Below are 143,728 nucleotides of genomic sequence, written 5' to 3' on the forward strand. Positions count from 1 at the left end.
AGAGAACTATGCACTGCTTCATCTCAGCTACTTCACATGGATGGACTGGATCTCTTGACTGTGTTTGTGGTTTTGTGCTCTATAGAGCACTTTTCCTGATGTGTGATTAATTTTACAAAGAGAGAAATATATCCTAGAGAGAAATTTCATGTTATTTTTTTTCATAACTGTTTTAAACATTAACATACCGTCTCATAGTTGCCTCTTTAAACCACCGAGAGATCTTCGAGAAATGATGAAAGGATTATCACTGTGCTGCACACTGACATTCTCATTGTTTAATAAAGGCATAATTCAAGGCACCCGTCCATCTATCCTACAGATAATGCCAGGAAACATCAAAAATATATCAAACACATCTGGAACTTCTTAGTGATTTTGTAGAGTTTGAATAAATTCCAAGCTTTTGATTTCAATCATGAATAATAATTTTTAGATTATTTTAGTTTGACTTGAGGGTAAAAATTGGCCGTGATCAAGAGTCACTTTAATGGGCTCCACACAATACAACCTACTGTTTATATGCACTGTGTGACAGAATATTAATAGACATGGATCACGAAAAAAACAAAGCTTCAGGCAAATGTGTTATCCAAACTGAGGATAAGATATAATTCATCATTAATTTTCCATTAATTGGATTGGCAGTGAGCCTACAGGAAGTCATCTGAAAGGCTGGATTAAGGGTGTGATTAATGACCTGGCTGTGATGGCTTAATTACAGTCGCCACACGCTTGCCTGCATACACTCACATGGTGAACCATGGCCTGAAATGTAGAAACTCTTTGCTGGCTGTGAATCCTGCGGTAGTGTGTTGGCCAGAATTGTGTTATATTCCCTCTCCTGTGTCTAAAAATACCTAACAATGTCATCTTGTTAAGTTTATTCGCCTTAAAAGAGGTCAGGGCCAAAGTTTCGGCTGCATGTGGTTATTTGGTGCTATTTTGTAAAGTAAAAGTGTGGATAGGCTATAACTGAAGCACTGCCAGTGTCATTCAGTAACATTTTGTTCAGACAGTTCAGGAAGACAGATGTAGGAGTAAACTTCTGTAATCTGTGACCTTTAAGTACGACTGTGCCCTTTAACGAGGACCATCTTTCATCTTGGGGGGGGGGGGGGGGGGACATCCCCAGATTCATCAACAGGGAGGAAAAGGTTTTCTGTTGATGTAACAAATGTATGGAATAATACCAGTGATGACAGTAATTTAGGTGGCACTTTCCATTTTAAATATGTGTCAGTTAAGAAAACTACTTGATTTATTTAAAATGAATTTAACTGTGAAATATTGTTTTCTGCATTGTCAGTTTCTGGTGGCTAACCATGGCATTATGTATGAGAGGTAGGCACAAATACGCTGTTGTTTCTGTTTCCTACACGCTTTCTTTCTGAAATATAGCTGCTCTTTTTTCCCCTTGATTTTGGAAAATACTCCTTGATGTGCTATAATCAGACAGAAATAAAATGAATGGATGAAACAACCTTAGATGTATGGATAAGAGACACTTATAATAATTTTAAGGATAATAAATCTCTTTAGCCCCATCACCAATTTCTCAAAGATTCTTTAATTTAACTTTCACCTGATCAACAGTGTAAATTACAGAGTAAGAGGTACTTTTATAGTGATGAGTCAGTAAATACTGACAGCGATGAATCTATAAGAATAGTCTTTCTTGGAATCTGATGCATCTATGTGACCTTTATTTAAAAAGCCATGCTCGACAGCCTTTGATAAATGGAGACAGGCTTTAAGGCTTTAAGACTTCAGAACCTCCACTGGACAAATGATGCACTCAGTGAACTGGTTTGCTTTAAATGACTGCTGAAAACTAATTATGTCAGCATCTACTCAATCCTTTGTTTTACTCTTTTTGGAAATATTTTCCATATGATGTATCTATAAAAGTCTATATGTTTGACTACTGGAACACGTACACTTATATATAATGTGTGGTTTCAAACTCTGAAGCACTTTGTACCTCTGTGTTTTAAAAAAGTGCCTTACAAATAAAGCTATTGTCAATGCAAAGGCTCCTCAAAGCACATGCTATGATGGACGACTCCTACAATAAACCATGAAATCACAAGGGGCTTGTGGTTGACTACAGAAGTACTTTCAGTTAATCAAGTGATGGTACATGTGATCCCTTGGGGTAAAGGTGGGAGCAGTCAGACGTAGGAAGTGAGAAGAAAAAGGTCATTTTCATTTTCTAATGAATGCTGCTCCCGGCAGCTCCCTTATGCACACAAGGGGTCATCATGGCAAGCAGCTCCACATGTTTGATTTGACAGATTTTTATTTTTTACACCAGATGCCCTTCTTGAGACAATGCCAAAGGGACTGGTTTCTCTTTGTGGGATCAAACTGGGGAGCTTTTGTTATTTTAGGTGAAAATGTAAACCACTACACTGTAGAATCCACTTTCTTTGAGACTGCTCTACATTGTGCATATGATATCACTTTATAGATTAGTTTGTGTTTGTCATGTTCATATTTAGAACAGACAACCAATATATCCTAATATTCAGCTTTATGAATGCTGAAGTGATACTTAATAAAAAAAGATTAAAAAAAAAAGATCTAGCCTATTAGAAAAAGAGACAGATCCACAAAGTAAAGCGTCAAGACTTCTAAAGCGTCTGAAGTCTGAGGAACAGCTCAAAATGTTGCAAGGCAATTAAAATCCTTATTAGAGACTTATGTTTCCTCTTCTTTAACTTTGAAACCCCAAGTCTAAAGTTACCTTGCTAAACCCCATTCCTGCTTTATAGTAGAGACATCTGATGTAAGCACTATGGAGTCTGTGTGGGCATTAAAAGAACTGTTAGAGACATTCTAAATACAAAGCAGTTTTTACATTATAGTTGTGGAACTGCAGATGCATAAACGTCACAGTAATTTTGAGCTTTTAATGGTAAATGGTAAATGGCCTGTATTTGTATAGCACTTTACTAGTTCCTAAGGACCCCAAAGCACTTTACACATCCAGTCATGCACCCATTCACACACACAATGATTTCTTTGAACTGTTCTTTTTCCAGAGTGGAAGGATTGTACAGCATACATCTTTAATAGCTTTAAAAACAAGAATTAGATGTACAAGTTTGAATTTATTTTGGATTTTCTCCAATCCACGCAGGGTCAAAAGAGAGTTGAAGGTGGGGCTTTGGGAAGGTCATTTCAGAAGTTTAATGTTAGCCTTTTTTATCTATTCCAAAATACGCTTTGATGTGTGTGCCTTACTGGAGAACCCAGTTGTATCCAAGTTTTAACTATTAGCCTGTTGATATCAGGTGAAGCTAAAATTGGAGGTGGTTTTCCTTCATTGCTCCATCCAAATTGTGCAATATACCAGTACTACTGGCAGCAAAACAGTCCCAGAGCATGATGCTACCACCACCATGCTTACAGTTGGTACAGTGTTCTTAGGTCTCACTTTTCTTCTTCTAAACATATCTCTTGTCATTGTGACCAGTTAGCTCAATCTTTGTCTCGTCTGACCAAAAAACTTTTCCTCAGAAGGCATTTGGCTAATCCATATGCTGAAAATTTTAATCAAGCTTGACGGTGTTGACTTCAGAGCAGGAGCTTTGTTCTTGGTCAGCACCCTCTCAGTCCATGGCGATGTAAAACTTGCTTCACTGTGGACAATGATGCTGGTTTTCCAGCAGTTTCATGGCAGGGTTGGTGCTTCCTGGGTTGTTCCTGTGCATGCTAAACAATTTCCTTCCATCTGAGGGTGACAGTTTATATACATCAGTGACATAACTGAATAACTTGTATTTATGTACAATTGTTTGCACTGGTGGCCTGCAGTTATGTAGAAATGGCTCCATTAAGCTTTTGGACCTGCCAAAGCCACGACATCAAGCATACTGAAAATTTGTGGATTAAATTTTTGACATGTAAACAACTGTACTGACAACTGTACTTGGAACAGCTACAGCTCAAGCAAAGCCTCCTCATAAAGCCTCCTCATAGCAGATCACTTGTTTTTCTCTGTACACTATAACAGCTATAGTTAGAAAATCACAGTATTATTTTTGAAGCCATTCTCGCTTTACATTATTCCTTAAAACTTCTGACAGTCGTTCACATGAAAGTGTGTTTAATGGTAACCCCATGATGCAAGCTCACATTCAGTTGCCCTGTATTTGACCTGACATGATGAGAGTCAGATGTTTCAAGTCATAACGCAGACATTCCTCACATTCTTACATGTCTCAAGGTCTTACACTGCAGCACAATGTGTAATAGTAAATGCAGAAACAAGTAAAAAGTGACCAGGTAAACAAAGCTGGCAACTCTGCTATTGCTAGATGGAGGGAAACACTCAGTTGTAAAGAGTCAAAGATTATGTTAGCTTTACTGGGAAGTAGTGGGAATGTTGCCAGTCTATGAAAGCCCACTGTGACCAAAGGTTTCTTAGTGTAGTGCTACATACTGAGGATATGTAGATACTGTATACGTGGCTCAGGGAGGACTCCTAATTAGGGCATACTACAATCAGTTTCCACTATTTTTCCAGGAGAAAGTACCTCATTATCATTTTTAAAAACTTTTTTTATTTGATTTTGAATGCCATAAATTCCAGGTCATCATCATCTTAGAGGTAAACATTTCAGCTCCCTGACTACGAATAAAAAAAAATGTCTGTCATTAAGGAGCAAATGAGAGAACCTTGATTTCTGAAGGACTGACCTTAAATCTTTGCACACTTCTGCTCTCTCTCAATCAAATGACATTTGTCCTTGTTTACATGTATTCCCAACGCAGCCAATTATTTTAAATATACGGTGAGTCATTAAAGCTTTGCTAGTTTTACAGACATTAAAGCACACCGCTCGGCACACTGGGTCACTGTTACTTCTAGTACTTCCTGCTGTACTTCCCTGTTCTGTCTTTAAAGGATGCGATCACAGTGGAATGATATATACTGTACAAACAGACGTGTTGCAATACTCCAGGGAAGAGGAATATGTTTGCATTTTAAAAAGGCATTGTGGAGGTGTTTGCCAACTTTCGATGAAGTCGGGGGGTGGGAGAGAGACTGATTTACTTCAGGAGCAAAATCATTCAAACCTTTAGCGGCACCAGTGGACTGCAGTGAAGCGATGCAAATATGCAGCAAGATGACTGAATAACTTGTGATGTACAAAATGTTACAGATGAGAAAAGAAATGGAAGCTCCTAAAGAATGCAATATCTCCTGTGAGGATTTCCTTACCCTCCTGTATGTGTATTTTAAAATTTTCAGCTTCTTAGGAAATACTTTAGGGAGCCATCTGTAATAAGACTGTAATATACACACACCTACATTATTTTTCTTTTAAGTTTTAGACTGTTGTGAAACTATGTTTATGTTTCATTTATGTTTTCAATCCTCTGGAAACCCGTTAGCACTTTTAATATGCACGACTAACAACAGCTATGAGGGATTGCAAGTATTTATGAATACGTAGGGAGGGAAGTATCTCATTTGCACATCTTTTCTTTGCTTCACCAGCTTCTCTGCTGAGCAGATTGGGGCTCTAAAATTTAAATTTAAAGGTCTGTATTTATTAGTAGTGGGCTTTAAATAAATATTTAATAATATTTCTGAGATGTTACTGACTGTCTCGAGGCATACTAAACATAACTATGGTAATTTCTCATGTTCTTCCACATCATTTGTATTTAGGTAATGCAGTTTACTTGTTCTCTTCACATAACTACAAGGTTAGTCAATCAATCAATCATACACACATGCATGCATGTATCTCTGTAACTCTTATCCACCATAGGCCGTTTCTGAAATGCCAACATCTGTGCCCTGTTTAAAATCACTTAAATCAGCTTCCGTCTCCATTCTGACGCTCAGTTTGAACTTCAGCAGGTGACTGGCTAATTGGATTAGGATTAACAAGCAGCTGAACATGTATACCCAATGAGCTACTGAGTAATTATTTAGTCAATCTGAATCATCTTCAGAGCCTCCTAACTTGTGCTTGCAGAGTTGCATTAGTAGCTTGCAACAGAGATATTGGTAAGTGACTTAAACTTCACTTACACAAAAAAGGACCAAGTTGCCTCCTGTCAACATAATCAATGCAGTAGTTTTACTTTCACTTTGTGGGCGTAACGTTTCCTGTCTCTGAAATGTGCAGTTAGTGCAACACGAAAGTCGGATCTACTGAATGTTAGACACAGGTCTCCACGTGGTTTTGAAAAGTTAAGCCCATGAAGTCCCTCAGAACTTCATTCTTTCAATTAGCCAGCAGGGGGCACCTCCCCTGGATATAAACAAGCCTAATGCTAATTGAAAACTTCAGTAAACAGTTTACCGATGAATCACAAACACTGGTTTCTGATCTCATTTAATACAGCTTGACATTCATCGTGTAAATTATGGCCTTCTTTAGAATAAAAAAAACGCAGGGTGAGCTTTGAAACCCCAAGCCAAAGTCTTGAAAAGATGATTTTAGTGGGTGACGTCATGTCTGGCTACAACAATTTTTTCTAAACAATCGTGTGTCAGAATTAGTGCACACAAATCAGAAGCTGTTGAGAGCAAAACAACAACAAAGTCTAATTAATTTAATGTTATTGGTACTGCTGAGCTTTCAGGAGATATCCAATACTCTTTTGCTATGTATGACCATTGCTCACCCTGAGCTGGATAATTTAGCAGATATCAGTAGTTTATGATTAATAGAGTAGTTGTGCTTTGCAAAAAAAAAAAATTCACTCACATAGTCTGTGGACGTCTAGCTTATGAAAAGAAAATAACTTTCTTAGTTTCTCTTTTGATTTGTTCACAGTTATGTTCGACACAATCTGAATGGCAGATCTTACTGTTAGTCACTCAAATGTGCTCTGCATGTAGCTTTGCTTTATCCAAATCAGTTGTTTATTTCCAGTATGTCAATCACATGGTTAATTACTTCAAATCTTAAAAGGTGGTGCCACTGTGTGACTTTCAAACATTTATAACTTGACTGTTTTGATTGTTTGTTTACAGCTTTGGCTTCACAGCATTGCACTCTATGACTCCTGCTGACAGCATCTGGTTTATCTGTGGGGATGTGAAGCCGTACTCCTGTAGGACCTCAGCCGTGTGTTCTCCAGTAACGGGGTCGGAGGTGAGGCAAGGCTCAGCAGGAGTGCGAGACAGAACCGGAGCTGGTCGGGGGCTTTCTTCCCCACTGGAGTCCTTCATGAAAGAGCCTCTTTCCCGGTTATGTGGGTGTGAGCTCACCTGGTCAAAAGACAACACAGGTGTAACACAGGCATCAGTCCCATCAAAAATCTCTGACCACTCCGCCTGGCTCTTTGAGGCAAAACGCTCTGTGAAGATTCGTCTGAGCTCTGGCCAATCATCAAAGCTCATCTGAGAAGGCAACTCTCCAGCATCCAACTCTAAGCCTAGAAAGAAAAAACCAAAAAAAAAACTTTTTATGACCCAAAAGTAATATCAAGTTAAATAAACTTCCGTATAACAAGCTGGTGCAGAAGCAGCCAACACTTTCATCTCAATATGGGTTGCTGATCTTGCTGAAGGTCCAAGTTGGCCACATGATGTAATCATTTTAACCACTCGTTACTGCTCTACTAAATAATGAATAATGACTCCATGTGCAGGATTTAAGCACTGACTTTTATAAAGCAGTTTTTTTCTGTAATTTCTTATGCACAATTTCTCTTTCAGCCAAATACAGAAGACAGGAGTGATCAGCACCACAGTATTTTCATATAATGAATACATAAAAGGTATATATATATCTATATATCTATATATATATGTAAAATATACTAATATATATAAAAGGTAACTCTATTTATAACAGTGAATACAATCATTAATGTTACTGTGAGTAGAAAACTGAAATCGATACTGTCAGTTTTACTGTGTGGCGGAGGTGTGGGGCAGTGAGCTCAAGGGGGCTGGAGGGACATGCAGTGATTTGACTAAGGAGGTTTCTCCCTTTATACATAGTGAAGCCAGAGACCAGAGGAGGAGTGTGTGCTGTGCTGCCAACTGGCTGAAAAGTCGAGAAGCAGGTACCAAAATGTACAGCCATATATGTGTCGCTTAAAAAAACCCTCCCAAGCATAAAACATCAGTGTCGGGTCAATCTCTACAGTGGTGCCAAAACCAAGCTGGTATGTCGGACCCACAAGCCGTGCCACCCGCCCAGCTATTGCAAATTTTGGCGCAGATACTGGCTGAGATGAACCACGATCAGGTGGTCACTCATTTGGAGTAGCTGGAGAAGCTACAAGATCAGGTGGAGCGGCAAACTCAGGTCCTGGAGCAGCTGGTCGGGGCTGCAACGTTGCCACCCCCTCCTCCACTGTTGGTGGCAATGCATGGATGGGGGGCCGTGACGACCCCCGGGTCTTCCTGGAAACGTTCCAGTGGGCGCCGCGGCTGCTTCCACTGCTGTCAAGGGAAGCTCAGATGGCAGCTCTGAGTCTGCCGCTGACCTCGCGCGGCAGCTTCACTGACATCTGCTGGGAAGTGCCGGACCGATTGGGCCTGGAGGCTGAGTGGGGAGGACCATCCTTTTGTGTGGGCCCGGAAACTGCACAACGTGGTGGCACGGTGAATGCGGGGCAAGAGTCCTGGAAGTGCGGGTCCTTAGAATGACGTCCCGCCAGCTCTGGAAATTCTTCCCACGGGACATTTCCCACTGGGGCAGTTTCGTGATGACAAACTACTCTCAGGCATTGACCTAGAAATTGATGGTGACGTGCTGCACCCTGAAGCCGTGCAGACCTACCAACACTTCATATTACTGAGAGATAAGAGGCGGCTCGTCATTCTTTTTTGGCCATTTTTAGAGAAATGTTGCGCCACATAATACTGACCTATGAATCGCGCAAGCCGCAAAAAGGCACCTAACTCAGGGGATGACAGTTTGACAGGCCTTCAATAGCTTTTGCACCATTGAGCCATTAGCTGAAAACTTGACACATGTGCATGATGTACATTATGTAAAAAATATTGAGGAAACTGGACAGGTGGATAGGGAAAAAAAGTGACAGGACCAAAAAACTCTACAGCAGATGAGCAGTATCTGAAAGTCACGTCCTTATGAAAAAGGTAAAAAAAAAAATCCACACCTGACACAGAAGCTGAGAGATGCATCTGGCCCTTCAGTTGATTCATCCACGGAAGCCTCATCAGAACTAGTCTCAGTGGAAGCATGGCTCTAAAAACGCTGTTGTTGAGGAAGGCAAACAGGGAGAGAAAGCTGAGGTATGCTAAATTTTCTGTTTCTGCCTGCATTTCCGCCAGTGGTGTTGGGCATGTTTTCAAAACTGATGGAATTATGAAAGTAGAAAACTACTGTCCGATTTTGATCCCCCATGTGATTCCACCTGGAAAGCATCTGATTGGCTATGGCTTAATTTTTCAGCATAAAAACACACTGTCAATGCAGTAAAAGAATACCTGGATAGAAAGAACCCAGACCTCAAGATTACTGAAAGAGTTATCACTGAAAAAGATATTACTGAAAGATCATCTTGACAGAGAACAAAACAAAAAGCAGCCAACATCCAAAGAAGCGCTTTGAATGATCTTCAACAAGTCAGGAGAAATATTCCTGAAGACCATTTAAAAATGACAAAAAAGCTTGTGTAGGAGAATCCAAGCTGTGTTGAAGAGTAAAAGTTGTTGTAAGAATTCAGTTTCAGTTTTTGCCCGTTTCAACAAATCGCTGCATTGATTTCCAATTTTCAAAGTAAAATATGAAGCAATGGGGGCTAGCTCGAGACTTTGGCAGTGTACTGTAATGCTTCACTTTGCTCAAATATTGATCAGAATCATGATTGGATGGGTTACAGGCAGTTTTCTGATTCATTCATTTTTGGATTGAACCTTAAACTTTATTCTTAGCCACCATAAATGTTTCCTATTGTTGATTCAAATGAGTCAACAAACCTTTAAGTAGCTGTTTGTAGAACTGAGGTTCAATGGCACCAACAGCCATGAACTGCCCATCCGAAGTCTGGTAGGTATCGTAGAAGGGAGCTCCACTGTCCAACATATTTTCTCCTCTAGACCGGTTCCACAAACCAATACTACGAGATTTCCATAAAAACGAACCCATATATGCTGCTCCTTCCACCTGAAGAGTATGAGACAGGAAGACAGAGGTTCATATTTCATGTCACTGAAAAAAAAAGAAACAATTTTCTGTTGTTCATTTTTATTTTTTCCTTTAATTTGTTAGTGTGAGTGTAGATAACTGTCACACATATGACAGACAGAGGATATCGTTTTTTTAAGCAGGTTGGCATGAAAATCTTTAGAGAACAGAAAATACAAAGCAAAGATGAAATGTGGTGTCAGTGCAACAACGACACGCACAAATTACATTTTAAATACTAACACAGCTTTCTGTATTCAAAGCTTATTTAAACTGGTGCTGCTTCCACTGCTGCTGAGTAAACAGAAAAAGCTTGATCAAAAAAATAATGAATGCATGACATAAACAACGCAAATAATAACATTGCTGGGAGGGAATCAGTCAGCAATAGTCCTTCTGCAAAGGCTGCAGGAATGATATCTACTATCACTCTCTTACTGCTGATTACAATCACTTTGTGTGACCTTTAATTGACAGCATGCTTATTATTAAGGGTTACATGGGCAAATACGTTTAACTAGGGATTTACCAATACATCAGCTAAACATACATACCACATAATTAACATTTAACTATGGCAGTGGCTGAAGTTTAGGTTTTGGGTCACATTAATCTTGTGCTTAGACGTTTTTTCCCTCACGTTTTTTTTTTAAATTTTTTTTACTTGCCTGGCACTAGAAGGGTCAACAACAACACTAAATTAGAATGCACAAAGGCACTAGTACCGGCCAAATGGTTATCATAAAAACCGGTACTGGCATCAGCCCCGGATTTCACAAGCTGTGCATCTGTATAATACAGTTCTGTGAGCCGTCAGGGACAAAGCAGAGTGGAGAAAGATCTCCAGCTAGTCGGGGCTTCAGTGATTTCACTGTTACTCGCTGCCAAAAAACCCCCCCAAATTATTGCTTGAAATAGGGAAGGTGCTCTGAATGTGCATTTTCTCTTTTGATGATCTTCACTCATGAAAAATGCATTTCTGGTTTAGAACTATGAGACCATAAGTGTGGAGATTTGAGAAGCAGTGTTACTAGTCTGTTTTCTTGTGTACCTCATACTGTATACAGCAGCTGAATCCACTCATCCTCTCAATAAAATCTCTAAGAGCAAGAGCTGACACAAAAATAGGAGAAAAATAGGAGATCATTGTCTCTGTCTTTATTTAAAGCTATAAAACCTGCAATCATTGATGTCTTTAACCGCTTGGAAGCAACACAAACAACTAAGGAACACAACACTGACATATCATAGATTTTTAAATCAATTTGGCAAACATTAGCAAGCAGCTGCTTATTGGACTTGTGTCTGTATCCACCTGCTGAACATGCACCCGGTATTTATTATCTTGAGTTATATTTAGCTGTGTTTGTGGTTTCTATTATCATCTAAATACTGCCTGTCTGTTGTCTGCTGCCAAGTATAAAGTGTAGTGTTGAGTGAGCCTTCCAATACGAAAGATGTAAGGTTTAGTGTGCAGTCCTACATTGTGGTCATTAATGGTCTTTTCCCAACACCTCTACAATCTACTCAACTGTCTCTATTCTAATTGGAGGATTTTTTTAAGCCATCATAAAACTGCTGTACCTGACTGGATTATACTACAGTAAAATCCAGTAAACATATGTACTGATCATGTTTGTATAGGATAGGTAGGTAGGGTAAAACCATAATTATGTATGCATTAATAAAAAAAATAATTTAACATACATATTATAAGTTTCATAAAAAGGCTGAATTTAAGCCAAAGATTTTATACTGAATTGTAATACTCTGCATTTTGCATCCCTCATTAAGTGGATGCTGACATGCATATGCTTATGCCACTAACAACCTGAGGGTGAGGACACTAAGTAACACAGCATGAAAATTGAAATTACACCAGACCAAACAAACATAAAATGCATCAAACAGTTCTATGAATTTGAATACAGCGCTAATACATAAACTATATTGCCAAAAGTATTTGCTCCTCTGCCTTCACATGCACATAAACTTAAACATCCCATTCTTAATTCGTAGGTTTAGTATGATGTTGGCCCACCTTTTCCACCTGCAACAGCTTCCACTGATCTGGGAAGGTTTCCCACAAGGTTTAGGTTTAGTGTGTTTATGGGATTTTTATGGCGCTTGCTTTGTGCACTGGTGCACACAGTCATGTTGGAACATGAAATTGTACAAAATATCTTGGTATGCTAGTAAGAGCACTAAGAGTTGGTTTCACTGGAACTAAGGTGCTGAGCCCAACTCACTCTGGTTGCAGCATGCTTTACACTAACGCTTGGATGCAGCTGAGAAAACTACTAGTTGTAGTCAATTAAGATCACTAACTAAGTTAAAAGGCCTTTGCCTTGTCAGGTTAAAAGACTTTGAAGAACATTCAGCATAATTTTGCATGAGCTCTAAATGACTGTATGTACAGTCCCAATCAAAAGTTTAGGGCCACTTGAAAAATGGCAAACAATCATATTTTGCATCGTTGGATCCTAACAAGGTTACAAGTAGAGCTTCAATATGCAACAAGAAGAAGTGGGAGTGAGAAAAAACATTTTTTGGAGAATTTACTGAAAACAATGCTTAAACTGAAACAGGCTGTTTTACAGCTGATCAAAAGTTTAAGACCACATAGCTTTAAAAGGCCAGATCTGGGCAAAAATGTGCATTCACTGTCATTTTCTGTCAGGTAGTCACACTGCAGGGCTCGCAAAATTTCAAAATCCCTGGTAGCCCTTCGGGCAGGGACTCTTCAGTTTTTGGTAGCCCAAAATAAATTTAAGTAGCCCGAATAAAAAAGAGAGCAATTTTTTGATTGATGTTTTGTTTCCTGTTTTGTTTCCGTTACAATATTATACATTGATGTATAAAAGTATAATATTGTAACGGAAACAAAACATTAATCAAAAAATTCCTGAAACACAAATTACAACATTGTATAAAAATTACAATCATGAACTCAAATACTTGGTTCTATTTGAACAGAAATTTCTATGAACTTGTAAGAACTGTAGGACATGAATCAGTCTGTGTCAGATCTTGAATTTGAAATTTCCACTGAAGTCACGGGTGAGAGGCAAGTGGAACGAAGATCTAGGCCATTGGCTTTTTGAAGTTTGCAAAGACTGCTAGATTTTGCCAGTGGTAGTTCACTCTTTGCTTCGGACTCCTTCTGACATTTCTTTGGAGGTGGAGGAACACCAAAGTAATTGCTTAAAGGAGCTTCTTCAACATTTTTAAGAGTTCTAAACAAATGTCTGTCCTCCTCCAGAAAATCCTATGTACGCAAACACGCGTTGCAACTTCTTATCTTGTGCGCTTTTTTTATTTTGACAGTGAATGCACACCTGCAGACCACTTATGTGCACGCCTGGTTATATAGCTCGTCATATTGCAGCCATGAAACCATAAAGCTGCACTTTCTTTTTGCCTTACAGTCTGATTTGTCATAACTTTTACGTTTTGTGGTAAGCTTTTCTTTGGCTGTCACTTCTTCACGCTGACCTGTTTTATTTGGCTCAGCAGAACTAAAATATATATCCTGCTGCTTTTACACAGGCACTCACATAACGCTCAGCGATTCTCTGCGCAATCAACCTCTCACATGTTTAAGCTGCGGGAGATTTCACTTGTCAGGTTTGCATAGTAAGCTAATGATTGATAAGACAATGTCAGAGGAATTGGTGCGCAAATTATCGTCACTCATCAATCAGTGCTGTCGCTCTCTATACACAGTTCGCGCGATTGCAAAGTGAAAGCAAAAAACAAGCGCAAAAAACAAGCGCAAATTCAAACGCGATTTCAATATGTCACATATTGACAGTGGCTCACCGATGCCAATGACATAATTACCCAGCTACATTTCCGAAAGAATGCAAAAGCATTGACATATATTTTTCCTTCCTATGACAGCCCGACGGGCAGGGCAGAGATCGATTTTGGTAGCCCGACTGGCAAAATCGCTAGCCCCGGGACGTCGGGCTAGCGATTTTGCGAGCCCTGCACTGTCATGATGTTCTGATGGCAAAGGCAAAAAAAACATTCCCTTTTTGAACATGATTGGGTTGTTGAACTGCATAAGCAGGGTCTCTCGCAGTGCACCATCGCTGCTGGATGTGAGATGAAGTAAGACAGTCATTTGGAATTTCTTAAATGATCCTGAGGGTTATGGAACAAAAAAGTCAAGTGGAAGACCTCAAAAAGTTTGGGGCCTCCGTCAAGACACTGGACGATCCTCGACCCAAATTAAGGCCATTACTGGTGCCAACTGCAGCCCCATAACAATCAGACGGCATCTGAGACTGAAGGGCATAAAAAAAAAGTCTTCAAAGACCTCGTCTCCTTGAACACCACAGAACTGACCGTTTGGACTTTGTAAGAGCGCACCAAACATGGGACAATGAAAGGTGGGAGAAAGTTTTATTCTCTGATGAGAATGTTTTCTATGCGCCACAGTGGAGGAGGCACTGGCTATGTCCAGATGTTGCAGAGAGCATCCCTCATGGGCCCTTGTTTGTGTGGTAATGACTGGGTTTTTCAACAAGACAATGCTACAGTGCACAATGCCCGCAGGACAAGGCACTTCTTCCCGTGATCTTAATCCAAATGAGAACCTTTCGGGATGGATGGCAAGGGAAGTTTACGAAAATGGACAACAGTTCCAGACAGTAGATGCCCTTCGTGTGGACATCTTCATCACTTGGAGAAATGTTCCCAGTCACCTCATGGAAAGGCTTGCATCAAGCATGCCACAACAATTTTTTGAAGTGATCAAAAACAATAATGGTGGAGCTACTCACTACTGAGTTCATGTTTGGAACTTTCATTTATGTTTTGGGGGGTTAACAGTTTTTTTGGAGGTGTGGTCCTAAACCTTTCATCTGCTGTAAAACGGCCTGTTTCAGCTTAAGCATTGTTTTCAAACAATTGTATGCTCAGATCAAATGTTTTGTCTCAGTCCCACTTCTTCTTGTTGCATGTTGAAGCCCCACTTGGAACATTGTTAAGATCCAAACATGCAAAATATGATTTTTTGCCCGTTTTCAAGTGGTGTTAAACTTTGAGCCTGTATTATTACCTTTTACCTTAAGTGGATCTGATAAAACCCCAAATAAATTCAAACTTGTGTACCCAAGTTAAAAATGTAAAAATATTAAACTTCATCCCCTCTCTGAGCTTTAGCACTGCATCTCAAATCTCTCTACAGCCCAAATAACTTTCACTTTCAGAACTTGTGATCAGTGAACAGTTCCCCACAGGGGTGAGATGTGCAGCTTCTTTCAACTTGCGAAATTGCAGCTATCTACTACAGCTGCTGTCTGGCACATCCTTCAGTTATGAAGGGCATCTCTGAAATTACATGTACAGTTTGTTGGCTTTGCAGCTGATGGCACAGCTGCTGTGCTGAGCTGATAGAGTGTGTGAAAAGACAGAGTGAAAAGATTATCTCTAACTTGACCGTCATTCCCGCCGTCAATTACCTGCAATCCATGAGTCTGTAAAACATATTACAGAGCTGCATCATTTTCACGTATTTATGACTTATAATCTGAAAGGTTTGCTGCTGATCTCAGTAAACATGATCGAGTTTCATCCCTCCCTGTCCAGAGATTTGCAAATATGAGTAAAAGAGAAGCGGTGAAGTGCAGAGGATGCTATGTGGGAAAACAGAAAAAGTCCATCCTAAAAGCAGACTGTTGTCTTAGGAATGCAGAGGAATATTTATCTATCATTTTATAAATACACAGCATTTTATACCATTGCATTTTTACATGATTTCACACACACACACACACACACACACACACACACACACACACACACACACATAACACATTACAACATGTAAATGTTGTTATATGTTAAAGTTCTGAAGTCGTTTAGTTTAAGTTCATATTTAGTTTAGGTTCATATTCTATAACATTACACTGACAGCAGCAACAAATAGATAAATAGTCTAATAGGCTTGAGAGTACACAGGACCGCTCAGTTAGTGAAGTATTTTATATAATTATTATTTAAAAGTATCCCACTTCTTGCCCTATGGCAGCTGGTATAGGCTCCAGATAGCCCGATCCTGAGTTGGATAGGCGGAAGAGAACAGATGAATGGATGGATTATGTAAAAACTGTAGAACTGCTGTAACTTCAAGCCACATTGGTAGCTATTTCTTTCTAACAGGATAAAAGAATTGCAAACGTATTGCACTAAACAAAAATCTCCAAAGGATGTTGTGATGTTCCTGTTTAAAGACAGACTCAACTCTGTTTATCTGAACAGTGCAGTGCATTTGACATGAGGGCTATCAGTCTGTAGCTGCCCTTCAGAGCAAAGAATACTGCCCTTTTTTTCAGCATTTTGACAAATCATTGTAAATACTTTAACACTTTCTATCACTTTAATTCAGCCGACTGGTTCTAAACATTTTTCTGTCATAAGACAAGCTCAGAGCACACATTTATATCTGCTTCACACCCACTAGCATTTTTCTGTCTTTGCCTAATAAACCAGATGTTTGCAAGGAATCCACCTAATGACTTATCCTACTATCACAGGAAATACAATCACTTGCAGATACTCACACGGGCAGCGGAGTGGACATCGCACTGATTACTTTATTTATACTACAATAAGTACATTAAACTAATTTTTCATAGTGTGCTTAGAGCCTAAGTGTTTCCTATGCTCTTGCAGGGGGAAAGGTATAACAGCCACACAGTTTACCACAGTGCAGTGCAACATAAAACAGAACACATAGTCTTAAGTTTGCAGAGCTTCTGTAAGCACTATGTACCAAGCACCTTCAGCATGTTATGATAAAAACAAAAAAATCTTACTATTTCATTTATACAGTTCATGATAGTAAATGTTTACATCAGTGGTGCTTACCATGCTAGCATCAATGATCTGTCCTTTCCCTGACTTTGTCCGCTCCAGCAGCGCCAGGACAATCCCCAGAGCGCACGTAAGACCACCGCCTCCAAAGTCTGCTAACAGATTCAGCGGAGCGTAAGGCTTCTCGCCGCTGCGACCCAGCCGGGATAAAAGGCCTATGACAGGAATAAAAAAGTAGAAGCTTTATGCAGAAAAACAAGTATTGTTGAGCTCAGTGAAAACAAAAGAGCCACAACAAACAGCAATGGATTAAAGATATTTAGTGGGCGCAAGTGAACATAACTCCTTCAAAGGGTTTATTTTTCTTCTAGTCTGTCAAATCCATTGCGGGCATTGCTAAAGCAGCATTTAGCCTTTGATTTGTATTTTTTCCCTCCTTTTGCTTTTCCTGTAACAAAAGAATAGCATAAAAGGACCTTGGGGCACCGACTTAGCTTACCAGGATGAGGCGACGACCATATGCTGTATAGCACAGCGTGGCCGGCCCGGGTTCATATCTGACCCGTGGCCCTATAATAAGGCCAAAAAAATACATGTTAAAAAAACAGAAAAGGATCTTGAATGAAAAGCAGACTGTCAAGCTAGACATAAACTATGAGAGATAATATTCACAACCATCTTTTATTGCATGGGGTCCCAATTAAACACATCTACTATCGCGGCTGTATCCACTCACTTCTTTAGTTTGCATAAAACGTCCTGGAGTATGGGTGGGGGAAACACACACACAGAAAAAAAAACTCACAGCTTCATATACACACATCTCACCTGCCTTACACTAGATATACACTTACCAAGGTCACTCTTTATGCTAAACAAAGCCATTTGCTGCATTTCGCCTGTACCGTTAAGTGCCAAGCTAAGTAACATTGAAAGCTTTTCTGAGGATCGTTTCTGATGTTTTCTCACAAAGTACCATATAAAACCATATTTTTGGCTCGGCTTACATTGATGTCATCATTCCCTTTAATCCTTTATAAACATGGATAGTTTGGCTTGGTGTGCTGCAAAATAAAGCCCAAACAGACTATCAAAACTTGTTATCTAGACCTTTAAAATGCATCCTTGTAAGTGTAAATGTATGTATAAAATATTTCACCCCCTTTGCTGAAACTAAAATGATATTATTAGGAAACCACTAATGGGCTAATTGTAACAGAAATGTGTTCTTGAACAGAGTTTTAGGGTGACTGCAAAGACTCTCTGAAATAAATAAATAATGCTGCAGTTAGTGAGTACAATTTATTACCCAGCATCTGGCCATGAAAGTGCAAGAGGCCATGCAGACGGCCTTTTTTCATTTCGTAAAGACACCAAATGTAGGTGAAAGAGAGGAGAATATGTGTGGGGTTAAATGCTTTTTTAATATATTTTCAAAAATCCATCAAGTTCATCTGGTATAACCGGTGCCAACTGATTGATATCAACAATATGAATAAAAGAAATATCTAGAACCTCTTCTAAAATTCTCATTGATGCTTTAACAAGACTGATCAAGAACCCTTTAATAAAGCAGTAAATCCTGCTTTATTAAAGATTTCTTAGGGCTTGGTTAATTGGAGGCACAACTAGAAAGTACATTTACATTATCAGACCTCATTTGGGAGTTTGTAGTCATACGCCCACTGGTCCTTTTAATAGATAGACATGCTCAACTGCTCATTAACACAAATATCTGAGTGAGAGCACGTAAGAATGTATGTACACTAGTCTGCTGAAATGCAAGCTCTGCTCCAATTACACCTTACAATGCCCAAGTATAGCGACAATAAAGGAATCTTTACCTTTATCTATCTGATCAGTCAATAACAATTGAGTGTATTTCGGCATGCAGACATGATCAACACAACCACCACGACATCAGAATGGGGAGGAAAAGTGATCAAAGTGGCTTTGAATCTGATATGATTTAGTTCCAAGATGTGCTAGTCCATATTTCAGAAACTCTTGATCTACTGGGATTTTCCCACACAACCATCTCTAGGCTTTACAGTGAATGGCCAGAAAAGGTCCCTGTCTCCAGTTCTTCTGGTGAGATGCCGACATCTTTCTGAGTGACATAAACCCAATCCCACTGTTCTCGGAGATTCACACAATACACTCTTGCTAAGATTTACATTTTTTTAGGGTTATCCAAACCTCAAATTATCAAGTTCATGAAGGCTCCCTTGTCATTTTACACCCTTTTATTCAAACCTTGTGTCAGTCTGCAGTCCTTTACACAGTTTATAGCGCTGCCATGAAATTTTAAAATGGGAAATGGGAATGTGAGTACATACCTTTTTATATATAAATTTTAAGTTTGAAGAAATGGTTCTAACTACGCCGTTTTGAAAAAACAAAACATGGAAACAGTTTAATCACAAAGCCAGAGAAGGATAAAAAAGCCTTTGTGGTTGTTAAGGTAACGCCACATGGTATGTCAGAAAATGTTAACATTTCTATTTAAAGAATTTTGAAATGATGCTATTTAAATATGTTGGTGTTTAATGGATTGGCCCATATTCTCTCAGTGTATCCTGGTTCTGTTCCAAAACACCTCACCTTGGAAGTGACCAGGAAGCATCCTAGATCAGTGCTTAAACCACCTTAACTGGCTTCTTTTTTTTAAACATGAAGGAGCATTGAGCTCATTTCTAACTGTGAGATGCAGACACCCTTAAAAGGGCCTGTTTTCACAGCTCATGTGCACACGTAAAAGAAGGATAAAATAAATGTCAATTAATAATAAATACATATAAGTATTTGATGGAGTCTGCAGTCTTGAGTCTAAAATTTTGATCTGAAAGCATTAACAGTTGTGTTACCTGACATAGCAATGTAGTTGATGTCATGCCCAGCTGCGGTGGCATAAGATCCACTCTGACCATATCCAGTCAAGCGAGCGTAGATCAGCCGAGGATTTTCCTTTAATAGCTCATGTGGACCAAGGCCAAATTTCTCCATAACACCTGGGCAGTCAAAATTAAGTCCACATGTAAATTTAATCACACATTACCTTTTCTGTTTGTGCTACTGCTTATGTTGGTTTTCAAAGACTTTCATATTCCTACGTGGCTTGTCGCCTTATGTAAACCCTTTGAAGACACATAAGAGTCAATGGCATTTAAAAATTAAGAATCTTCTAAGTGTAAAAAAATAAGAGTATAAATAAAACACAAAGTTTTTTTTAAATAACTCAAAGAGCCATACTTCTGTGTTACATTAGGATATATAGTTTTCTTTCCCTAAATTGCCAACTTGTTATGTAAGTGAATTTAAAAGAATTAAGTTGTTTTTAAACATTATAATTACTTAAGTAATTCTGTACATAAGTACCATAGTGTTGTAGAGAGCTCATAATACCCCTTGTTGGCACTATTGTGCTGCAGGTCTCACCTTTGCGATACGGCTCCAGGACCACATCAGACTTTATGCAGAGCTTCCTGAGCAAAGCTATACCCTCCGTGGTCTTCAGGTTGATGGCCACAGATCGTTTCCCCCGCGCTTGTGTGTCAAAAGACGTAGGAACTTTGGTCCGGTCCACACGGGTCACCTTGGCACCAAAGTCTGCCAGGATCATGCCGCAGAAGGGTGCGGGTGCCAGGCCTGCCAGCTCAATAACTCTAACCCCAGCCAGTGCCATGATTAAAGGACTATAGGATCAAATAACAGAAACTTCTTTCAGTTTAATGCAATCCAATGCAACACCAATAGCAGTAGTTGGGGGGATGGGGTGGGGAGGCTAATATCAAAGCCTGTGATGTTAGGAGAAATTTAAGTTTAGCCAACAAAAATCTGTTCAGACACACATACAGTCTAAAAGTCTGCCAGTCTATGTCAGTGTTTGCAAAAATATGCAGTTCATATAACAGTACATGTCTCCAGAACAGCATTTTTCCATGATGACTCACCGACAAACACACTCAAACTGAGATGAAAACAATAACAGCAACACTGTACTGGCTGTAATGAGGAACCTTTAGCACTAACAGCAAGTGCAGCTTCATTTCTGGACTCAGTGCCAGAAATGGTACGGTCTGATTTTGCCCTGCAGCTTGTAGTGGGTGTCACATTGTGACAGAGGAGAAAAAGCTGTTAATAACAGCACAGCAGCAGCCCCATTCCTGGACCGGTAACATCAGTTGATGTGATCTCATTTCTATGTTGCTCATGGCCTGCAATCACATGATCTTTTATTATTGCACCTACATTTTGTGGGAAAGACAGAGAAAGGGGGCCCATTTTATGCTTTGCACATCCCTCAAACATCTAAATTGATGCTGTGGTCATGCTGCAACACAGCAACATCATTTTTTTTCTTTTTAAGATGGAAAGCTTTGCAGCGCATCAAAGGGAAACACACAGGCAACCGGGACAAATCTCTGAAAGTGCAATTTCGGGTGAAAAATCCTTGGGCGACAAACCTTCTGTTTAAGGGGAATGAGGTCGACCTTGGGAAGAGTGAGAAATCAAAAACAGATTTCAAAGCCACATCGCATCACAGGATCCTTAGAACTCTACTCTCTGTGTGAATGCTATTGGCAATGGAGCCAGACTGTGTTAAGAGGCAATAACACACAGCTTCAACACTGTACCTGAGCTGTACTGTAATGTGAATTTGCCTGAAGATAAACAAAATAGTGAGTTTTCTCATGGCAGACAGTTTATATATGAAATGAAAGAAACACGCATTTTGGTTTATTTAAACGTTGGTAATCCAAAGACGAAAACAAATTTGAAGAGAGTTCAGAGGGATGGATGATGCTCATTCAACAGAAACAATCATATTATGAGTGTTGATATTGCATCAACCAGAGCTCTGGAACTTCTCTATTGGGACAATAAAAAAGTTTAATTTATACTGCACTGTCATATTAGCTTAATAAGGACTCATAAATAATTACATGTAGCCGCTTATGTTTTCTGAAAGAAAAAAATGATCAGACTTTTACTAAATATCAGCTTCAATATTGGTCTTAAAAGTCCTATATTGGTTCTACTGCGTATCTGCGGACTTTCTTAAGTGACCTACCCAAGGTTAAGTGTAAAATTGATGAGGTTTTAATGTGGTTGGTCTGCTGAAAACAAACCAAGAAAAACTGGATCTGCTACTATTAAGGACATTGCTGTTGTGAAAAAGCAATCAGTGCCAGAGTGACTACCACAGTCAGTGGAAGTGGAAGTGATTGGGAGCAACAGCAACTCAGCAACAAAGTGGAAGGCCACCTAAAATCACAGAAAGCAGTCAGTGGATGCTGAGGTGCATAGAAGTAGCCAGGTTTCTCCAACTTCCTGAATCAATCACGACAGGCCTCCAAACTTCACATGGCCTTCAGATTAGCTCAAGACCATTGCATAGAGAGCTTCATGGTATCGGTTTCCATGGCTGAGCAACTGTATCCGATCCTTAAATCACCAAGCGCAATCCAAAGCCTCAGTTGAAGTGGTGTAAAACATGCTGCACTGTGTGGGGACTGGACTTAGCTCCTTCCTGTTCCAACAAAACTGTACATCAGTCCACAAAGCAGGTTCCACAATGCCATTGGAGGTACAAGTTATCATCTTCCGGTTGAGTGAACGCTGGCGCGACTTGCTGCCACTACTCACCGATATCCTTTTATCTTTTTATATATATTTTTCGATATATCTTTTTTTCGAATGAGTTTGGTGTGGATGAAATTGACTGGCCTGCAGAGACCTGACCTCACCCTGACTGAGCACCTTTATAGCTGCAAAAGGTGGGCCAACATATTTTAAACCCCATGGTTTTTGAATAAGATGTTACTCAACTTCATATGCATGTGAAGGCAGACAAGCAAATACTTTTGGCAAGTAGTGTAGGGTATACTGACAGACTATTTTCTGTTTCAATGTTTCCTACGCATACACCATGTATATAGTTCACTCACACATATATGTATAAAAATATATTGCTTTTTATTTATTTATTTATTTTCCCCTCATTGTATATTGTTTTCCCTTATACACTAACTATCACCCACCTACAATGCAGTCTTGAGATCCCTCCCCAGTCACAATTTGACCCATGTGCCCTTAATAGCTTACATTGTGGCAGAGGGTGGTAATGTTAAAAAAAACAAAAAAACAATTCACACCTTGAATTATCCTGGGGTATCCACAATAGTGAGTTAATGAACCAGGATCATTAAGAATCTCCAATAGTTGTTTCAGAACTAAAGAACAAGAAAGTCCCGTTGCCTTCTTTTCAAGCACCCAAGACTACCAGAAGAGGACAAACTAAACCACAGACAGTTGAAAGGTGAAATACCCTTCCTGGTGGTCTGCAGCGACAGAGACGTTTAAACTTTAGACTTTGAAACTGGACCTGAGTATTTTATTCAAAGGTCAAAGTGACATCCATTATCAGTGAGTGCAACCATGCACACTACAGTACACAAATGTCCACAGACAGTATAGGATTCTACTTTTATACTGAAATCCTTTCTTTCCGTTACTTTATACTGTCTATGGCACCATGCACACGTAGCATCGTTTAGTACCTAAGTAACGACACCGCACTGCCAACAAACTCAATGCTTTTGATCCAATCACTGACTGCAGTTTGGCCCAAAACGGGCTATTTCTCGGTTACGTTATGCGTCATGAACAGTCGAAGCAACACGGGGAAGCTACAGCACCAGAAGTGGAGCACATCTTCACACTGCGTACGACACTTTGTATAGCACTAAGGAGCAGTTTGGCTTACTTTCAAGGAGAAGACAAGACACCTCTGCTGAAGCTCTGCGTGCACGGGGCGCCTGAGCAGACTGACGTTACAGTGACCGCTGGATATGTCATAAACACTTTGGGGTGAATCACGTGTGTACTAAACAACAACTACATGCTTACGACATAACAGTAACAAGCTTAAGAAAGAAACACACACGAAACAGTCATACCAAACCGCTCATAACTGTCATAGAGTTACTATCGTCGCTAAATGTATAAAAAGTAATTCTGGCCAAATTACACAGGTGAAACCAACAGGCTGTATAAAACCCAACTCTCACTCAAATATACCGTCCTCCAAGCCTCCTGCTCGTCCTCACCTGTTCAGCTAAAAACATGTTTTTTTGTTCAGAAGAGGTTTATACTGAGCAAACAACTCCGAAGCAGTTCACCGGGGAGCTAGTTTTAATAGAGTGGTTAACTCCGCCTAGCTGGGCTGCTTGCGGTGTACGCCGGTGAATAATTAGCGAACACCGTCTGTTGTGAAGAAGCAGCTTCCTGGTGACCTCAGAGAGACAACTGCTGGGTTTTCTGGGAATTGTAGTTTCCACGTGTCGCTAACGTGTAGGGTAATTTTAAGTGAGTGCCTGAATGAAAGAGCCTTCAACTCCACAAAATAAAATATGTAAAGACAAAATATTATTTATTTCCATTGTTAAAGGTTATTCTTAGTATATGACAACTTACCTTAGGTTTAAAGACAGTATTCTGAACAAGCTCAAAAAGGAAGCTCAGATTTAAAATCATTGCTAATATAAGACAAACATCACACAAACAACGACTTTAGCATTTAGAAGCTTATTTTAATTAATTTTGCAGCATCACTTTGGGTAATTAGTATTGTTAATGTATTTAGGTTTTGCTGTTTTTTGTTTCGCATCATAATACACATTGTACACCAATCATTCATCCTTAATTTTGATCTATCTGTCTATCGATCCTGTTTAATATTTTTTGTTTTGTTTTGTTTTAAAAAGAAACAATAAAACTCTTCTGGGAATTCTGATATGTTAAGCCTTGAACCAGATGGGCTACAGTACCAGAAGATCACACCAGGTATGGTTTCAGCTAAATCAGCTAAACATAAAAATTGAGGCTATAAGTCACACAGGTTCACCAAAATTGGATAATCAAAGACTAGAAAATTGCCTGATAAGTCTCAAATTCACTAAATACCATGAAAGCCTGGATCCATCCTGCCTCATGTCAAAGGTTCAAGACAGGCTTGTTGTGGTGGCGATCGTGGTTCAGGGGGTTGGGAAGCTCATCTTGTAACCGGAAGGTTACAAGATGAGGTTACAAGGTTACAAGAACCGGAAGGTTCCTGGTTCGATCCCCAGCTCTGTCTGTCTTGGTTGTTGTTTCCTTGGGAAGGTTGCCTCCATCAGTGTGTGAATGAATAGTGGAATTTTAATGTAAAGCGCTTTGAGGGTCTCGAAAAGTGCTATATAAATGCAATCCATTATGGTGTAATGATCTTTTCAACCAACTAAGCCATATTTAAACACCAGAGCCTAGCTGTATATTGGTGCTCACCATGTTAATCATCCTTTTATAACCAGAGTTTACCCATTTTCTGACAGCTGTATGTGTAGCATAATATGTTAATGTGGACTAAAATCCCTGAGAAATGTTTCCAGATCTGTTGGATCTGTTCCACGAAGAGTTAAAGCAATTCTAAAGGCAAAAGTAAGTCTACCCTAGCACTACCAAGCTTTACCTAATTAGTGAGTGTGCTTCATTTGTGGTCAGCTGTTGGCAGCAGTAAGGTAATAACCGGTCATCTTTTGAGCTGGTGTGCAAAGATGCAAACATTTATTTGAATAAAGTCATTTTTCAAACTGTTGCTTATGGATTGATTATAACATGATTGTTACTGGTCATCTTTCAGCTCTCATCTTCAACATGAGCATTTTTGTGAGTAATGTTGTCATTTGCTATATAGTACAAATTACAGCTTAGGTTTAAAGGCATTTTGACAAACAAGAAGAGTAAGCTAACAGCAATGCAAACAAACCACATGGTGAGCTCACGGACCTCACACCCACCCTAACTTTAATTCAGAGTGAAAATAATAAAGGCCCTGTGTTAGAAGAAGTGATGGTGTGGTTTTCTTCCACAGCTCCTCTAGTATGACCCACTGCCTGTAGTTAACAGTGAGGAAGGCCACACACACACCAGAGCAATTTTCTGAGCTCACATATAGTCTGTGCTGAAGATCTACGACCCGAGGCGAAATCAGGACATTGCTTTCATTCTTTTTGTTGTCTCACTCCTTAGTCTCCAACGGCATACTTAATCTACAGCATTTAAATTCAACACAAGGAAGAAAAAAAAAATCATAAAAGAAAAGTGCACCAGAGCAGCAAATAGTAGCTGAAAAACCTATGAAATTATTTTGCATTTATTGTGTTTTGGAAAGGCCTTCATGGGAAATGGTTTAACTCAATTTAGCCACTTTTAATCGATTATTGGTCTGATATTTCACCACCTGCAGGTAATATCAGATGCATCAAACAACAAATGCGCTACTTTTGTTTATTAACCTGTTAAATTACATTCCCCAGAAGCCAGCACTTCAGTTATTCACCATTTCTCGTTCAATGAGAGAGAAGAAGTCATAATTTCTTTCAAATTATCTCTCAGACATACAGCATGTGCTCCTTCAGGATGCACTTTGAGATGATGTTAAACATCCTGGTTTCAATGTCACTGACAGTGAGGTCATTAGTTTTTTTCTTTGATTCTTTTTCCATGTGTTTTCTGCTTTTATCAGTATATTCTGTTCATCTGTACTTTGTTTTTTCCCATTTTTTAAAATGTAAAATCTTTATATATCTTCAGCACATGTGCACCCCATACCATCAGTGATGAAGGCCTTTGACAGTTCATGGACAGTTCATTTAACCACAGAACAGTTTTACTTCTCAGTCTATTTAAAATGAGCTCTGGCTCAGAGAAGTCAGCTGTGTTTCTGGTTCACTGGCTTCTTCCTTGCATCTCATTTCAGTCTTTTTCCTTGAACACAGAGATTTCTCCAAATTCTCTGACTCTTTTGAAATAATTTTGTGTTGAGGAAGATTATTCAGAAATTGTTCCACAATTTGTATACAGTTTTTGAAGATCAGTGGTGAAACTCAGCCCATTTTGGCTTCTGAGAAACTCCCTAAGATGCTCTTTTTGTACCCGGTCATGTTACTGACATGTTGGCAGCTGACCTAGTTAGTTGCAAATTGTTCATATATCCGTTAATTTTTAATGTCACCTACTTTTCCAGCCTTTTGTTTCCCCAGTCTCAGTGTTTTTAAGAGGTTGTTTTAAGAAGTATTTTCCATCAAATACTGAAATTTCTCACTTTAAACATTTCATATGTTTTCCATGTTCAAGTTTGTGTTGTATAAAGTTTCACCAAAGCCTTTCGTTCCTCGTTTGGCTCTTGACAAAGGCGGTCACACTTTCCTCCCTCTCCCTTATCTTTCCAGCTTGGCTAGTGTACCATAGGGATTGTTGTCATTTCTGTCACAGTGGTTTAAACTTGGAAAGCAATATAATAGTTGTGTGACAGAAGAGCACCTGGCTCAAAGACAAAGTTAGCAGTAGGGCTGGACAATATTATCCCTTTCACGGTAATACCAGTACAATGTCAGGCAACGATAAGAAAATGAAATCTGAGTAGAAAAAGTTATATTTTTACTGTAACAGCCACAAACATGTTTAATGAATCATATTCCATAACTTTAAATGCAAATATAAATTGTCAATTTATATGTAGGCAACGATAAGAAAATTAAATATCGATAGCAATAGAATATGGGTAAAAGGCGCATGCGCAGTGCCTTTGTTTTCATACGCACATGGCCGAAAAAGCATGGTGGCAACAGAGAATGAGAAGGGAGAAAGCAGATCGTTGAGTGAAATGGATGAACCAGAATTGGTTTGCAAAAATGGTGCCACTTCAATGATGTGGAACTGGTTTGGTGTTTGTCCGTCAGATACCCACCAAAGCAAAGTTTTTTTGTAGAACATGCAAGCCGAAGTTAGCTCGCTAGTTTCGCTAGTTACCGAAGCATGACATAGCATGTTCTGACTGAGAGAGTTCTGAAAAAACTCAAACGTACTGCTCTGCTATCACTTCCAACATAAATGAAGACAGGAAACTAAACAGCAGTGACGTTTGTAAGGTTACTGAAGTTGGGCTAGCTGGTATATCATGATGTGCTACGTGATCGCTAGCGACACAGCTATGTTAGTATAACATAATCAGTGAAGCTGGAGGATGAACGCTAACTTTTTCCACTCTATAAAAGTTAACATGAAGGTTCCTGATGGTTAGAGACAAATGCAACCGCATGGCAGGATGCTGTATACAGACCAAACTTCAGTCAGGAGAACAACTGATATAACCCATCCACAATAGAAGGTTAGTCTTTAATATACTGCAACAACATGTGAATAGAGCAGCTGTGATAGAATACAGCATTAATAAATCAATGGTACAGAAGTGGAGGAAGCAAGAAGAATGAGTTGAATAAAATTTGATTTATCTGACTGCTTTGTTTCGCTTAATGTGTCTTATAATCCTGTGCACCTTATGGTCCGAAAAATACGTATTTGACTTTTTTATTTGGCACACTGCAGTTTAATGTTGCAAAGCACCTTTTTTTTTTTTAACTTCAGTGGATATTATACATGGTTATGGTCAGGATATGTCAGCCCAATTCTACTGGAAATGCCTTTTGGTTAAACTTTCAGCAAGGAATTTGCATTTGTACTGTTAAATTTGTAATATGCTTTAATGCACATAAAAACAGCTGCTTGTTTAAGTGAAAATAAATGGATGGGGTTTTTTTGCCCTAGTAAAGTTGTGGAGTTGTATTTTGTCTCGCATCAATTATATCGTCACCTACCTCCCTCTCAAACTGTCTTATTGAGATTAGATCCTGGTTCTTCTCCAATTTCCTCAAACTCAACAGTAATAAAACTCAAGTTTTACTTGTTGGTACACCATCTATCTTAACCAAATCCCACAGTTTTTCCATTAACATTGAAAATTCTCCTACCCTTCCCTCCCCTCAGGTTAAGAGTTTGGGTGTCATACTTGATAATACTCTTTCATTCCAGTCTCACATTAATTACATAACCCGGTCTGCATACTTTCACTTACATAATATTAACCGACTTTGTCCCTTCCTTACTCCCCATGCTGCTGCCATCCTTGTCCATAGTCTTATTACGTCCCGTATTGATTACTGTAATTCCCTCCTATCCATAAATCTGCTCATTCATATTTGTGTGACCTGCTCCATATCACCACTGTTTCCCGCCCTCTCAGATCCTCATCTGCTATTCGTCTTACTGTTCCGTCCTCACGCCTTATTACTATGGGGAACAGAGTTTTCAGTCGCTCTGCTCCTCGGCTCTGGAACTCTCTTCCTCCAGCCATAAGAAATATTGACTGCCTTTCCGTATTTAAGTCACAGCTCAAAACACATCTGTTTAAACTGATTTATTTGCTTTAGTGCTGATTTTATTTGTTGTCAAGTTCTGTTTTGCAATTTTAACTTATTTGTCAAGCTCTGTTTTGCAATTTTAACTTATTTTATGACTATTGTTATTTTATTAATTTTGTTCTTTGTAAGGTGACCCTGACAGGCACCCCAAATAAAATGCATCATCATTATTATTATTGATATCGCAAATTTTCTAATAAAGATTGTGATAAATATTTTTGGTCTGCTCTAGTTAGCAGGACAGAACCCAAATAAACAAATCATTGTATTTATTTATTTATTTTTATCAAGAACACATTTTGCTGTTGTAATTACAGGAACAAGAGCCGAGCCCCAGAGACCAATGAACATTTTAAGATCTTTGAATTTGACAGGATTCACAGACAAAGAAACAGGTAAGTTTTAACTTAGATAAGCTGTCCTTCAGTACAGTAAGCAAGCTGGTAATTTGTGTTTCCTTTGTGATTTGCAGGCTTGGGAGGCAGCAAAGTCTCCAGAAAGCAGTGCTGGTGAAGAGTGAGGTGAGTTTGAATATCCTTCCTCTGAGGCTACGTCCACACGTACCCGGGTATTTTTGAAAACGCAGATTTTTCTATGCATTTGCACCTTTCGTCCACACGTAAACGGCGTCTTTGGTCACTGAAAACTGAGATTTTTAAAAACTCCGGCCAGGGTGGATATTTTTGAAAACTCAGTTTTTGCATTTACGTGTGGACGAGAAAAACGGAGAAAACGCAGAAAATGCAGCGTCAAAGGTGTGCGCATTTTTTGACGTCACACTGTGCACCACGTTATTGTTTCGGTGAAATGAATTTCTACAATACTGTTACTGTTAATTGTACTCTCTGCAGTGTTTAAATGCTTACATATACACACACAGTTACTGTCCCTCCACATATACGACTTGGTTCTGCTTCTATGCCCCAGTTTTGTTTACTTTTTCCCACCGAGGCTTCTAGACTTCTGATTGGCCAACATTTCTGCACGGTTAGGAATATATGGCCACCTGTTGCTTTGACATGTTCCTAGCAGTGTTTTCCTTCATTTCTGCATTTACGTGTGGACGGGATTATTTTTTAAAACGAAAATGGAAAATCTCCATTTTCAAAAATACCCGTGTACGTGTGGACGTAGCCTGAAGATGAACAAGGTCTTGGCAATAGTGCTGGCAATCCTGCAAATTATCGTATCGATCCAATACCAAGTTCTGTATTACTTTTAACCTATAAAGGCAGTTTATGTATGGAGAGAGCAAAGTGTCATAAAATATGAGATGAGTTATCATCAATTTACCAATTCTGAACACATTTTAACAACCTCTAAATCACAGATTTTTACTGTCCCTAATAATAGTTGTAGTTAACACAATATAACACACCTTTTAGCTATTATTATATTATTATATTTTCAAAATGTTTTTTCACTACCTGTAATTTAAATGTGTCTGTCTTTAAAGCACCATGAGTCAAATTCTGTTTTAAACATGTTATATAAATAAAACAGACTTCACAGTCAACAAAAAAGTATTCAGAGATTTTTCACAAATGAACTGGAATTATTTCCAATTCATTTCCAAGAAATAAATCAACAAAAATAGATAACAAAGGAGTATGGAGTATCAGTGTTGGTGTCGATACTATCATATTTTGATCTATTCACCCGCTTTTACCCAACGCATTTTACCAGCCAAGGAACAGACAGGGAGAGAAACAGGAATGGAGACAAGAGGAGGTCAGGTAACATTAAGTAAGAGTGAAAAATAGGTTGAGCACCAAGTTACCAACGCACAGGTGACTGGTGAATAGTGAAGAGTTCAGCTAGTTTTTTATCCACAGAAGACAATAACATAATGAGTACACCTCGTGGGTGAGGTGTTCCGGACATGTCCCACCGGGAGGAAGTCCTGGGGCAGGCCCAGGACATGCTGGAGAGATTATATATCTCAGCTGGCCTGGGAATTAGTGATGGGTCGGTTGCGAACGAAATGGCTCTTAGAGCCGGGTCTTTGACGTGAACGACGCAAGCCGGCTCCTTATCGCGAGCCCTGGTTTTTTGTGTTTTTTTCTTTCTCTCAGCCTCTCTCTCGCACTTTTTTTCTGCTTCACTCAGCATGCGAGCCTTGTGCTTTACGCTCGGAAGAGGGGGGAGTGGTGGTAGTTACACTCAGTAGCACAGGAACAGAGCAGGAGGGAGAGAGAGAGAAAGAGAGCCAGGGACAACAGAAAGGTATAGTAATCATCCACAACTATTTTCAGTTGCAGATGATAAAGGATTCAGAAAGTTTATTCATGCAGGTCCATATGACAGAGAATATCCACGTTCTTTTTGTTTTCATATTATAATTTATATTTAAAAGTTGAAATGTGAATAGTTGATTTTTGTATTATATGATTTATTTATTGCATTTTATCTGGAGTGAATAAATAAAAGTATATTTACGGTGGCCCCTACAGACAAAGCACATACAAACTTCAAATCACGTACGAACTCTGAAGCATGTACAAACCCTGAAGCACGTACAAACTCCAAAACACGTACAAACTCCAAAACACGCAAAAACTCAGAAGCACATAAAAACTCAAAACACGTACAAAACGCAACAGAAGTGCTCCAGGATGCTAGGGCGCAGTGTTGAGCTTTTGTTATCTAGTGGCTACACAAGCCAGCAAGTACCAACGACCGGATTTGGTGTGTGGTAGTAACAGGTAAATGAACTTTTTTTTTTTAAATTATTTGACTATATATGATTGCTTGTGTATAAATACACAAACAATATACATATGCTTTCATGCTTTCAATTGTGTAATTTAAGTGATCTAGGTAGCTCTGTTTTGGAAGTTCAGTTTATGCTAGAAATGTGTTTTGGAGTTTGTACATGTTTTGTAGTGATGGGTCGTTCGCGAACAAAATGGCTCTTAGAGCCGGGTCTTTGACGTGAACGACACGAGCCGACTCCTTATCGCAAGCCGTCACGTGTTTTTTTGTTGTTGTTTTTTTCTTTCTCTCAGCCTCTCTCTCGCACTTTTTTTCTGCTTCACTCAGCACGCGAGCCTTGTGCTTTACGCTGGGAAGAGGGGGGAGGGGCGGTAGTTACACTCAGTAGCACAGGAACAGAGCCAGAGGGAGAGAAAGAGAAAGAGAGCCAGGGACAACAACGTCACATTAGAAAGGTATAGTAATCATCCACAACTATTTTCAATTGCAGATGATAAAGGATTCAGAAAGTTTATTCATGCAGGCCCATATGACAGAGAACATGCATGTTCTTTTTGTTTTCATATTTTAATTTATATTTAATTGTGTTGTGGTTTGCAGCGTTTTGTGTTGTTTCACTTTAAATTTGTAAAAGGAAAAAGCTGAAAATTTAAATTGTTAAAAGTTGAAATATGAATAGTTGATTTTTGTATTATATGATTTATTTATTACATTTTATGTGGAGTGAATAAATAAAAGTATATTTACGGTGGCCCCTACAGACAAAGCACATACACCACTGGTGGTGGTCAGAGGGCCCGATGGCGCCTGTGTCCGGCAGTCTCGCCTCTGTCAGTGCGCCCCAGGGCAGCTGTGGCTACAATGTAGCTTGCCATCGCCAGTGTGTGAATGTGAGTGTGAATGGGTGAATGACTGAATGTAGTGTAAAGCGCTTTGGGGTCCTTAAGGACTAGAAAAGCGCTATACAAATGCAGGCCATTTACCAAACTTCAAATCACGTACAAACCCTGAAGCACGTACAAACTCCAAAACACATACAAACTCCAAAACATGTACAAACTCCAAAGCACGTAAAAACTCAGAAGCACATAAAAACTCAAAACACGTACAAAAGACAACAGAAGTGCTCCAGGATGCTAGGTGCAGTGTTGAGCTTTTGTTACCTAGTGGCTACACAAGCCAGCAAGTACCAACGACCGGATTTGGTGTGTGGTAGTAACAGGTAAATGAACATTGTTTTTAAATTATTTGAATATATATGAGTGCCTGTGTATAAATACACAAACAATACACACATGCTTTCAATTGTGTAATTAAGTGATCTAGTAGCTCTGCTTTGGAAGTTCAGTTCATGCTAGAAATTTGTTTTGGAGTTTGTATGTGTTTTGTCTCTAGGGTCTGTTACGATATTACTTCAGGGAGCAGACATGACACCGTCTTAGGTTTTAGCCATCACTTTTATTATTCCCCACACCACCCTCCGGTGGCTTCCACATGAACTGCACCTTAAACAACAACTGTTCACTCATATCATGACATCCCCCTTTTTTTTCTTTTTTTTTTTCAACAACAGGGGCAAACAACAAAGTAACTCACAACACCACTCAAGGCCCATGACCAGTGGGGGAAAAAAAGAAAGAGAAAAAAATTCTTCTTGGCATACTCACATTTCTCTCTAGTGAACTTTTTTTTTTTTTTTTTTTTTTTTTTTTTTTGTCAAAGCATATACTCGAAACATAATGTTCATTTTATTCCTCAATAAGCCTTCTGGGCTTGGAAACAATGCGTCCACTCGCAGTTTTGGGTGGGGAACTTGAAAACTCTGTGGGAGTGACATTTCTACTTTGCATGTCCATCTCACTTTGTCCCTGTGTTTTATCACACACATTTTGCCGTGTCACGTTTTGATTGTCCCTTGACTGCCTTAGAAATTTTCTGTTCCTTCTATATGTCTGTCCATCAGGCATCTGAACAACATAAGATCTTGGATGTTCAGATAAACCTGTCACCTGAGCTGGATTCCATACACCCTGTTGCCACATTCTGACAGTGTCACCAACCTGCAGTTGCTGAAGTGCTTTGGTTCCTTGGTTAAAGTATTCTCTCTGTTTCTGTTGTCTTGTTTCTAACAACTGCTGCACTGTCTTAGTGACCATGTGGGGTTTCAATCTTTGCGATGTTGTTGGAAGTCTTGTTCTTATGCGTCGACCCATTAGCAGCTGGGCTGGTGACGCTCCAATGTCCTCCAACGGTGTACTCCTCAGATTCATTAATGACAGATACGGGTCATTCCCCTCGGCTTTTGCCTTTTTTAACAAGAGTTTCACTGTTTGTACTCCTCTCTCTGCCATTCCGTTTGACTGTGCATGGTGGGGGCTCGTAGTGTTGTGACAAAACTCCCACTCTTTTGCAAAGTCTTGGAATTCACGGGAGCTGAACTGTGGTCCGTTGTCTGAAATCACCGTTTCAGGAATCCCGTGTCTGGCAAATTGTGACTTAAGATGAGTGATAACTGTTGCACTTCTTGTGTCCGACTTCAGCCACTCAACCTCAATGAACTTGGAATAGTAATCCACTAAGAGGAGATATTCCTGCTGGTCAAAGGTAAATAGGTCCACACCTATCTTTTGCCAGGGTCTTTCTGGAACACTATGTGGATGTAGTGGCTCTTTGTTCTGTCGTTTCTGGTGAGTACTGCACACATCACAGCAGTTCACCATCTCTGTGATACTCTGTGACATTCCAGGCCAAAAGAGTACTTCTCTCGCTCTGCGTCTGCAGCTTTCAATACCCAAGTGACCTTCATGAATGCGCTTTAGCATTTCTGCTCTCAGTGCTGCAGGAACAATAAGCTGCTCTCCTTTGAACAGAACTCCATCCACTACTGAAATTTGTTCCCTGTAATTCCAATACGCTTGGATTTCTGTTGCAGCTTGGTTTCTTGTTTCTGGCCATCCATCCAGAACTGTCTCTGTAAGTTTAGTCAGTGTCATATCATTCCTTGTTTCCTTTCTGAATTCCTCTAGTTTTGCACTTGTCACAGGTAAGTTGGAAATTACCATGTGCACCTGGTCTTCTATCTCATTATCAGATGAGCTGGTCACTGGCAAATATGCTCGGGATAATGTGTCTGCGATGTACATTTCCTTTCCTGGCTTGTACTGTACTTGTACCTGATATTTTTGCAGTCTCATTAGGAGTCTCTGTATTCTTGCTGGAGCACTGCTCAACGGCTTTTTCATTATCACTTCTAGTGGTTTGTGATCTGACTCCACGTTCACTTTTCTTCCATACACATACTGATGGAAACGCTCTGCACCAAACACAATTGCCAACATCTCCTTTTCTATTTGTGCATAACGCTGTTCAGTCTCTGTTAATGAGCGTGATGCATAAGCAACTGGCTTGCCATCTTGTAGTAAGACAGCACCGAGTCCACTTTTAGAAGCATCGACAGATAGTGTTACTGGAAGCTGTACATCATAGTATCTGAGCACAGGAGCTTCAGTAAGAATTGTTTTCAATTTGTTGAACGCGTGCTGATGCTCACCTTCCCACTGCCATGCAACATCATCTCTGGTAAGGCCGCGTAATGGCTCTGTGTGTTGTGACATGTTTGGAATGAACTTTGCTAGGTATGTCACCATACCCAGAAATCGCTCCACATCTTTTTTGCACTCTGGTGTAGGCATTTTCTTTACGGCCTCTATCTTGCTCTGATCTGGTTTCAAACCATCTGCCGAGAAGATGTGGCCAAGGTATTTAATTTCCTCCAGGCCTACCTTGCATTTGTCCTTGTTCAGCTTAAAATTTTTTGCTCTTGCTCTCTCAAGCACTTGCCTCAGTCTGTCGTCATGCTGTACTTTAGTCTCTCCCCAGATCAAGAGGTCGTCTATGTATGTCTCGACGCCATCAATCCCCTCAAACAGCTGCCTCACTGTCCTGTGGAATACTTCTGGAGCTGAATTAATTCCAAAAGGCAGGCGAAGAAATCTGTAACGACCAAAAGGTGTGTTGAATGTACAGAGACGAGAGCTGGCTTCATCCAATTTAAGTTGCCAAAATCCTGAGCTTGCGTCCAGCACAGTGAAATATTTGGCCTTTGCCAGTCGGCTCGTTATCTCTTCAACTGTTGGCAACTGGTAGTGCTCTCTCATGACTGCTGTATTGAGATCACGTGGATCTAGGCAGACTCTCAGTCGTCCAGTAGCCTTTTCCACAATGACGATTGGATTCACCCACTGGGTAGGCTCTTCAATTTTTGTAATCACTTCCAGTTTTTCCATTCTGTCCAGTTCTACTTTGAGTTTTTCTCTCAAAGTGACAGGGATTTTTCTTGGTGGATGAACTTTTGGTGCCACACTATCATTAATTTGAATGGTGTGTTCTCCCTCAAGGCAACCTATGCCCTCAAACACATCAGCAAATTCTTTGAAGATGTCCATTTCATCACTTTTATTCAGTGCCATCACTCTCTTGATGAGTCCCATTTCTTCACATGTTTGAATTCCCAGAATTGGCTTGGTTTCTGATTTTACGACAATGAACTCCAAAACAAAACTTTTCTTTTTGTATTTCACTGCCCAAGTGCACTTTCCTTTAACTGCTATTTTGTCTCCGGTGTATGTTGACAACCTGACATTTGTGGGTCTAAGCATTTGCTTATTTCCTATTCTTCGTAGTAGACTGTAGGGAACCACATTGGCTTGTGCACCAGTATCTAGTTTGAATTTCACAGGTTTGTGGCCAACTTTTATTTCTACAGTCCATTCATCTGTTCGTGTCTGTGTTTTTGCATTTACAGCCCCAATGAACAGACTTGCCTGCTGATCCGTGGCTTCATCGGCGACAGTGTGCACTTTTCTCGATCTACACATTCTGGCAAAGTGATTCATTTTCCCACAGTTCTTGCACTGTTTGCCATAAGCAGGGCATTGGCGTGATGCATGCTTAGTTCCACATCGTTTGCAATTAAATGTGCTTGCTTGGTCTTTGTCGTTCGGTTTCATCTTACTTTGTCTGTCTTTTTTGCATGTCTGCTTATGTCTCACTGCATCTACGTCTTTACTTTCATGTGCAGAGACTTGAGCATTGTGATCCTCCTCATGCATTTGCTTGATTTGAGCTTTTGTGGTCTCAGCCGCAATGCAAAGCTGAACTACTTTTTCGAGAGTAATATCATCTTCTCTTAACAGCCTTTCTCTCATTGCGTCAGATGTAATTCCACACACTACGCGATCTCTGATGAGGGATTCTTGCAGTTGTCCAAATTCACATGACTTGGCCCTTAGCTTTAGCTCCGTGATATACTGGCTAATTAGCATATCCCCTTGCACACACGTGAAAAACTTGTACCTTTCATAGGTTATGTTCTTCTTTGGGTTACAGTATTCCTCAAATTTCTCCATTATTTTCGTCAGCTTATGCTCATCACCATTTTCCGTAAACGTGAAGGTATTGTACACTTCAACCGCTTCCTCTCCAGCAACGTGAAGAAATAGTGAAGACTGTACCTTGGGTGGCTTGCTAGCACCTCCTGTAGCCGCGAGATACAGCTCGAACCGTTGCCGAAACCGTCTCCAATTTTCCGAGAGGTTCCCTTGCAGCAAATCAAGTCCAGCTGGCGGCTTAAGCCCTTCCATGTGTGCGACACTCTTGTATAGCCTTATCAGTTCACTTCTGACACCATGTTACGATATTACTTCAGGGAGCAGACATGACACCGTCTTAGGTTTTAGCCATCACTTTTATTATTCCCCACACCACCCTCCGGTGGCTTCCACATGAACTGCACCTTAAACAACAACTGTTCACTCATATCATGACAGGGTCCACCGCATATTTTATATATAAACATATATAAATAAAACCACCTTTTTTTTTTTACATTAGTAATTCCTTTTGTGCATAATTTTATATTATTGTTAATAATAAATAAATGAAAGCAACAAAACAACCCGAAGAGCCTGTTCGGAGCCGAAAGAGCCGGCTCTTTTTAGTGAGCCGAAGCGAAAGAGCCGGTTCTCTAAAAAGAGCCGGAAATCCCATCACTACTGGGAATGCCTTGGTTTTCCGCCTGACAAGCAGAAAGGGGGAGGTGGCTGGGGAGAGGGAGGTCTGGGCTTCTCTGCTTAGGCTGCTGCCCCACGACCCAGCCCCAGATAAGCGGAAGAAGATGGATGGATGGATGGATGGATGGATGGATGATGTCTTATTTAATTCCTTCTGTAATTTAGATCTAACAACTTAAGTGCTGAAACTGTACATTTCATTCCATGTTCCATTGCAGCCAGCAGTTCCAAATTCACAGTGGTCTGTTACTTCAGATTACCAGTAAAAACTGCTCTTGCAAACCTAGACTCTGGTCCTAGCTATGTATCTACAATGTCTTCATGTTTCTGGTTTGTTTTTTTAAGACTATGTTCAGTTGTTCTTTCATCTATTTATTTTGTAATTTTTTAATCCAAATGTGAATAAAATCTGTGCTTTTCACCAGTCTAAATAATGCACATTATGTATGTGTATCTCTTATGTTAAACATCTGCTGAAATTTTGTCCTCTTACATAAGAGAAACATAACTCTGTGTTTTTTGTCTATGCATTTCTTTATTGGATGAGTCAAACCAGCAGATAACGACAAATACTATAAAATGTAAAACGTAAATATGCCGCCCCACCAACACACACAGCTATTACCCGTTTGCTGCTTTTATTCATAAGATGAACTATTCTTGAATGAAGAGACATTGATTTGACACAAGTAAAAATATGGTTGATTGTGTTTATTGTTAGTCAAGAATAAGTTAAGTGAGGGTGAAAAAAGAAAAATGATGAAGAAGGGAGGGGAGAAAGAAAAAATGAAGAGTGATGGAGAGGATGAGGAGAGATGGTAGGAGAGAAGAGGGGAAGTGAAAAGAAAGGGATATAAGGAAGGAAAGAGAAAGGAGGAGAGGAAACCCCAACAATCCCCCTGAGCAAACACTCGGCGACGGTGGATAGGAAAAACTCCCTTTAAAGGAAGAAACCTATTGCAGAACCAGGCTCAGGGAGGGTCATCTGCCTTGACTAGTTGGGGGGGGGGAGAGAAAAGAAAAAGGATGAAGAAGGGAGGGGAGAAAGAAAAATGGAGAATGATGGAGAGGTGGAAGGAGAGAAAGGGCAAGAGGGGAGATATAGGGGTGAGGAGATGAGAAAAGCGGTGGAGGAAGACCAGGCTATGCCGCCTTATGATCCAGTGTCTTTCCCTGCATTTTTTCCAGTTGCTCTTTTTCCTGAAGAAGCTCTTGGTTTTTCTCCAGGGCTTCATCAAGCTGTACTTGCAGCTGCTGATTCAGGTTGACAGTGTGTTGGAGTTTCCCATAGATCTCCAGACTAACAGCTTGTGCTTGTTGAAGCTGGTAGCTGTCCTGATTCTTTTCTGTAATCAGGCTTACAATGCGCTGCTTAGCTTGATTAAACATTATTCCCCAGGCCTCATTTATGTTATCCACGTTGGGCTGCTTCTGTTGGTTCACCAGCATTTCCTTGTGCCTTTCTTCCAAGTCTTTATTTCGGCCTTCCAGTTCTCTGTATCCAGTGTCCAGTTGTTTCTTCTCATGAAGCACTTGTGCATTTCTGTGCAGTGCTTCATTAATCTTTATTTGCAAGACATCATTTTGTTTCTTCATGTTGTGAAGTTTGCATTCCATCTCTTTCTCCTTTATGTCTTGCTGTTTCTTCTCTTGAAGAAACTCTTGGTTTTTCTCCAGGGCTTCATCAAGCTGTACTTGCAGCTGCTGTTTCAAGTTGACAGCGTGTTGGAGATTCCCATAGATCTCCAGACTAACAGCTTGTGCTTGTTGAAGCTGGCAGGACATTGTTCTTAACTCATGGCTGGTCTGCTTCTTTTCTGTCATCAGTCTTACAATGCGCTTCTTAGCTTGATTAAACTTTATTCCCCAGCCCTCATTTATGATGTCTACGTTGGGCTGCTTCTGTTGGTTCACCAGCATTTCCTTGTGCCTTTCTTCCAAGTCTTTATTTCGGCCTTCCAGTTCTCTGTATCCAGTGTCCAGTTGTTTCTTCTCATGAAGCACTTGTGCATTTCTGTGCAGTGCTTCATTAATCTTTATTTGCAAGACATCATTTTGTTTCTTCATGTTGTGAAGTTTGCATTCCATCTCTTTCTCCTTTATGTCTTGCTGTTTCTTCTCTTGAAGAAACTCTTGGTTTTTCTCCAGGGCTTCATCAAGCTGTACTTGCAGCTGCTGTTTCAAGTTGACAGCGTGTTGGAGATTCCCATAGATCTCCAGACTAACAGCTTGTGCTTGTTGAAGCTGGCAGGACATTGTTCTTAACTCATGGCTGGTCTGCTTCTTTTCTGTCATCAGTCTTACAATGCGCTTCTTAGCTTGATTAAACTTTATTCCCCAGCCCTCATTTATGATGTCTACGTTGGGCTGCTTCTGTTGGTTCACCAGCATTTCCTTGTGCCTTTCTTCCAAGTCTTTATTTCGGCCTTCCAGTTCTCTGTATTCAGTGTCCAGTTGTTTCTTCTCATGAAGCACTTGTGCATTTCTGTGCAGTGCTTCATTAATCTTTATTTGCAAGACATCGTTTTGTTTCTTCATGTTGTGAAGTTTGCATTCCATCTCTTTCTCCTTTATGTCCTGCTGTTTCTTCTCTTGAAGAAACTCTTGGTTTTTCTCCAGGGCTTCATCAAGCTGTACTTGCATCTCCTGCTTCTTTTTCTCAGCGTCTTGGAGATTCCCATGGAGCTCCTGAGTAACAGCTTGTGCTTGTTGAAGCTGGCAGGACATTGTTCTTAACTTAGGCCATTAAGAGATTTAAAAGCAAATAAGAGAATTTTAAAAACAATCCTAAAATGTACAGGTAGCCAGTGGAGTGAAATTAAAATTGGGGTAATGTGCTCAGACTTTTTTGTTCCAGTTAAAAGACGTGCTGCAGCATTTTGCACAACCTGCAGGCGCCTAATGGACGCATCACTAACCCCAAAATAAAGTGTGTTACAATAATCCAGCCTAGAAGTAGCAAAGGCATGGATTACTATCTCAAAATGCTGTTTCGATAAGATAGGCTTTATTTTGGCTAATTCCCTCAAATGAAAAAAGCTAGATCTTACAACAGCTCTGACCTGGCTTTCAAGTTTAAGATTTGCCTCTATTTTAACTCCCAAATTAGTGATGACTGGTTTAACATACTGTGCCAGCGAACCAAGATCTATAATAGTGGCCTCAGAAGCGCCACCAAAAACCATCACTTCTGTTTTCTGTTCATTAAAATGTAAAAAGTTCAAAGCCATCCAGGCCCTTATTTCATCAAGGCATCTGAGCAGCGGGTCTACTGAGAAGCCATTTATCTTTTTAAGTGGGAAATAAATCTGGGAGTCATCGGCATAGCAGTGGAAAGAAATCCCATGTTTCCTGAAAATAGACCCAAGGGGTAGGAGATATAGAGAGAAAAGAAGCGGGCCTAAAACTGAACCCTGTGGGACCCCACATTGAAGAGAAGCAGCAGAGGATACAAACTCCCCGAGTTTCACAGAGAAAGTTTGCTCTGCCAAATAGGATCTGAACCACTGCAGTGCGGTACTCCTAATACCCACCAACTGCTCTAAACGGGAAATTAAAATATTATGATCCACTGTATCAAAGGCAGCAGTTAAATCTAACAGCACGATAATAACACAGTCACCTGAGTCATTTGCCAAAAACACATCATTAAAAACTCTTAAAAGGGCAGATTCGGTACTATGTAAAGCTTTAAAACCATCCATCCATCCATCCATCCATCTTCATCCGCTTTATCCGGGGCCGGGTCGCGGGGGCAGCAGCCTATGCAAAGAGGCCCAGACCTCCCTCTCCCCAGCCACCTCCTCCAGCTTGTCCGGGGGAACACCAAGGCGTTCCCAGGCCAGCCGAGAGATATAATCTCTCCAGCGTGTCCTGGGTCTGCCCCGGGGCCTCCTCTCGGTGGGACATGCCTGGAACACCTCACCCAGGAGGCGCCCACGGGGCATCCTTGTCAGATGCCTAAACCACCTCAGCTGGCTCCTTTCGATGTGGAGCAGCAGCGGCTCTACTCTGAGCCCCTCCCGGATGGCCGAACTTCTCACCCTATCTCTAAGGGAGAGGCCAGCCACCCTTCAGAGGAAGCTCATTTCCGCCGCTTGTATCCGCGATCTCGTCCTTTCGGTCACTACCCACAGCTCGTGGCCATAGGTGAGGGTAGGGACGTAGATCGACCGGTAAATTGAGAGCTTCGCTTTTACACTCAGCTCCCTCTTCACCACGACGGACCGGTGCAGCGTCTGCATTACTGCAGCCGCAGCCCCAATCCGTCTGTCGATCTCCGGCTCCCTTCTCCCATCACTCGCGACCAAGACCCCGAGATACTTGAACTCCTCCACTTGGGGCAGGAACTCATCCCCGACCCGGAGTGGGCACTCCACCCTTTTCCGGCTGAGAACCATGGCCTCAGATTTGGAGGTGCTGATCCTCATTCCCGCTGCTTCACACTCGGCTGCGAACCGCTCCAGTGCGATCTGGAGGCCCTCACCCGATGAAGCCAACAGAACCACATCATCCGCAAAGATCAGAGATGAGATTCTGAGGCCACCAAAGCGAAAGCCCTCCGCCACTTGGCTGCGCCTAGAAATCCTATCCATAAAAATTATGAACAGAACCGGTGACAAAGGGCAGCCCTGGCGGAGCCCATCACCCACCGGGAACGAGTCCGACTTATTGCCGGCAATGCGAACCAAGCTCTTACAACGGTTGTATAGGGATCAAATGGCCCGTAGCAATGGGCCAGACACCCCATACTCCCGCAACACCTCCCACAGGACACCCCGAGGGACACGGTCGAATGCCTTCTCCAAGTCCACAAAACACATGTAGACTGGTTGGGCAAACTCCCATGCACCCTCAAGTATCCTCGAGAGGATAAAGAGCTGGTCCAGTGTTCCGCGACCAGGACGAAAACCGCATTGTTCCTCCTGCATCCGAGGTTCGACTAGCGGACGAACTCTCCTTTCCAGCACCCTGGCATAGACTTTCCCGGGGAGGCTGAGGAGTGTGATCCCCCTGTAGTTGGAACACACCCTCCGGTCACCCTTCTTAAAGATGAGGACCACCACCCCGGTCTGCCAATCCACGGGTACTGCCCCTGATCTCCACGCAACATTGCAGAGGCGTGTCAACCAGGACAGCCCTACAACGTCCAGAGCCTTCAGGAACTCGGGGCGGACCTCATCAACACCAGGGGCTCTGCCACCAAGGAGTTGTTTAACTGCCTCAGTGACCTCGCCCCCGGAAATTGGTGGGTCATTCCCCTCATCCCCAGACTCTGCTTCCTCCTCGGAAGACGCGTCAGTGGGATTAAGGAGGTCCTCGAAGTATTCCTTCCACCGCCTGACAATTTTCTCAGTCGACGTCAGCAGCGCTCCGCCAGCACTATACACAGTGCAGGTAGTTCAGATTGGAAAACTTCTAAAATACCGTGTTCTTCTAGGAAGGACATTAATTGCTTGTAAACTACCTTTTCAAGAATCTTTGAGATAAAAGGCAGTTTGGAAATAGGTCTGTAATTCGCAATAATATCAGGATCAAGAGCAGGTTTCTTGAGTAGAGGCTGAATCACTGCATGTTTGAGATTGACAGGTACAACACCAGAGGACAGACTACTATTTACAATGGATTGTACAGCTGATGCTATAGTGAGAAAAACTTCTTTGAAAAATCGAGGAGGGAGAGCATCATAAGGGGAACCTGAGGGCTTCATGTGAGCAACCAACTCCTGCAGACAGAGCAAGGAAACTGGCTCGAACCTGTCAAAGACAGCAGAACTAGGGACAGGGGTAGAAGGGTCGAGAATGGACTGGGAAGTCTGCGCTTTGACAGATAGCACTTTATCAATAAAAAAGTGTAGGAAGTTTTCACAAATTTCCTGAGAGGACTCGACACCAACAGTCTGTGGAGCATGAAGGACCATGTCAATAGTCTTAAATAAGACATGAGGCTTACGACAATGTGCCTGAATAATAGCAGCAAAATGTTTCCTCTTAGCATCTTTTACAGTTTTCTGGTAAGAATTCCAGTAATCTTGTAACATTTTGTATAACACCTGAAGTTGATCCTTCTCCCATTTACGTTCAGCTCTCCTACACTTTCTTCTGGCAGCACGGGTGTCTTCATTCAGCCAGGGTTCAGATTTGGCTTTTACTTGCCTAAGCTTAAAGGGGGCCACTGAATCTAAAACAGTTTGGCAGACAGAGTAAAACCACGTACTCAGCTCTTCTGTATCATTGCATATGAAATCAGGAAGGCCGCCGTTCTGATTAAAAACAATAGAGAACTGTCCAGCAGAGGAAGGGTTAAAAATACGACAGCACCTAGCAGCAACAGGAGGAAGATTAACTTTGGTACAAGGAAGGAAAACTTCAAACAAGACAGGCCTATGGTCTGACCATACAATATCACAAACCTCTAAGTTAGAGACAGGTAAATTGTAAGTTAAAACAAGATCCAACGTGTGCCCATATTTTTGTGTAGGCACAGACACAGGTTGCACAATATCAAAAGAGTCAATAAGATTTAAAAAGTCCTTTGCCATTGACTTGTCAGGGCAGCACACGTGAATATTGAAGTCCCCAATAATAAGGACATGATCATATTTTGGCATAATTTCAGCCAACAGATCAGAAAAGTCATTTAAGAAGTCCTTATTGTATTTTGGGGGTCTGTAAACCACAGCACAGAGCACTGTGTGAGAGCGACCTAGCTCAAACATACTCAGTTCAAAGCTACTAGGTGAGGTTGATAATGGCAGTGGTTTACATTTATACTGCTTCTTAAAAACAACCGCTAGTCCTCCTCCTCTGCCTGATATTCGAGGAGAGTTTAAAAAGCAGCAGTCATCAGGTAAGAGATCTGTGAAAACGCTGGACTCACCGGCCCTCAACCATGTCTCAGTTATACAGAGGAAATCCAGTCCTTGGGTCATAAATAAATCCCTTAAAATAAAAAATTTATTACTCAGCGATCTAGTGTTCACCAATCCAAACTTGGTGGAGGTCAGCGTGTTCGTGGCTGACAGCGAGACCCGACGCAGCGGCCGCAAGTTCTGTAGGTTCGCACCGCGCCGACAAAGATGAGGGAAAATCTTTCGCGGCTGGGACATCTGATCCGAGCCAACAACAGGCACCAGCCAGGCATCGATGGGCTCCAGAGAGCACGGAGAAAAGGCATGACAAGGTACAGATCCACGTTCGTTCCAAGGAGCCGGGGAAGAGCGCACCAAGTACGCCTTAAGTTTCACGAGTAGACCGCTACGTTTGCCCCGGCGTCTGAAACGCTTTCGCCGTGAGGCTGGGGCCAGGGTCTGACAAAGGTTAGCTGGTATCCCAGACAGGAATGGAGGTAACACCTTATGTCCATTATAAGTTGCATTGGTAAGATCACTGGCAACTAGTCGGAGGTCCAACAGCTTTTGGCGATTGTACATTAAAAGAGAGTTGACTCTAGCAATAAAAAAACAACATAAGCAAACACAACAGAGGAAGAGCCAGACGGCGAGCCACACACACTGGCGCCATCTTGATTTAACGGATTGAACGGTGAACTACGGTGAAGGTTGAATTAAACTGAGCCATTAGAACTGAGTCAACTCATGTTGATCAGAGAGTTAGAACAACAACTAAAAGAAACTTAGATTAACCTGAAGGGACTAATGAGGGTTAACTGGTATTTAATACAAGTCAGGATTTAAAACCAAACCTTTTGCTTTTTGTTTCTTGGTTCTTGTTTTTTGGGTTTGTTTGTTTGTTTGTTTGTTTATTTGTTTGTTTGTTTGTTTGTTTGTTTGTTTGTTTAAATTTAAGCCAGGGCTGCCCTTTGCTACCAATTCTGTTCCTAATTTTTATGGACAGACTAATGATAGCCAGATGTGCTGGCTGTACCAGGGCAGGAACACCCTATCCTTAAACCTGCCCCTAGTCTACTCAGGGCAAAGTAGATAGCGCCACAAGAAGAGCGAGAGCAACAAATATAGAAGTTAAGAGGCACATGACTCATACACCTGACTCATATTTCCTTTGAATGTACACTGTAAAAAATGGCAGTGAAATTGACATAAAAAAACATGTAAAATCCCTACAGAAATGTATAGTAAACCCCAAAACACAATTTTTCTGTTTCAATCACAGTGAATTTTTGTAAACTTTTAAACAGAATGTTTTTGTTATATTTACAACATCAATGTATGATTATAATCAAATTTATTTGTTAAAACTACAAATATTGGGAACAAAAACAGTGAAATACTTTAATACTCATAACAAAACAATTATGTCAATTTGACATGCAAATATTGTAAAAACTATAGTTTTAGTCAGTTGTTTTTAAAAATACACGAATTATATGTAAGTCACTTTACAAGTTTATACTGTAGGCCTGTAACGGACCTACTTTTAACATGATTCATGAAATTATGCAAATGCAGGTATAGGGCTAATAAAAATGTTTTCACAGAAAATGTCATAGTGAACCTGAGAAGTTACTTCTCTATTTTTATGCTATATGAAGATATACAATTATAATGACATTGTCGTTTTTTTAATCATTCAGGCTATTTGCAGCCTATTGTAGAGTAACCTATAAGAAATTATTATTATCGATAGCCTTAGTAACACTTCTGTTCAGTCATAATCCTTGTATTCTTTATGTTTCTTTTAATTGTAATGTGATACTTAGACTAGACTACTGTTTTTGGGTTAGGTTAGCAATGTATCATATCACAGGCTAAACAACCTAACAGTGCCTCCCATAGGATGTCTATTAGTGATGGGTCGTTCGCGAACGAAATGGCTCTTAGAGCCGACTCTTTGAAGTGAACGACGCGAGCCGGCTCCTTATTGGGAGCCGTGAGGTTTTTTTTTTTCTTTCTCTCACCCTTTTTGCCGCTAAACTCCACACGCGCGGCCTGTACTTTGCGCTGGGAAGAGGGGGGAGGGGCGTTAGTTACACTCGCAGTAGCACAGGAACAGAGCCAGAGAGAAAGAGAGCGAGGGACAACAACGTCACATTAGAAAGGTATAGTAATCATCCACTATTTTCAGTTGCAGATGATAAAGGATTCAGAAAACATCAAAAATCATGCAGGCCCATATGACAGAGAATGTGCATCTTCTTTTTGTTTTAATATTTTAATTTATATTTAATTGTGTTGTGGTTTGCAGTGTTTTGTGTTGTTTCACGTTAAATTTGTTTAAAAGGAAAAAGCTGAAAATTTAAATAGTTAAAAGTTTAAAATGTAATTAGTTGTTTTTTGTATTATATGATTTATTTATTACATTTTATGTGGAGTGAATAAATAAAGTATATTTATGGTGGCCCTTAGAGACAAAGCACGTACAAATTCCAACACACGTACAAAATCCTAAGCATGTACAAACTCCAAAACACGTAAAAACTCAGAATCACGTACAAAACACAACAGAAGTGCTCCAGGATGCTAGGGCGCAGTGTTGAGCTTTTGTTACCTAGTGGCTACACAAGCCAGGAAGTATCAACAACCAGATTTGGTGTGTGGTAGTAACAGGTAAATGAATTTTTTTTTTAATTATTTGAATAAATATGAGTGCTTGTCTATAAATACACAAACAATACACACATGCTTTCAATTGTGTAATTTAAGTGATCTGGGTAGCTCTGTTTTGGAAGTTCAGTTAACATTAGAAATGTATTTTGGAGTTTGTACATGCTTTAGAGTTTGTACGTGATTTGTCTCTAGGGGCCATATATAAACATATATAAATAAAACCACTTTTTTTACATTAGTAATTCCTTTTCTGCATAATTTTATATTATTGTTAATGATTAAATAATTAAAGCAACAAAACAACCTGAAGAGCCGGTTCGGAGCCGAAAGAGCTGGCTCTTTTTAGTGAGCCGAGCCGAAAGAGCCGGATCTCTAAAAAGAGCCGGAAATCCCATCACTAATGTCTATGGTGCCTCCTCTCCACAGAGCTGTAGGCTACTGTAGCCTGCACTGAGTATGCCTAATTTAGAATATGCATCTGTAGCTCGTCTCTGATTGGATAATGATGTGAGGGCGGGAGGAGCGGGAGAAGAGCTGCTAGTTCACAGCTACAGCAAACGAACCAGCACCATCTGCAGAGTGGAGAGAGAACACGGGAGCAGAAAAATGTCAAGCTTTTAGGACAAATCACAAATATACGATTTTAATTGTTTTGGGGTTTTTTTGAGGATCTGTGGTTGTTCATCTGAAAGTTTGCACGGTAAGTTTAACATCTAGGCTACTTTTTTTTCGAGACCAAAACATCACTAGCACCAGTTGATATTTAGACTAATACTTGATAACTTAGCGCTAGCATGCTAGTTCAGCTGAAAAGCACAGGCAAACTTTTTAAATACTAAAAATGGTCACCTGCGTCTTTTGTAAAAAGATATTGGTCACATTAAGAGGCTGTGTACAGTGTTCCCTCATTTATTGCGGGAGTTACGTTCTAAAAAATAACCCGCCATAGGTGGAACATAGCCAGCTTTATTTTTTACAATTATTATAGATGTTTTAAGACTGTAAAACCACTCACTACACACTTTATACACTTTTCTCAGACAAGCATGGACATTTTCACACTTTTCTCTCTTGTTTAAATACTCTCGAAGTTCAAACCTTAGTAGAAAAATAAGTCCAGTATTATAGAATGGTTGTATGCATGTGTTTATAAAAAAGTAAGGAAAAAGTGTAGGAAGCATAAAGCATGTTCCCCAGATGGTATTGATGACATGTACAAACTCACCCTCAGCCCCCAAATGACAGTACAGATTATTAAGAAAACACACATAAAACTGTCATCTGCTAGTTCAGCCAGTGATACGCCAGAGAATGATAGTCAGTCTTATCTCAGAAACATGTGTCTGTTTTACCTTAAACTGCAAGGACAGCTGCTAATTCCTGCCACTATTATATAGACTACTTGGATTTGAAGGGCAAAAGGTCTTCTGGACTACATGACTACAGTTGGTGTCAGCAAAACCAAGACGTTCCTTCAGACTGATGCAAGGCTTAAGAGGATATGGGGACCGCAGAGTGGCTGCTCAGATGGTGTGAAAGAGGTGGTCCTGCTTCTGTTCAGCTACTTTGAAGAGAAGGAGGAGTTTTCCATGTAGAAGATACATGTCTGGCAGATGAGGTGCAACTGGAGCAAGTGTCTCTGACACCCACTATTATTGTCTTTAGTAAGTCTGTTTCATAGCTCGCTCGCTCTTTTTTTAATTGCACTGTTTATAGAATGTCATGTACTGCAGTGCTTATTAATATAACCTGTTAAATAATTGGTTCACAGGACAGTCCTGCTATTCCTTAAGAAGATACATGCTGAGTCCTGATCGGAACCTCGTCAGCACAAACATATCCTCATTCATTTCTGCATTGTGCATCATGTTCGAGAGCTACTACAATTTTAACATCCATTATCTGAGCTGGCTTTCACTCTGAAGGTTCTTCAAAGGTGAGCAAATATGTCTTTCTTATTTCTCAGACCTGAGAATCTCGCGTTACAACAATTGTGATTGAGACTCTGGGATCTGGAGTCTGGCTCTGAGGTGGCTGGAATCCAGGTCTTAAGACTGTTTTTATAAAATAACAGTCTGAATCTGGGTCCAAGCCTGGCTAAGACTCGGGGCCAGACCAAGACTCAGCTGACGTCTGACTACCTATAACCTTTGTGCTGGATTTTTAAAATGCAAAAGTGTGATTTATCACTGCAAAAGACACTTGTTGTGAAGGGTGCCAATACTTTTGACCATGCAGTGTTCACTTCCCAAAGCATTTTAGTTATATTTTGTCTTGAATTTGGGGAAACCAATTGTTGTTGCAGTTTGGCCATGACTGTGTATGTGTACGTATATGCTTGTACTTATTTTTTAACTGATCAATTAAAATGCTTAATATGCTTTTATATGATTTTATTCTACAGGTGTTTCTTCTCCATAAACCCAGAAAAAGGAACCAAAAAAGAGAACAAAAACTTGAAGCATCTTTCCAACAAGAACCCTCGAGTCCTCACCCTGATTCAGGATCTCTCCGACCACGAGTGGCGTTAAGCCTGAATATTGACTCTTTGTGGACTGGTAGCTTTTACTTTGTTAAATCCACAATGTGTACTTTGAAACTTTTTCTGGTCAAGAGTCCGCCACATGCTTGTTTCATGAAAATGTTCTTGCTTTGAAGGAATGTTCCACAGTTTTGTTTGTTTGTTTGTTTTTGTATAGTGCTGTTACTGCAGTGTTTATAGGTTTGTTTCCCCACAGGTGGTTTCCTGATGTTTTGCTATGGTAACTACACATGTGTTTTCTATGACCAGGGCCATGGTTGTGGTGACAGCAGAGTGCGTGTTGCGCGGGATGGTGATTACGGTAATTTTCGCACTGTGGCCCTTTCTCAATATGCGTACTTGCGTTCTCGTGTACTCGTGATACGTCATCAGTCGTGAGACCAAGTACTGTTCCAATCCGAAGTACGCATCAAGCCGAGAACGCAAAAAATTCCCGGATGTGTTCTCACTCCGCCCTTTTTATTGAGCATGCATCGGTGGTGACTTGTGTGGACTTGGTACAGCTAAATATCCCAGAATGCATTTCGCAAGACCTCTGTGAAAATGGCCGCAGAGAAGACACATAATTGTAAGTTAAATACTACTATTGTTGTAATATGCAGTGCATATTTAGTCAATTTAACAGTACAGACCCTAATTAAAAATTTCCTATGCTGTTTTCGGAGGTGCCTTGCCCGCCAAATAGCGAGCACAAGAGGTTCGGCATTTTGTTTTGAAATTTCCGCTATCTCTAAAGGCTCTGATTTAAATCACTTTGGCAATTTTAATAGCCAGTTGTTCACACAAATCTTGTACTATCCTGTATAATGTTTAAAAACCTTAAGTTATTTTTACATTTGTATCAACAGTAAGTTTTAATAAAGCACCTGATTGTTTTGCTGTCATTTTTCCCTACTTTTATTTGCTTGGATTGTTAATATATTAATGCAATATTTGATATTTTAATCAAGGGACAAGTGAGGAAACACAGGCTCTCATTGAGTGGCAGGCGGAAAATGAGAGCCTTTTTACAGGAAAGAGACATTCCTGCAAGACTGGATGGGAGTAAGTACTGACTGCTTTTGCTGCTCCCTGTTTTCTAGGGAAGGATTAGAGGAGTACATCTTATGATAACTAGCTATCGAAGTGACAGTGCAACATTCTTTTCCCTCAGGGACTTTGTTAGCTCTTCAGGCCTGGCCATAACAGTTAAGCAAGCACAAAAGAAATGGAACAATCTGACTTTGCCATTTAATAATAGAGTAATTGTATCTGTGATAATATAGCAATTAATGCATATTTTCAGGAGCTTAGGGACCCACCCACAGGCAAGGGAGTAGAGGAAGGTAGCCCGACTGCCGCCACCTGGCAGTGGTACAAAATGATGGATGCTGTGCTCCAGGGGCAGCACTCAATAAGTCCACCCCTGGTAGTTGCAGCAAACCTCACTTCCACTGCAGGTGCTGGCTAGGGAAGAAGAGAGGGAGAGGGCAGCTACTGAAAGGGCAGACCGATATCTATCACTGTTTGAAAAACTTGTCGAAAGATTTTAAATAAAGCAGTTTAAATCTCAATAATGAAGTGAGGTTTTTGCTGCATGTGTAACAGAGAATCTCTTTAGTCAAAGTAAAACATAATTTAAACAAGTGTAACAGTTACAATAACTTTTAACATTGAATTCAACCTATACAACCGTGAGCACAGAAGCAAATATACAAAAAAGAACACTAATGTACACTATTTACAAGCTGAACAAATAAAGATGTATTTTAACTAATTAACTTAACTAACTAACACTAATTTGGAAAAGAAAATGTGATTTGAATTTACTTTATTTTTTTTAACCAACAGGAGGCTTTTTCTTTTGGCCTTAGCTGCCTACATATCTGTTTGAGCATGACTACATCTTACAAATGAAACCTTTACCTAGATGTAGTCATGTTCAAACAGACATGCAGGCAGCTGTTCAGGAGCAGACAGTCGTGCAGCAAGCCTGGCTCGGATACAAGCTCCAGAAAGCTCCCTGTCCACGCCTGTGCATTCTGTTTCGGCTTCTGGTCCTGCTTGTGCCGCCTCCTCCTCGTCTCCTTCTTCTTGGCAGACGTTATCTGTTGCCACACAGATGTTGTGGAGGATGCAGCAAGCTCCCACAACTTTGGGAGTCGTGTTTTGAGGATGCCAAAGGTACGCTCCATGATGTTTCTGGCCTTGGCGTGGTGCCGATTGAACCTTTCTTCAACTTGAGCTTTAAAAGAAAGACAGTACACACTTTTATTCAGTGCTTAGTAAACTTTCAATTAGTGTAATAGGTAGAATTATAATATTGCATTTGTTTTCTTAAAGCTCTGCATGCTTCACAGTAACAGATGTAGCACTACACGTGTTTGTAGGTGTAAAGAAAAGGAATTATTTTCTTACTTGACACAGGCTGGCGATATGGGGTCATTATTGCCACTGGGTGCTTAAGGCAAGGGTATCCTCCATCTCCCAAGAGGAAGTAGCCTGCTGGTGGCTACAGGGCCTGTTTGTACATTGGGGATCTTCGCAATACTAGTGCATCATGCACAGATCCGCAATTACCAATGTACACATCTAGGAACGCGCCTCTGGAGTCACAGATGCCCTGCATCACAATAGAGGGAAACAGCTGTGCAACGGAGTGCCTTGTTGCCAGCAAGGCGCGCAAAGCCTGCCCCAACCTCCTGCATCTCTTCTGCCTTTGGGAAATGAATGACGCGATGCAGAATTTTCATCATTTCCTCTATGACATTGTGGACAATCCTGCACACTGTTGCCACCGGCATGCTAAAGATGTCTGCTGTCACTCGGTATGAGGCTCCACAGGCCAGCCAGTAAATGGTCACTAGCACCTCAATTTCGTGGTTCCATCCGTGTTGTTTTTCCCGGGGGAGCATTTGCAACAGCATGTTAATGCTTGCTCTTGACAGTCTGAAGGCTGGTTTAATCTGCACTGGTCACTTCACTTTATTGTCATTGATATTTATATTTAAAGTGCAATACTGTAATTTTCTGCTGCTCATTCCTGTGCAATATCCCATCTGCCCTCCTGTCATATTTCTTTTCAAGATTTTCTTATTTAATCACTAGTGTACATATATTTATATTTATAGATACATATATATTTAGTCATCTTTTCTCTTTTACCATGTCTCTCTAATATTTAGCTCCTTACTATTTTTATATTTTATTTTATTATATTTTATTATATTTTCTGTACTGTATCATGCTGCTGAGTGACTGCTGCTCGTCAAACACATTTCATTGCAATGTTGACCCTGTGCTAACTTGCATATGACAATAAAACTTAAAACTTGAAACTTGGTTTTAGTTCAGCTCCAGTAAAGAAGATTGAAAGGATACTGTAATTACTTTGTGTTTATATTTTTTCTGGGCTTTTCCCCTGTTTTAAAAAAGAAAAAAAGATACTTACAGTATATGAACAGATATGATTCAGGTTTTTTATATATTTATTGAACAGTTACTGAGATATTTATTGTTATTTTTACTATGCGTTATGTCGTGTTTACTTAAATTTGTGATTAAAACACAATATGAACTTCGATGGCTTTCTTAAGTGTGTATTTCTGACCATTTGCATGACATACAAATGTCCTGTTTGTGTTGTTAAGTTATGTCGGATTATAATATTATTTTATGCCATGTTAGACCCCTAATTAAAGATTGTGAATTACTATGTAGTTTTAGTTTGCATTATTCTCCTGAATTAGAAGAAGGTGATAACTACTACATTTGTTAAACTGATCTGCATTATATTAGACTGCTGATTTATTGTGAATGAATGATATTGTTTTATGATGCATTATACTGTGAGTTATAAGAAAATACTGTTCGCAGAAAGTCATCGCCTTATTTGTCTGAGTAGAAGAGAACAGAGCATACTGCCCCATCTCAGCAGGAGCAGATAAACAGGGAGCCAAGGTCGTAGCTTAGGCGCTGTGTGAGAGAAAGAATGTGAATGTTTAGGCTTTTATGATTAGGTGGGGGCCACTAGAGGTTATAAGAGTTTGATCAAGGCTCCACCATTTTGAGATCTGATGCTGTCTGCTGTATGGTGTCCATCTCCCACGCGTGTATTCATTAAATCATCGTTTGACTTGACCCGGCCGGACCAGTGTTGTTATTTTGGTTTTTCCTCTTGTATCCATCCCCAATATTTGAATCCGTAACAGTTACTTGACAATTAACTTGTCTTTGGAGAGTAAAGCTTGTTTCAGTACTCCACAGTGATATTTTTGTTAAACTGTATAGGCTTTATGTAGTATTGATCTACCACCATATGATATTATACACAGCAAATGCGACCTTTTCTCTAGATTTGGGAGTACATGCATAGAAACACCAGCCTATTAATTTTTTTTTTTTTAATGTACCGGGTCAAGAAGGCACGCCATCAAGGCACGTCTCCTCTCCCTCATCTTCATCCTGGCTCTTCTCTCCCGGATCTGTCTTCTCAGTTGCGCTGCTTCGGTTTGGCAGGCAATCACTTTTTGGCACAACACCGGCAACAACTGCGACAACCACCCGATCCATTTTTCCTTTTTTCTCTTTTCCTTTCCTTATCTTTTTACTGAGCAGATCAACCACTGATACCACAAAACTATTCCCGTGATTATTTCCCGCCGGTGGCTCTTTATAGAGGCGCACATCTTGCTATAGTGCAGGTAAAGTAGTTAATAAAAATATTTTTCATGTATTATTTTTTCAATAAAAACACAGAGAGTAACGTTTATATGTCATTTTATTTCATTCTTTATTGATAGTGGAGCAGCCGATCCAGCCTGGTGATGTTAGCCTGACCTGTGACATAATCAAGTACGCTGGTGTTCCAATTGTACAAATCGCGAGTCCGTACTCCCGTGCGTTCTCGGCGAGTCCGTACTCCCGTGCGTTCTCGGCGAGTACGTACTCCCGTGCGTTCTCGGCGAGTACGTACTCCCGTGCGTTCTCGGCGAGTCCGTACTCCCGTGCGTTCTCGGCGAGTACGTACTCCCGTGCGTTCTCGGCGAGTACGTACTCCCGTGCGTTCTCGGCGAGTACGTACTCGCGTACTTGAGAATTGAGAAAGGGCCAATATGTCATTTTTGTTTTAACAGGTTACTATGTAACTTTTTTTTTGGTCTGCCACATGCTTGTTTCATGAAGATGGTTCTTGCTTTGCGGGAATGTTCCACAGTTTTATAGCATTTTGATTGAATCGTGTGACTGTTGTGTAAGTTGGTTTTATTGATGATGGCTGCAAAATAAATTTCCCAAAAGATCCCCAATAATTACATGTAAAAAAAAAATACAGGAAATATTCTATGAATATACAACAATTGTTGTGTGAAATTAATTTCTTTTTTTGTAGATTTAACAGTTGTGAGTTTCCCAGCTGTGTGGTAACCCCAGCTGCCAGCGTTTTCCTGTAAAAACAGCACTTTTAAGAAGAAAAATAATGTTTTATTTCATGTATTTTGCGTTCATTTCATGCTAACTTGTAGCAACTTGTTTTTTGTTTTGTTTTTTAAAGAGGTGATATAGTGTAATCTCCACAACAGTAACTTCCATTATTTTCTTTATTGTGATGGTAATATCAGGGTTAGAAAATCTTTTCAGTAGGCTTATATCACTGGAAATATTGTGTATTAAATGAAACTATTACTGTTAATTTTAATGAAACACTTTTTTACGGTAATTCATATGTTGCATGTTGCAGTTTGGCTAGAAATGTTCTTTGTTCTTAACTATGAAGGATAAAGACCCGCTTTATCCATAATGTGAAAGCTTGTTGACTCTGCCTAAATATAGCAGAACATACTGTGATTTTTCACTCTCAGAGCAAATACACAGAGAATGAAAGGTCCTTTATACAATGCAGATGGCTGCAGCTGGACATGGGGTTTAGACAAGATTTATGGGGATCATTTGAAAAATGCCAATTTTTATTAAAATTCAGGGAACTGCTTTATTGCAATATCATCTGCAATATTTCTTAAAGAGAAAGCAGAGCGGGGAAGAGGAATATTCCTCAAAGGAAAATGATTTATTTGCATTCAGCAGCCATGTAATATATGATTATAGTTTGTTGCTAATTTACTACTCAAGAGTGAACATATTTATACAGTGCAAAACCTTTCACCCAATTAAGTAATATTGCATACGCTCTTGTATTATTGCCTGGGGATGAAAAATACGACTTTCTCCAAGAAGGTGCATCAGCAGTTAACAGAGAACAGCAATCTGCACGGTTTCTGAATAGTGTTTTCTTCTTATTCATGCAGGTGCTGTGCTGCAGCCTAAACATCTGTGATTAAAGAGAAGCAGATCGGAACTCTTTGCAGTCGGTACTTCAGAGTGGATATGCTGCCACTGGAGAGACAGAGTGGGAGAAAAAAACATGTTTTGTTTAATAAATGTCTCCCACTCTTATCTAACCTTGTCATTGAACTCCCCACCTACATTCACAATCCAACCACCTGTGTACTAATTAACAACATGCGTACATAGCATTGAACCTGAATTCTGTTGTTTTCATGTCAAATAATTGAAGCTTAACCTTAGAGCAGCTACACGTCTATTTACCGTACTTGTAATATTGTTATCATGTTACCTTCATTTACCACCGTCATTTATTCACATTCACACAGATGAAAATCACTAATCCAAATTTATCAGCTGCATTAGTAGCTAATTACAAATTGCACTTAAGTGATCTCTTGTTGTTATGCAAAATCTCAAACTCAAGCAGGGTTATCTGCGGAACAAAAGTAGAGCTTCAAATAAGGAAAGCCAAAGAGAAATAATGTGAATAAGAAGATCTCTGATTGAGAGTTTGTGCTGCAATCAATGAAAACAAGTCAAAATAAAGAAGTTCAAGTTGATGTTGCACTGTACATTCAGGCTATTGCTGCTCCTGGAGAAAGAAACCATGTTTTGTGCAATCTGTACTTTTTGGATTATAATACTCTTTTGCATCCATAACTGAGCTGCTCATCAATTCAATTCAATTCAATTCAATTTTATTTATATAGCGCCAAATCACAACAAAAGTCGCCTCAAGGCGCTTCATAGATACAGAGAAAAGCCCAACAATCATATGACCCCCTATGAGCAAGCACTTTGGCGACAGTGGGAAGGAAAAACTCCCTTTTAACAGGAAGAAACCTCCGGCAGAACCAGGCTCAGGGAGGGGCGGCCATCTGCTGCGACCGGTTGGGGTGAGAGAAGGAAGACAGGATAAAAGACATGCTGTGGAAGAGAGACAGAGATTAATAACAGATACGATTCAATACAGAGAGGTCTATTAACACATAGTGAGTGAGAAAGGTGACTGGAAAGGAAAAACTCAATGCATCATGGGAATCCCCCGGCAGCCTACATCTATTGCAGCATAACTAAGGGAGGATTCAGGGTCACCTGGTCCAGCCCTAACTATATGCTTTAGCAAAAAGGAAAGTTTTAAGCCTAATCTTAAAAGTAGAGATAGTGTCTGTCTCCCGAATCCAAACTGGAAGCTGGTTCCACAGAAGAGGGGCCTGAAAACTGAAGGCTGTCCCTCCCATTCTACTTTTAAATACTCTAGGAACAACAAGTAGGCCTGCAGAGCGGGAGCGAAGTGCTCTAATAGGGTAATATGGTACTACAAGGTCATTAAGATAAGATGGGGCCTGATTATTTAAGACCTTGTATGTGAGGAGCAGGATTTTGAATTCAATTCTGGATTTAACAGGAAGCCAATGAAGGGAAGCCAAAACAGGAGAAATATGCTCTCTCTTTCTAGTCCCTGTCAGTACTCTTGCTGCAGCATTTTGGATTAACTGAAGGCTTTTCAGTGAGTTTTTTGCCATGCCATTACAAACCCTAACGAGGCTTTGCAGATTTCCATTTCAGAAAGCATGAAGCACGTGAGCCTGCAGCTGCTGCGGCCATGGATACAGTAATGGAAAGAGGAACCGGCACTTCCAAGTTTTGACAGGTGACTCCAACAATAACAATAAATTATCACCGTAGTGCAGTAACCACTGTAACCAATGATTCATGTCTTAATGAAATTGGGTCTGAAAAAGACTTTTGCTTTTTTGTTTGCTTGTTTTTTAAATCGTATGCTATGAAGAGGCCACAAACATGATTTTAATAAACAGAATAATCTGCATTACAGGTCAGGCCAGCAGCGAGCAGAGACATGAATTCTGTTCAATCACTGGGAGGCTTACATTTTCAAATGTGTGTTATTTCATCCTTCTCTGGGTGGAATACTTACAATGAGCTGCCTCAAGGATTTTCTGGGAGTTATGGAGATATCTTGGGATACCCGCGGGGTGTTTCCACATATCATGGTTTAATTACCTCAAAAGAAACATTAAGATTATTGAATTTGTTTGCGAGACAAATTATTATATAAGGTTCAGTAACACAAATCATCAATTGATCTAATTTTTCTGTTGATTTAAATGGAAATATTTATCGGGGAAAAATACAATCCTGAATGCTGAAATGCCTTTTCTTATTTTTGTTTTTAATGATCATGTAATAGACACAGCTGGGTGCACTGTTGCCATTAGGGCCATTCTGCTAACAGCAGCTCTTTCGATTTGAAAGACTGAATAGTCTGGCTGCACTTTTTTGAGGAATGTTCATCCAATTATAGCCACAGACCCACACACCTCACACAAAGAGGTAAACAACACTCCCGCAGGGCAAAATCTTGTAGATTTGAACTACAGCTCAACAGCAGCTTGGGCATCATTATTTTGTCTTTGTTGTGAACAGACGCAGCACAATAGTGACTTTTGTTCAGGGGCTGGCAAAAATTCTGTGAAAACCGGAGCAGATTTTGCAAAGAACGCCTCCCTGTCAAGACGCTGGAGTTTAGATTCAGCTGATGTGATTATGTGACAGAAGAGTAAGTGATGCTGCAGAGCTCTGCCTCCCTCTGTTGGCTAGCCATTTAAAACAAGTTGTGTTGACAATGTGTTGGATTAACTGTGGAGCAATGATTAATGATTTAGTGCTTTGTCCAGGGAGAAAAACTATAAGAGAATGAACTGTTTCTTGTGTGTGTGTGTGTGTGTGTGTGTGTGTCCCTTTACATGCGTTCATGCAGAAAATGATCTCTGCAACACTTCTAGGTGTGCAGGCAAGTTTCAAAGCTCTCTGTCGAGCAGCATGCAGGAGATTTCGAATGCTCGGATTGAACTTTGATGAAGCGTTTTTTCCTAGAAACATTTCTGTTTATCCAGAATTTTGATTAAAGATTAGAGGAAAACGTAACCGATACATTGTGTTTGTATCCATTGATATTCACCAGACTTCCAATTAAGCTATAAAACCCTCCTCGGCCGTGCTTTCACTTGAGGATGCAAAGAAAGTCACGTTTCACATTCAACAGCTGGCAACCATGTTTTATTCAATACATATAGGAAATTGTCTTCTTTTCTTAGCATTCAAGCACAATTACTTACAGATAAGTGTCAGTAATCCAGTCAATATCTAACTAGACTAACTGGAATTACATTTGCACAATGCAGTTTCTTATTGACATGGATCACTAGAGGTGGAGGCTTGACAGCATACCCTGTTGTTTGACTGTGTTCAGATGGATTTTAACAGTTTATAGCCAATCTGCACGCCTAAAAACACCTTAAATGCACAGTAGGTTTGAATTGTACAACTATGAAATGTACTGTAATTGATTTTTTAAATTTACAAATAATCCACAAACGATGGATTCTGGTTCACATAGATAGACAGAAAGTTCCAACATTAACATGCAGCGATGTGGCTTTTCAGTATTTGTGTTTCAGATGGGGTTTTTTTTAAGTACTCCTGTGTGCACAGAGCAAAAACTATCCCACTGTCATTCTGCGGAGATGAAGGGATGACAGCATTTCTGAAAGCGCTGACATCTGCTGACAGATAGATGAGACAACAAGGAAGCACATCAATCTGAAACAAGAAACGCAGAGAAGGAAGTTATCTGTGCATGTATTTCTTTTCTTTTTTCTTTATTTAGCAGGTTTCAGTTGAGCTTGTTGTTGTTGTTTAGTTATCTCTGATTTGATTATATCCCCACACACCAATACGTGCATGGGCATAAGCATTTGGACACTTGCAGAGAGAGAGGGGAGCACAGGCCCCTTTAAAGATAGAGTATGCTCAGAGGGCTAAATGTTTTTCACGACCACGTTTGAAGATAAGACAAACAGGATACAGAGACTTGGCAATGTGCCAAAGTGAAGATTAGGACCTAATCTTCAGATGGTTGAATGTGAGAGTAGTGGAAAAAAGGATTTTCAAGAGTGTACTAAGCTTGGATCTCAAAACCCATTCAAACCAATACGATACCGATACTTGGATCTGAGTACTTGCCGATACAGGGTACAAAAACCGATACTTCTACCACAAACACACACAAATGCAATGAATTGGAAGACAGGTTTTATTTTATTCTCTGCCGATAAAAAATAAAATCTTAATAAAAATGACCACAAACAAACAAACAAACTCCTCATCAATACACTGCGCCGTTAAACTGAGGACTGACATCGCGCACACACTGCTTGTCTTTACCTCTTCAGAAAGTTTTGGCACCATTATCTCCCTGATGTATGGGCGGCTGGGAACTTCATATCGCGGCTCGAGTATGCTGAGAAGACGGTGCAATCCTATGTTTTCCACGACCGGCAGTGGCTGGTCATCCAGAGCGATAAAATGAGTCAGAGCCTCTGTTATTTTAACTGCCCGTGGATTTTTCGTTGCTTTTCCAAAACCTGAGTTAAAGTTGGCTGTTCTGGTCCACACTGCTAACATTTTGTTTAGCCTCCAGTTTCTCTTTTTTATCTGGAGCCGCCAGTCTCACTCTCCTAACCCTGTGCGGTATGTCCCCCCTAGTAGCTAATCTAAAAAATTACAACAGAAATGACCAGCCACCCTCTGATTAATGAAATAAGTTGGTATCGGTTCATGGTATCGGTTAACTTTTACGAGTATGAGTACACACACATTTTACAGTATCTGTATTGGTGCATACATGTCAAGTATGTAATTTATTGCTGTTCCTAAAAAGTACCTGTTGTTTAAAAAAAATGGCATTAGTCTATATTTATTAATACTAGTAATAGCTTATAATATATGCATAAGTAATATATATTAAAATTGTTGCTTTTATATTAGCTCTTCAAATCTACAATTGCAATTACTTATAATTCCTGTTTAGCTCTAAAAATAACAAACAAAACAAGTCTATTTCACTGGATTTGAAGTTCCTGTTTGATGTCGCTTCAAACTTAAAACCTATTCTTAGTCTATATTTTAGCTCAACAGCAGAAATCAGGGATCTGTGAGTTTGAGCATGGCGCATGACAAAAGTCGATAAAGGCAAGGATCTTTATTCGTTGCACAAACACACAAATGCAATTACTGCCGCGTGATGGTTACTGTCAACACGGACTTTGCACCGAGGAAGACTGAAAGGAGAGGGAGAGCATGTGCAATAAATCTAATAATAGCCAGCAGATGAGTCTATAGGAATGCATTTATCTTATATGTTTAAAATGCTACGTACTTAGTCATTTTCAAGTAAGACCTCCTTATAAGGCCTAGATTGTGAAAACGTTGGTCACTTAGTGTCAATTTAAGCGGCCAGCACATAAACAAGTGTTGGAGAAGAAAACAAAAGCCAAAAAAAAGCAAAAACTACTATTTTAGTGTTTGCGTGTCCGATGAGAGTTGGAATTTTGTGCTAATTTACTGTAACATGATGTCAGAAGTACTGGAAACTGGAGGTTAGATTTAGAAATGTATTGTTTACCAGCTCTGTTTGTGGCCTGAATTAATGGTATGAAGGGCCATCGAGGGTTTTCTGACATTTGCAATGATTTATGATTCCATTAGTTTTGTTTTACAAAATAATCATATGTGCACAAAACAATAGGTTCAGAGTTGGCTTACCTGCATGTTACGGCAGCAATATTTTTTTTCCTTGCTGCCATAAAAGAGATCGGATGCCAAGACAATTCCAGGATGTCGGTGAGTCTCTGGTTTTCTCTCTGTTTAGATTTTTGTTTGAGTGAGAGGGAGACACATCAACAAATACTAGCACGAGAGAAGGAAACCAAGGATGGACTAGTCGCGGCTCTATGTGACTTCCAGATAATTCTTCCAAAGGTCACTCTGGTTATTTGATCAGAGCTATAAACAACTTATTTATCAGTAAAGTTGTGGCCCAGTATTAACTATGTGCATTATTTGCTAATTATGTTATCTCTTTTTTAGCACTTTATGGCTGTAGTTTGTAAAATGTTTGGGGGAAATCTTGAAGAGACAGACACAAGAAGCATTTACAAAATGTAATGCTCAGAGCACAAACTCAACTGTCATTCAGCGTTTTCTGTTTAACGGATACAGGTGTGCACATAGCAATAAAAAGGTCCTGAAAGCACAGTGAGCAGCAAAGAAAGCTAATGATTAACATGTATAAATAAAGGGTCACTGTACTGAAATAACACCTGTACTTACTTAAAAAAAATAAGACAGAACCTGACATTTTGCAGGCACATCTAGCTTCAGCCATCCACAGCGAAAAACATGAACGTTAATTTAAATGTAAAATTTGTCATAAACATAGGAAATGCACTGTAACTGACAGAAGAAAAGTCACCTTTGGCTACAGCTGTGTATTAAGAAATACAGCTCACACACTGAGTAAGTTGTGTCCTGCTGTGTAAAAATGAATTCACAGTGTGGTGGTATTTTAAAAAAGTGAAATAATACACATTTTTATTAATACTGCTAATATTCCTCTAGCAGAGGAGCTTCTGTCTGTGTACAGTTCTGTAGACCTTCTAACCTGCATCTATGACTTGAGGCTGAATCAGTAATGTCTTTATCAAATGATGAATTTTTACTTTATCTTAAGAAACTGTTCCTGATGCCAATTCATAGAGTTGCCCGCTGTACCATAAAAATTTACTTTAACTTAGTAATTAAAAAAAATAATAATTAAAAGCTGATAAAATGTATAACATTGCTATTCACAAGAAACTGCTGTGGTAAAATACTGCCTGATTCAGTACATATTTTTGCCTTTTAGAGAAGAAACAAATACATATACTTTTACGTGAATATTACATATTTTGCACAGAACTCTGTTCCTGTTAAGTAAATGCGCATATCTATTGTTTTCATTTGTTTCATCATCTTTGAAGAAATCCCCTGTCTACGACCTTGGCGAAGAGCACAGGATATGTGTCCCCATCAGTCATGCAACCATATGTTTGTAAGCACTGCCTGGACAACAACTCTCTAAAATAGACTTTTCCATTGAGACATTGTGTTCACTCATTTGGCCTTATTTGGCGGCTTCCACATATAGGCATGTATCAACATCCACAGATTTGTGATAGTTTTATTGCACTGCATTTAATGGCATTTGTGCTTGTGTTGTTTTTGTGTTGTTCTTTATGATGTTATATTAAAAAAAACACTCATACTGTGTGTGCTTTCTGAACTAGTACCTGGCAATAAAATTTGTTTTTATAATAACAAACTTGCTGTTTAAGGTGTGTGTGTGTGTGTGTGTGTGTGTGTGTGTGTGTGTGTGTGTGTTAGACAACCTGCACTTTACAGAGAACATGCTAACTTTATTGCTCCTATGATTGCTATTATGTAAGCCGATGGCAGTTCAGATAAAAATCTAGTTATTTTAAGCTGTGAAAAAAAAACAATTGGTAATAAATCATACAAAGAACATGCTGCAACACACGTTTAATTGGAAATGCAGACAGAATGTAACAATGGTGCCAGCTATTTTGGGGTTCCTCTGTATCATCTCAGCCAAATTGAGGGAAAGGTCATCTGGAGAAAATATCAGTAACTAAATGCAAAGTGATAAATTCAGAAACAAAATACAACATGTGTCAGTGAATGTCATTATTTTTAAAGGGAAAACCCCCCAACCTTAAATCTCATTTAAAAATGTAACAGGGTATTGCATCAACCTGTTACTCCTTTGTTTGTGTTGGGTGGGGCGTTCTATAGTCCTACGATATTTCCTGCTCTGTATCCTCAAACTGCGCGGAAAAACATTGGGAAATGAGATAAACACGCATGCTATGTCCAAGGACACGATACATCCTGTGCAGTGGACGGTAAGGATCTCAAAGTTGAACGGAGGTGATGCTTGGAAAATTCCTTCGGTTCACTGGAAAAAAAGGAAAAAAATTCAAATTATAAAGATGTGAGGCACACGTGATGGGCCACGAGTTAATTTTTCCAAAAAAATATGAGGTTCATAAAGTTACCTTTCATATATATATATATATATATATATATATATATATATTTTTTTTTTTTTTTTTTTTTTTTTTAAATCTAAATGGTTCACTGTTAATTTTTTTGGTCAGTACATCTTGACAGGTTCTTTGTTATGTGTTGACTGCGTGCAGGCAGGAGAAGGACCCAAAGTGCAGACTCCGGAGACAGAAAGTAACTCAAAACAGTTTTAATTTTAAACTCAAATGTAACATAACTGAAAATAACAAAATAGACTTACACCAGAGGACTGAGGAAAAACACACAGCTAAATAAACGGTAGATCGCGACAATGACAAACTGAAACACAGGGCTTAAATACATAGAGGGAGCAATCAGGGAATGGACAACAGGAGGGAAACACAGCTGGGGCAAATCAGAACTGACGAGACAAGGAAGCGTAAACTGAACACACTGAGATAAGACAGAAACCTTCAAAGTAAAACAGGAAACACAAAACACAGACTGAACAAAAGACACAGACTCACATGCAGGCACTACAACAGAGGGAACAGAGATGTGGGACCAGGGCAGACACAGACTGGACACGGGGATACAGCAGACAGGGGAGACAGCAACCAAGGATTACACAAAGACAAACCATAAGACATGACTCACGAAAACCCAAAGACTAGAAATGATAAATAATATAAACTCAAAAACCCTGGTTCAACGACCCAGGCATCCTAACAGTATCCCCCCCTAAAGGGCTGGCTCCCAGACAGCCCAACCCGAAACACCAAAACAAAAAACAACCCAACCAGGGCGGGCGGCGGGGGAACAGGACGGAGGGACCGAAACAAACACACGGAGCCAGTGACAAAAAATACAGGGAGCAAAAGCCCAAAACAACAGCACCGCGGCCCAGCAACAGCCCAAAAGAAAACAGACAAAAAGCCCATGAAAGGCGCCGAGGCCCAGGCAACAGTCCCGAAAAAGTTCAGGAGGCCGGCCCGGAGGCTGACGGCACAACAGTCCAAACCCGGGTAGTTCAGGGGGGCGGCCCGGAGGCAGGCGGCCCAAAAGCCAAGAGGACAGTTCAGGGGGCCGGCCGGGCGGGAGGCACCGGCGGCGACCGAGCAGGTCAGGAGGCCGTCCGTGACGGCAATGACGTCCAGTCATCGGCCCGGAAAGTGGCCGAGCAGGCCGGACAGGACGGGCAGGACGGGCAAGACGAGCAGGCCGGACAGGATGAGCAGGCCGGACAGGACGGGCAGGACGAGCAGGCCGGACAGGACGGGCAGGACGAGCAGGCCGGACAGGACGAGCAGGCCGGACAGGACGGGCAGGACGAGCAGGCCGGACAGGACGGGCAGGACGAGCAGGCAGGACGGGCAGGACGGGCAGGACAGGCAGGACGGGCAGGCTGGGCAGGCCGGGCAGGACGTGCAGGACGTGCAGGCCGGGCAGGCCGGGCAGGACGTGCAGGACGAGCAGGACGTGCAGGCCCAGACGGCATGAGGACCTCAGGCGCAGACGAAGCTAGACAGAGCGAGGCAGGACCAGGCGACGCCGATGGCGAAGACTCGGAGGCCGGACCAGGCGAGGGCGAAGACTCGGAGGCCGGACCAGGCGAGGGCGAGGGCGAAGACACGGAGGCCGGACTAGGCGAGGGCGAAGACTCGGAAGCCGGACCAGGCGAGGGCGAAGCTGCAGGGAACGGCGTGGGAGCCGCAGGTGGTGGCGCTGCAGGCGACGCAGGTCGCTGGACGGGCCCCTCGGACCCTCCAGCGGAGGCAGGAGGCTGGACGGGCCCCTCGGACCCTCCAGCGGAGGCAGGAGGCTGGACGGGCCCCTCGGACCCTCCAGCGGGAACAGGAGGCTGGACGGGCCCCTCGGACCCTCCAGCGGGAACAGGAGGCTGGACGGGCCCCTCGGACCCTCCAGCGGGAACAGGAGGCTGGACGGGCCCCTCGGACCCTCCAGCGGGAACAGGCAGCTGAAGCGGTCCCTCTGACCCTCCAGCGGAGGCAGGAGACTGGACGGGCCCTTCGGACCCTCCAGCGGGAACAGGCAGCGGAAGCAGTCCCTCGGACCCTCCAGCGGGAACAGGCGGCTGGACGGGCCCCTCGGACCCTCCAGCGGGAAGAGGCGGCTGAAGCGGTCCCTCGGACCCTCCAGCAGGAACAGGAGGCTGGACGGGCCCCTCGGACCCTCCAGCGGGAACAGGCAGCTGAAGCGGTCCCTCGGACCCTCCAGCGGAGGCAGGAGACTGGACGGGCCCTTCGGACCCTCCAGCGGGAAGAGGCGGCTGAAGCGGTCCCTCGGACCCTCCAGCGGGAACAGGCGGCTGGACGGGCCCCTCGGACCCTCCAGCGGGAACAGGCGGCTGGACGGGCCCCTCGGACCCTCCAGCGGGAACAGGCAGCTGAAGCGGTCCCTCGGACCCTCCAGCGGAGGCAGGAGACTGGACGGGCCCTTCGGACCCTCCAGCGGGAACAGGCAGCGGAAGCAGTCCCTCGGACCCTCCAGCGGGAACAGGCGGCTGGACGGGCCCCTCGGACCCTCCAGCGGAGGCAGGCGGCTGAAGCAGTCCCTCGGACCCTCCAGCGGGAACAGGCGGCTGGACGGGCCCCTCGGACCCTCCAGCGGGAACAGGCAGCGGAAGCAGTCCCTCGGACCCTCCAGCGGGAACAGGCGGCTGAAGCGGTCCCTCGGACCCTCCAGCAGAGGCAGGCGGCTGAAGCGGTCCCTCGGACCCTCCAGCGGAGGCAGGCGGCTGGACTGGTCCCTCGGACCCTCCAGCGGAGACAGAAAGCTGAACGGGCCACTCAGCCCCTCCAGTGGAGACTGAAGACGGCTGGAGCGATTCTCCAGAACCCCCAGCGGGACCAACAGATGAAGGCCGGACGGGCCCCTCGGACCCTCCAGCAGGACCAGGTTGCAGAACAGATGAAGTGGGTGTGATGTCAGAATGTCCAGAGTCAGAATGCTCAAATGGAGCATACAATAAACAGTCACCGTCACCCCCGAGAGGAGTTTGCTCAACTGTCCTGGAGTGGCGGCGGCCTGAACGCCGTTTCCTTCGGGATGAGGAAACAGGAACTGGTGGAGAAAAGGAGACCTCCTCCTCATCCTCTGACCACATAGCCGCCAGGAAAAAGGCAGGCGAACGAGGACCCGGCTGGCGTGGGGAGGGAGAGGAAGTCCGTGGCAGTGTTGAGACAGGTGGAGAGTGTGTGTTGTCCTGGGGCAGCGGTTGGGAAGATGTAGTGAGTGAGAGAGCAAGCTCACCAGCCTTGACTTGCTCTCTCCAGGCAGTAATGGTGCCATCCAACTGAGTGTCCTTAGCAAACTGAGAGAGCTGAGGGTTATGACGAATGATGGCATCTACTGCACTTAGCCCAACTGCCATAGTCCGTAAATCCTGCGACTGGGCAATGCGGTCGAGCAGACTCACCATCCGCATCATCTCGCCGTCGAACTCCGAGGAAAAAGAGTCTGCGGGGTCCATGTTATGGTCGCGATCTTCTGTTATGTGTTGACTGCGTGCAGGCAGGAGAAGGACCCAAAGTGCAGACTCCGGAGACAGAAAGTAACTCAAAACAGTTTTAATTTTAAACTCAAATGTAACATAACTGAAAATAACAAAATAGACTTACACCAGAGGACTGAGGAAAAACACACAGCTAAATAAACGGTAGATCGCGACAATGACAAACTGAAACACAGGGCTTAAATACATAGAGGGAGCAATCAGGGAATGGACAACAGGAGGGAAACACAGCTGGGGCAAATCAGAACTGACGAGACAAGGAAGCGTAAACTGAACACACTGAGATAAGACAGAAACCTTCAAAGTAAAACAGGAAACACAAAACACAGACTGAACAAAAGACACAGACTCACATGCAGGCACTACAACAGAGGGAACAGAGATGTGGGACCAGGGCAGACACAGACTGGACACGGGGATACAGCAGACAGGGGAGACAGCAACCAAGGATTACACAAAGACAAACCATAAGACATGACTCACGAAAACCCAAAGACTAGAAATGATAAATAATATAAACTCAAAAACCCTGGTTCAACGACCCAGGCATCCTAACATTCTTGGATAGTAAACTCAAACTACTTGTATGCCAAGATAAACAATGTTAAAATAAACTCTGGATCACTTCACTGACAAAACCTTATTCAGAAAGTGTTGCCTTGAACATATTTTCCTTGAGAAAGTGTCACTGTGTTGGAGTTCTGCCTTAATCAGTACAGGAAGAGCAAGGCCACCAAGTTTTTCTTTCCCCCCAAGACAGACAAAAAATTGATTTCAGATGTTTTGACTGTCCCGTTTGAGATCTTTTCCCAAAGTCGGAACACAATGAGAAGTGACAGCGATGATGTGTGAAAGAGAGAAGGTGCCTTCAGCGGAAAAGGAATTGGAAGAATGAGCATGTTTTATTCATTGTAGCCGTGCCACCAAACATACAGGCTTAATCATCCAGAGTACACGGATTGTTTTTCAAACCAATGCAATTTAGATTTTACTCTGGCCTGTTTGATGAGGCTGAGTTGTAGTCATAAGAAAATTAAATAACAGCAGGGACTTTGTGGCAATATTGTTTCCTGTAATCGTGCCATAGCCAAGATGTAAATGCATATGATATGCTTTTGGCAGGTTTACATGGCAGCAAGACCTGCAATTGCGCATTTGTGATGACTGGCAAAGACTCTTTCACATCTTTGTGGAAGACTTTTCGCCCATTCCTCTTTGCAGAAACATTTTAATTCAGCCACACCGGAGGGTTTCGGAGGTTGAACGGCCTGTTAAAGGTCCTGCCAAAGCATCTCAATCAGATTTAAGCCTGGACTTTGGTTAGATCACTCCAAAACCCTAACTTTTATTATTTTAGCCATTCAGAGGTAGACTTACTGGTGTGTTTCAGATCAGTTATTTTCCACACAGATCAAGGTAGGTTTGGCTAGGCTAAAGCAACATTTAAAAAAAAAAACAAAAAAAAACAGTTACTGCCAGTGCTACTCTTCAGCCCAGCAGACACACCTATGGTATTCATTTGTAAATCCAACGTCACTCGTTCTAAAGTTATTGAGAAGTAACATTTGAACTTTGCAGAAACATAAGCAGTAAAAGAACGCTGTGTTAACATCTAAGCTAAAGCACAGCCTGCAATATAACAGTTGTTAGTAATAAAGTCATCAGCAACAAGAAACTCATTACCTCCCCTGACTCACCTTAACATGTAATTGTAATGACTGTATTTTCTGAGAACACGATGGATGCATCGGCATAGCACCTTGATGTTCAGCAGTCCTGTGGGCTTAAATTAACAGGTTTGAGTGCTGTGAGAACGTCAACAAATCTGAGCACACAGCTGGACCTTGAAGTGAAACAATACAAATTCTGGATCAAAGGGAGGGGGGGGGGGGGGGCAGCCATGGCAACTATTTACTGTTGCTTACATCTGTGTATGATTAAACAGAATTATAAATGACAATTGCAGTGGGAATGAGTGAAGTCATGTGGGGATCCACAGGTAGGGTCAACAACTTTGCACATTGTCACTGTAAAATAATTAAAATAAAAAAATAAAAAATCATGTTAGAGAGCCCAGAGTTCCCTCCTATGGAAAACAGTTGGATATGTGTGCAAAAAAACAACAACATTTTCACAGCACTGTACAAGAGCGCAATATAAATTGCAATAAAGAGCTAAAATATTGTTGCACAACTCAACTACTATGAGTAAATGAAACCACTACATACTTACATAGTTAAAGTAATGCAAAATAGACTGAGATGCAATAGACTGCATGTTTTTGTTAAACAACACAATCAGGAGTTCGAAGGCCAACAGGGAATCCAATTGAAATCAAAGCTTAAAAAGAAATGGTCATGTTCTTTCTTTTAAACAACCAGTCATCAGACCAGAGGACCTGGGGTGCCTCAAGGGTATAAGATGACATCTGTCTATTCAAAGCCCTCAGTCATAAATCATAGCTGCTTTTTTGAGATTGTACAATATAATAAGGTGTACTCCTACTTCTCTTAGTAAGAAGGCCTGATATAATTATCAAAACATTATCACAGAGTCTCTGATCCCCCTCACTAACGAGAGCTCTTTAGAGTTGGATATCTCTAAGATCAAAGAGCTGTGCAATGGGAGAGCTGACATCTGGTGCTGCTACCCACCCACTTTTTCAGCTGCTGGGAAAAGGGGGAAAGGTCAGGTTGAGAAGCAGGTGGGAGGAACCGCAGATATCTGGGCACCGGAGTAGAAAGAAATACAGATGTTTGAGCTCTTCTGAGCACACAGACTCTGTGTAGCTAAAGTGGCTTTTGTTCATAAGAGCATGTTAATACAAGAACTAAAAGTCAAACACAATTGAGATGGCTTAACAACTAAATGCTACTCAAGGCCACATTTCCTGCCTTCCAGAAATCCCATTCCTATAAAAACTAAATTGCCTTTGCTAATTATACTGTGCTGCTATTGTGATCAGAGGCAGCACTTTATTTTGAATGAATAGCAGGGTTTACATTTCAAAACAAAATATCAAGAAAACTGCACGACTACAGGCCATCACAAGCTACAGTACACCTAGTAGTGGTTCCAAGGCTGGGTAAAGGGTTGGGCTGCATCAAGAAGGGCATGCGGTGTAAAATCTGTACCAAGTCAAAACACAGATGGATCCATCTGTTATGGCAACCCCATGGGAATTGAGGGAGAAGCTATGCATGTCAGAGGAGGTGGACGGTGTGCCTACAGAGCACTCAATTTTCACATGAACTTTTTAAAAAAATGTTGGCTTCTACAACAAAAAAAGGGGGGTCGCAATCAGTGATGGGAATAATGGGAATAACGGCAATAACGACGGCCCGCTTGCATGTTCTACAAAAAAAATGTGCTTTGGTGGGTATCTGACGGACAAACACCAAACCAGTTCCACATCACTGAAGTGGCACCATTTTTGCAAACCTATTCTGGTTCATCCGTTTCACTCAACGATCCGCTTTCTCCCTTCTCATTCTCCGTTACCGCCATGCTTTTTTGGCCATGTGCGTATGAAAACAAAGGCACTGCGCGTGCGCCTTTTACCCATATTCTATCGCGATATTTCATTTTCTTATCGTTGCCTAACATTGTACCGGTATTACCGTGAATGGTATGATATGGTCCAGCCCTAGTGTTGTGGATAGTTTCGTGTTGTGTGTCAGAACAATGAGGTAACTGCTGTCTCCAGGTAGAAAACATGAGTGATACACCTGCTGCTGTCAGACCTGCAGGCTGTGATGTTCTCCTTTATAGTGGACAGAAATTTTTGGAGTGGCACAAATATTTTGTGTGGCATCTTATTGATGCAGAACAGCTGACTGTTCTGTAAATAGAAATGGTTATTTAAAAAAGGTGTAAAAGGTAAATGGCTGCAAACAACTTTGTTGTTTGCAAAGCTTGTGCATAGGATTTTCAAATTGACAATTTATATTTGCATTTAAAGTTATGAAATATGATTCATTAAACATGTTTGTGGTTGTTACAGTAAAAATATAACTTTTTTGTCTGATTTAAGATCAATTGTGGTAATACAGTATGTCAGAATGAAAACATAACTGTAAATTCAGACATATGAGGTTGTGCTGAAAAGAATGATACCAAACAAGGCAAAGTAAATAGTTTTAAAAGGTGAAATGTGGAGGTTTAATCAAAAGTAGTTAAAAATGGCCAATTATACCCTGGATCCCAGAAGGTTAAACTTTTTTTTTTTTTTAAAGTAACGCAATAGTTACTTTTCAAGTAATTAATTACTTTTAGAATCTTGTAACTCAGTTACTAACTCAGTTGTTTTTTGAAGAAGTAACTAGTAACTATAATTAATTACTTTTGCAAAGTAACTTGCCCAACACTGGTTGTGATTGAAAATGTAAATGAAAGTGATATGCAATTAATTTGAATTTATAAAATGTATTAATTTAATATGTTCATTTATTAAAATCATATATATTCATTGAAAATAGTAAAAAGATTCTCATTTCCTTTAATTGATATGTGATCTTTTTTAAACCCTTAAAAATATAAATCTTTTTAAAAAGTTTTGAATTCCTTTCGGAAAAGTAAATAACTTCTCGCAGGGTTTTAGCTATGAGGCTGAGCTTTTACACAATGGACAGCTTCTGTAAAGCTTCATGATTAGCGAGCTATGATTGCATTAGTACTATAACCCACACATCCAGCTGCGGCTGTTTCAGAGAGAAAGAATCTGCTTCTTGCATCAGATGATAACAGCTAATTAAATGAATGACTAACAAAGAAATTTGCTTGTTTGAGTGGAAGGGATGTTTCTACATTCCTCCAGCCTCTCGCTGTATACATATAGGAAACATGCTGCTTTTTTCATACATTTCTGTTGTTGTTTTTTTAACGTCTCCCAGAAGAGACAAGTAAAGAAAGGCTCAAGCAAAAGTAATTGTTTTCACACTTCCTAAATGCCAATGTGACTAATAAACCGTTAAGTTTCTTCAAACATTGACATGTTTATGTAACTACTGTCTAATAAACTTGACATTGTCTTCCTGTTGTTGTTAAACTGTAAATCTATATATCCTGTTATGTCTGTCAATGTTTCTATGTACAGTGGCATTTCAAAAGGGGAAGCATGCTATCACAGCTGAGGGTTCTGCTGATGCGTTTTCCTGTTATGTGTAACATGCTTGATGTTTAAACATAGCTGGTTCTAAGACTTTCCTCACGTTGTAGCCTATACAATGAAAACCACAGGAGGCCAATATAAGACAATGGATATATTTCCTAATGCCTATTTATAAAATTAGGCCAACACATGAAAAGGGCTCTGGATTTGTATTCTTCAATAGGGTTCTCATTTGAAGTTGTATGTATATTATGACTGTGTTTGCATTTGGACCTGTTTTCCAGGCATGTTATTTGCATTCTCAAAGCGCTTATTCCTGAATGACAACACACCCTGTGGATTTAAAAAGTTGCAGACGAATAATGGATAATGGCAAAGGCATGTGCCTTTCAAGGCTAAGCAAAGTGTCTCAGTACAAAAGCAAGATAGTAAGACTGCTGATTTACATCTGTGAGAGAGAAAACCAGAGCGATGGAAAGGTCTGCAAGAGTCTGTGATAATGAGTTTTCACATTAAAGACATGAGAAGAAGAAGCCATCAGTCAATGTGATCCAGACCAATTCGGTCACCTTCTTTGGTCAAAGCCCATTTAAAATGCAGTGAGGCTAAGTGGAAAACTGTTCTGTGGTCAGACAAATCAGTTTGAATTCTTTGTGGAAAGCACAGATCTTGCAATTTCCAGCATCCTCAGCAGAGAAATCCAGACATCCCTCTTCACAGCCACCTCTTCTAGCTTATTCAGGGAAACACCGAGGTGTTCACAGGCCAGCCAAAAAATATAATCTCTCCAGCTTGTCCTGGATCTACCACAAAGCCTCCTCCTGTGTGGACATGCTCAGAACACCCCACCCAGGAGGTGCCCAGAAAGCATCCTAGACAGATGCCCGATCCACCTCAACTTGCTCCTTTTGATATGGAGGAGTAGCAGCTGCCCTTCTCAAACAGTATTGAATGGTACAAGCGCTTTTTAATAATAATGCATCAAGTGATAATATGAAAATAGTTCACAAGGGCAAAAGCAAATTTCAGCTTATAGATTAACTAAATACAACTTTATTGTTTAAACTGCCAGGCACAGTTTTCAGTATAAAAAAAATATTTCTCATTTCATAATGTGGGAGATCCAGTAAAAGAAAAATTGCACAGCAACAAAACTTTTAACATTTACGTTACACCATACTAAATTACACTTACTAAGATGTCTGCAACTTTAATTTCTAGTTATTACAAATTCAAGAAACTGCTTTTGTAAATCAATAAACACACAATAAACACGAGACTTCAGCTTAACCGCCCCACCACACACAACAAAACCTCAAGATGATTCGCCCAGAGTGAGCCTGAAAGTGCAGACATGTGCTTGAGAATTTGGCTTCCTCTTTAAAGTAAATGCAACTAAAGTGCAGTAATACTTAAAAAGCCACACCTACATTAAGACTGTAATACTGAGAAGGATGACTGCTCTCTAATATAACTTGAATTCAGAAGCTTCCTCTGGCACAAAAAATGCATCACATATAAAGTGGTAGGTTAGATCAGTGGAAGTATTTCCATTTCCCTCAAATGAGCAACTTCAAAGGCTTTTGTTGTTGTCTACACCCTCTATATGATGTATTTGAACTTCTACACTCAGGGAGGAGATTTGGTATAGTTCCATTTTCCATTTTAAAGGTCTCAGCATGTGGCCCAGGTGAAGTCATTCAGTGAAGTGGAAGCCTCCTTCCAATATCATCAGAATGGGCACAGCATATTTTCATGGGTTTTTATCTTTAATAAACCAAATGTGGATGTTCTCATAAAACTGTTATTTACACTCTGATTTACAGTTGATGGAAGTTTTCAAATCTCACAGAGAGAGATATACAGTAATCACTGTGTTTCCTCCAGTATCTCTCACCCATAGAGCAACTAAAACAAACATCTGACTTCACATCCAAAATCCATAACCCGAGGTCCCCAGAGAAGAGCTGTTGCTGAGAAAAAGTCGTATTTATATGAATTAATGATAATTTTAGGGTGCTTCAACACGTCTACTCTGTCCTGTACCTTAGTATATTTGGGGCCAAAGTCTACTGCATTTTTATGAGTGTGAACTTGGAGCACTGTTGCAAAGCAGAGTATAACAATGCAGACCTGCATAAAAGCTAATAACTGGTGTGGTTAATATCAAATGTGAAATGTACTCTAGTTCTTCAAATGCTGACTGGTTGGACAAAAAACTTTCAAAATCACCAAGAAATGGGGAAAGAAACATCCAAGTGTGTTGAGTGTCACGCTGTGAGGAAATAACTATGCTGCAAAAAGCTTTAGCAATCAGATTAATGTGTCTGTAAAGTGTGTCTAATGCAGTGGTGCTGCTGTGGCCCACATCAGAAGCAAAAAAAAGATAAAAGAAAGAAAAGCTATTGCCCCACATAATACAATTATTATGGAGTATAGGAGTATTATGACTCAGCAACAACCATGAAAATATCTGAATGCATCAGCATGTCACAACACCGACCATATTACTGATATGTAATGGGGATAGGAAGGCCCTAACCTTCCTTGCTATTAAGATCATGGTGCTCTAACAGGAAACAAGTATGTGTTAGTGTTAGTGGGTGAAATAGCATTTCACCCACTAACAAGTCACTCTATGTGACAAAACATTTTTAGGTTATTACATATTTTGGTATTTAGTATATTACACAATGTGAAACCATGTCATATTTTACAAAGGTTTTTTTGGGTCCTACAGAAACACTAGATTTTCTTGTATCAAAGCGAATGAAGAAGAGAAGTCAAACGTCATCTATCTCTGGTAAACAGGTTAACACAAGAGCGTTTGCAGGAGAGGCTGTACACGAGAAATACCTGAAGCATTTTAACCCATTTAATGAAAGTAACAGGGATTAAAGCAATACATGTATTGCCAGGAGGTCTGAGTTTTGCGAACCACGCTCTGGAATGCGATCTGGAAGGAAGCAAGTTATGGCAAATACAGGCTTACAGGGTAATTACACCAATGAATTACAGATTAGGCCAAAAAAAAAAAAAACCCCAACATATGTATATGTCTAAGCAACCATTAGATGTATCAGACTGACAGGGTTACTGATTGACCTTAACACACAATCAAATCACAAAAACCAGAGAGTGATGAAAAATGACCATTCTTTATCAATATGTAAAGTTACAAGACAGCTCTCAGGACTACTTGACCTTATAATTCATAAGGGGGTGTATCATGTAAACAGACTGCAATAAAGAGCAGTTTGTATTTCAAAGCTGGTTTAATTCAGTATTTGGAAAACAATGTAATTGTGGGCCAGGACACAGAAATCCTATAACCTGAAAGAAGTGCTTAAAAGCCTAAAACTAATGCTTACAGAGGGAATATACTTTCACCCAATAACACAATGTGTCATACTTGAGAAATGTCACTGGCGCAAAGGGAATTCACATGATCCCAAAGCGGCAGCACCCACTACCACCACTAAAAGCTGTTACTAGTAAACTACATTCAGTTCTCCATTTGATCAGTCACTATAGTGAGTCCATGTCTAATTTTGCCAGTCCAATAACCCCATGACAGGATTACTGCAGAGACTGGGAGTCGTTAGCGTCATGTGATAAACGCCCCTGATTTTAGCTGGATTTATTGTGCCTGTGAGATTTAGCATAAAACAAGTGAACAACACGGAAATCCTGATGCTTTATCCTGACTTCCATTAGCAGATCACAGATTTCCTAAACCAAACACAGCGCTCTTGCTGCCTTGCATTCCTACCGCTGCATATGAAAAGCAGAAGAAACCCCAAAAAGATTTTGCACAGCGTATGTTGTTTGAAAAATCAAAGTATACACAGCAGAGGATGCTTGCATTTGTGAAACTTCGATTTGACCTCACATGAAAACTGTGTTCTCAGGAGCTTCAGGGTCATCCTATAAAAAAATGCCTGGCAGGTTTTTTTCACAGATAGATTTCAGCCACTGTGGGAGGGAATAAATGCGCTCTTCAAAGGCCTTCTATGGCGGTGTACACTTGATACGGTAATTGAAAAGCAGCAGAATCTGTGTAATATGCAGCAACGTATAGAAAACGCATTTCACAGACTGTGATTTCTGCATCTGGGAGAGGACACACCTTCAATTTTCAAGGGATGTTAAACAGATGCCTGTTATGGATGGATATGCACACTGGCCTGACGTAATTCAAATGCAGAGCACCGCAGCCAACAAAACAAATGCCCAAAGGGATAGTGACAGATGATGGACCTCAATTTATATCAGGTGAATTTGAGCTATTGCTAAAGTTGAAAGCAGTCAGACATCAATAATTCATTCCACTGCCCAGCCTCAAATGTGTTGGCAGGAAAACTGCAGTAGCGAAAAAACATCTCCAAAAAGCAAATAGACCAACTGGTGGTTTGTGTTATTACAGCACTGTATTGCTAATTTTTTGTTATGTACACAAACATATGGAGCACAACTACCAAGAAAAGAATAGCCGTTGCTGATAAAAGAGGCCTATGCTAGACTGTCTCCAGTAAAAGCAGAGGTATCTCAAACTGATCTCATCAGTAGCCAGTGAACGCAACGGGAACATGTGATGATATGTAAAATGGGCTTTGTATACAAAGAGAAAAATCTGGGTTCATGAACACACTGGAACAAATGCTGGAACAGACTCAGATAATCATGAGATTATCACTGAGGAGGATACACCAGAGGACTGTCAGAGCTCTGTGAAAGCTTTCAGGGGGAATGTGTGCCTTCTTCAGTAACCGGAATTATTGGATTAAAGTCTCACCATATGGACACAAGGCTGATAAATGGAATAACCTGAGTGTCTGAGACAGCCTTAAGCCAGCCATTGTTTTCCTTGTAATTTTTTTTCAATATGGCCTGGTGTCACTGAGTTTGCATCACTCGTCTGACTGAGGTGAACATCCCCTTTACAGAGATTTGGATGAATGATGTGTGGCCCAAAAGACAAAAACTACTCATCCTGATTCATTGTTTCCTCATTTTGGTAACTCCATAAGGTTTTTTTTTTTCAAAGAAATTTAGTTTCGATTTTTTAAAATATATGTATATGTATATTTATATGTATATAAATATATATTTACTGCTCAAAAAAATTAAAGGAGACACTTTTTAATTCGAGTGAGGCATAACTCAGTTAAACATCAGGGATGTTGATGTAGCAGAGTGGGCTGTTAATCACTTTCAGCTGCTTCACCAAATTAGACTGAAGGAACAGTTGGAGCAGATATGGAAGGAAAATTTCAATGTGATCCCAGTGGTACAAGGAGCATTAGGACATTTAACCCCAAAACTGGAAAAGTGGTTTCAGGAAATTCAAAGCACAACATGGTAAATGGTCTGTATTTGTATAGCGCTTTACTAGTCCCTAAGGACCCCAAAGCGCTTTACACATCCAGTCATCCACCCATTCACACACACATTCACACACTGTTGATGGCAAGCTACATCACCAACATCAGAGGTCTCAGTCAAGAACAGTGCAGTGCTAATAATGGCTAAGATACTGCGCAGGACCCTCAAACTCCCAGAGCTCGAGGATCATATATATGAAGCTAAATTCTATCTTAGTTTTTAACAATTATATTTTTTGTCAATTTTAGGTTATTCACTAGAATTTGGAATCACAAATGTGTCTTTTTCTAATTTTGACATTTCATTTAACCTTTGTCTTTTATTAGGTGTTTCTAGGAAGCACTTTGGAACACTGGCTTTGAAAAGTAACGTTTTTTTAAATGGTTTAAACCAGGAAATGTGTGTGATGCAAGCTTTTGTTCTTAACAACTTTTAAGAGCAACCTACTTTGCTCTGTGGGCCAGACCAGTGGAATTCCCCTTTTTGTCGGTGTAAAAAAGTTCAATTACTCATTTAATCCTTGAGATATCGTAACATAAGAAAAAGAAGTCCAATTCTCTTCCCCCGCCATATGTTTTACACCTTATTGTAGGAGCATGTAAAGCTTTGCAAGCATTGGTTTAAAAAGTCACCTAGATAATGAAACAAAGCTATCAAAGCTAACAAAGCTATTTTAATTTCTGCCTCAGCCTGTAGTTAGGCTGTCTTCCCACAACTGTAGTGGAAAGTAAGGCATGTTTATTGAAAGTAGTCCAGCAGCCTTTAGCTCACGGTTTAATTAAATAGAAACAAATTTCTTTGGGTTAACCACTTCCAGCTCACTGCGGAAACTACTATCTTATCTGCCCTTGAGCAAGGTGAAGGGCTTTTGACATAAAGCAGTAGCCGGAAGTGTTGCGCGTGTATATGAGTGAAATGATATCCGTCTGGCTCTCAGCTTTTTTAATCAGAGCACGAGAAAGTGGACGACTTGTTGACTCGCCACGTTTTCTGGTGTCACGGATAGCGCTCAGATTACACATAACGAGAAACGTAACCACAGCCTGAAAGCATGAATATCGCCCAATCAAACTACTTATGATTATTGTTAGCATACTTATACTTCACTGGCGTGTTCTGGTCTGGACTATTCACATAAAACAATAAATACATAATTACTCATATAGCTTTCAGTCATAAAAGCTGTCCTTCAGTCACCTACAGTGAAACCGCGTTTCAGTTTTGGAGCAGTTGCCCGCAGCTGCGCTAACAGTGATACGTTTAGGGTTGCTCAGCATGTGGTGGTGCGTTCACGGGGCGCACGCCCGCGCACACACCCTTGCTGGCTCGTAAACCGTATCAACCAATCGGCGCTCCCTCTTGAGGAGGGAGGGAGAGTTTTTACAGCCCGCTACAAATACTCGTGGCACATGTTTTATTTTAAGGTCGCCGCTTCAGACCGACTGAGAGGAATGGGGACCTCGTGGTAGTCAATAAATAAAACTTTCACTATCACCACAAAAAACTTCCTCGCAGCTCTCTGTAATTTTGGAAAACTAAACACTCAGCACCTTGGAGATATAGCCTTGAAGAAACTTTTCTGCAACTTTTTTCAATAAGCCAAAGAGGGGGAAAAAATTCTGTGTCTGCAGTGGGGAAACGTGGGGACCTTAAAGTGTCCATCCATCCATCCATCCATCCATTCTTCAAGAGTCCCGCTCGCATCTCTCGCTTCCTGCCACTTGCCAACATGACACGGAGATCGTGTACCATTTATGTGGTTGGGATCACCTGCGCCGTCCTGCTTGCGGTTGGGATTGGCTTGTTTGCAGGGCAAGTTTTCCGCACATTAATGAACAACCGCCTGAAAAAGGTAAAGGGAAAACACACACACCGTTATATTCTTGTACTTTTTAAAGCTCACGTGCATGCATGGCTGCTTGAATGAGTGATGACGTGCATTTTTCCCCCCCCTGTGAATGGGTTAATTGTTTACAAGGAGAGTGTTGAGAATGATGAACACTAAAATGATGCCATTGTCTGTGGGCCTGTGTGTGAGACCCTTACTCATTTGCATACCCTCCAATTCTCTTCAGACTTTCCAACATGAGCTGTTTTTTCCTGTTGGTTTTATTGCATTCATTGTTTTATTGGTCATTAAAATAAAGTAATGTTTTATTTATCCACATCAGAAACCTAGGTGGATTGCGCTGAATAGAAACAAGAGTAAAATAGTTGTTCAGCGACTGTTCAAAAAGACAGTGATGGGCTATGTGTCTCAGAAGGAGTGGCCGCGTGAGGTGGAGGGGGATGGGCCAAAAATGGGCTGTTATGGGTTAAGTAGCCTGTACTATGCAATCAGCACTTTCTCTTCTCTACAGTTACATAGCCTTAGTCCCAGTTCCTGTTGCATGAGCACACACATGACTATAAGTACTTCTTCCTAGGAAATGACTGATCTAAAGAAATTCCTATTGATCTCTTATGATGTGTTATGTATATCTTGTCCCAACAAGTCACTCCTCATGTGCAAACAAGTTACTTTCTTGTCCACACAAGGTAAGAAGTCAACTCAAACGTAACAACATAACTTTTCATTGACTTTAAATTAAGTGTAACAAGTTAAGATGCCGCAGCCACTGTAACAACAGAGAGACCTCAGTTTCATACGGGACTGTAATGAAATACCACACAAGATAATAAGTCTATCACAAAAGGTTAAATCCCCTGAGGGGACCCTACTCCATGAAGACATATGTTACAGGAGATTGTGGATGCAAAGAAATTTGTGTTGCTGGTGGTGTTCCAGTTCAAGTGGTGGCCCTGTGATCTTATGGCTTTTGTTTACATGTTGCATTCTTATATGTTCCAGATGGTGTCGTTAGCAAATTGCTGTCTTCCTAGTGAGATTGTTAAGTTTAGCGCTATTGAAGGCCATGTTGGAAGGGGGCTGTGCTTGAACTGAGGATGTCACTAAAGCAAGTGACACTCAGTTTAAGCACTCAAAGTGCTTTCTTACTGTAAGCCACACACACACGGATAGACACTTTTAACCCTAGAGAACCCATGGGGTCAAATTTGACCCCATGGTTTCCCTAGAAAACCAATGGGGTCGGCTCTGACCCTATGGGTTCTCCAGGGTTAAGCTAGCATTTACACATTTACAGTCTGCAACTGCAATGCAGGTTGGAGGAGCCAGAGATCAAACCACCCTGTCAGGCATCCAGCATAATGCACAGTCTGTAAACTCAGCGACCTGATTGGTACCTATATGTCACCCTATTTCCCACTAATTAGCTGAAGCCCTGCTTTACCTAACAACAATGATGTTCACTCTGTCAGCTGTTACTGATTTGGGAAAAGACTCCCATCTTAACTGCTAATAGTTACAACCTAAAATGTGCAGCTGCCCTGTCAACAGGCTGTAATAATCTGGGACTAATTTGCATTAAAAAAAGCAAATGTGCTTTATCTTTTCAGTTCAGACAAGATAGGCTGCTGAGCTCATAAAGTTTGTTAACGTTGCACATACACTAACATGCATGCTTATTCCATTTAAAATTGGTAAATGTGATAACAGGATTTTCTGTAACTAAAATATTAGCTGTGTGAACTCTGTTTCAACATCCCACACCAGTGCAATGGGTAAGATAGAGCAAGTTTGGATAACTTGCAATTAATATGCTAATATGAAACTGCCATGCAAAGCTAATGGACGTCATGGCGGTAATTCTTCAGAATTTGTTATGTGCTGTGGACTTTTTTTACTATGCACCTTTGTGTGTTTGCCGAGTAAAATCAGTCCTACCTTTGGCCATCAACGACTGTTGCCAGTGATGTTTAATGCCCTTAGCGGGGATATTAAAGATTCAATTAGTAATATGTGGAAAAATAGTAATGAATACCTTTTGTAGTTCCCGGCATTTGGTATCATTTTTAGCGTTCTGTTTTTAATGTTAAATCTTCCTACTTTGTTTGTCATGGCAGTGACAAATGTGGAACTCTAACATCATGGAGTTGGTTCTGATATTAGCTAATCTAACTATTCTAACTACAGTTTACGCTGGTCAAAAAAGGAAAATGTTTAAGTCAGAGTATAGCAGTCAGTTAGTAGCAAAGGGGGTTGTTAATCAGTTTCAGCTGCTTTGGTGTTCATGAAATTAACAACAGATGCACTAGAGGGGTAACAATGAGACAACCTCCAAAACAGGAATGGTTTCACACGTGGAGGAAACAGACATTTACCTCCTCATCTTTTCTGACAGTTTTTTCACTACTTTGGCATTTGGCTAGAGTCAGTGTCACTACTGGTAGCTTGAGGTGATATGATGACCCTACAGATGTTGCACAGCTAGTCAAACTCCTCCAGGATGGCACATCAATACGTAGCATTGCCAGAAGGTTTGCTGTGTCTCCCAGCACACTCTCAAGAGCATTAGGAGTAGGAGATTCCAGGAGACAGGCTGTTACTGTAGGAGAGAGAGCTTGAATCTAGATAAGCTAGAAGGTCCTTAACCCATCAGCAGGACCAGTATCTGCTCCTTCGTGCAAGGAGGGACAGCACTTTCAGCACTGCCAGATTACCTACATTATGACCACCAGCAGGCCACTGGTGTGACTGTCTCTGACAAAACAATCAGCAACAGACTTTATGAAGGTGGGTCCTTTTAGTGGGTCCTGTGCTCACCACCTGGCACTGTGGTGCCTGATCATTACCAGAATTGGCAGGTCCATCACTGATACTGTCTGCTTTTCACAGTTGAGAGCAGGTTCACCTTCAGTACATGTGAGAAGGAGGAGAAGCTGCAGAGAACATTCAGCATGTCTAGTTTGGTGGTGGGATGGTTATAGTCTGGGGAGACATATCCATGGGGGTAAGTGTTACATAATTAATTTACTTATTTATAGAACTTTCTATAAATGCAGTGTATGTGTTGTCAGTGCTGAGAGGACGTTTTCCACCTGTGTTTGTGGGTTCCTTTTTTTTTGTTCAAGTCAGTGGTTGTGAATTATAAAAGGTATCTTGCACAAACTTTGCAGTGAAGGTTCCTCAGTTGTGGTTTTAGCTTTACTGATGCATTAAATTTCATCAGTGAGAGGAAGAGTAGTACATGCTTTTTAGGGCTGCCACAAACGATTATTTTGATAGTCGACTAGTCACAGATTATTTTTGCAATTAGTCGACTAATCAGATCATCATCCATTGGACATACAGCGTACAGCTTATTGCACCAGCATGCATCTGCTCTTATATAACTATCATTAGCTTACAGCTTTAAGTGTTTAAGGTATGTGCTAACTAAAAATAAAGACAAGATGATAGTTTATTAAATTTTAATGAAATTTGCAGATTGTTTCAGAGAAGTTTAGTAAACTCCTTGCTATCTAAAATATAATGGGACACCGGAGTATACTCTCGAGCATCTCACACTTCTGATAATCAGTTGTCTGCTTGACGTTTATTCAGCTGTGCAAAAACTTTAATCTCAGCCAAACCGATTTACTCAGGAACAAATAAAATACTAAAAAAAGCCAAACAATAACATTTGTAAGTTATCTAAGTGACTTATATATGTTTAACGTGAGTAGTGAAAGACGGCGGTGGGTTTGAAAACGATTTGCCGGGAGTCCGGTGTTCTCATGGGCTCTAGTGAGCCTTGCCCCCGGCTAGCTATCGAGCTAGTGGGTAACAGACGTCTCCGAAAACGTCGGAGCGCTTTTGAAAATATGTGGTGTCTTGATAAACTGAGCAGATATTTGAGGTTTACACAGCTACATTCTCGCCTGAAAATATGTTAAGCATTTATTTTGTGACCCAGAAAGAATAATAAGACTAATATTAAAACTAACTAGCTGCCGCCATTGTTGGAAACTGCGCTGGGCGCTATGAATTCTGGGACACAGCTACTTCTTCTTCTTCGCGGTTTACCGGCAGCTGGCATCCTTGTACATGCAGTGCTGCCATCTTCTGTTTCAGTCCGTTATTACACTCTTAAATCCTACTACTTATTCCTGCATCTTTTGGGATCTTACAAAGCTTCAAACGACGCGTCAACTATTAAATCAGTCGTCGACGATTTTGATAGTCGACGTAATCGTGACTAGTCGACTAATCGTGGCAGCCCTAATGCTTTTTTACTGTTGCTTATGGGAAATTCATACTTAGAGCAATGTTAACATCAAAATTGTCACCCACACAGACCCCAGTCAAGTCATCCTGTTTCAAGAGTTCTGTGGGTTTAGAGCATTCTCAGATGGTTTATCTTGAGTACCAAAGGTGAAAAGGTCAGAGGGACACAACTACAAATAAACACACTGTCAGGGTGTCGTGCATTCAGTGAATTTATGTTTATTCAGCTGCTAGTCATAGTTCCTAGAAAAGAAAATCAGAATTAGCAGGTCATGCCTTTAAAAAGAATCTGTATTGGCCCAGAACATTGCCATCTGTGCATCTTCAAAAGAAAGTTTGCATTCTCAACATGTAGAATAGCTACTGTTTTCACTTCCTTTAACTCTTGTTTTTTTTAGCCATTCTGTTTCGTAGTACATTGAACAATGGTCTTTGATTTCTAAATGTTTTAATTAATTAAAGCTAACTGAAGCGCTTAGTCTTGCTGCATAAGCTTAAAAATGGGCCAGAAACGTATCAAATTGGACGGGTGCATTGAATGCAACAGTTTTGCAATCAATGTTTGATCCAGCATCTGCCCAGCATTGAAAACATTTGTAGTAATGTTCATCGTATCTTTAGTCACTGAGGTCCAGACATTTCCATGATTTCCAACATTTCAGATGGTGGAAAGTAATGGAGCTTTCCCAAAAGGTTCACTTTACCTCAATAATAGTGCAGACATGAAAGACCCATTGGCCCACAGTCAGTATTCTCATATGGCACACCTTCATGCTTGTTTTCATATCAAGACTTCATAACAGGTGTTAGATTATTCTTCGCAGAGAGGCTCATGGCTGACTTTAGAGGTCGACAACCATATGCAAGACTTTCTATTGATGATGTGAAAATTTTCATTTTCTTTGACCGTTAGGCTTGGTATGGAAAATGGAGAAAAAAACAAAAAGGTAATGAGCTGAAGATGAGCTTCTGCAGTTAGTATATTTTGATGTCACAGAACTGATTAATGTCATTAAATTATTTTCACGCTTGAACAAGAAGTTGTCAGAATTTTTAATCGTCTGTAACAGAATAGTCTTTAGTGGATAAATAACACAATTATGTGACATTTATATTAATCAGTAGCACGTCAGTTACAGTAATAAATATACTTTTGACTCAAAGTCTGGAGCCTTAAGAAAATCTCTATGTAAGTGGATTGCACAGTAGCTCTTTCTAAAAGAGGTTTAGGTACTTTAATGCCCATTAGTAAAACTCAAGTACAGTCAGTTTCTAGTCCAGAACAAAACAAGAACATACAGGCCATTAAGTTATTGAGGTCAAGAGACAAGGGGGAGGGTTGGTGGTTACCGTTATCTGAAGAGGGGCGTCTGGGGGTCCTACTACATGCCTTGTAGTTAGGACTGCCACAACGATTATTTTGATAGTCAACTAGTCACCAATTATTTTTGCGATTAGTCGACTAATCAGATCATGCATCCACTGGACGTAAAATGTATAGATTATTGCACCAGCATGCATCTGCTCTTTTTTTTTTTTTTTTTTTTTTTTTTTTTTTTTGCCTGTCCCGTTTGGCTCTTTTGCCATCAGAATTATTGTCTAAAGGCGAAGAAAGATGCCCAACGGTTTTTCTTTACCAAATTGACCATCCCAGCTTTGCCGTAATGGTCCATTTGATTCACCTTTTATTCTTTATTTTATTTTCACTTGCTGAATACGGGACAGATTTGACTGGGGGAAAGAAAAGGGAGAAAGAAAGAGGGAAAGAAAGACAGTTGAGAAGAGGGACGGGGGAGAAGGGCAAAAAACAAAAACCAACAGAATAAGCAGAAGAAAAAAATAAATAAATAAAAAAATAAATACATATATCGATCACCTGGATCACCTGTTGAGAAAGAAAAAAGAAAACAAGCAGAAGAAAACGAGAGTAATACAATAAACCACATCACAATGATATATGGGAATATGACAGTAACTACTAAATATTAAACATTATTGTGCAGCACGTAAGATCGACAGCACAGTGTGCATTGAGGTAGGAGCCAAAAAGGGTGTAGTTTGTGTGTGTGATCACCCGTGTGTACACCTGTGAGCATGGACGCGCTTGTTTTCTTAAAAGGTTCCCTCATGTAATGATCTGCTAGAGGGTGTGGGGGTATGCATGCATGCATCTGCTCTTATATAACTATCATTAGCTTATAGCTTTAAGTGTTTAAGGTATGTGCTAACTAAAAATAAAGACAAGATGATAGTTTATTAAATTTTAATGGAATTTGCAGATTGTTTCGGTGAAGTTTAATAAACTCCCTGCTATCTAAAATATAGATAGTATATTCCGGAGTATACTCTCGAGCATCTCACACTTCTGATAATCAGCTGTCTGCTTGACGTTTATTCAGCTGTGCAAAAACTATAACTTTAATCTCAGCCAAACCAATTTACTCAGGAACAAATAAAATACTAAAAAAAGCCAAACAATAACATTTGTAAGTTATCTAAGTGACTTATATATGTTTAACCTCAGTAGCGAAAGAAGGCGGTGGGTTTGAAAACGATTTGCCGGGAGTCCGGTGTTCTCACGGGCTCTAGTGAGCCTTGCTCCCGGCTAGCTGTCGGTGGGTAACAGACGTCTCCGAAAACGTCGGAGCGCTTTTGAAAATATGTGGTGTCTTGATAAACTGAGCAGATATTTGAGGTTTACACAGCTACATTCTCGCCTGAAAATATGTTAAACGTTTATTTTGTGACCCAGAAAGAATAATAAGAGTAATATTAAAACTAACTAGCTGCCGCCATTGTTGGAAACTGAGCTGGGCTGCGCTATGAATTCTGGGACACAGCTACTTCTTCTTCTTCAGGGTTTAACGGCAGCTGGCGTCCTTGTACATGCAGTGCTATAGTTTAAATATTCTTGTTTTATTGTCAGAGTACAATTTGCGTTACTCCTTTACACAGTGCACAACTCTGCTTGGATCAGCTGAGTTTTGTGGTTGTGCTCTATCAAGCATGTGTTCCCAACAGAGAAGTTGCAGAGTATGCTGGTTAACAAGGTACAAGGTCAACACACATGACATAATGTTTCTACTAAGATATTAATTGATACTAAAAACAATTACTGATGCACCAGTCATTTCCAGCAATATTGATGCCAACAGTGTCATCATCACCTTCTTGATCTGACACATAACTTGACAACCACACCCAGACAAGCAGGTGCACAGCCCTCGTTTTCGCTAGCAGATAAATACATGAAGAGCAGCAAAAAAACTTGGTGAAGCATCATAAACATTAGCTATTAGTTATCATTAATATAGCAGCGAGCAGAAATGATGAAAAATAAAACCACTCTATTAAATTGGGAGAGAAGTAGGCAGCAAATGTTAATGGTCCTGTCCATATATAACATAAATAGTTATTTGTCTTAAATGTGATATCGTTGTCTTAAAGTTCCTGATTAAAGTTAAGAAAAGTCTTCCAGCAGCCAGATAGAAAGGGTAGAAGTCTACCTTAAAAATATTTAATCCGCAACAAAAATGTGATGCAAATTAACCAGAAGCACATGAGGTAATAGAGGTTATTCCTACAAACATCTGCACAGATCAGTATTCGGTATCAAGATCAATACTAAGCTTGAGATGATAGCATTTTGACAACCCTAGTCTTTGGTTACAATCTTTAGAGTTCAGATTAGTTTCCATTTGAATGACCCGTTTACAACAAGCTTCATCTTTCTGGTTCATGGTTTGTAGCTTCTGCTTATATACCCATATTTTAGCCTGCATAAAAAAACCTATTTAGTGAAGTGTGAACTATTTTTTTCTGTAAAGTAATGTGATATTTTTTCTTGTAAACTTGTAAACTTTGCTTGGGTTGGGGTTGGGCATGACCAAACAGTTTTATCATACCCAAGGAGAGGAACAGGAGATCTTTATCGGGGGTGTTTTTGGCAGTTTTGGAGCATTGGCTTCTTCCTTTGGATTAACCTTTTAGTTTATGTCTGCATTATCTGTTTGTTTGTTTGACTGTATGCTTTTCATACAAGTTTCACACAAGACAGATACAAACTTATAGCAAGATTTATATATAAAAAAGATGTATCAAGGTCACATAACTCAAGTGAGCTTCTTACCCTCTGGCATTACTGGACTGAAAGTGAAGTAATCTGTCTGTAAAAAGTAGTTGAAAAAATGTCTTTGTGTCTTGCATAAAGTAGATGTCCAAATCAACTATGGTTTGCTAAGATGAAATATGTGTAGAGGTTGGAGCAGTAATTTTTATAACTTATTGTTTATGTAAACACATGTTCATATGTAAGTGTTCAAGCTCAAAATGAAAATGTTTGCATTTTCCCAGATGAACACTCTGGGATTTACCCAGGGGTTGCTATATATGATCATTGTTGTGGCTTTAATGGTCACATTAATACATATCAAGTCCTGTTAAAACAAGAAATGAAGGTTTTGCAAAGTACACCGTGTTTCATAAAAGAATTCTTCTTCACTTGTTCAAGCAAGTAGACAGATGTTTGTTAAAAAATGGCTGGAGAAGATATTAAGTTTCATTTTTAAGTGGAAACTGAAAAGAAGAATGTATCTGTGGGAGTGACACACAAGCATTTAACTCACATGGAGACATACTCAGTTATCTGCTAGTTTGGCAATATGATATATTTCAGCTGCGTCAAGTTACTGCCTTTTCCACATTGCACCAGCATGAAGGGTCTCTTCCCATGGATACCCTCCCAGCAGTAGACTCTCTTTGTGTGCTAAGCCTCTTTCAGGTTGAAAGATTTATTGGGAAACTGGCTGGCAGCCTCTCAGCTCATATGTGAGTCAACCAGGGTCAGTATCAGTGACCCACTGGTGAAGTGATAATGAAAAATGACTGATTCCTGAAAGGAAATTTCACCATCATTACACAGACTTCACTATAGTTTCTGACTACTGTCTCATCTCTGGACTTTCTTTTGCTTAGTGGTTTTATTTTGAAAATGTTAACCTGCTTAATAAAGCTGGTGAAGGTGCACAACTTGCAAGTAAAATAAGCTTATTTGTATATTAACTTAGGGAAATGTTGTGGCCAAGTTGTTAGTCATACTCATGTAAACCTCGTGAACCTCTTTGCAGTGTGAGGGGAAAATCTTTCACATCGTGGTGGATTGCACCACCACGATGCTTCCTTCCACATCTTTTCTTCTAGCATGGCTATAAACTTTATTAGTGTAACTAGCAAAAACATGCCATATAAGAAAATACAAAAAAAGAAAACAAGTTTTACGTAAAATTTAGAGGTACGTGTTGCACGGGTTCACAGAGTCCTGATGGTCATCAAAAATGTCTTCAGCTTTACTGGAATGAATTGTCGTCCTTTAAGCTTTACGCCTGTGATCACTGCTTTATTTTGAATTCTTAATTTGATATATTTTGCAATGAGCCAAACAAAATTCTGTCCCGGATAGAAATATTTGTGAGTATAAAGCTACGTACGTGACACATGAAACGAATGTAAACGGCGAATGTAACATTGAATTCGCAGTGGGATGATGAAATTAAGATAATATATACAAAAATATGATTTAAATGTAATTTCTGAATATAAATTTAAAATGCATGGATGTTAGTAATTGCTGTATGTGTGATGATGTGCAAAGTTTTCCCACCCATTCAGAAGAAAATATATAGATATATATACACACGTATACTGAAATCATTATACTAAGATTCAAGTTGCAGGATTGTCCCAAAGTCAAACTTCCATCCTTTGGTTGTGTTTGTGCCAAACCATAATTCTTCACTTCTGCAGTTTGATTGCAAGTGGGTTTTATGGACAGTAGAGAACTAAATGGACCTTGATATAGTCTCGATGGTTTAAATAATATCAGGGCTGGTCTACAGTTCTTTGTTTGGCTTTGTTGAATCCTTTAACCACTACTGAGGCAAACCCATTTAGAGCCTACAAAGCCTGTGCACCATGACTGGAGGACTTAATGAATACTGTGGCCTCTTGCTGTGCCCAGTGTTGTTCACATCTATGTATGTGAATGTCTGCACATCAAAGCACTAGCTTTAAGTGTATTTATGTAATCACCTGCTGCATGTGTTTTCATATGGGGAGTGGTGTAAGGGAAGCAGTGGTAGATACTGAGATAAGAGGGTTTTTTCTGTTCCTGTTTTCCATGTATTTTAAGTGCCATGCTGGGAGGTTTACCCTATTGATTGTTCAAAGCATGAAATAAGAACACAGAAAGACCACGCTCTCCCTTCCTCAATCTAAGGTGACAGCTTTATTGTCCTTGGCCACTCAGCTAAACCTTTGTCTCTGATCAAGTAGAGGGGACCCCAGAGGAAGAGGGGGGAGGAGTAAGAGGGGGTGAGTATTCCCCTAAAGCATCGAGCAGTTCTGGATCTATTTCTCCAGCTATTAACTTTAAGATAAATCTGACACAATTAGGCCAGAGTGAGATTTTCTCTTAATGTTCTCTTGAAAGAAATGCTAATCCTCTCAGAGCCTTCAGTTTTTGCCTTTTTCTTTGCCAGTATCTCAAAATGTTCCTGCTACCAGCCAGAGCATCGTTGTCCGCAGGCAATGACGTTTGCTGTGAGAATGAAGCAGGATAGTTGCCTGTGTTCCACCTCCAGGGCCTCATAAGGGCTCAGTACTGAGGAATGTGGCTCAGTTCATTAAGGCTGGAGTTCTGCACAAACAGTGTGCATCCAGCTTTCTGCATCACATGATCGGTTAGCGGCTCTCCCCCAACTGCCTGTTGCCACAGGCAACCGCTAACAATTGGAGCAGTAGAAGGGCCTCCCCTCATACCATTCATGTGTGCAGTCAGTGTTCTTGTTTTTGCCGCTCAGACAGCATCTTCCCTCCACGACCCCCTACGGATGTTTTGTTGTTACTATTTGTTTTTACTAGGAGCACATTGTGGAAACTTCATGTTCAAAATGTGTTGGCTGTTGCAAAAGTTTCCACTTTGTGCAGGAAATCACCTGAAAATCACATAAAAAAAAGATGTCAAACTCCATATTGAATAGAAAAATGTTTTAATGCAGTATGTAAAATGTGCAGTCAGCGTTTTTATATTAATTACTCCCAAAAGATTTGCTTTTCACAACCATATTTGTGAGTTTGAATTACATATGATGATGAGTTTTCAACTAAAAAGTGTTTCTTATGTCTCAACAGGAGATCGTGTTGGTAGAGGGCAGCCGCGTGTTTGACTCATGGAAAAAACCTCCCCCTCCTGTCTACATGCAGTTTTTCTTCTTCAATGTGACCAATCCAAAAGAGTTTCTTGCAGGGGCAAAGCCAGAAGTTAAACAGATTGGACCCTACACGTACAGGTAAGAAGCAGGAGCAGAACCTGTCAACTTCTTGTTGACATGAATGTTAGCAAACAGATGTTTATGGTGAGTGTAAAAAAAAAAGTCTTCTAAGAAATCAATGAACGCACACAATCTGGTAAATGTGCTCTGGGTAGAGACTGTAAATAAAAGATGGATGTAGCCACAGGGACATGACAAATACCTTTTTGACTCAGGCTATGTCCACACGTACATGGCTATTTTTGAAAACGGAGATTTTCCGTTTTCGTTTTAAAAAATAATCCCGTCCACACATAAACGCAGAAATGAAGGAAAACGCTGCTAGGAACATGCCAAAGCAACAGGTGGCGATATATTCCTAACCGTGTAGAAATGTTGGCCAATCAGAAGTCTAGAAGCCTCGGTGGGAAATAGTAAACAAAGCTGGGACATAGAAGCAGAACCAAGTCGTATGTGTGGAGGGACAGTAACTGTGTGTGTATATGTAAGCATTTAAACACTGCAGAGAAAACAATTAACAGTAACAGTATTGTAGAAATTCATTTCACCGAAACAATAACGTGGCGCACAGTGTAACGTCAAAAAAGGCGCACACCTTTGACGCTGCGTTTTCTGCGTTTTCCATGTTTTTCTCGTCCACACCTAAATGCAAAAACTGAGTTTTCGAAAATATCCACCCTGGCAGGCGTTTTAGAAATCTCCGTTTTCAGTGACCGAAAACGCCGTTTTACGTGTGGACGAAAGGTGCAAACGCATAGAAAAATCTGCGTTTTCAAAAATACCCAGGTACGTGTGGACGTAGCCTCAGTGTTTTCAAGCCTCAGTGTTAGCCTTTTGACTACCACTGTATGTCTTTTTGGAGCCAGATGTTGCCATATTTGAATGAAAGGCTGGAATGCTAAGGTATCGGTTAATGCTAGCAACCTTATTAGCAAGTTGCAAACATAAACTGGGATAGACAGACATGTCAGATAATCAATGCTAAGTATTTAACTGATAAAATGCTAAAATTTCACTCATCAAAACTAAACGATAAACTTCTTAGACAGTATGTACCAAGCAGTACGCAGTATTATGTGCACCAAATATGAAGAAGTCCAGTTAGCTTAGGTGAAGCCTAATAGATACTAGATGGCTCCAGTGACCTGTGTTAGGACTACAGTTGGCAAATGTGATGTGACGATTAAGGGTGGGTCTGACTGTGAAAGGGCACACTAATTATTTCTCGTTAGCCCATAAACATGCAGTTTCATATCACAGAAAAGCTTACATTTTGAGACATGCTATGTCCAAGATTTACAAAGAAGATGTAATTCTGTATTCAGTATTATTCAAAATGATTGTCTGAGTCCATAACCTTGCCATGAACGTGTTCATAGAGGTTTGTCTTATCTGGGACCGTAAGTCTTTTTGCAATTACAGCAATCGCCATCTAGTGGGCTACAGATTGAATGCAGATTTTTAGGCATTTCTATAAAGGCTTAATTTTTCTGGCTATAAACGTGGTTTATTAATGCTGTAAAATTTGGCAAACGTGATAGTATAAAACATATTAAATATATATAATACCACTGCTACTGTGTTGCCATATACTGTGCGTGTTGAATTTTTGCTTAGGTTTTCTAGGCTGGGCCACAGGTCAAAACCCTCAGGCTGTGTCATGTGGTCTTCTGCTTTTCTGCTTCCTCTTTTGCAATCTATTACTTTTGTCTTGTCTTGTCCTCAGTAGGCCTTTTTTATTTTTTTGTGTGGGTTGCTAGTTTTTAATCACTAGTCATCAAAATCCTGCACTCAGTTAAGCCCTAAATGATGATAACTGCTAAAGCACCAGAAACATTGCAACAGCCAGCATCGCATGTCATGATAATCTATTCCTAGAATGTCATTTTAACAGTTTTGGGTTGGTTAATTTCAAAACAATGAATGATAAAACTGTTGCTTCACAGCAAGAAGGTCCTGAGTTTGACTCCCCAAACTGGCTGGAGCCTTTCTATGTGGAGTTTGCATGTTCTCCCTGTATCTGTGTGGGTTTTCTCTGGGTCTCTCTCTCTCTCCCACTGTCTAAAGACATGCACTTAATGTGGTTAGGTTAACTGGGGATTCTAAATTGCCCATAGGTGTGAATATAAATGTTAGTCCTGCGTTGCACTGGCAACCTGTCCAGGGTGTTCCCCGCTTCTCGCCCTATGATAGCTACAATAGGCTCCAGTACCCGCCACGACCCTGATAAGTGGAAGCAATGCAATGTTGTGCTAAAATACAAATGCAGTGCTACGTTTATGTGGTCTGCATTTGGAGATTTTAAATGACACTCTTTTCCTGCGTTTGCACAGGGAGTACAGGTACAAGGACAACGTAAGCATGGTGGCAAATGGCAAAATGGTCTCCGCGTATAACACGAAAAGCTTTGTGTTCCTGAGGGAGAAATCTGTGGGTGATCCAGCTGAGGATAACATCACCACTGTCAACATCCCTGCCTGGGTGAGTCATGAACTGAAAAAGTAGAGGAAAGTGGAAATCCAAGTGGGTTAAAGAGGACTTTATGTTCTCTTTGTCACTGAACATTGTTTATTGTGTCCTCATTTCCATCTCATTGTCCACCACCACCCTCTACCTTTGCTAATTTTTTTTCCTCACAACTGCTTCCGTTCCTGTCTCCAGGCTGTCATGAACAATGTGAAAGGTAGTTTCTGGAGGGCCTCCATGGTTTCAATCTGGATGAACTCTCTCAAGAGTGATCTGTTCACTACACGCACTGTGGATGAACTGCTTTGGGGCTACGAAGATCCTCTGCTGGTTCGCGTTGCTGGCACCAAACCTGAGGTGGAGACGGTGTTTGGACTCATGTACAAGGCATGTAACAGCTCTTTACAAGTAATATAAAGCTATGAAAAGAAAGTTGTCAGAGCAGATCCTCCATGAAGTCTTGAAGAATTTTTGTTTCTCCAGAAATAACATTTGAAAAACATGTTTTGAATTATTATTTTTTTATTTAGAAAAATGGAAGCAACAACGGTGAATTTATCTACCACACTGGAGAGCAGAACTACATGGATTATGGCCGGATCGAAACATGGAAAGGCCAAAGGTAGCGCTGATGCAGTCTCACGCAAACACACTCTCCCTCTCTGTCTTCATCCAGAGTGATGAAATTTTATTGGGTAACCTTTGTATTAGCAAGCCTGTGAAATCCTTTTTTTTCTCCTTTTTTTGGCAGTAATAGAGATACTGTCTGCCTGCCTTCATCCTGATCTTTGCCCTTAACACAGAGCACAGAGCAGGATATCCTGATGCCTTAAAAATGGCCTTTACTGAACCTTCTTATCCAGTTTTATTGTCTTAGGTCCCCTGGAGCCTCTAATTACGCTTGTGCTTCTGGGTGTTTTTTTTTAAACTGTGACTTTCAGATAAAAACACATTTGATCATCAAAACGTACCACTGCAATTTACGGTTATTAAGATGAAAACGATAAATTTGTTTTCACTGGACGGGATTATTTTGAAAACGAGATTAGTTTTCTTTTTTCTTTTCTTTTTTTCGATTTTAAATACAAGCCTGCACATTCCAAAAGCCTTTTTTGGTTGTTTTGTAGGGAGTTGACTTTCTGGAGATCTAACTATAGCAACAGCATTGTTGGATCAGATGGAAGTGCTTTCCACCCCCTGCTTGACAAGGATGAGCGCATTCACATCTTTACTCCAGACCTGTGCAGGTACGTTTCATCACCACAGTGCACTCCAGCCCTTTTGGTGGTATGCCAACCACATCTTAGGCTTTGTGTGGTGGGAAGGGTCAGATCCTTCCCTAGGAAATAATTCAATCAGACATTTTATTTTATCCACTGTGGTGAAGTTTTGTGCACCAGTTTTTATTTTTTCTGTACTAATGTTTAGTTTAGTTTTTAGCTACTATATACGTAGCAAAACCCGGACCTTTTTAAAAAAAAAAAAATTCCATTCTGTGACCATGGTTTTTTTTTTTTCCTGTAAAGTTGGTCTTTTTTTATCACAAGTCTGTGGGGAAAAGCTCATTTTTGGAGAGAACCTCAAGTGGCCATTAGAGGAACTGCAGTTTTTATTTTCCTGCTCTTGGAGCTTGGCTATAGCTAAAAATTACTGTAGCTGGCAAACAGGAGGAGGGAAAGGGCATCAGCTTTGACGTTAATTTTATTAGTCATGTGGTAAAAATAAAGTGTTATTTCAATTAAAGAGTTTTTCAGTAAAACACATGTAATGTGGTTACCATGGGGACCTGTGTGCCCCTATCTGTTTACACTTAGTGTCCCATTTACATTTTACATGGGGATTGCATGTTCTATTTCTGGTACATGACAAGCAGACCAGTGTGGAGGCTTTCACATCTAGTATGGAAATAATGTCCACAGCCTGTGGATCACATGGTATGTTATTTTAACATCCTGATCACTTACAAACAGCTCAGTGGGTGACCTCTCTTTGCTGTTGACTTTTCTGCTTAAAGCACGAGGAGTGTTTGAAACACTTAAGTGGCATTTTCCAGAAAACACCATGAAAAGGCTTCCTTATTAGGAGAGTTTCCGTCTGGAACATCAGGGACAGGGTGAGAGAGGGAATGCAAGGACAATTGTGGAATAACAGAAAATAAGGAGAGAGAGAAAGAAAATGCTTTTAATGGTTGATGATTGATGGTAAGTGTTACTTTGTGCTAAGCACAGCACAAGTATTTCCTCTTGGAAGTGTTTGTGAGAAATGTTCTCAACTAATGCTTTTGGGGAAATTTATTATGGTTCCTCCAGGATTTCCAGGATGTCTTTAGAGACAGTTTGACGACTGCTGAGAATCGCAACGAGTACCAAATTTAATCCCAAACCTTGTTTGTTGCAAAACAGACATGCTGCTTCCCTAGTGTTCATAGCAAGAGTTTGTCCTTTAGAGAGCACAAGCTGTTTCGGACGTCTTCCTCATGTTGTTGAGCGTGGAAAGAATCTGGAAAGTCGGAGTGGAATGGTTGCACCTTTGACTCTGATTGGACGTGTGTCAAAAACCCCTTCACCAAATATTTACAAAGCACTTTCACCTACTTGTTCTTGGCCTGGTTGTGTCATCATGGCGTCTGTGTTACTGTGACTAAAGGAAATACGCCTCCCCCCTTTATTGTACTTACTACAATTATTTGAAGTGGAAGTGCTCCATTAATACATGACGACCTTTCACACAGATCCTCAGCCCTGTGTATAAGTCACTCGCTTAACATAACTTTGTGTTTAAAACACATGTTTAGTTAAAAGAGAACATCTGGGACTGATGCATAGCAGCAGAATTCCCATTTGTGAGCTAAACTGGTGGTGGCCTCTTGGTCCAGAAACTGACAGCTGAAAAAGATGAATTGGTAACGTGTCATTGTTCGAATACCAGCTTCACCATCCTTTTGCTCTTCATCATCATTACTGACTTCATGTCAGACGTGTTGAAAAAAGAAAGTCAAAAATACACGAATATTAAATGACAGAAATAATAGACTCTCTTATATCATTTTAATTTAACCAGCCCTGTGACACTTTTTCAAAGCCTTCATTCTGTATTTAGTGGTAACTCAAACAAAATTGCATCGCAAATACATTTTGGAGAAGTTACGTACGAGCAAGAACCCTACAGAGGGCTGAGTTTAAAGACACCCTAAAAATGAAAGCAAAGAAATTATGTACAGCAACTACGCAGCAACTCAGAGGTTTGCTTGGTAGTAGCCTGACAACATCGGGGCGTGCTCCTAATGAGATGACAGATGGTGCCCTGGGGGATGTCCTCCTAGATCTGAACCTGGGTGTCACTGACCTCCTGTGCAATCTGAGGTGTGTAGGATGGAAACATAATCTCACAGAAGTGTTCTATGGGATTTAGATCAGGTAATGCATGGGGTCCAGTCAGTGGTAACTGTTAGGGTGAATTGTTAAATGTTTGTCATTTTTATGTTTGCCATTTGTACATTGTTTTAATTCTGTGAAAGGAATTCTTTCTGTCCTCCCCTCCCCAGATTCTCGAGGTTCTAGGTGGGGGGCTGTAGTCTTTTATCATCCTTGTGCTTTTGATGTAAGCTTCCTGCGTTTACGACCCTTTGGTCAGCAGGAGGTCTACCACACACACACACTCTCACATAACACACACACACACACACACACACACACACACAGACACATTCTTACAGAAGTTCACATATACATACAATGCTTTGTCTTAGAACCATGTGGGCGTGGCTTTGTTCTGACGTGTTTTGTGTGAACTGTCTCTCAATAAAGGCAGCAGGAGGAGGTCAGATCTAGAGGTCATTTTCGTGGTGGACACAGACGAGGCCTCCCTTGCGCAAATAATCGATCGATCGACTGTCTTGTTTTCTTCATGATGAATAAGTCTCTAGAATTAGCGGGGCTTGTGGAAACACAGACCCAACAGTAACAAATTCTTCAACCTTCAAGACCTGCCTCCATAGTCTCTGCACATGAGATCGGACATTGTCTTTCACAAGGAAGAACCCAGGAACCACTGCACCAGAGTGGTGGCTCCAAGGATTCATCCCGACACCTAATTGCAGTCCGGGTGCCATTGCCTGGTCAGTGGATGTATGTATATCCCTCCATGGATATGCCTCCACCTGCTGTGATCTGTGAAAAGCACAGATCTCCTGTGATAGACCTGCCAATTCTGGTATGCTATGGCAAATGCTAAACAAGCTCCACAGTGCTGGGCAATGAACGCAGGGCCCACTAGAGGATTTCAGGCCCTTAGACCGCCCTCATGAAGTCTGTTTCTGATGTTTGGTCAAAGATATTCAAACTCTAGGTCATTTTGTAGCAACCCGTTCCTCTTTGAGCAAGATACTGGTCCTGCTGATGGGTTAAGGACTTTCTACTGCCCTGTCGAGCTCTTCTATGGTAACACTGTAATAGTTCTCATTCCGAGCAGTATAAGGCCAAGGATTTTCACTTGGCTTTTCCCAGGAAGGTCAAGGGAAAGGTCTGTACAGTATTGTTGCACGATTGGTGGGCTGCACCCTCCCAACCAGCTGGCAGACACTGTATAGAGTGCTTTGTTCTCACTAAGACTGGTTGGGATTCCCTCGACAGGACAAAGCTGCAGATATGCAGGGCAAGGATGAACTGCTCTCAGTTCTCTTGGATGTTGGGAAAAAACACCACACACACATTTAAAGATTTCACAGTGTCTTTGCTCCCAGTACTAAAAGAAGGTTAACACCACAATATATCATTTGTCTTCCCTGCTCCCCTTACAAGTCTAGATTTACTGATGAAGGAGCCCCAGCAGGATTTTAGCATATTGTTGGAATCAATGTCAGTCATCTGCTTCCTCTTTGTGTCTCTGCTGAAAGTCAGTCTGCAGTGTTTTTTTTACTTAGTTCAAACAGTCTTTCTTAAATAACATAACAGAACATTTCTCATGACCGCATTGCTTGTTATGAAGTTCCTCACCAAAGCTGCAGTCCTTAAAAATATTAGTTTGAAGTATTCAGCATTCACACAAAGTTCCAGCAGTCACGTGTCACTATGAAATGCTGTGCTCTGAGTGAAGTTAATTGTTTTTGTGCAATGTGACTGTTCGCTTTATTCTCCAGGACCATCTACATGGAGTTTGAGAAAGACGTCGAGGTGAAAGGGATCCCAGCGTACCGCTTCACACCTCCACCCTCTGTCCTGGCCAGCAAAGAGGAGAACCCGAACAATGAGGGTTTCTGCATCACCCCAAAGGAGTGCCTGGGAACTGGCGTCCTTAAAGTCAGCCCCTGTCGGAAAGGTAATCGGTGCAGCACAGTTTCTCTCGGAAACTTTCCATGCATCAGTCACGATTCAGCACCAACATAACCCATTTTATTATTTTCTCCAATTTCTTTAATAACGACACAAAAGCTTTGCTTAGACTCAATGTCCAATGTAGTAGCCATTAAATACTAATGGCTATTACACTGATATCAATAAAGTCCTTCTTTTGTTTGTAATGCTAATACCCTCTAAAATACCCATGTGACACAGCTCTCCCCACACCTCAGGCGTCATCTGACATGACTGACCCAGTAGCAGAGTGGGCGGTAAGCCCTGTCACCTGATTCTGCCCTTGAATATGACCGGGCATTACCTCAGTGTTCATAGCTCAGCTGTGCCTCATCTCTCCATCCTGTAAAATCACAGTACTTGTGGTTTCAACATTTCTTTTACATATTTAAAGTAAAAAATGTGGAATGTTTTACATGGTCAATGCAGTTGATGGCCCGTACTGCACCTTTCTGTCACAGCATGCAGCCATTTCTAACTAGTTTCACAGAGTTATTCCAGCAAGTGAACGTCGAGCCCTGTTTTTTCTCACGTCAAGGTTTTATTGTTGTGAAGCGATACATTTGAAAAACTCCGTGCTTTGCTTCAGAGTAATATAACTGTGCCAAAGATTAAAACAGAGGTCACAGATTGGCGTTCTCAAAAGGATTTTCGTTGTCCACTAAAACAAATGGAACAACTGCAGTTCACTTTAAAGGTAAAAGTATTTTTGAGCTTATGAATGTTGTTTAGCCATAAAGAGAAATTTGATTGCGTGTTTATGGCCCGGAGTTAAAGAACAAGCGTAGTAAATAAAGGCTTCTATAAGTATACCAGTATATGTGTGTGTTAGCACGCCCGCATTGACCTTGCCAGTTGTCATGTGAACAGCCTCTCAGGTGACTGCGTGTGTCCAATGTTTTTGTCAAACGTCTGTTGCTAAACAGGAGAGCAGGAAAACTCTCACCTCTGCCCCACTTTATCAGCACCTCTAACTGCCCCCCCCCTCCTCTCATAGCTGTCTGACTTTGTCGCTGCTGTGGGGACACATGGTTTTTCCACCGTTGGACCATTTGTGTTTGCTTGGGCCACCCACCAAAAATGTATCACTCGACTTTAAGATTGCGAGTTTGACTAAGGTGATGTTGCAGGAACATGAAGTCCTCGAATGACAATATAAGGAAGGAACTCAGAAAGACTAACAAGAAATTTTATCTGGATATCAGCTGCCGCCTTTAATTCCTCACACAACAGGGGTTATTGTCCATTTGTGATGATTTATTGTTTGTTTTTGTTTTTCCAAGTAACATGTTGCGTCCCTGTCAGATTGTATCTCACCACCGTCTTCGCCTTTTGATCTGTTTTGTTATTGTTGTCATGCCTTGATTAGATCAGACTTCAAACATGAAGGAAATGGGGCATTAAAATGTTTTCTGTGCTGCCGCTTTAATGGCAACAGTAATGTCATCTTTGTGACGCTTTGCTTAACATGTGTAGATTCGCCATAGTCGTGTGAAAAAGAGGTTCGAAGGTTTTACATAGGAGACATAAAACACGATCTGAACAACAGCACGTGACTTTTCTACTCTGCTTGAGCACTCAAAGTGCTTTATACTACAAGCCTCGTATCTATATAGCATTGAGACAGTCACACTCAATTCAGGGTTCAAAATTTTGCCCGAGGATGTCTTGGCATGCAGATGGGAGCTGCCAGGGTTCGAGCCATTAACCTTCCAAGCAGTAGACAACATGATCTAGATCCTGATCTCTCTTCTTTTGAAGAGAAGAGGCTTTCTCCTTTTCTAGATTGGGTCAGTTTAGTGTGAAATGAAGGCCTTGCAGCAGAGGCGTGCGGGAGCTCGAGTCTTATTAAACATTTATCATTTCTTCTCTCAGGTGCGCCAGTGGTTGCCTCCTTTCCTCATTTCTACCTGGCAGATGACAAATATGTGGCTGCCATTGAAGGACTGTCACCTGAAAGGACGCATCACCAAACTTTTCTAGACCTAAACCCGGTAAGTCTTTAGGCTTAGGGTCAAACATTAAGATGTACTGCTATGCCACCTAGTGGTGGAGTTCTGAAGTGTATCTTTGTTTATATACATTATTTTCTGACAGACCACTGGAGTGATTGTACGCGCTAACAAAAGAGCACAGGTGAACATCTTGATGCAGCGAATCCCCGGATTCCCGTGAGTAACACACACTTCTGTTGTTGTTTTAAACGTATGCGTGTAGGTGCTGTTTTTGATTACCAACCATATTTTTTGCTGCACTTTTAACAGGAGCACTAGATCCCTGAATGAAACAGTATTTCCTGTAATGTTCCTCAATGAGGTAAGTGATATTACACATGCTGAAACACAGGAAGCTCCTAGATCCTTATTATGAGGTGCAATAAAGAAATTAAACAGTATGTCAACATTTTGAAAAAGACAAGTGTTACTGAGCGTTAGATGATTATGTCGGTCCAGCTTAGCTTTACTGAGCTGAGTGTGACTTGGAGTAAAGATAGAAAACAGCAGGAAACAAGCGACCTGGCTCTGAACTAATGTAACCGGCACAAGGGTGCGATAAGCAGAGAGTCCAAGTAGTAACTGTCTCCCAGCCAGGAAATAGTCCCCATAACCTCCCTAAAGACACAGCTTTGTGTTTTTTCACATGGGCCTCACAGCAAGAATGTCCTGTTTTAGAATCCACCAGCCTGCTGGGGCTCTTCTGTGTGGAGTTTGCATGTTTGCTTGCCTGCATGGGTTCCTCTCTCGGGACTCCTCCCCTCACACTGATTGAGCAGTTAGAAAAAGACAGACAGATGCATTGATTAAGAACTAAACATAGTGCTTAGTAACACAATTAAGTTGTGTTTTTCTGGTGGTACAGCAACTAGTGCAGGTTTCCAGTTGAGATAAGAAGAAGCCCAGCTCATTCAAATTAGGCATTGCCAAACAAATTTGGTGTTTTCCACTGAACATGTATCTCTCAACTGTGTATCCAGTCTCAAAGGGATTTCTTTTCAAGAGATTTAGACAAGGCCAACATAATCAAAAGTAGATTTGGTTCCCAAAAGTCAAAGCCTGGCTAGATTTTCCCACATTTTCAGCCTTGATGCATTAGTACTGATTGGTTTCTTCATCTTCTGTATGCTCAGCTGAATTCCCCTCTTCCTCTGATGGATCTTTTACTCTCTCTCTCTCTCTCTGAATAAACAGAGCGTGGAAATTGACGATGCGTCTTCAGAGAGATTAAAGAAGCTTCTGCTGATTAGCAATTTGGTGTCCAACTTCCCTCTCGTCATTGTGGGACTGGGTGTTATTCTGCTCATGGTCTTTGTCATCCTCCTATGCCGGGCTCGCAAACAGAAGGTATGAGACTGCTTCTTGCTGAGTCCTAACAACTTACAATTTGCCTGCTCCTAATAAGTCATAATTTTTGCACAATTCATTCAGTTGCTTAATTGCACACTAATAACACCGAGCTTGTGTTTCTCACTGTGTGTTCCTGGGCAGAATGAAGTTAAGCGCATTGTGTTTACCAAGCCTCTTTATGCTGTAAGTGTTGCTGCTTTATTTTATCTGCTTTATTTATTCATCTGTCTTACTTTGGTTATTATTTATCACCTAAGTGCCTTTTTCCATTTAATCTTTCATTGCACAGCTAGACCAGTTTCACCTGACTTAAAATAACTCTGCTAATGTACACTTAATGCATTGCATATTAATACTGCCTGTCTTTTTAATTGTTGTGAGATGGCATGATTAAGGGAAACCAACCACTTTCCATTACAGGTATAACTTTACAAATTGTAATAAGACCTGATTAGTTTGTAAAGCTGCTTTATGTCCTTAATGTCCCTCTACAGTCGTCTGCTGAAGACGACACCACTTACTCTCCAGTTAATGATAAAGAGAAGGAGGATCCCCAGAATGGAACCTACATTGGTCTGACACCTAAGGCTAACGTGGAAGCTTGAGGATGAGCAAGGGGTCTGTCATAGAGGGCTCAGGTGAAGAGGATATGTTTTTAGTCTCAGATGTCTTGTATTATATGCTCGTAGGTTTCCTTAGAGAGCGCTAAACTCTATTCCCAGACAAACAGTGTTTAGAACACAACAGTGGCTTCTTCTAGCTGCTGCTAATTATGTAAAATAGTTGTAAACAGTCGTCCAATAAGCAGAGATGAAGAGTGTGCTCTGTGGTGGTTCTAAAACAGGGGTCCCCAATCCCAGTCCACGAGGGCCAGTGTCCCTGCTTTTAGATGTGTCCTTGATCGATCACAGCTGATTTAAATGGATAAATGACCTTCTCAACATGTCTTGAAGTTCTCCAGAGGCCTGGTAATGAACTAATCATGTGATTCAGGTGTGTTGACCCAGGGTGAGATCTAAAACCTGCAGGGACACCGGCCCTCGTGGACTGGGATTGGGGACCCCTGTTCTAAAACAATCACACCCTTTAAATAACGGAGGATCAAAAGTGCCAAAATTAAGAAGACATGGAAAAAAATGAGTAAATTAAGGTTAATGGAATTTATTACATTATTTACAATGCATTTGTAAATGATTGTGTTTGCTGTTGTATTATTTACCTTTGTACTATGGCTCCATAGTAGAGTTGTTGTGATTGACACCTCAGTCACACTCAGGCCAGAAACTGGTCAGCGACCCCCTGGCAACCTCCCATATTATTTACATTTGTCATAATTATTCTATATATCTACAATCAGATTTAATTTCATCTCTCTGTTGGCGTTTTTGTGTTTTTTGAGTGGGTTGGGGTTACATTACAGCTAACAAGTAGATTTCCTGTTTTGGTCCCAACTAGCCAAACAACAAAGAACCACACACTGCTTAAGGAATGGAGAGTGAAAGTGGACATTATATTCTTGTTTTTGTTTTTTAACGTAACATTCATTGTTGCAGCCAAAGAGACTGCTTTTCCCAGACTGCCTTTATTAGTCTGTTTTAAGTGTCCTTGTTGTCCACTGAGTTACTGAGTGTCGCTAGTTAGCTAACATAAGCTAATGTAAGTCTATTAGCAGCAACCAATCCAGTAATGTCATATTCTGTACGGGCACAATATAGCACTAAGCATGTTATAAAAACACATATTTTTTTAAATCCAGCTTCACAGACAGTTTATAGAGGTTTATTTGGAAAAGCAGATTTGTTTGGCACAACAGTGCATTTAAATCATAATTATGATATATTTTTTTTAAATTTGGCAGTTTTGGTCCTCCATACATAGTTAACTTCCTTTCATTATGGCTAAACCAATTTGTCTTGCTTTAGACTTCAGATTTTATGGAATGATTACTTGTACAAGCGCACCGAAGTCATTTAGGGAGCAATGTGATGAAATCCTTAAACTAATGATTGTTTGGGGTGTTATATTTCACTCTCAGGGGGTCTCATCTTAGATGCTGTAAAGCAGTTATTAAAGCAGGAGAAAGAAAGCACAATATACTGGATGATAAATCAGTGTTACTATGTCTCATTTGCATTTCATGTTACAAAAAAATGTCACATCATAATATTTTCTGCTCATCCATGGCGCATAGAGGGATATCTAACAAAACCAGCATACCTGAGAATCTTCAGAGTATGGCATTTGTTTGTATATACATACAGTGTAAGAAGTGATGAACTGCTTACATTCCTCTCAGCGTATGATGGGGATGAGTATCGAACAAAACACTGTATATTTTGGAAATTTTAATTTGTAAAGTAAGACCAACCTTGCTTTATGGTTTTTTGTGTTGTTTTGTTTGTAGAAATGTTTGAATTAAAGACATTTCATGTAAGAACTTTATAAATATTTATAAAGCTCTAAAACCACGGCAGATTTTTTTGGTTGAAACCATGATTCAGACAGTACAGAATTTATGTGTTGACAGTATTTTGCCCTGTGTAACTGTTTATGACTAAGTGATATACTTAAATGTCTTTTAGATGCTGTAGTTGTGTCTTTAAAGTTACTGGATTTCTTGTTCCTTTTAAAGATTTTTGTTGCGTGAACATAACACTGTGCCATATCAACAAATCTACTCGTGACTTTTTTTCCTTCTTCTTCTTTCAGCTACAAAAAATTATTAAATAAATAACAAAACCTTTTGATATTTCTAATATCAAACAGTAGGGTCAAACTGCACTTTGAAAACTCTCTGCCTGACTAGCAGGTTGTTGTGCAGGGTCACAGTTTTCTCACTCGATGCTGGTGATGAAAATGTGCCGTCATAATGTGATCTGGAAAATGCTGCAGAATTCCTCCGTTATAACTGTGACGAGTCCAGCTTTTATTACTGCTCATGTAACATTTTAATTAAAGGCTTATATGCACTGTGATAATCGTAATGACTATATCAGATATTAGTGGATTCATTTGATTTTAGTAAAGTGTTTAACACGTACACTATAATAAAGAAAAAAACTATTGCATTTTAGAAAATTTGTGCACAGCGTTTTATATAAGAGTACAAACTCACAAGGAGATGAAAGACAGGATTCATCTGAATCCCTTTGAAAAATACACAATATACAGTATAAAAACTCAGTTGTGGCTAAAGAGAATAAATTATTTTGCTGTGTCGATAAAACCAAAACACATAAAGCAATGCGTGGACTGTTCGCTGAGCTACTCAGTGCCATACTTTGATTGTAGATGTTTCCTGAAAGTATTGTTACTGCCATAAAACACATACTTGTTTTGAAAATGTTGAATGTTTTTATTCTGTATACAAAAAATAAAAAGTAGTTTCAGTACAGGTCTTGCTGACTGGTGTTTGTCTCTTTTTATTTCCTTTCTTCTTCTTTTTTTGTGAAGAAGTCCAATTACAGATTCTGCGCCAAGTGACGGGGAGATAGTTGGCAATAAAATATTATCAGAATAAGTACATTGCTGACATTCTTTGTTTAAATTACTGGATCTAGTTTTTGGCTTTTGTACAGTGAGCTGTGCCCAGATAGTGATGATATAACTCGGTCCCTAGAAAAGCCAGAAAATTGTGCTGCTTCAAATTATGTTTAATTTCACTTTTTCAAATATCAGTTAGCAGATGTTTCAGCTGGCATCTCTGAAGGTAGACATGAAATGTGCAGCTTAAAGTTGCAGCTATGCTAAACATATATAGATGAGAGTTATTGGACTGTTATTGGACTTTTTCCACAAAGAAAAGGTTGTTTGTTTGTTTTTTATGTAAAACCCAAATTGCAGAAAGTTGGGATGTTCTTTAAATATGAACAAAATGAAAACTAAAAGACTTTCAGATCACATGAGCCAACATTGTATTCACATCAGAGCATAAATAAATGAGCTCATTTCAAATTTGATGTTTCCTACAGGTCTCAAAATATTTGGGACAGCGACGTGTTCACCCTGATGTAGCATCTCCTTTCCTTTTCAAAACAATTTGAAGGACGTCTGGGCCTCGAGGTTATGAGATTCTTGAGTTTTGTTGTTGGAATTTGGTCCCATTCTTACCCGATATAGGTTTCCAGCCACTGAAGAGTTTGTGGTTTTTTCGTGTAATGATGTGCCAAATGTTCTCTATAGGTGAAAGATCTATACTGCCGGCAGGACAATTCAGCACCCAGTCTCTTCTCCAACTAAGCCATGCTTTTGTAATCGCTGCAGTATGTGGTTTTGCATTGTCCTGCAGAAATACACAAGGCCTTCCCTGAAATAGATGTCATCTGCAGGGGAGCACATGTCGCTCTAAAACCTTTATATACAATATTGGCTCATGTGATTTGAAAGTTTTTTAGTTTTCATTTTGTTCAAATTTAGGAAACAAAATGTTATTTCCAAACACATAACATGCCAGTTGTACACTTGTTCAAATGCTTGTTAGTGCAATTATCTGATCTGCAAGTCAATGCATTTAGGCATGTAGAGATGGTAAAGATGACTTGGGAAGAAAGATGATTTAAGTGGATTTGAATGAGGCAGGATTGTTTGTGCCATGTGGGCTGGTCTAAATTTTTCAGAAACTGTTGATCTACTGGGATTTTTCCAACACAAGTATTTCTAGGGTTTACAGAAAAAGGTCTAAAAAATATCCAGTGAGCTGTAAAGGTCAGAGGAGAATGCCCAGACAGCTTTGAGGAGAAGATTATCTCTGAACGCATAACACATCAAACCTTAATGCAGATCTGCAGCAGAAGACCACACCGATGCCACTCCTGTCAGCTAAGAAGGGGAGACTGAGGCTACAATTCACACAGGCTCACCAAAATTTGTCACTCTTTCGAGGATGCCAATGTTCACATTTTGGACAGAGAGGACAGATGGTTTGAAAGAGGAGTGAAAGAAGCCATCTATGTCCACTGTGAGCGACCATCTTTGAACAGAGGCGGTGGTTTACGACACCAACTGTCTGCCATCTATAATCCAGTTTTGAGATCCCTTCCCAGACGCCTTAACGCCCACTCACATCCTGGGCCATCTGACCTCAGGAATTCACATGATAAGGTGGGGCCAGGTTTCACAAAGAGCTCACCCGAAACCCTGGCTGATTGGGACCCACACCCAGTTTCACACCTTGGCTCAGGCGATTAGAGGATCATCAGGGGGTCCTTTTGTCCCTCTTTGGGGGGATACTTCCACTAGGTTTAAATCTGGGACTCCCCACCATTTGACCTTAGAACTGAAGAACTTATATTTTATCATGTTGGTACAGTATTGCACAGTAATAATAATAATAATAATCATACTTGCAAAGCAGGTCATTTCTTTATTTATATATAAAACCCCTTCATACCCCCCTCTTGATTGCAATCTATTTACCAACATAATCAAATATTTTGCACATAGAAAACACACTGAAACATCTCACTTTTTGGCACAACACCGGTCATGTTCCTTGCCACAAATATTTTTCATAAAAGTACTCTTTTTGTACCGGCGGCTGTTCAATTGTCTTTTTGGGACAGCAGGTGGCGGTAGTGCACCACCTAGTTGGACCAGAGTCAGACGAAGAAGCAGCAGCAGCAGAAGACGAAGAAGAAGGTGTCCGTGGTGACAGCACTCAACATGGCGTTCAATTTTGGCGGTGCCACGAGCAACCCAGCAGCAAGTATGGAAATTTTTTAGTTAATTATAAAATACTTGTAAGAGCTGGTGATGTGTCACATATTTCGTGTCGAAGCTAAAGCTGTGTTAATGCTTGTACATGAGTAATAAATAGAAATGGTCGGCTAATGGTTCACCCTCAGTTGTTACGGTGGGTTCGTCTACCGGCTAACGACAGACGTCACGTGAAAACAGAGAGCTTGTACACTTGAGTCAGTGCAACTAATCAATTGCAGTCGGATTTGTGTTCGCGTGTTTCGGTGCTAAACTGGGCTCCAGTGAGACCGAGCTCTTGTGGCTAACTGTTTTGGATGCCCGTGTGGAAGCTAATACAAGCTCACCCAGTACTTACAGCGCTCTCTCGTTGTTTGTTTGTTTCTAAAAGGCACGTCCGGGTTTTCATTCGGTTCATTTGGAGCCAAAACTACGCCATCAACAACATTTGGCTTCGGCACCCCAGCCACCACAACCACAGCCTCATCCGGATTCGGTAGTAAGTCCACAGCTTAGACCCAAATTCACTCCTTGCGGGGATTATCCTGTACATGGGGCATTATCATCACGTAACCGCCACCAATGTGAACAAACCCTTCTTCTCGGAGCATAACTGAGCCCACTGGGTTCCCTCAGTCTAGGGCTCAAAGCGTCTGGGTTTTTTTTGTTTTGTTTTGTTAGTTAGTTTTGTTTTTTTAAGTTTGTTTTAAATTCAGCATTTCTTCGCCTCTTGATGCACTTTCAATATATCTACCAGTTGGTTTCTTGGGTTTAAATCCTTAACATGGGCAATTTGGATGACGGGGATCACCCAACTTACAGGCACTCACTATATGGTGCACCTCGCAGATACAGATAGCTGCTAATCAGTCCTAAATAACAAACTAATTAAATACTCAAATGTCACTCATAAACCCGAACTGCTTGGATGGGTAGTATCACACAACAAGCCATATTATTTGTCAAAAAGTGCTCTAATAGAGTGATATGGTACTATAAGGTCATTAAGATAAGATGGGGCCTGATTATTTAAGACCTTGTATGTGAGGAGCAGGATTTTGAATTCAATTCCGGATTTACCAGGAAGCAATTGAAGGGAAGCCAATACAGGAGAAATCTGCTCTCTTTTTCTAGTCCCTGTCAGTACTCTTGCTGCAGCATTTTGGATTAGCTGAAGGCTTTTCAGCAAGTTTTATGGACATCCTGATAATAATGAATTGCAGTAGTCCAGCCTGGAAGTAATAAATGCATGAACTAGTTTTTCAGCGTCACTCTAAGACAGGATATTTCTAAATGCTCAAAAAGGCACCAACGCTATAAACATTGTCAGGGTGTCCAGTTTGTGATGAGCTTGATAAAGACCACCACCTGAAAGGCATTGGTCATTAAGCAAGCATTCCTGGAGCTTCTCCAAGAGGTCTGGTTATTTGGATGGTCTTTAGTCATATAGGCCTAGAGACCGGTTGGCAACCATCCAGTAACCAAATGTGTATTTTCTCACTGTTTAGCGAGTAGTTGTTGGCTGTTGTTGCTGTGAAATTGGTCTCAAAAAAAGAATGCGGTGCTGCATTGAAGAGCCTCCTTGTGATTGCTAGCAGATTAGTGGTTGCCTATAGTTTGCATGTATGATACACCAGCTGCTCTCCATGCACTAGTAAAAGTGTGACACAAACTGTAAACTGAGAGTGTTCCCCTTCAGAGTAAAAGTTGTATGTTTTGAAATATATTGGTTGAAATACTGAAGCATAATTTGTAATTTGATGGCTACAGAACTCTGTTTCTTGTTTGTCGCACTTTTTCCAAGTTTCACTACTACTCCGCAAGTAGTTAGGTGTTTGCAGACCAGTCATCATCTTCCATAAGATGCAATCATAAAGGAGGCTTTTGATGCAGCATTTTCAACCGATTTCACTCAGTGACAGCCAGCTGTCTTTAGTAACCAATCGCCAACCAGGGAATGTGTTTTTTTTTCCCCCCTTGCAACCAGTGGTTGCCACTTAGTTGCCAGCTAGCCTCAAAGCCTGTGTGACTGCTGTCTAACTAGGACCTTACTAGTATTCAGCACAGACAGTTACATACAGTCCAAAACTGTCTGTACTAGGCTGTTAATGTGGTTTTCATAGCTGAAGTTGAGCATTTTATCATGGGAATCTGGGGATTCGCTCACATCTGGGAACTGCAATTGTGGGCACTTTAGTAAACGGTCCCTTTTTAAAAGAAAATTCCTTCAGGGGTTGCTACATAGAAGATAAAGACCTTCTTCTTGTGCTGGCTGTTAACGTTTTGTTTTACTAACTAATGCAAAATAAAGCCAATAATGTATTATTTTTGTGTGCTTTGCCTTCATTAGCTCTAACAGCCCCTGGTTTTGGGGCAGCCACCACCACCACTGCTGCACCAGCCACAGGCTTTAGCTTTGGCTCCACCAACACTGGTAAGACGCTCATTGTTCAGACTTTTCTTTTAAGACACTTGAAGACTGTTTTTACAATAAATGAACCTGTGCTAAATCTGGCGTTGTGTCATTTAATTCCATGTCATTCTCTCTTTCTCGCTGCCTGCCTGCTTTGGCTGCAGGATTTGGGGGGCTGGGAGCTGGAAACACCACGGCTGGTGGGTTTAGTTTTGGGGGGTTCGGTTTAAATGCAAACCCGGCAGCAGTCAGCTTTAATGTGGGGTGCTTTGGTACAGCAACCACCACTGGCACAATTTTCAATTTTGGTAATAGCCTGGCTAGCACAGGTAGATGACCTTTGTGAATCAGTACACTCTGTCTGTAAACTTACATTTCCATCCATTGTTTGATATCTGTGTGGATCAAGGATCGTTTTCTCTTCACCTGGTGATTCATTTCATGAACACAATGCATCGCTGTGATTGCATGAAGAGATAAAATGTTGAATTTTTAGTCATTTCATTTGATTTCTGTCAAGAGTCACTACCCTTTCACCTTTGTGTAGAGGTAAATTGCTATATTGTAGTGAAATTCTCATTCTCCTCTTATTAATCGTAGCAGTTGTGAATTCATTCTGTCATTCTCTCACCTGTTTTGTTTTTTTTGTTTTGCTTTTGGGTGGGTTTGTCACCTCATTGAGCACATTTCTTTTCTCTTCTTCTTAGGCGCATTCGGTGGCTTCGGAACAACGACGACAACTGTTGCTGCACCAGGGGCAACATTTAGCTTTGCTCCCCCCGCAACAGGTTAGTTATAGAGCTGGTTTGAACCCCCGCTCTGCTTTATTACAGTTAACATTTCTGTGCAAGCCAGGAAAGGTACATGAAGATAATGCTAGGTTTTTGAAGAACATCTTGCATTTCTGGCCAAATTGCAATGCACTGGAAGAGAAAAAAATGGGCTTTAATTCATTTCAGATTTATTGATATAATGCAACTAAAGACCCTACCATAATAGAGATAAAACCCCAATAATCTAAGAGCAAGCACTTGGCGACAGTGAGAAGGGAAAAAAATTAACAGCACAAAATCTCAGGCAAAAGCAGGGCCAGCCATCTGAGCCTAGGTGGTAAACATCACCTAGGCTACTTTTGTGCTTATTTTTGACTCGTGCTGTGTCGCTCACTTAATGCTTGTTTCAGTGGATTCAAACTTCAAATTAGGAAGTGTGTCATGAGTGGCAGTAGCTCACTGGAAAAGGATAGAAAATTTACTTCATTTACTTACACCTAAAAACGCTACCACACTGCAGACAACAATGAAATGTTCACAATTTTATTTATTTATTTAGATTGTTACCACAAATTTATTTGGAACTATTGTATCACTTTTAAGGCTTCCGTTGTAAAATAACAAATGCTAAAACTGCCAAAAGTCCTTTTAATTTCTGCGGTGTCTCTCCAGCAAAGCTGGAAGCATATTTCCCAAACATTGTTTTCTAAACTCGTTTTTCATGAGCACTCGTACTTCTTCAATCATACTTCCTCCCTGTGTTTGCACGTTGTTTTGTTTTAGGAAGCCTGTTTGGTAACACGCAGAACAAAGGGTTTGGATTCCCGACTGGGCTTAGCACAGGGACTGCTGCAGGAACATCGGGATTTGGAACTGGACCTGGACTAGGAGCAACTAGCCTGGGTGGCTTTGGAGGCTTTAATATCCAGCAGACTCAGCAGCAGCAAGGTAAGAACCTCAATTTCCCTGCAAATGGAGGAAAAATACAAATAAAATGCATATCTGTTGAACAGAGTTAGAAGCCAACCACAGCTATTCAGAATGATATTCTGTTAGAAACAAATCTTTTACAAAGTTCAAAACTGGTGCCAATACCTTGTTGTTATAATTTTGCAACTTTGGGTATCATAAAATTGGAGACATTCCACTAAATTCCACATGATTTTCTTGCATCTTTCTTTTCTAGTAAAATGTTTTTTGATTACATTTGAAGAATAAGATAAAATGAGCTGTGACATGTTTTACCTCTGGTTCCCGTGGCCAGGAGGCTTGTTCGGTCAGCAGGCAGGTCAGAATCAGTCCACCCAGCTTTACCAGCAGGTCACCGCTCTGTCAGCTCCCACCTTGTTAGGAGATGAGCGTGACTCCATACTTGCCAAATGGAACCAGCTGCAGGCATACTGGGGCACAGGGAAGGGCTACTACAGCAACAACAACCCACCTGTGGAGTTCAATCAGGAGAACCCATTCTGCAGGTTCAAGGTAAAGACAGAAAGCTCAGCACAGTGTGTTTGGTTTGTTTTGCTTTGAATTTTACATTGTAGTCATGTGTATCTTGTGGTTCCTAGGCGGTGGGGTACAGCTGCATCCCGATGAGTAAGGATGAAGATGGTTTAGTAGTCTTGATTCTTAATAAAAAGGAAGCTGATGTGAGAGCTCAGCAGCAGCAACTGGTCGAGTCCCTCCACAAGATCCTAGGAAGCAACCAGACCCTCACTGTCAATGTAGAGGGTGTCAAAGCCCTGTCGAATGACCAGTAAGTCATAAATATGTGATTATTTTTTCTTTTTTTGTTTTTGAGTAGTAGATCACGTAGAAACACTATTCTTGTATCTTCTGTCCTTTTTAGAACAGAGGTGATCATTTATTTGGTTGAGCGCTCTCCCAACGGCACCTCCAAGCGAATCCCAGCGAGTACCCTCTTCAATTATCTGGAGCAGGCTAACATAAAGGTCCAGCTCACTCAGATTGGAGTGGCCATGTCAGTGACACGCACAGAGCTGTCCCCAGCACAGCTCAAACAGCTCCTGCAAAATGCTCCTGCAGGTAAATGTGCATTTGGTGTGTTCTTTTCTTGTGTACAGCGGTCCCTCGTTTATCGCCGGAGTTGCGTTCCAAAAATAACCTGCGATAGGTGAAATCCGTGAAGTAGCCAACTTTATTTTTCGCAATTATTATAGATGTTTTAAGGCTGTAAAACCCCTCACTACACACTTTATGCACTTTTCTCAGACAGGCATTAACATTTTCATACTTTTCTATCTTGTTTAAACACTCTCAAAGTTTAAACCTTCATAGAAAAATAAGTCCAGTATTATAGAATGAAACCAAAGGCACCCGCGGTTGCCTTTGACAGTGCAAAACGTTTCGTCAACATTGTTGTGCTTGTTGGAGAGGAAACTTACAAATATACAGTACAGCACTTCAGAGTCACACTGCTAGCAATCGAAGATTTATGTAAATTTGACAAGCTGAACGCGCTCTGTACTGTACAGGGGAGATGGCACGATATTGATTGACAATGCTCTGCAGCCAATCCGGACGCAGAATATAAAGCACTGTTTAAATAAGAAAAAAAAAAACATAAAAAATTGCACACACAAAAAATCCGCAAAACAGCGAGGCCACGAAAGGCGAACCACATTATAGCGAGAGACCACTGTAATAGAAGAAAGTGTCATTCAAGTTGGTTGTTTTGAATAGTTGCCAATAATGTTTCTTCTTGAACAGGAGTGGATCCTATTATTTGGGAACAGGCCAAGGTGGACAACCCCGATCCAGAGAAGTGAGTTGGTTGTGGTGTTATAAGTTTTTATTATAATTAATGCAAAGTTACCCGAGTTTATAAAAAGCAAGACATCTGGCTAAATAATATAATTTTATTTAACTTAGTTGAACCAATATGGAAAATGACAGATAAACATGAATCAACTCCAAGTCTTCATCAGTCTATAACAAACAGTCTGAATTATTTATCTGTTATAAAACCTAGTCTACTACATGACCCATAGAGGGCGCTAAAGCATAAGCATAAAGTCTGGGCTGACAATAAGATAACTGTTCTATATTGCAAACCATTGAGGGACCAGCAAACGCTAATAAACAGCAAGCAAGCAAGCAACATACAACAATAGAAAAAGCACACTAGAATAAACATCCATGACCCCATTTCACACATTTTTAATAAATTAGTTCATATTAGGAGAAATGTGTTTTTCTAAAAGCCTGAGTAGGAAAAGTCGAGGCACCAATTCCCCAGATTTGATCTAGTTCCGATAATAAATAGTTTCTAAAGGTTTTTTGTGAGTTGTTACCGTTAACTACAAGTTCAACAAAAATTCAATAAAAGCTGCTGCTTCATTTTGTGTCCAGGTTGATCCCAGTGCCCATGGTAGGATTTAAAGAGCTGCTCCGCAGGCTGCAGATCCAGGAGCAGATGACTAAACAGCACCAGACCAGAGTGGATGTGAGTGTAGTAGTCACTGTTTCTGCTGTTTGTGGTTTTAATTTTCCAGATTTTCTTTTCTTTTTCTTAAAGAACTCAACATGGGTGCAGTGCATGTAAGCACAGGTGTTAGTAATGACATGAAGGTTCAGCTTTAATGTGATTAGAAACACCCGTGTTTACCTGCTATTTCAGGTAGAAATGTTCTGTTAAGAACAAAATCAGTTTGGAAGCAAGTATATTTATATTGTAACACTTTGTTACGCTAATCCCAGCACAAGACACACACAGTTCTCAGTTGCACTTTCAGGGGACGTTTATTTAAACACTGTCCAGATCGCTCAGTTCTGCTTTGGATCTCTCTCCTGCTCAGCCCAGCTCTGCCCCACTGTGCACTCTGTCTGCACTGCTATCCCCAGGCCCCAGCAGCTACTGCAATAGGAGAAAGTGTGATTAGTATGGTGAAAATCAGCTGTGTCGGCCAGCCTCCCTTGGCACTGTCTGCTGATCATTGCTCCACCCCTCCCTGCAGCTGAGCCACAAACCACACCCCACCACATACATATGTATATCATAGGACATTTCAAACTAAACTAGAACATGAGACCTGGTAGCTGTGTGGGTTCTCATCCACTTTTTTCTACTTTTTGATATTGTCACTTGAGTCCAGTTCTAATGCTGTTGGTCTTGAACTGTGTGTGTATTTCCTGTAAGTTCTCGTCACTCTGTTAAACGCTGCTTCTAAATGAGTCACATTAGTATCTGTTGTAGCGAGTGGACCTTTAAGTTGTATAGAGGTATTAGCCACACTGCTTTAATCAGGAAGAGGAAGGAACAACAGAAACACCTGGATTTTTTTTACCTAAATTTCCTGGCAAAGGCAGTTAGTCAAAGTCACGGCCAAGCACAGGAGAGACGGCTACATAACTCTAAAGAAGTACTAAATTTAAGCTACCTTGTGATTTACAGTCAGCTCTAATATCTGTGCAGATTGAGCATCCTTGCCAGGTCAGGTTTGGCATTTTTCTCTGTTGTCCATGGCCCCTGCATTCAAATAATACATTAATTTTGCTCCAGGTGAAACTTTTTCCAAGTCTTTTTGCATTCGGGCATGAAATTTTGGATGTGTGAAGACCTCTAATATCAAACATGTGCTTGTTATCAGTTTTAAAAAAGCATAAAGTACTTGCAATCAAAAGAAATTCTGGAAATGTCACAAAGGTTCATCCTCACTGTTTTCAACCATGCATGTGTGGACTTGCAGATTATCTCCAATGACATCAGTGAACTGCAAAAGAACCAAGCAACCACAGTGGCAAAGATCGCCCAGTACAAGAGGAAGTTGATGGATCTATCTCACCGAGTGCTGCAGGTAGCTGTCTCACTTTTTTTTATAAGCCATTCAGACATCCCTACATCTCTGTTAAACTTAGTAACTGTAGGAGCTCAAAATTCACTGTTTACATAAATAAAAATAATGTGTGGGAATTGAAAAGTAGAACTGTGTTTTGCATGAAATAAACTGTCATATCTGAATGACATCAGTCTAGAGCTTTCCCTTCACTACTTTATAAGTTTTCTTTTTCTTTTTCCCTTCCATATTTATCTCTCCTTTGTTTCCCTTGGAAGGTGTTGATCAAACAGGAGATCCAGCGAAAAAGTGGCTACGCTATCCAAGTGGACGAGGAGCACCTCAGGGTGCAGCTGGATACCATTCAGTCTGAACTCAATGCCCCCACACAGTTCAAGGCAAGTGTGTTGAAACTGTGGCTGCACAGTGCTATGTTCTTTCAAACAATTAGTCGCTATGAAATATTTCTGTAATCAGGTATTCTATCAATTCTTCATTGACTAATTGAGTAATCGCATAAATACGTTTGCCTTATTGAACAAATAGAAATTATTCAAGGGGGGGGACCATCAGCAGGGCCTGGTCACAGGACCTAGGGGACATATGGGTGCAGAAGCCCTGTGAAATAACTTGGTGCCTGACCATGAAGAGCTCTCAAAGAATCTTAAATTGCACTCTGAAATAAACTGGAAGCCAGTGTAGCTGCATCAAGATTGGATTCGCATGTGAAAACTTGGAGGATTTTGTCAGAAGCCTGGCAACAGCATTTTGAACAATTTGCAACCGTTCTAGGGAGGTTTTGCTAAGACGTGTGTATAGTGCATTGCTGTATTCCAATCGTGATGAAACAAAAGCATGAATAATCATTTCGAGTTTGGGACATGACACAATGGAGCTTCGTTTGTTAGCTTAGTTTCTCTTAGCTGAGTGCTACAAAGAAACAATGCGAAGACTTTTCATTGAGGATATTTTTGTAATAGTTTTTCGAGTTACTTGATGAATCATTGCAGCCCTAAAATGAATGAACAGTTCGTACAGTTCTTAGCAGCTATTAGACGTCAAACATTTGTTTTTTACACTATTTGTTCTGTCTTTGTCTTCTAGGGTCGGTTAAATGAATTAATGTCCCAAATCCGGATGCAGAACCACTTTGGAGCTGTGAGATCAGAAGAGCGTTACAGTGTGGACGCAGACCTCCTCAGAGAAATCAGACAGGTGAGTCGGAACTTTAGCACCTCTGACCTGCAGTTGTTGTGCAGGCATTCCCAACATGTGTTCAGTGATTGCTGAAACTCGGCCCGAGACTTAAAAAAAAAACACTAAGAAGGAGAACATTAAAGTAACATTTGAGTCTTCCGATACTAAGTTGCAACAAGCTGAAAGATTATCTTGATGTTAACATCCAGTCAGGGTTCTAACCCAGCTTCCTTCACGCGGGTAATCTCTGAGGTGCTGACAGTGAACGACAGAAGTAATCACTCTTGCACAGGTGCATTTTCCTTATTGCAAATAAGTGTAACATTGTAAAAACGTTAGCTTCAAGGTCGGTCTCAGAGCTTCTGTGTTATTTACTGGTAGCTCTAATCTGAGGAAGACTGCTCTAAACTTGTGGATGAAGGCGGAGACGGTTGAATGCTTAAGTTGTCTTCTCCTCGGTAACTGAAACACTGTCTCCTTTTCTCTCTCTTTCAGCACTTAAAACAACAGCAGGAAGGTTTAAGTCATTTGATCAGTGTCATCAAAGATGACTTGGAAGACATCAAACTTATAGAGCACGGGCTGAGCGACAGCGGACACATGAGAGGAGGCATCCTCAGCTGAGTCTGCCCCACCAACCTGCACATGCTCAGACACACAATCCTCCAAAAAAAATGGTGCATCAGCCATTTAATTTAGAGGTAATCTGCACTGTAGTTCCCTGATAACCCCAGTGATATCTGAACCTGCCTGCTCAGATGATCATTTTGACTAGAATGTGCCTTTAAGTCCCCACGCGGACAGGTTTATCATTTGCCCCACTTTCTGTACCAGGTAAACACTGACTGGTTAATCTGTGCTTTCTCAACTGACACAGCCCTAATGGAAAAGACTCAACAAAGTCTAATAATAGCTGGGATCCCTTATGTCAAATCAGATTATAATTATAAGACTACAAATGTGACTGGCATGTAAACAAGTTGTGTATGTCACCAATGAAGACATTGTAAATACATGTTTGTATTTCTTTTTTCTTTTTTATCCTCCTAGAATGTTAATAAATTTCATTTATTGAAAAAAGCACAGTGAACTTGCATCTCTTGCACACATACTTTAAACATGGCTAATTTCCCCAATAATCTATTCCTGTGTGGGGAAATGTGTGGGAAAAGTCCACCTATTTTGTGAACTGGGCATTTTCATTGTTTTGGTGCAAATATAGAAACACCCGACGGTCCTTCTTTAGCTCTTCAGGCCAGTCCTTTCCAACATCTCATCAAAGCAGGGCTTGAGTTGATAGGATTTATGTCTCGGATTCACATCCCAGTGGAGATGAAAGACTGATTGGCAGTTGAACTTATTAGGCAGCTTTCATGCAGATTACATCCCCTCATCTAACTTCTACTTCAGTACCTGGCAAAGAGCTAAACATCTGAATTCTCCAGACCCGGCAGCCTTTGCCTCCTTACTTTCTTCTTATTGTAAATATTTAATACCCATTATTTGTCATTATCTGTTCATCTGCCTGTAAATATTTGGGGGAAAAAGTCCACATACACTACGTTGCCAAAGCTATGTGAGCCACCTACACATTACACATAACAGCCACAGGAGCTTTTTATGATATCCCGTTCTAAATGGAGTTCCCCACCATTGCAGCTATGAAAACCATTCCCATTCTTCTGGGAATTCTTTTTGCAAGATTTTCACCCAGAAGAACATTTGTGAGGCTGGACACTGAGGGCTTGGATTGCAGTCTCCGTTCTACTTTCTCCCAAAGGTGTTCAGTGGGGTTGAAGTCAAAGATCTATGTGGACGAGTCAAATTCTTTCATATCTAATTTATCAAACCAGGCCTTTATGGACCTTATTTTGTGCACTGAAGCATAGTCATACCTTAGTCATTCCATGGCTAAGCAGCTGCGTGCTAGTGTTACACTCCAAGAAGTAGCATACAGCTTTTATACTGATGTTAATCCAAGAGGAGATTTGAAATTGTGCAGTTATTGAGTCCATAGAGCGATGGTAGCATTTACACTTGTAGCAATGAGACTGAATTCAGGTGTTTGTTTCTTTTTAAAGATTAAGAGGTGCAATTAAGCAGCTTTCATGCAGGTTACATCCCCTCATCTAACTTCTACTTTAGTACCTGGCAAAGAACCTGCGTCTGTATGTATCACAGCTATTATCACTAACAGAAACTGAGATCAAGAAAATTATGACACAAGCTGCATCTGCAGTATACCCTCCTACATCCACTCATGCAGCTCACTATGGAACCACGAAAGACATCATACTGTATCTATTTTCCATTAACACTTTATAATACAGCCTGTGACTAAAGGCATAATTCCCCAATAATTAAATGGCGTTTCAGTGTATTTTATTTGAAATTGCAATTAAAATGTATTTACCTACAAATACTTAAATGTATGTACACTAGAAAAAGGGAGTAATAACTAATGTTTTTATTAGTAACAAACAATTATATTGTATAGTACATTGTGAAGTACATTTAATTATAGGGAAATTGTGTCTTTAATCAGTTTGTAGTAAAATACATTAAAATTAAACTTAATTACAGGGGAGTCACGCCCTTATTCACCAGCTGTATTAAAAAGTGTTACCATTTTCCCCTCTCCCGTAGTAGTCTCGGGGAACTGTGAATAAACTATGATGTGTATCTGACTGTAACAGTATCTGCTCCAAAGATGTTAATAGTGCTCTGAGTACAAATAGACAAGCCAGTATTGCATCTGTTTGATGTTTTTATTCACCAACTAAATAGGTGAACTTTCAGTTAGATAGAAACTTTAAAAATACATAGAAGGTATTTTAAAAAGTGGTGAAAAAGATCTACGTTGCAATGGAAAAATAATCTTTTTAGTTCATGATGTAAAATACTACTAGTACCCCCAACTATTAAACTTTTCATGATTGTGCATCAAGGTAAAAAGTAAACACAGCCCTTCCAGCATTTCAGCTGGTGCAGCTCCAGCTCCCAGTCCATCCACTCAGGAATGTGCAGAGAGGTCCACCAGACGGAAAGCCTCCATGAACTCATTAATATCGATGCTTCCGTCCTTGTTAAAATCGATGCTCTGGGCCAGGTTTGCAATGACATCATCACTGATCTCTGTCTTGAGATGAGAGCTCAGGAGTTTCCAGGTTTGGCGAAATTCCTCGTAAGAGATCAAACCTTTAGGGGGATGTGGAGGGAGAGGAAAATTCACAAACTTGTGCTATATTGTGTTGGTGACCTTGGAGCTGATCTCAGAAGGTCTTTCACCCATTCACAGAAATAACAGAGAGCATATAAAAAAAAACAAAAAACAGTCAAGCTGAGTAGTAGGACACGGGTCCAACACTGCTTATAAACACTAAAACTGAGAGTTTGGTTGTTAACTAACCTGAGTGATCTGTGTCTATGATTCGAAAGATAGTTTCCAGGTTGGAGTGGTTTTTGTACATCGTCTCCAGTAGGCTGGTATCTGATATCTGTCAGGACAAGATGCATGTTTTGTATTTTGGGGTGCCATACATTTTTCATGGTTTTACAGCTCTGCTCAGAAGAGCTCTGAGCAAGTTAAGAACTTACTTACAAATGAGTAAGTTCTTAACTTACTCATTTGTAAGTTAAGAACAAATGAGTCACCTCTAGTTTGGGCTCAGTGATGGAGAGCTCCTTCATCCACTCCTGGTAGTCCACCATACCGTTCTTGGTGCTGCTTACAAGCTGTGGGCGCAGCACTCTCCAAGGCAAACCCAGCTTCAGCACGCTCTCTGTGGCACTTGCCCAGTGACTTGGAGAGATTATCCCTACGAAAAAGATGGGAAGAATGACGAGCCCTCGCACTCTCATATGCTGCCGTTATGATGTGTTTTATGTTCTGAAAATTCTGAATGCTATTTAGTGTAAAGCAGTTACAGCTAACCTGTGTTGTTAGGATCAAACTCTCGGAAGGCACTGATGAGATCTGACTTGTGTACGAACAGCTGTCGCCTCAGAGCTTGTAGAGCTGATCTCTCTGTCCAGCCAACACTGCCGAAAAGCCAAGAAGGAAAAGAAAATCCTCAGGGATTTCATATTTATTAAAACAATGTGTACAGCCATCTTCAGCAAAGGTTTTCACTTGATTTTCCACTTTTCTTCCAACTCAAAAGAACTTTTTGTCAGAAAATCTCATGAAAAACTCTTTGAATTGTTAATGTTAAAATAATGCTTGACTATTTCTCTGTGCTCCTTTACCTTTGTCTCAGTGTGAGCTCTCTGCAAGTCTTGCTGGCCTGATACTGAACAAAGTGAGGGACCAGATCAGCTCCCATTCTTATATAGGCTCCTCTATTGCTGCCCACCTCATAGTAATTTGAAGCCGAAAAAATTGTTAGTACCTGGATACAAGAGAAGAGATGATGGGAAAAATAAAGGTTTCTTCTGTCACTCAGAAACCTGTGCTTTATGTGCTCACCCTGCGGTTGTGGCAGAACTCATAGCCATCCTGTTTGCATTCATGGGAGCGGATGAGGAGCTGCAGGTTGTGTCTTCCGAGAACCTCCTCCGTGACATCTGGGCCCCAGTAGCAGCCTCCCCCTCTCACTTCATTGGGAATGCAGCCATTTTGGGGCATAGGGTCACTCCACAACAGGTCGACCATCTGGACAGAGGGTATCAATCTGCCTTTTGAACTGTATGAGCACTCTGAAGAATTGGTCTATGTTTGACGATCCTCACTGCCACTTACTTGTTCCCACTCATGCTCGTAGGTCTCTGTTCCTTCTTCACACTCTGGGTCTGAGTCAGAGTCTGGCTTCTTCCTTTCTCCATACGACTGGTCAAACCCAGCCAACCTACGTCTTTTCTTTAGCTCGTCATCCACGGACCAGTTTATGTGCTGATGGCTGGTGTACAGGTTATGTAGTGAACGTCGTGGGGGGCCTTGAGATGGGGTTGAGCTGTGGTGAGTCAGAGATCGCACCCGACGTCGAAAGTCCACTGGAACGCCGGCGTCTCCGTTCCTTCTGTTCGTTGTCTGGCTGTTGCTGCCGTTCACTGCTAGCTTAGTCATCTTTGGAGGTCTGAGGGTTGACGCATACTGTGCATGTTGAAAAAACAAAACACAGATGAAGTATGCAGACATTTCTGTTTTCTTAGAACAAAATTCAACTTAAAACACAACGAACTGAAAGTGAAAAGTCTTTCTTACTTTGTGTCTGTCCACTCTGGCTATTACGTTCAGGTCTGTTGTGTCAGAGATCCCTCCATGCGCAATCAGCACCTTGTGATCAATCACAGTAGCCAGAGGTAGCCAGCTGAAGATCTTTTGGAGAAGTTTAAGGATCTTCTTGCCGTGCACCTGCAGATCAAGTCATCTTTATCATACCTTGTATATAGTCACGGTCATTATTATCATAATCCATCCTCTTCTGCTTAAGAAATTCAGGGTAATGGGGGGGGTGGACACCCTGGACAGGTCACCAGTCTTTCACAGGGCTAACACATACATAGATATGCTACATCTTTGTATGAAAAGTGCTTTATAAATAAAGATTGATTGATTGATTGATTGATATAGACAAACATTCACTCCTAAGGTAATTTTTTTTTCTGGCAGTAACTTCTTTTTACAGATGTAAAAACAGTAAAATTCAATGCATGTTTTAAAAAAATACATAAAAAATTCCTTCTTTTTAATATTGTACATTCTAATGTATTTTTATGCATTTCGGTTTTTGTTTTTGTATTATTTGTTTATTTGTTTACTGTTTGGGTGTCAAACTGAATGCTAATATTAAAGTCAGTTTAAGTCTTACCCTATATTTTCCCAAAACTTCTTTAGTAAAGCCATATCTGGGAAAACACACAATGAATGACAAAATTAGTAAACACATCACATGTTGGATCGATATAAAAATGATTTCTTGAAGCTAGACTATGACTGCATTCTGACTGAAGATGTAAAACAAAAAAACAGAAATGAGAGCGAGATTGAGAGAAGGAAGTGTTCTGAAGACTGGCTTACCTTAGGTTAACAATGTGGTCCTCATGGTTCCCTCTGTTTAAATGAACATCATTGGGGTAGACTAGCAGGAACCCAAACAGGATTAGCAGAATCTCCAAGGAGTTTTTGCCACGATCCACAAAGTCCCCATTGAACACATACGGTTTCTCAGTAGATGGCAAACCATTCTGGACAGTTTTAACAGGAAATTTTGATCAAATTGAACATCTATGAGTGGCAAGCCTGTTTGAAATGTGTGGATTGTGTAGCCTAGCCTACTTTATAGAATATCAATAGCAGATCTTCTAGCTGCCCATGGAGGTCTCCTGGAAAAGAAAACATAAAACCTGTTTATTTCATCACATGACTGCTGTGACTACAGTAGACTGAAACTGACAAAAAAAATAACCAAATAAATCATGTGGTAATGATCATATCAACAAAAACAATACAAACTATAAATATGAGGTTTAATTATTTAGAAAGCGTTACATAAATCAACATATCTGTAGGTGTTTGCCACCATAATAATTTATCCATCAAATAACTTTTTCTTACTTTCCCATTTTATTTTATTTTGTTTTGTTACACATTTTCTTATATTTCTTCCCAGGGCATATTTATTTGTTTAATTTGTCGTAGAAAGTCATTTCTACGTATTTTTTGTTTCATTGTGCAAAAAAATACAATAACAACAAAGCAAATAAGTAAGTAATTAATTAAATAAAAAATAAAATAACATGGAAAAATAAATGGAACTGAAAAGTAAAGCTACAAACCAATAATAACAAATAATACTTAGTATGTATTATTCTTGATTTTGACAGTTTCAGTCCTCCATAGCTGGGTGCATGCTCAAATAGTAGGAAATAAAAAAGGCACAGTTTGGGGGTCAAATCTAGGAAAGGCCTGTTGTGTACCACATATTGTAATCTCCTTGGTGTGACAGGAGGAAAGATGACTGATGTTTGGAAGAATTCTTAGAAGTCTCCAAGTCTCCCCAAGAATCTGCAGAACATATCGTGCATGGAGCTGCTACTGGGGGAAAGAAATCATGTATGAATAATCCGAGTGTGGAAGAATAAGGCAAAAAGGTCTATATCTGCCTCCACTGTGCCTAATGTGCCGCTGTACCTACTTGCTTGTGCTTAAAAGCCTCGACAAGCTTTGACACTCCGCAGAAGGTCATGGGGAAGGTCAAGTGGGGCCCCGTGTAGCTGTCAGGTACATCTATGCTCTTGTAGCAAAAATATCTTTCCCATTCTGCATCACGGCAGATTTCGTTCTCACGAAAGATGTGAGAAATTAGATTTCCTTCATTAGAGACAGAGGAGAAAAGAAACGGACGTGGATCAGTGCAGTGAGGAAAAGCTACTTTCGTGCTTCTCAGCAGGGAGCAGGCTGGGTGAGCTCGGATTAGCTCACTGCCTGTAATCTAATGAAACTTATAATACCGCAAATGAAACTGTGTGTGATAAGAGTCACTGTCTTACTTTCACTGCTGGCTGGGGTGAAGTGGTCCATCAAGAAACCAAAAAAACTGTACAGCTGCAGGAAGTGAAAAAAGTAACCATATGAAATGACAGTTTGTGAAAGTTTATGAAATCATACAACTAGTCCGGTAAAACTGTGCTTAAGCAGAGTGGACACCGGACCCCTTGTCAGTGCAGGTATCATAGTTAGCTGATACTGATGTCATGTTTTCAGATGTCTGTTATTCATATATCAAAGTATAGGACACATTAAAATTATGACCTATGGCTAAAAGAAACGTGAAAATAAAAATAGCATGGCAGACAATTAGTGTCTGTATTAAATTCAATAGTAGAAAGCGATGTGATGACCTGTCTTATAGTTAAAGCAAATATGTCAGCTTCATAGTGATGCTATCCAAAACAGGCAATACATCCACTAGCTGTGCAGGTATTCCAGTCTCTACCAGAAAATTGCATGACCAAATTTATAAAACACCGGAAGATGGCTAAAAATTACTTTCATAATGCATATATGACACCGACTTACATTAATTGCGTGAGCTCACCTTGATCTGATCTTGTTATCCTGCATATTCAATAGACTGGAAGATGTTCCACGTGCACCTGCGTCTGATCTCCAGCCGGGCAACATACTGCCGATACCAGCGCTGAATCAACAGAGCCGCTCTGATTGCTGAAGATTTGGAGAGAAATAACAAAGCACTCATCTTCTATTACCAGCACTTTTATACTCTTAGTCAGATCCAGGTTGAAACACTTACCAGTGGCAGCTTTGCCGCATGCATAAAAGTGGGGTTACATTTACAAAAGTTAAACTTACTGAGAATTTTTCCAGAGAATAGTTTGAACTATACACTATAAAAGGTACAGCTGATGGAGTAAATAAACTTACCTGGGACTGAGAGGCTCACTAAAATGAGAGAAGACACTGAGTTGTAGTTTTACAATTTAAAAAAAAGCATTTATTTAAAGAAGAAAAAAATTGGAAAGTAGCTGCACCTCTGTCACATTTCTTCTGCTGTACTTCTGATTTTCTCAGGCCACAGCCCATGACCTCTTTGCTGTTGTCACTGTCAGAAACAAAAACAAAGATACTTTCACACAGAAGTCTGAAATTTCTGAGCTTGTGTTTTGCAACCCAGGAATAGTGCAATAATAGATCTCTAGATACAAAATAACATGCTATACTTATTTTTACAGTTTAACTGACACTTGATTTATGAAATGTTCCCAATAAATCCAAAACGGCATTTACAACACAAGTAACGTAAATGTAAATAACTTGGAAAAACAAATTATTTCTTATAATGACTGAATTCATTATGTTAACCATTAACAGAATAAGAACCTTGGCATTTAATATTAAGATAAAACTGAAGAATACACAGCAAAATCCAAACAAATGCCCACACTGAACATTAAGAACTTACCTGGCCACGTCCCCTTCCATTCATTACCTCCTCTCTTATACCTTATAAAGGGTAAAAGGAAAAAAGTATAGGTTATAACTTTATGACTATTTTGTTTCCCTTGTGTAGCAGCATGGGAAACCGCACGTCCTCGCTCCACAGCTACAGCACCCCAGCCATCACAACAAGACACCAGCAAGTGTCTCAGACAGGCTCCTGCGATTGCTTAAACAAAACAAGATGCAAGTGGATTAGGATTAAACCTTACTACAGCTGGCATCTGCGCTGAATAAACAGATGACGGCTCTAATAAAGGGCAGCAAGTGTTTTGAAAGGAGGCTTAGCTGCAGTAAATACAGATTTATTCATGAATGAAGTTACAAGTACAGCACAGCATGTACTCTAATTTGCTCTCTTTCTGTTCCTTCAGTACGTTTTTGCTCACACCTCAGTGTTTCCAGGCCTCTCACCCTGAAGGAAAACATTTTTTAATTTTTAGTTTTGTAACACTATTAATGCTTCTCAGGTGCTTCATAATATGACTGGCAGCAAGACTATTGGATTGCATAACATTGTTGCACCTTTATTAAGTGCCATCTGCAATACATTTCACATGTTGTTGCGTTTTGATACAGTTTACTGTACTAATATTTGTCTTTATTAAAATGCTACCACTGAAGTTTCCCCGTCTTGCTGTGTTAAATGCTGCCACAGCTCCCGTGCCCTGTTAAGCACCAGTGAAAATTGTTCATTGAACTCAGCTTGTTTTCAGCGTCCTCAAGAAAGTTGTCTGTGATGTCTGCTTCTGGGACATCACGGTAAACGTTTGTCCGTGTACAGAGTCTCTGTGTGATCCCAGCCAGCAGCACCTGTTGGTGCTGTGACTTTCTACGACAAGGAAGTGGTGGGAGACGTCTGCTACTCAAGGACTCTCATTCATACATAGCTGCAAGCTGTCTAAAGCTGGAGAATCCCACAGTGACACACACACGCCCACCATCAGTGCGCTGGACTTATTACTCACACTTTGGGGAAATGGTTGACTAAATGGTTGAAGGCTAAAACAAGGGCAACTACAGAGTACACTAGTCCGCGAACACACGGAAAAATCCATTACTGAGAGATGTTACAAAGAAGAACAAAAAGGGGGTGACACACCAGTCACGAGACTGGATGCGCCGCCATGTGGCGATACACTGCGTTACAACAGCAACTGTTACAACACCCACACACAGAGCAACAACGATGTCTCAAAAGTGTCCTGTGACCAGTGTTGGGACTAACGCGTTATTAAGTAACGCGTTACAGTAACTACGTTATTATTGTGGTAACGAGCATGGTAACTAGTTATTATGCCAAAATCAGGAACGCGTTAGTCGTTACTGGGATTTAGATAGGGTCGTTACTCGTTACTTCGTGTGGTGGCTATCGCGGAGCTTCCACAGATTCAGTAACATTAGCAAGTGGTGGAGGCAGCAGGTGGAAGAGAAGGAAAAGAGACCCGAGGCGGCCGCCGGTCCAAGTGTGAACTGAACTTCAGGTAAGAAGTTATGACCTGCAGTCTATCTGTGTCAGATATAAACCAAGTTTAGGTGGAGTTTATTTTCGTTATTCTGACTTTTTCCGTACTGCGTACTAGCTAGCATGACGGAGTTTCTATACAGCTGGGTGGGTGCTATGATGTTAAACTTTATTTTGTTCATAAGTTATTAGAGTTGCCAACCTTCCCGTCTGGTATTCAGAGAAAATATTACGCGTTTCTTATTGAGGTGAAAAGGAACAGTTTGTCCCGTAATTCAGCTACAATGAAAAAGACACAAAGCTGGAGTTATTCTGTGTCTTTGCTGCACAGCTGCCTCTTCTTCTCTCATTCTCCCCCCTCCCTCTCCCGTTTCTACTTCAATCATGAAACTGATCAATGATCAGCTGATCGGCTTTTCTCTCATGTTTATTTATCGCACACTTTGCGCCAGAAAGAGGAAACCAGCCGATGTCGCGTTAAACAACAGCAGCACGTTTAAGCTTGATCAGCTGTTGTTTGAATTTATTTAATATTAATTTCTAGTATCAGCTGATGTTTGCTGGAGCCACAGCTGCAAAAAATCTGCTGGTCATGATGTCGGTTTGTTTATCTGGTGAGAGGGAAACATGAAACCAGGAGATGTCCTTACTGAATCATCAGAGCTGAACAGGTGATGGAGAAACAGGTTTACCTTTTAGGTGACATGAATGAGTTGAAGGGAAGTTATGAACTGTTTCTGAGAGACAGATAACCCCAGGATCCTTTTTAGGTAGCTAACAGCTGGTAACTGTGCAGGAGCAGAGCTAGCAAAGTTTTGCCAGGGGGCCAGGTAGAGCATTAACAGGGAGAGGTGGGCACAAAGAAATACTTTTCTTTCTTATTCTCATTTAAAATGTCTAGCTTTTAAAAAATAATTATCTGAATCTTACAACAAACGATTGATGCATATATACCATCAAAACAGTGAACATCACTGTCACAACAGCGTCTTCCTTTTCAGAAGGCAGAATTTCCGAGTTCTGAGTACAATCAAAGCACCACGACTGCAGTTTTTGTGTTGGATGTAAAAGGCGCACATGACGCTGTGACGTAGGCTAGAATCATGGCAGCAGTCAATGACGGTCCAGGCGTGGGATTTCTCTCATGGAAATATGTATTATCTTTTCCTTTCTATTGGTAGGTGGCACAGTGCACTTGTGGCAAGTAAGCAAGCTAGAAGACTGGCAAAGTTATGGAAGCAACACATTAACAAGAGAATTCTGAGTAAAACCAAAGTTACTTTCCCTAGTAACTAGTTACTTTGAAAGTAACGAGTAACTTGAAGTAACTGAGTTACTTTTGATAGAAGTAACTAGTAATGTAACTAAGTTACTATTTTAAAGTAACTTACCCAACACTGCCTGTGACCATTTGATGAGTCTGATCTCCATGCCAGATACCACTGGATTAAAATCATTCAAGTAAGCTGAATGTAAAAACTAGCATACAAAAATGCTACTCATGTATTTTCAGTCTGAAGTTGTTCATATTACAGATTTTCTTTAAAAAAAAAAAGCACTACATCAGACTTCATCTGCACAGAAAGTACTTGTTTGCACATGTTTATATTTAATTACTGGTTTAGGGTTTAGGGTGTGTGTGTGTGTTTGTGTTTGCATGTGGTAACAAAATACAAATTAAAGCATTCCAGCCCTGAGAAGCTGAGGCATGGAAAATTTAAGACCTGAGGTTAAGATCTTTGCAGTGTTGTTGAGACCCATACAACATCTTACGCAAGACTATTTTCCATATGTGAATTATGTGGGTTTAAAATTTTCTAAAATATTATTGTAATAATATGAAGCAGTTACATTCTGACAGAAGTATTTGTACTTTTACATAAGCAAAGTAGACCTACAATATGTTCATAATTAAACCTTTTCAAAAAATAAGTGTTTAAATAAATTATGTTCACAGACTTCTACCTTTGGTAACATTGTGTCAATTTGCCCCAACAAATTAAAATACTATATTTTGTAAGCTTATCACATTATTTTGATCACAATATGACATTCTATTTTGAAATTAAATTTAAGAAAGAAATAGTACAAGATACTGAAGAATAGAGAAGGGGTATCTTTCTGGTAGTACAACCCTGAGTGAATGTATAATATTTTCCAAAACTGTGAGCTGAGGTAAAAACACATATTTCTTTTCCATATAATACATAGATATGTACATGCATACATACATGTAAATATATTGAACAGACAGTCATTTAACTTAGTGCAGGTCTTTATCTAAGGTGAAAGACAGACTTGTTATATCACCTCCAAAGGAAAGTACTGCAAGCAACAGCTTGCAGCATGAATTCCTTTGGCAGCGTGGAAGAATTCTTGTTTGGTATCCGCAGGCTGCAGATAAGAGAACCAATTTGGCCTCATGAGAAAGTTTGGCTGCTGCAAATTTAGTTGTTAGTTGAGGAATCTGAAGAGACGGAGGTCAGCTAAGGACACAGAACTTGTAGCTGCCATTCCATACAAGTCTGTGGCCTCGCATGACCCACAGAACTGTGAAAGTTTTTTTCAGATATTAACATCACCTGCAGCAATCATTGTTGCTTTGTACTACATTTCTTCCCTCAGGATTCTGTCCTTGAAAAGCAGCTGCAGAGAAATAATATCGTTTTTTTGTTTTGTTTGTTTATCAGGGGAGATTTCCACCTTTCATGTGATGCCCAAAAATGTGAGGTGTGATACAAACTGATAATCACCCATATGCAGAAATAAATGCTAGTTTGTTGCAGTTTGTTGAAACCAACTGTATTTTTCCCATGATTATAAACTGGGGTCTGTCGATGGGTCATCCGTTGCCATCTTTGACTGTTCAAACCCAAATGTGTAGTGCAAAAAAAACAAAACCCCACATATATGATATAAATGGTTTATTCAAAGAGTTTTAGTCAGGTTTTGAACCTCATCACAGTACAGAAACAGTGTCAGGAAAGGATACAAGTGATCTTATGGCCTCGGGCATTACTTATTTCTGCTACTGTCCTACTAGACTTCAGTGCAGCATTTGATACTGATGACCACACTATTTTATTACAGACATTAGAGCATGCCTTGGGAATTAAAGTTACTGCAGAGTAGTGGTTTGAATCATATCTATCAAATAGACTCCTGTTTGTTTATGTAAATGAGGCATCTTCTTCACACACAAATGTTAGTTATGGAGTTCCACAGGGTTCTGTGCTGGGAACACAACTTCTTTACTTTATACATGCTTTCCATAGGAAGTATCATTCAAAGGCATAGCGTTTCATTGCAAATTTACATCTATCAGTGAAGCCAGATAAACACACACAACAGTTAAACTGCAGGAATGTCTTAAAGACATAAAGATTGGGATGACGTCTATTTTTAGTTTCTAAATTCAAATGAAAGGTTATTGTACCCACCCCTGAAATTCTTAGAAAAATGACATCCAACTAGAGACTTACTCTGGATGTCATTATTTTGGCCTCCAATCACACTGTGAATAATCATGGAGTAATTTTTGACCAGGATGTCCTTCAGTGAACATATTAAACAAACATGTAGGACTGCTTTCTTGCATTTGTGCAATATCTCTAAAATTGGAAACATCCTGAATGGTGCTTAAAAACGACTTCATGCATTTATTACTTTTATTATCCGCTTTTGTAATATATTATTTTCAGGCTGTCCTCAAAATACCCTGAAAAGCCATCATTTGATTCAAAATGATGCAGTAACTGTATTATTGTACTGGAAATAGAGAGCATATTTCTCCCATATTGGCTTCTCTTCATTGGCTCCCTGTTAAATTCAGAATTTGATTTAAAATGCTTCTCCTCACATACAAGGTCTTAAATCATCAGCCCCCATCTTATCTGAATAATAATGATCATACATGTCACCCTAAAGGAGCACTTCACTCAGACTGCAGGCGTACCTGTGTTTCCTAGGATATTTAAAAGCAGAATGGGAAGCAGAGCCTTTAGCTTTCAAGCTTTGGGACTAGTTCTCAGTTTGTATTCGGAAGACAGACACCTCTACTTTTATAATTAGGCTTAAACCTTTCCTTTTTTATAAATGTAGAGCTGGAGTTGGGGTGACCCTGAATCCTCCCTGAGTGATGCTGCAATAGCCTAGCCTGCTGGGGGCTTCCCATCATGCACTGAGTGTTTCTTCTTTACTCACCCTTTTCACTAACTTGGTGCTTACGCACCATTCTGCATTTAATGAGTAGTCACTATCTATCTCTGACTCTCTTCCACATTCTTTTGTCCTGTCTGTCTTCCCTCACCCCGACTGGTTGCCGTTACCCCTCTATGAGTCTGGTTCTTACAGAGATTTCTTCCTGTTAAAAGGGAGTTTTTCCTACCCACTGTTTCCAAGTGCTTGCTCAAAGAGGATCATTTGATTGTTGGGGGTTTCTCACTATTATTGTAGGTTCTTTACCTTACAATATAAAATGCCTTTTGAATGAATTGTGATAAAAATTTATAGGGGTGCAGACTGGGGCCTGATTAACTATTAATTAAAATCGGACTTACAGCCATCCCGATCTTCAAGGTAAAAAATTTACTAAAGCTTTATAACCTAATATATTGTGTAGAAAGTATTAAAATTTAAAAGATTATGTCACATTTTAAAAGTTATATTAATGGAATATAGAGCTATTTAAAACTGTTTTCTACTTCATTTTTTTTTGTACTGACAACATATAGGAAATGATATATGGATATTCCAAGTATGACGACTTCTTTGCAACATTCAGGATATGACATCACATTATAGTTTGCATCTAAATATCATGATGCCTGATCTCAAATTTTACTTTTCACATCGGCCTTTCTTTCAAGTTGACTGCAAAGTGCATTAAGTCTTTAATGAAAGTGTTGTACAGAGAAAGATAAATAACTGCCTAGTTAGTTAGAAATATAGTAGTTTTTATATAATAAGCTCAAGTTATTCTTTTCCAGTTTTTTAAAAACCAGTGCCTATTATTCATTACCTATTGTGATATAATGTTTGTATAATCAAATGAAACATCTGTCACGCAACCCTTATAGGAGTTTCACTGCACTGTAAACTGCTTAAAGTATGTTTTAACAAACAAAGAAAACTAAGTAGTTATATAAATGCAATACCGCCCTCAGAGTGAGCTGCCTTGGTGAAGGACAGTCTCAGAGTGCCTCTTGTTAAATTAGGTATTTCACTGATAAGGTCATTTTGTCAGGATGTTTAATGGACTGCATTACATTGAGATGTGTTCATAATTTTCCTTCACCTATGGAAATAGCAAAAATACATAAGTAATAATAATAGAAACACCAACTTTAAATATAAATTCAAACCTTTTGTCAAAGTGTTGTGCCCAGGCAGGCATACTATAACATGAGTACATGTTTTTTACAACGTATGTGTACCTCTTGTTCCTAAGTTGTTGGTTTTTTTTGCCTGCATTTGTGACCTCTCTTTCTCCACCCATTAATCTTCGTTCTTTTATTCTTTCACACAGAACAGGGGAAAAGTCTACAGTGTTAACTATCTCAAGGCCACGTTGGGGTACAAGCAGATAAAAACCGTGGTTCCCAGACCCTGACAAACAATACCTAGCGCAGCATCCCAGTTTTGTCGCTCCTATCTCCTCCTCCAACCAGACGTTCGGAACCAACCGCAGCCTTTGTCTGCAGCCAGTCTTACGTGTTCATCCACCATGGCCTTTGCATTCATTGTCATGACAATGCTTTTGGGCTCTTCCATGATGATGGCATTTGTCTTGGATCCATCCAGGAAAGAACCTGAAGCTGCTGTCTTAGGTCACAGGTCAGTATCAATACCAAATCAGAATCTATCAGAATAACCACACCACAATTTTGCGTGCCTATGTAGTTTTTGTTAGTACAGCCATCTATTTGCATGATGTTTTAATTATGTTTTGGGAACATTTCAAGGAAATCTTTCTCTATTGTTCAGAAATCAGAGTGAGCTGTGTGCTGATGCACGTGCGGTGAGGTCACATGGGTTAAATAGTAAATTCACTGTGTGATTCAGGGTCATGTTGCCCAAATGGTTTTCAGGGAGAGCTGCACAGAGACATAACAGACTGTTCTGTTCAAGCTGCAGTAATGAAATCAATCACACTTGTCTCATTTCAGCCAAACATCTGCAAACCACTAGTCCACGAGGGTACTACTTTTTCTTTTAATGCTGTAAAAACAACAAAGATTACTTTCTTTTATTTTTCTTCCAACACAACATTGTACGTGATGTTCAGGTGCCAAGGTGAGTCATGGCAGTCCATCAAAAAGAACCTCCTTGGGGTTCTGAGCTTGCAGACTGAGCCGCAGCTACCTGCCGGTGCACTGGACAGTGTCAGAGAGCAGTGGAACCGAACCTTCAGCATCATTTCTCACACAGCCAAGCATACTGCAAGTATGTGAAATCAAAAGATACACAGTAAAATGTTCCACCCTCAACGTAGCGCTTAGTGGCAGTCAACTCTAAAGTCTTACAGTGCCTCTGTATCTCCTTCCAGCCCCAGCAGTCCCAGGCTACTCTGCATCAGCTGATAATCAAAACAGTGCGAGCCTGAACTGTTGCTCCATTGCTTCAGAGATCTTTATGAAAGGTGTGTAACAATACATTGTTATTAATGTGTAACAATAATACTGGTATGCAGCATTTTTCAGTACAGAAATCAAGTGTTTAATTTCCCAGATCTGGGCTGGGACAGCTGGGTGATCCAGCCTTTGAGTCTTACCTATGTTCAATGCGCAACCTGCAACTCTGCCATGACCACTGTGCAATGTCCATCATCCCAAGTAAATATCCAGGATGCCAACACACAGGTATAGTTAACAAAGACATTATTACAAGAGAATAATTCGCTGATTTATATGTTTTTGACTCACATTTACATCTATAGATATTTATATGTTGTGCTTTAGTCCCCCAAAAAACAAAACCTGGCATAGGAAATTCTCATAAGTGTGTGGGAACAGCACAATGCTTAGATTTATGATGTACTTTGTTATTTTCTACTATGCTGCCTAAGAACAGCACGTATCTTACCTTGGTGTGCTCTGGAGGCGAAACAGCTGCATGTAAGCATGTGTACTTCTTCTTCCTGCCAACATAAATGAACTTGACCAAAAACAAGCCGAGGCATTCCACAAAGTTCATCGACCAGAAAAAGCGTGACAGCAGGAGAGTATTGTGGAAACAGAACAGTAAATAAAAAAAATCAAAACTAGAAGCTGAAGTGTTGGTTAATTTTGTTTAAATCATTTCTATTTAAACAAAATAAAAATGTAAATCATTTCTTGACACCTTGCTTTATTTGGTGTGGAGCAGAGCAAGTCCTGCACACTCTAAATGTTTATGGGGGTTTTTCACTGAAATATGACAACAATACAATTTTTAAAATGCTTAAGCGTCAACTCTATAATCATGAAAATATGCACCGTGTCTGATTCCTGGTCTCTTTATCTTTTCCCAGGACCAGGTGCCATGCTGTCAGCCCATCTCCCATGAAGTGGTGCCCGTTGTCTATATGGATGAATCCAGCACCATTGTCATTTCCTCCATGGAGCTGACCCGCAGCTGTGGCTGTGGGCTGGGCAACTCTGAGGACCCTGGCAAGGAGTAGGCTGTCTTGAGTGTGTGGTATGAACCGCTTGGCTTTTATACACACATCAAAAGAACAAAAAATCATATCCACAATTCTGTTCTCATACAAACGCTGCTTTTGTAGGTCGTCTTTCCCTTTTAAAATAGAAAGTGCATTCAGCACTGGCTCCAGGAACCAAAGCAAGTCTGGGCTTTCCATTCCTGCAGCTGCGCTGTATTAAAACAGGAGTTTTGGAAAGCTGGACAATTATTGTTCAACTGATTTAACAGTAATTACACAATCTTTATGTCTTTGTCTGTAACCGTTGAACCAAAGAAAGCTCCAGCCAACACATGTATGGTAAATCCTCACAGTCTGTCTTTAAATAAATCTCATGTGGACAGGCTACTATTAATAGCTGTTAACTATTACTGAGAATAAATGTTCCCTGAAGAAATGTAAGACTTGAGCCAGACCCTCTCACAAGAGGATCAGGCTCTACTTTTAAAGCAGATCGTCTCTGATATGTAATCTTCACAGATTATGTTTCATGCTCACAAGATAAATTTAGCAATCTATTAATTTCTCTGGGGCATAGGCATGACTTTCCATTGGTTATACTCTATATTTTCATGTGTCAACTGAGGAAAAAGAAAAACAATGTTGGCCCGCAAACCCAAAAACTGCAACTGTAAAAGTTCATAATTAAACTATTTACTGGTGATATGACTGACATGCTTTAACAGAGGAGAACACACAATCTTCTGTCCACATTTCATTTTGATTCTGATTTGTCATATGTATATAAATTCTGCCAATTGCAACAGTTAGATATTCAAAATTCAGATTCTTATTTTTGAGATTGGCTGCTTCAGTTTTATGTGTTTGTGACGTAATTTACATTACATTATCTGACTGCTTTTATATACATTTATACTAAAGAATTCTTGTTTTTTTGTTTGTTTGTTTTCAAATTTATGCTTTTTTGATTAAGACTGGTGACAGTTCTTGGTTGTAATTTTATTTTGTTGTATACTCTGGCTTATTTTACAAAATTACCACCATGTTTTAAGTAATGTTTCACAAGTGTACTACTGCTTACAGTGTTATACAATAAAGCAATTTAACATATTTAGATAAACCTTTTTTTTTATTGTGCTCAAGACACTGTTTTCCCATCTTAATCACTTGTACCATTCAATAAATTCTTGCTTATTCCAATAAAAGATTATAAATGATTGAAATCAGCTAATTTTTTTAATACTTCTCAGTTGCTATTGTGTAAGTATAATTCACAAATTAAACAAAATGCTTCACAATAAAACACAAGAAACAGAAGTATAACATATCACAACAATGCATTGTAACAGTCACAATTGTGTGGTGTCTCTTTAAGACCACCTAAGTTCATGTTTAGTGATGTCACAAGTATGCGCCACTGCCCCCTGTAGAGTGTGTGAGAAGCGTGCTGGCACATGAACTCAGATGGACCTCATATCTTTACCTCCTTAACTCAAAGTAACGTTACTAGTTGTATGAACACTGCTTGCTTCATGATAAGACAGCAGCCGTTCAACAGGGCCTTGTAAGGTTAGTGAAGAGTGTGTTTATTAAAGGACAAGCACTGTGGAATTCCCAGTACCAGTGTTGTCGTGGGCTGAGTGGTCCTCTCAACCACTGAATACAACCCACGTTACAGTATTCTTTATATTATTCTCTCAACTGACATTTTTAAATAAAACTTTCCTTATCCCAGCCCCTCGTGGCTTACTGCCAGCCACAGACTTGCTGTTAATTCAAGTGGGAGGGAAAAAGTAGATGAGGAAAAGTTGGCACTGTACTGTATAAAACTAGGTGTTGGTGTGAGGGAGAGCAACATGTTGCGTACTTCTGAGGAGCCTCTAATGTTTTTTTTAGCTGCTGTACATGCAATCCTTTCCTGGCTGCAGTGAAATCCTCACATATAGTTCTAAGTTTAAAGTCTGTGAAGTTTCAGGTCTAGCTAAACATTGGCAGCTGCCTCGGTTTTTGATTAATGCTGGACAGAATGCCAGGACATATCGGCATATGGTTGTCTTTTGGCATACTGTGGCCACTTCTGCTGGCTGTCGGCGCAATTGAATGTTCAGAAAAAGAAACACTGATCAACCCGCTTCCCAGGAGGGTGATACAACCAAGTGACTGTTTAATGGAGTGTACTGGGATGACATACATCAAAAAATTGCAGCTTCAGGACAATCATAACATTCGGCTGTCAGACTCAACTGAAGGTAAGGAGACACAACATGACACCATCAACTCTGGGTTGGAGGCGTGGGGGGGGGGGGGGGGGTGTTTGTTGCAAAATCAAATCTCAGGCTGTGTTCTGAAAATAATTCCTGAGAGACATCATCGCTAATTAAAGTGGTTCTGCTGCATCTATCTCCACCTGACTGACCTGTTTTATATTGCGCATGTGTATAGGCCTTCACAAACTAGTTTCCTTTCCTAGGAGACCTCGGGGAATACTGTTGGCCTACTGACCTCAAGTGCAACATTGGTGAGAGCTTTTTGCATGCCTACGTGGTATTGCCTGTGGATATATCTGCTGTGGGACATGAGCAACTGGAGGTCAAAGCCACTGCTCCAGCTGCCACTACACTACATGCACATAACAGCCCTACAACAATCGCAGAGAGCTGCGGCCTTCGTTACGACGTCACACGGCATTTCAGCACACAGAACGCTGGGACATCGCTCTGCATCCAGGTTGCTACCCAGGAAGATGCTCTGGGGGACACAGTTCTTAAATGTCCTCCATATCTGGTCACCTTCTGGCAAAGAAGTCCAAATCAGCGCCAACAACAAAGTGCTGGATAAAATATCAGAGGTAGAGGTATCCAGATCTTTTAAGTAAAACCACCAATTAGGATATTAAATAATATGAAAGGTCCTGCGTTTTTAGAAATTTTAATGGAAGTATTAGATGCAAATGTACAGAATGAATAAAAGAAAAGAACAGCCTCTTTGTCACAAAGGAGATGGCGCTCACTCTATAACTTATGGTGAATTTCTTTAAAAATTGGCATCGTTTGCTTTTCATTAATTTAAAGCTGCCACATACCCACAGGGGTTAGTATAAAATTGTCACACAGCTTGTTTTTTTTTATCTAGTTAATTTGATCATACCTGGAAGCTGGAAGTGTTACATTCTTATTGCTTATATAAACGGTTTAGACATTTTACTTTATTTGTTCTTTTCATACTTTGTATGTTAAAAGCTTACTTTCTAAAGTATCTAGTAAGTAAACCTTTCAGACTAATAGAAAAGAATAAAATGTTCACTATTTCCTTGTGAGCTGTTTTGAAGTAACAAGTGTGTTTGGAAGTGGTTGTAATTTATACTTAAGTCGCCAACAGCAATAAGAAAAATCTATTGTGGGTCTCCAAAGCCCAATAATAAAATAGGGTATCAGAGATGCTAGTAATGGATGGTTATGCTTGGATTGTAATTCAGGGGTAGGGCTGGGGCAGAAAAGATTAATAACTGTAATTTCTCTATATTCTTAAGCAAGTTTAGATTTATTCTCTAGTGCTCTCGATGTGCATTTAAATCCCTTACCTGAGTGAACAGAAAATAAGAGTGAGGTCCACAAGTTCACTAAACTTGGAAAGCCATGTGAGTGATAGTAACAATATTATTTACTATTCTGATGAAATGCATTTAATGCACTTGCTATGATCAGTGAAGCTGTATACTACATTCTTTCAGAAATATGTTTTAAGATGAGGATCAAGCATATGAGCATGATGACGTGGGTATTATGAACATTATATGGCACATATACTTGTATTATCCACAATAATATTCTTTATGTGACTTCAGTTGTAAGGGTGTTTCGTGGCACTTTGGCTAAAAGGAGCAGATGGGGAATGATTTTAGTGTGTCAACTCTGAAACTTTCAGGGCAAACTTGTTGCTCTGCTGACTTATTCAAAGGCAAAAAGCTATGTAAATGTTCTCTCTAAATGAAGAATGCAATGATGTTAATGTTGTGTTGATAGTTTAATATTAAACCATTTCATTTTCCTTTCACTCTCACATCTTTATTGAGTTTAACTATTTAAGAAAGCTATGATAAGATGTGATTGTAAACATATTTTTGCTCTTTTTCCCACTTCCATTTTGTCTGTTTGTTTATTTTTATTCAGTTGTTATGCATAAAATCCTCACAATGTATCTTTTTGCATTTCATTACTACACAAGGACATAATATACTGCCACCTCCTGGGTATGATGTAAACTAATGGAAGTACTGGAATTAAGTCCCGTTTAATGTCCAACCACTGGATGGCAGACTTCTTACAGGGTAGTACTGCACCAGACTAACAATCAGTATAAATAAATAATTTACTGCCATAAAAAAAAACTACAACTAGGGTGTACAAATAGGGTGAAACACCAGTTTCTCTGTGAAATGTTGAGCATTATTGCTGTCTTTTAACAAACAACATATTTCACATATTCCACCAAAATGTGGACAAGAAAATCCACAAAGGTGCTTCAAGTAGGCTCATTTTGCATTGCAGTTTTTGTAATCTGTCTCAAAATAATAATCAGTTATTTAAAATAATTAGTGGAATTATTCTGAATGATCAAAATATATACTGAAAGATCCATTCCAACTGCATGTTTAAATGATAAGCCTAGTATAAAAGAAAATCCATTTGAATTGACTAATCAATCACAGCATTAGTTTGGTCATGACAAAAAGTCATCCTAAGCAAACCTTGGCAAATCTCAGTGCCAGAATACATCAGCTGATGGCTGAGCTGATACCCTTTAATACACACAATTGGAAAATTTCATGTAGTCCGTCTACATTTACTGAACATCTGCAAGTGGTTTTGCAAACCACCCCATCCCAGCTCTCTTCTATGCATGACGTAATCGGTGCCATATCTGTTGTTATTGATGTACTGTTTTATATGGATTGAAGGGGTTTGGGTGGGCAGTGGGGGAAAAGCTTTTCTGTTACAGTGTAGACACACTATTAAGCCTAAGCACTATTAAGGTTTAAATGAAGGAGGGTTTTTGTTGGTGTGCTCTGCTGGCAGGCGACCAGGGGCAGCATAACATAACCCTCCTATTGGGCCTCCAGACAGACCTTTCTCTGCCTGTATTAAAATAGAAATGTCATGAAAGGTGTGACAAAGGTGAAGAGTGAGTCAGGACATTCTGCCTGTCTTAATCAACATCAACAAATAATCACAAGAAAGTGTGAAAAGAAAAGAAAAAAGGTATCTTGTGTGTTTAAAAGCCAGTCATACTTGCCTTTAAGCCATATGCTTTCTTACTGAGTCATTTTTTAAGTTCAATGGATACATATTGCCAAGAACAATTTATTCATGTGTCCCCTCAAATGATCTTATTTATGAATGGATATTAGTCAAATATATCAAACAGGACCACACAGGACAAAGGGGATGATTTCCCTAAATCAGATTTTTTAAATCTCTCTTTTTCCATTACATATAATCATGAGATCAAATGATTATTTGCTGTAGGGTTTTCAATACTAAAATTATGGCAAGAGCTCACTGTTAATAATAAATATTATAAAATAAAGCATTGTTTTTGTTTATGTACATTTTACATCTTTTGTTATATCATATTATAATAAAATTACTTACTTGTTCTCTATCTTTCCTTGTTTTACGTAATCATTCTATTCTTCAGGTACCGACAACCAAGTTAAATCACAATGGAGCACATAACATGTAAATATAAACACAGGTGGCTGTACCATGTGTCTCAGGCAGGGGTAATTGTGAAAAGTTTGCGCAAACCCCTCTAAAGGAGAAAAAACGATTAATAATGTTGCCCCTATTGGACTCTTTCGACACATTTATTTTTGATATATACTTAGAAAAGCAAATCGACAGCTTTAGCAATCTTTTTTAACAAATTTGAGTGTATAAAACTGAGGTTGGTCCCCGGATGGCTAAGAAGAGTAGAACAATCCACTAGGCAGACAGAGTGGACAGCCCAAACACGTATTGGCAGCAGACAACTATCAAACAACGTCGTCCTGACAGTTTTTAAACTAACAACCCACCTTCACCGGTAAACAATGTGACCAAGTGAGAAGAAGACCTCGGCGAGGACTGTGAGAGACGCATGACAACCAACTTTGGTTGTTGTGAGACGCACCATGACATCTCAGCCGAGGTAGGCAGACACAGCCGACGCTAGCAGCTACTAGCTGAACGCTAGCTTCCCAGTCCGACCCGTCGGAGTAAGTTAATTAGTTGGATAAGGTCAGCCTGCTCGGTGGCAGCGCTCCGAAGGGTTTATCTGAGGCCAGGTTTAGCTTGAAACTTTGTTGAAATGTTAGAGTTAATTGTTATTTTGTTTACAGGTTAAACTAAAAGCCGTGCAGGGTTTTAGCTCTGTAAGCATTTCGAGGAAGAGGTGGAATCAGCTGGAAACTGCAGGGTCGTGTGAGTTTTAGCAGCTGGGTTAACGGGGCTTGTGTGTTTTATAGCAGCTGTTTTGTGTTTTCAGACTGCACGTTTTACGTTCATGTTTGGAGAAAACGTACCGCTTAATAACTCACGGATTATCAAACCTCAGCCGTCGTTTCTTAAAAACTTGGATTTAGTTGGAAAACAGCTGGAGTCGGAAGTATGTGGGCGTCCAAGGCTATTAAAAAACGCCGTATATATATATATATATATATATATATATATATATATATATATATATATATATATATGTATATGTATATATATATATATATATATATATATATATATATATGTATATATATGTGTGTATGTGTGTGTATATATATATATATATATCTATCAAATCAAACTTTATCAAAAGGTTAAGTTTTAAACCTAATCTTAAAAGTATTGAGAGACAGGGAGTCTGTCTCCCAAACCCAAGCTGGGAGCTGGTTCCACGGAAGAGGGGCCTGAAAGCTGAAGGATCTGCATCCCATTCTACTTTTAAATATCCTGGGAACTACAAGCAAGTAGTCTATGAAAATGTATGCTATGCCTTCTAAGGATACTGCCCTAGTGAAGCTTTTATAATGTAAGAAAGCACTGGTCCCAGCACAGAAGCCAGTGGAACGCCCCATTTATATGAACAAACTGTTTGATAGATTTGCTTCGAACCACTGCGGCGCAGTACCTTTAATACCTGTGTCATGTTCTTATCTGTATAGTAAAATATTGTGGTCTATGGCAGTGAATGCTGCACTGAGGTCTAGCAGGGCAATCATAGAGAGGAATCCACTGTTGCCACAAGATGATGAAGTGTAAATCCTGACTGCAACTCTTCAAATAAACCATTCCTCTGCAGATGACCATTTAGCTGGGGGTTTTTTTCCCTTTCAAGAATTTCTGAAATAAGAGGAACATTGTCGAATAGTCTGTAAATTGGCTGAGACAGCTGGGTTAAGTGAGTATTCAGTATCAGGTTGATGGGTTTTGAAATATATCTGCCCTGCTTGGCAGCTCAAGTTCTCTATATGTCCCGAGTCTCTTTATAGAGGTCATTAATCATTTCAAAAGGGCAAGAGAAAGTTGTTCACTAATGTCGCAACTACTGCCTATTTTGTAGAATAATTGATTTATCTAGAAAATAAAAGCCATGGGTTCATTCTTAAAGACAAAAATTGAAAAGCTAGACTTCTGCAGTGAAGGAATCCTTTGGTTCTGCCGGGGACACTTCTGTTGGCAACCCCCATGCCAATAGAAGTGATGTGAATGGCTTTTGAATTCACAAATCTCAAAC

General features: G+C 40.3%; 6 protein-coding genes and 2 long non-coding RNA genes across 18 annotated transcripts in view; 5 read left to right on the forward strand and 3 right to left on the reverse strand.

Moving 5' to 3' along the window:
- Nucleotides 1-2,298: 2,298 nt before the first annotated feature.
- Nucleotides 2,299-24,195, reverse strand: amacr (alpha-methylacyl-CoA racemase). Of its 2 annotated transcripts, none has more exons than XM_085168351.1 (6): nt 24,080-24,195; nt 20,406-20,662; nt 19,835-19,978; nt 17,022-17,182; nt 9,935-10,121; nt 2,299-7,410 (listed from the first exon to the last, which is right to left on the reverse strand). In XM_085168351.1, the coding sequence occupies exons 2-6, from the start codon at nt 20,650-20,652 to the stop codon at nt 7,001-7,003; spliced, it is 1,149 nt and encodes a 382-aa protein (XP_085024477.1). In that variant the 5' UTR covers nt 20,653-20,662; nt 24,080-24,195; the 3' UTR covers nt 2,299-7,000. The 2 variants fall into 2 exon arrangements, with proteins under 2 accessions (XP_085024477.1, XP_085024476.1); XM_085168350.1 differs by lacking the exon at nt 24,080-24,195 and adding an exon at nt 23,737-23,824.
- A 1,475-nt stretch (nt 24,196-25,670) lies between these two features.
- LOC146514128 (uncharacterized) lies at nt 25,671-51,032 on the forward strand. Of its 2 annotated transcripts, XR_014875334.1 has the most exons (5): nt 25,671-29,664; nt 29,742-29,790; nt 48,979-49,245; nt 49,353-49,517; nt 49,986-51,032. It is a non-coding gene; the product is annotated as an uncharacterized LOC146514128 (long non-coding RNA). The 2 variants fall into 2 exon arrangements; XR_014875333.1 differs by lacking the exons at nt 25,671-29,664; nt 29,742-29,790 and adding an exon at nt 47,403-48,281 and having other exon boundaries at nt 49,986-51,019.
- Nucleotides 50,726-53,054, reverse strand: LOC146514129 (uncharacterized). The gene is made up of 2 exons (XR_014875336.1): nt 52,521-53,054; nt 50,726-52,347 (listed from the first exon to the last, which is right to left on the reverse strand). It is a non-coding gene; the product is annotated as an uncharacterized LOC146514129 (long non-coding RNA).
- Nucleotides 53,055-79,824: 26,770 nt separating this feature from the next.
- On the forward strand, nt 79,825-106,414 carry LOC146514130 (lysosome membrane protein 2-like). Of its 2 annotated transcripts, XM_085165382.1 has the most exons (13): nt 79,825-80,276; nt 91,722-91,879; nt 94,195-94,342; nt 94,523-94,714; nt 94,858-94,949; nt 95,455-95,574; nt 99,465-99,643; nt 101,554-101,672; nt 101,776-101,849; nt 101,943-101,994; nt 102,867-103,019; nt 103,164-103,205; nt 103,517-106,414. In XM_085165382.1, the coding sequence occupies exons 1-13, from the start codon at nt 80,154-80,156 to the stop codon at nt 103,625-103,627; spliced, it is 1,563 nt and encodes a 520-aa protein (XP_085021508.1). In that variant the 5' UTR covers nt 79,825-80,153; the 3' UTR covers nt 103,628-106,414. The 2 variants fall into 2 exon arrangements, with proteins under 2 accessions (XP_085021508.1, XP_085021509.1); XM_085165383.1 differs by lacking the exon at nt 103,164-103,205 and having other exon boundaries at nt 79,826-80,276.
- Nucleotides 106,415-108,588: 2,174 nt separating this feature from the next.
- nup54 (nucleoporin 54) lies at nt 108,589-118,975 on the forward strand. Of its 5 annotated transcripts, none has more exons than XM_085165377.1 (15): nt 108,589-108,726; nt 109,108-109,215; nt 111,067-111,150; nt 111,294-111,458; nt 111,837-111,917; nt 112,686-112,850; nt 113,167-113,384; nt 113,471-113,658; nt 113,752-113,948; nt 114,633-114,687; nt 115,275-115,368; nt 116,612-116,719; nt 116,977-117,096; nt 117,803-117,913; nt 118,391-118,975. In XM_085165377.1, exons 1-15 carry the CDS (start codon nt 108,684-108,686, stop codon nt 118,517-118,519), a joined length of 1,866 nt encoding a protein of 621 aa, XP_085021503.1. In that variant the 5' UTR covers nt 108,589-108,683; the 3' UTR covers nt 118,520-118,975. The 5 variants fall into 5 exon arrangements, with proteins under 5 accessions (XP_085021503.1, XP_085021504.1, XP_085021505.1 ...); XM_085165378.1 differs by having other exon boundaries at nt 111,294-111,329; XM_085165379.1 differs by lacking the exon at nt 111,294-111,458 and having other exon boundaries at nt 108,590-108,726.
- A 1,456-nt stretch (nt 118,976-120,431) lies between these two features.
- On the reverse strand, nt 120,432-126,301 carry ppef2b (protein phosphatase with EF-hand domain 2b). Of its 2 annotated transcripts, XM_085165374.1 has the most exons (16): nt 126,151-126,301; nt 125,935-126,062; nt 125,387-125,441; nt 125,032-125,207; nt 124,814-124,928; nt 124,173-124,219; nt 123,915-124,081; nt 123,706-123,742; nt 123,099-123,248; nt 122,637-122,987; nt 122,364-122,549; nt 122,144-122,286; nt 121,830-121,936; nt 121,550-121,713; nt 121,305-121,392; nt 120,432-121,093 (listed from the first exon to the last, which is right to left on the reverse strand). In XM_085165374.1, exons 3-16 carry the CDS (start codon nt 125,415-125,417, stop codon nt 120,909-120,911), a joined length of 1,947 nt encoding a protein of 648 aa, XP_085021500.1. In that variant the 5' UTR covers nt 125,418-125,441; nt 125,935-126,062; nt 126,151-126,301; the 3' UTR covers nt 120,432-120,908. The 2 variants fall into 2 exon arrangements, with proteins under 2 accessions (XP_085021500.1, XP_085021502.1); XM_085165376.1 differs by lacking the exons at nt 125,387-125,441; nt 125,935-126,062; nt 126,151-126,301 and having other exon boundaries at nt 120,433-121,093; nt 124,173-124,931; nt 125,032-125,147.
- Nucleotides 126,302-133,900: 7,599 nt separating this feature from the next.
- gsdf (gonadal somatic cell derived factor) lies at nt 133,901-137,184 on the forward strand. The gene is made up of 5 exons (XM_085165390.1): nt 133,901-134,154; nt 134,606-134,763; nt 134,867-134,959; nt 135,049-135,179; nt 135,830-137,184. Exons 1-5 carry the CDS (start codon nt 134,045-134,047, stop codon nt 135,977-135,979), a joined length of 642 nt encoding a protein of 213 aa, XP_085021516.1. The 5' UTR covers nt 133,901-134,044; the 3' UTR covers nt 135,980-137,184.
- A 4,565-nt stretch (nt 137,185-141,749) lies between these two features.
- aff1 (AF4/FMR2 family, member 1) overlaps nt 141,750-143,728 on the forward strand; it is an 18,976-nt gene continuing 16,997 nt past the window's right edge. The window contains exon 1 of one of the 3 annotated variants that reach the window (XM_085165364.1): nt 141,750-142,150. In XM_085165364.1, coding sequence (XP_085021490.1) covers nt 142,134-142,150 — 17 coding nt within the window. In that variant the 5' untranslated portion in view covers nt 141,750-142,133. The other 2 variants (XM_085165363.1, XM_085165365.1) reach the window with 2 other exon arrangements.

The sequence above is a fragment of the Neolamprologus multifasciatus genome, chromosome 7 (assembly GCF_963576455.1).
Source record: "Neolamprologus multifasciatus chromosome 7, fNeoMul1.2, whole genome shotgun sequence".
Classification (NCBI taxonomy): Eukaryota; Metazoa; Chordata; class Actinopteri; order Cichliformes; family Cichlidae; genus Neolamprologus; species Neolamprologus multifasciatus.

What these genes read in the sequence shown, in the direction of transcription:
- nup54 (XM_085165377.1), top strand. Translation starts at nt 108,684, where the DNA reads ATGGCGTTCAATTTTGGCGGTGCCACGAGCAACCCAGCAGCAA. An exon ending in CTTTGGCTCCACCAACACTG is followed by an intron (nt 111,151 to 111,293) that starts GTAAGACGCTCA and finishes CTTTGGCTGCAG; the next exon opens with GATTTGGGGGGCTGGGAGCT. An exon ending in AAAGCCCTGTCGAATGACCA is followed by an intron (nt 113,659 to 113,751) that starts GTAAGTCATAAA and finishes TGTCCTTTTTAG; the next exon opens with AACAGAGGTGATCATTTATT.
- amacr (XM_085168351.1), bottom strand. Translation starts at nt 20,652, where the DNA reads ATGGCACTGGCTGGGGTTAGAGTTATTGAGCTGGCAGGCCTGGCACCC. An exon ending in CCTGGAGCCGTATCGCAAAG is followed by an intron (nt 19,979 to 20,405) that starts GTGAGACCTGCA and finishes TTGACTGCCCAG; the next exon opens with GTGTTATGGAGAAATTTGGC. An exon ending in AGATCATTGATGCTAGCATG is followed by an intron (nt 10,122 to 17,021) that starts GTAAGCACCACT and finishes CATACTCTTCAG; the next exon opens with GTGGAAGGAGCAGCATATAT.
- ppef2b (XM_085165374.1), bottom strand. Translation starts at nt 125,417, where the DNA reads ATGGACCACTTCACCCCAGCCAGCAGTGAAA. An exon ending in ACGAGCATGAGTGGGAACAA is followed by an intron (nt 122,550 to 122,636) that starts GTAAGTGGCAGT and finishes CCCTCTGTCCAG; the next exon opens with ATGGTCGACCTGTTGTGGAG. An exon ending in AGTTCTGCCACAACCGCAGG is followed by an intron (nt 122,287 to 122,363) that starts GTGAGCACATAA and finishes TCTTGTATCCAG; the next exon opens with GTACTAACAATTTTTTCGGC.
- gsdf (XM_085165390.1), top strand. Translation starts at nt 134,045, where the DNA reads ATGGCCTTTGCATTCATTGTCATGACAATGCTTTTGGGCTCTTCCATG. An exon ending in CACAGCCAAGCATACTGCAA is followed by an intron (nt 134,764 to 134,866) that starts GTATGTGAAATC and finishes ATCTCCTTCCAG; the next exon opens with CCCCAGCAGTCCCAGGCTAC. An exon ending in TCCAGGATGCCAACACACAG is followed by an intron (nt 135,180 to 135,829) that starts GTATAGTTAACA and finishes ATCTTTTCCCAG; the next exon opens with GACCAGGTGCCATGCTGTCA.
- LOC146514130 (XM_085165382.1), top strand. Translation starts at nt 80,154, where the DNA reads ATGACACGGAGATCGTGTACCATTTATGTGGTTGGGATCACCTGCGCC. An exon ending in CTGTCAACATCCCTGCCTGG is followed by an intron (nt 94,343 to 94,522) that starts GTGAGTCATGAA and finishes TCCTGTCTCCAG; the next exon opens with GCTGTCATGAACAATGTGAA. An exon ending in GAAACATGGAAAGGCCAAAG is followed by an intron (nt 94,950 to 95,454) that starts GTAGCGCTGATG and finishes GTTGTTTTGTAG; the next exon opens with GGAGTTGACTTTCTGGAGAT.